This window comes from Platalea leucorodia (genome assembly GCF_965183815.1).
Source record: "Platalea leucorodia genome assembly, chromosome: 4".
In the NCBI taxonomy this organism is placed as follows: Eukaryota; Metazoa; Chordata; class Aves; order Pelecaniformes; family Threskiornithidae; genus Platalea; species Platalea leucorodia.
In genome coordinates this window covers 34,956,466-35,100,644 of record NC_138826.1, presented here as the reverse complement: position 1 = coordinate 35,100,644, position 144,179 = coordinate 34,956,466, and the positions used below count along the sequence as shown (strand labels likewise).

The following is a 144,179-nucleotide window of genomic DNA, read 5'->3' as shown; positions in this document are numbered from 1 at the left end:
CTGCTCCTACTCCCAGAGGTGCGTGATGGGCAGCTGGAGATGGCAGTGTTTTCATCCCTGCTGTCTGGCAAATTATTGACACATCAGGGAGGAAGCAGGGGGATATCCCTGTGTTCCTAAACAAATGAAGGGAGGTACTAAGATGAGAAAGTTAAGCTGACTCCCTTTAGGTAGATGAGTGCCTTTTCAGTGCTGTCATTTGATTTCTCTGGTCAATAAGAGTGGGATGTCTGGAGACACTACCGATGACCTGGTCTGGTCAAAGCGTCACGTTGGCCATTTTCATGGTCAGCTCTGACATGACTTAATCTCACTTGGGCTGTTGTAAATCGAGATGTCAGTTCCACTATGCTGCAAACCCATGTAAATGGGATCATGAAACTTGGATCTCTGCCCAGCACGAAGCGCAGATCACTGCCAGAGGTCTGTGCTCTTCTGTGGTCTCAGTGGGCCTAACCACAAATTGAAATGGCTGAAGAAATTTGAAGGCTTTGTGGCAATATCAAGGCTTGATTACTGTGCCCCTCTCTGCAATACTTTCTTGAAGGGATGTAAAAAGAAAGCTCAGAGGTCAGAAGAACGGGCTTACTAATTTGAACAGTTAAAACTGATGCATATTGTGAATACTGTAATAGCCAGCACTGAACTAAAGTTGTTTTCATGGGCACTAATGAAAATTTCTTACATAGTTATGTGGAGTCAGGAGCAAGGGGTAGGTATAAAAGTCTAGACTGTTAACTAACTAATAACCTAAAATAACCTAACTGATTATATATATATATATATATATATATATATATATATATATATATAACCTAAAATAACCTAACCTCATAAAGAAAATTAAATACTCCACAGCAAAGCTCCTAGAAATCCTTTTGAAGCATCTGAGAATTAAATTGTGGTGGTATTTCAGGATGGAAAGAGTCAATGGTACAAAAGATTTCAGGTGGTTTTGCAGTGAACACAGCACATTGGAAATACATACTTTAAGAAGCACGCTTACTTCAGTGTGGTCTCTGCAGCCAGTTCTCTGGCATTCAGACCAGTCCACCTCTACTTTTTCTTCCACAAGTCTCTCCTCTTCCCTCTGTAAAAGCAACGTAAACCTACAGACTGAGAATTTTGCTGATTGCTAGAAAGTGTTTTTTTGCAGGAGTTTTCAGCAAGGTATGCTTTAATCCTGTATATGTGCTTTATTAGAAATAAATTCAATAGAGACATCTCTATACACATTTCAAATGTGCTTGTATGTGTGTATGTATTTTTTTAAAAAGTCTCATAGAAATTCCGCCATCTCTTCCTATGTTTTTCTTGTTCTTAAATTGCTCTGGTTGTAGAGCCTGCTGTAATCAGCCCTTTTTAAAATATACAAAGCAATCTGTCATCTTCTACACAGCATTTCAGATCTTTCCAAAGTGTCTATCTTAGCATCACTGAAAGAAAAAAACCTGATGTTAAGAATTGCAAAGTTAATGGTTAATCAACAGTGTCTGGTCCCCATCCATGGGACATCTTGTAGAACAATCAAGCCCCGCTCCGTCATAGTCCCAAGCAGTGATTGCTTCTGCATCCTATGAGGCATGAGGCACTAGGGATGAAGATGGAACACCTCAGTAGCTAATTAAACAAGGCAACTTACAACCAAAGTACATGCCTGGCTAAATAGGCTGGAGTGCAGAGTCTGTCAAGCTGATCTGTCTTTAAGTGCTTTGCACCCTTCACTGTACCTGGTTGAACATTAACATCCCAAATTTGCTGATTTTCACCAATATCCTGCCACATGCAGAGAACTAGCTGAAAGGAAGCTGGTATTTTTTGTAATGTAGTTCCTTGAAGCATTATCCTAAAAAAGACATCAATCTTCACTGTTGCAAAGAAACAGCACAAGATGTTTTAAACATTTTGAAGGGAAAATGCACTGTCTGTACTTTCCTATTTCTCTTCTACTATTTCTTCACTCACTGGGATGTATGTTTTTATAAGAATTCAGAAAAGAAGTACCTAAAGAAAATGAAGGACCAGTAACAAAATAAGTTATCTGCTGTTCCCTGCCTGTTCACAACTTTTCTAACCTTGTCTGTGGCTGAGTCTTTTAAAATTATCCTATCTGTACATTTCAAAGGTCACCAGAACCTCTTTCTGAAGAGCCAGTGAAGAGAGCTATGCAAAATAAAAAGCAGGAATAAATACAGAGGAAAAGCTTTTCCTCAAAGCATTTTATCTTCATCTTCTGATCCTGTCTGGATCCAAAGAAATAGACATGCAAAATCTAAAGGAAATAAGCAAAATATTTGTTGGAAATAGATACTGAAAAAGGACTGGGGGTTTGACCAAAAATACAGATGTTAAAACGAATGTAAGGAAAAACAGCATCAAGAAGCTGCAGCTAGTGCGGTTGTGAATAACAATCATCTCTGAGAGAAGACAGCAGAGATCAGACTGGTATTCCAAAAATCTGTGGAAAAGTCTGTGCCTTAATAGAAAGATGTCAGTGTAGAGAAAAAATATTTAGCAAATTTGGCAATAGTTACTAGTATCTGGGCAGAGCTGAAAATGAAGTTTTCCTTTCTGTAGGAAAGGTTGTACCTCTAACATTAAACAATCTCCTTAAATTTATGCATTATCCTTGGACAAAGAACTGTGCAAAGCATTTGGAATATACAATATTGGGGCCCAAGACTCCTAGATGTTTTCAATAAGAAGTTAAGTTCTTGTTAAGAGTTAAGACTCCTCAGAATAACTGGAGAGTTTGGAAGGTTTGGGGTGAGCACCTAATTGACATGGGAGAACTTTGGCAAGAATTAGCACTGACTGTTTGTACCAGTGAAAGAGTAGGAATGGTTTTGAGTGGAGCATTTTGACCATCTATTTTGAGTGATACAAATTTTAAGGGATAAAAGCAGTTCACATGAAACATGAAGATGCTTGTGCAGATAACTGGTTATAATGTGCAGGACAGCCGTCGTGAGGAACTGTTTGGTGGAGGAATGGAACAAATATGGCAGGATGGAAGTATGAAAATTGAAAATGTACATACTTACATTCAGGAGCCCTTCCAGGGTATGCAGTGGTGTTCTTAGGAAATACTGGCAGTCCTGTAACATCATAATTAAAGGCAGATAAGATTTATGAAAGTTCATGAGTGAGACTGGCAATCAAACCCTGCCTTCAAAAAGGGTTTAGGCCACAGAAGGATCTGCAGTGTCTGAGCTGAAATCAGGATGTCATATGCAGGATACACAACTAGTCCTTGAGCAATGACTGGGCTCCAAGCCTTACTTTAAGTGCTATGCTACAGTTCATACTCTCACTTGTCTCTGGCCCCCTCTTGTGAAGCAGCTTAAACTGCTGGATCGTTGGGCCAGGGCCAACTGCATGAGATTCAACAAGGCTCAGTGCCGGGTCCTGCACTTGGGTCACAACAACCCCATGCAACGCTACAGGCCTGGGGAGGAGTGGCTGGAGAGCTGCCTGGAGGGAAAGGACCTGGGGGTGTTCGTTGACAGCTGGCTGAACATGAGCCAGCAGTGTGCCCAGGTGGCCAAGAGGGCCAATGGCATCCTGGCCTGTATCAAGAATAGCGTGGCCAGCAGGACCAGGGAGGTGATAGTGCCCCTGTACTCGGCACTGGTGAGGCCGCACCTCGAGTTCGGTGTTCACTTTTGGGCCCCTCACTCCAAGAAGGATGCTGAGGTGCTGGAGTGTGTCCAAAGAAGGGCAACGAAGCTGGTGAAGGGTCTAGAGCACAAGTCTTATGAGGAGCGGCTGAGGGAGCTGGGGTTGTTCAGCCTGGAGAAGAGGAGGCTGAGGGGAGACCTTATTGCTCTCTACAACTACTTGAAAGGAGGTTGTAGTGAGGTGGGGGTCGGTCTCTTCTCCCCAGTAACAAGTGACAGGACGAAAGGAAACGGCCTCAAGCTGCGCCAGGGGAGATTTAGGCTAGATATTAGGAAAAACTTCTTCACCGAAAGGGTGGTCAAGCATTGGAACAGGCTGCCCAGGGAAGTGGTTGAGTCTCTATCCCTAGAGGTATTTTAAAGAACGGATAGATGTGGTGCTCGAGGACATGATATAGTGAAGACTTGGCAGTGACAGGTTAACGGTTGGACTCGATGATCTTAAGGGTCTTTTCCAATCTTAACGATTCTATGATTCTATGATTAAACGGGAAGGCTGGAAAGTGCCCATACTGCTGAGGAGGTGGGGTGATGGAGGCTTCTCAGAAGGAGCCGAATACAGTTTCATGCATGTGGCAACTGCAAGCTTATGGCATGGAAGTGCACGTTATTACGTGTAGTTAACTCACCTCCTGTGCTGAGAAGGAGTGTTGTACAGAAGGAATAGTCTCTGCATTGCTTGTTACAGAAAGACACTCTGAGCAAGTCCTTCCTTGGGCGCTTTGACAAGATCCTGGTTTTGTAATCATAAAAGCTCCTGGATGATTGTTTCTGCCCCCAATAAATTAGTTTGGGGTTGTATAAATGTCTCGGTCCTCAAATGTCTATTTCTATTTATTTTTTTCAAGGCTAAGATATTTCTAAAGCTGCATTTGATGACAGAGACCTTTTATAGAAAATGGTAGGGAAAGCTAAATTTTACTAAACCATTGGCCAAGGAAGTACACTATAAAAATACTGACATAGGCTAAAGTCTGGAAGTGCAGATGCATCATTGCAATAACTCTCATCTTAATTGTCTGTTTTCTGTTAAATCAGTGAGAAAATGCAAATTGCCATAATTGGAATGAGATCGGACTTAATTTATGTTCTACATAGCTGAAGTGGTTTGTGAATATTTCTCCCTACAAAAAAATGCCTTTTGAGATATAGAAAATATTCACAGCAGTTATCAGATAAGTGGAGATATTGCTGCTTTCAGTGCAGTAATTCAAAATGGAAAATGCTCTGACTGAAGCTGAAGCTAAAATAAAAGCATCAGGGATTTGGTTTACCCCAGTACTCCCCTTTCTCCTCTTTTTTTCCTTATGGGAAGAAGGGAAAAAATCCCCCAAACAGAAAACCAAGCCATCAAAACTTTTTTTAATTTAGTTTGTTTCAAATCCTTTTTTGCACCTGTGTACATTCCTAAGATCAAACAAAAGCTATCACAAAGTAAGTGGAAAAGGATTTACTCCTATTGACATTATTTGAATTTTGCTGCTTGTGTCATCCAGTGCAAAACTGGCACATGACTGAGTCAGACAGCCTGTCTTTGTTCAGTAAAAAGCATCATCTTTCAAATCAGGTGATCTATCAGCCATGTTTTCAAAGGCAGTAAGGTGCTTAATGCCCGTGTATCTCCTGGCAGGTGTGAAGATTTCCCTAATCATTCTGCATTAGTGTAAATAACTGCCCAAACCACAATGTATAGTGAATCTGTCCCTAAGGCTTGATCTCATACCACTTGTATTTCAACTTCAGGGAGAGCATTATGTGTGTAAGGAGAGAAGAAGTGATGCCCCATTTGTACAGTGGAGCTCAATTTTGGTCTGAGTACTGAATGTGCAGAGCTTGGCTAATAGCAGTCAAAGTTTTCTCGTTACGTTGATATTCACTGAAACACCTAAACTAACCCTGAACTGATAAAATTAGAAGTGGAATCAGCAGAATGCTGCAAGACAATATTTCATTTCCTGCGCATCTTTTTCCTGCTAATAAACATCTGCCAGAAAGGACTCCATGGGGGCAAGAACATCTGAAATACGGAGAATTTAAAGAAGTATTCTTCCGTGTTGCTAATGACTTGGTCAACTGAGAGCATGAAACACAGCTCATTTTTGTTTGTTGTTAGGCAAAACATGCTTGATTCCTAAGTGCAGAAAATATGAGCTTTTGATATCACTACTTAGTCTAATTGACTCATCTGAGTCCTGTTTGAACCCTATGATTCATCATTTTTCAAATTAGTAGGGACATAGGTAGGATAATCTGTGGATATAATCAGTAAAACATTCACAATGCTTTCCACTGTAATGGATTATCCTGTCATTTACAGTATCTCTTATTTCTGTTATTATCGGGGCTTCACATCCCAATTAAAAGCCTCATTAGTTCGTTCCTGAGGAAGCTGCCCCTCTGCATTGCTGCTGACAGCTGAAGGAAGTGTGTCAGCTTGTTGTGTGGAGCATTATTTGCTTGAAGTTGGCAGCTCGCTTTAGCATAGCCATCCTCCTGCTACATAGGAGATACTTAAGTGTCAAGCGTTTTCAGGCCATCCATCTTCTTTGGCCATTCCACCCACCCATGCTCGAGCCACATCCACCAGTGCTGGTGCCCCTCTCTGCCTTCCCTTTGTCATTATGTCATTGTCAGTTGTTCAGTTTATTCAGTGATTAATCATCATTTGGAAGGTTCTGCTGGGAGTAAACAGAAAAGGGGGTATTCCTGCAGGTGGTTTCTCTCTGATTAGTTAAAGCCACAATGGCTGGCTGCTGAGCCTTTGTTTCGGTTTCTTCTGAAGATTGCACGGGCTTTTTCCTTACCAGAATTTAACTGGGTTGGTAACTGTGGGCCTGCCTCGGGTATCCTACTGGTGTATGCCGAAAATTAGACCTGTTAAGCTCGGAGGATTTGTGCCGGCCTAATAGAGGAATTGGCTCTTTTGCAAAGACTGGTGGAAGGTTTTTGCAAGGAGTCCCTTGTTACGTGTCCACACTAACCCTGTTACAGGTTTAGCAGCAGAGCTTTACACTATTCGTTCAGAAACACTTGCCTGGCTGCTTTGTGTGTAAAAGAGAAAATGTCACCTGGAAGATAGGGGCAGTTCAGTGTCTCAGTTCTCCTTTGTATTTGGACCAACTATTTGATGAAATCAAGTAATAATAATTTTCAATAACCTCTGAGAAGGGGGGGTGGTGATATTCGAAACTGGAAAACAAGGGAGCTTTTCTAAGCTTTGCTTGTGTCTTCTGCGCAATGGCTTAAATGCAACTGTTTCACTCTAATAAAGCACAGCTAGTTTTGCACCTTTTTGGGTCACATGAAAAGTCATATAAATATTCCATGTGTTCTGTCTACTTCTGTATTCCTTGACAATCATAACTTACCAAAACTTAGGTTCAGTTAGAAAGCTGGTTGATGACAGTAACAGCTATGCCATGGTTCCAGATCTGTTAGCTTGCCTGAGTATTAAATTGCTCTTCATATTTCTCTTGCAGATTAATATTTCTTTTTATGCTGCAGCAGCTTTTAATGTCATCAAAAGGAGACAAGATGAATAAGATATGTGTGGGAGGATGAAGCAGTGGTCACTCAAAGTACCCTGCTGTTTACTCTGGCTGTAGAGTTTATAGTCCCTCCCACAGGGCAGCTGGCACCGGGCTATGATTTTAGTACTTGCATTATTTGCAATTCACAGCCTCCAGTCATGAAATGACAAACTCTGAGCATTCAGGTAAACTTGCAGCAGCTGTATTCTGACAGGCAGACTCGCAAATGTGATGGGTAACTCTTGAGTGACATGGTGAAAGGATACTTTTTTTGCATGCTTACTGTTTGTTTTATTATATGTGTAAGAAAGGGTGGATGGGTGGGTAACTGTGGGTGGAAACGGCTTGAAGAGCAGCACAGCTAGACTTACTGAAACCTGAAGAAGATGCAGTCAGGGGCTTAGGTGGTTGTATGTTTAACCAAAAGCATTCTCAATTTTTGCGCAAAAAGCGCTTCCTTTGGTGTTTTTTACCCTGATTCGCAAAGGCTCTGCTCCACACCTTCTCCACAGGCAGGAAGTGAAAGGCAAGAAATCCAAGGCAAGCAAATAGCAGTGGTGAATGGAATAGCTTTAAGAAGAGTTTTGTCATGCAGACCTGCTATTCTAGCTTGACTGGGTACGGCCATAGTGAGCATTCCTCTGCCTGGGAATGATTCTCCGGGGGTGTTTCAAAGAGTAAAAAAGCAGCCTGCATGCCCTTTATTGTCCCAAGGCCTAAGCTAGGACATTTCGGGGGAGGCAGGAGGGATAAGACAGGCCAGCAGTCGTATGTATAAGTCTGTACATGGGCCCGTGTCCACACCAAGTATGCAGGCATGGGTGGTAGGTAATGTGCCAACAACTGCTGTTCTAAGCTGCACCAGTATCTCTTCAGTTCTGCTGAAATCACGAGTCAAATGAAGGGGAAAAAAAAAGAAAAAGCAAGCTGAAAAGTCATTAAGATTTTGAAAACCAGTTGTTTGAGGGTTTATTTGCCCATACTCCTCAGAGTTTCTGGAAAGTCTCTGTCTAACATTTCTCACCAAGGCCAAATCTGCTGCCTAGCGGCATTTGAAAAAATGAATTTTTCAGGATTTTTCCAGAATGGTATGCCTCTAAGAGGGAACTGCACCTTGAGGAAAAGCACCAAAACCCGCATGGCTTTTAGTAACATTGCAAGACCTGGCAATACCACTAGCTGTCACTATGAGAGGTCTCACCCACCTGGTTGCATATGCAGAGCTCTCTTACTGTTTGTGTCTGTCAAGCTCCTCTTACTCTTGTCTCCCAGCGTACCTCCACAGGTGGGGATGCACATCTGCAAACAGGAGGCCTTTGGTTTTTGCAAACCTGAGTAATTGTATGGTCCAAAATGGGAGGCTCGGACTAAAAGTCTGGCAGGAGGAAGCCTTGAAAGCCAGGTCTTGCCAATCAACAAGACTTTTCTTCCAGGAGTTGCCTGGGACACACAAAGAAGGAGCCTCCTTCGGCAGTTCTAGTCTTGGCCCTTCTTTGCGCTTACTCTGTATTATCAGAAAAACCTGGCTGTAAAACACTTGTCACTCATAGTATTCATGTTTTTCCAATTAATATCTGACTCATACTATATGCCAGCTATTTCAGAGTCCTTTGCAGCTACTCGTTTATTGGTGTACATAAAATAAATAAATTAAAAATTCAATTAAAAGGCCTAGACAGTAACAGAGCTTTATAGAGACTTATTCAGAACAAAGTGCTATGGGAAAGAATTGAATTGCATTTTTAGGGCTCACGTGGGTGTTTTGGATGACGTTTACAAGGTTGGCTGCAGTTTGTTTTTCATGAAACATAAGAAAATGACAAAGATGGTGGCACGGTGTAGCTATCACAAGACCTCTTGCCCTCCTGGTTCTTCCCGTCCCTTGTCATCCCACAGCCAGCATGGAGGAGCAGCAGTCAGCAAAGGGCAGGGGCCAGGGACTCCTGGGGATACAAGGGACCTTTCCCCTTTGGAGCAGCAGGCGTCTTCTCTTTCTCCCTGCAAAGCAAAAGCCTTCAGGAGGTGTAGCCAAAAGTCATCCTAGCTGTTGGAGTCAGCATGGGGTGCACTTACTTTTACTGGACCCAGTCCTGCATTTGGTGGTGGGGTGGTGGCTCCCCAGGGCCATGAGCAGTCCCTCCACCCCAGGGCCAGGTGGTCCTTGCAGCCTCAGGAGCTGGGAGGACCACAATAGCTAATTAAAGCTTTTGTGTTGGATGCTTTTAACATTAAAATTTTCCCTTCATGATTATTTTTATTTACTCAAGCTCTACTTAGTGCATCATAAAATTAGGTTAATATGCCTTTACCATGTTGTTATGGTTATTGTTTTTTGACCAAGCTACAAAATCAGGTGGACTTTGTATGCAAGCATAGGCTTTACATTTTTCAGTGAAAGGTAGGTTAGTTTTTAAAGCATGGAAATTAAGTTGGTGTGTTGTCCATAAAAAGCAACTAATTTGCCAAGAATTTATTTGAAAAGTATCATTATTCTTTTAATTTCCGATGTTGGTATGAAATTTTCTAAAGGTTTGACTTAAAAGAAAAATACTTAAAGAAATGAGGTGACAGACAGAGAAAAGCAGATCAATGAAGCAAGCTGACTACGGGCAGTAGATACTAATTTAAGAAATAGCAAATTATCATTACATTAAATATATGAAAGGAAGTACTTATACTCTGGCTTATGCCAGAGAATCTGTACATACTGAGGGATTTCAGAAGGTGATTGGTTTTGTTAATTGATTAATGCTGATAATATGCCTGGTACTGTACAGTGAGCTCTATCCTGTTGGTAATAGCACAGCCCCATCAGTGTAAAAACTATAATAAATTAACTTATAGCTGCAGGTGACATGGCATCCTATTTTTACATAAATCAAATGTGCACTCTGATCCAGCTCCTTCAAAACTCTTAGATGCTTTCCCTCAGACCTCCTGTCACTGGAGTCATTTTGGGAATGGGACATGATGCTGTGATTAATTCTAGTTCAAGCAGCTATTTTTAGCATTTGCATATTTCCTATACAGCAGAGCCCAAGCCTTCTCTCAGATGAAATCGGAACTGATCGGGTCACATGTCATCTGTGTCTGAAGGATGCTGGAACAGTAAAGGAGTCTCATGCTTCAAAATGACAGAAAAGCCACTGATCCTAGTCTCCTCTATTTTTAAACATGGTTAAACCATATATATATATATTTTTTTTTTGTGTGTGTGTGTGTGTGTGTATACAAACACACACAGACACATATATATATATAATATAGAAGAATATATTTTTCTGTTCTTGTTGGTTTGGTGGGGTTTTTTAGATCTTGGGAGCCAAAGAGTAACATCCAAATTATATCCTACCCTTCCTATACTGGTGTGCTTTTTGGAAATAAGATCTTTTTGGAAACAGGACTTAATTGGTTTTGTCCACTTAGACCTCATGAAGTGTTAAGTTGACTTCATGTGGCAGTGGGTCAGCGGTACAGCTACATTATTGAAGAGTTGAGGGTCTTCCTCTTTGTAGCTAATGATGCAGTCCTCTCACCACTTACTCTAACCAAACTGTCCGTTGTTAATGGCACTGAATTTTTCACAAATAGGAACATCTTAATATACTGAAAAAATTCATCTATTAATATTTTACTTCAAGGATTTTTTTTTTTCAGTTATTTTCATTGTTTCCAACAATGTCTTTTATGATCATATAATGGTACTGCATAAATCCTCAAGTGAACTCATTAATGCGTATCGGGTTCATCAGTACATAAATAGCTTCCACTGTGTGTAGCAGACAGACCATGTTTGTGTGCTGGAGCAGGCAAGTAATGTCGATTGTCTTTATTCATTCTCACACTCTCAGTTCTTACTGCTCTAAAAGTTTCTACTTACATGTTCTCCCCTGTTGATGCAATTTTAACTCAGGTGATGAGTGAAAGGACAACTTTTGGTTTCTCAAATAAAATAATGAAGAAAAACAATTGGTTCACTAAGCACTGTTACCTTTATGATACATTAATTATTAGGGAAAAGATGATATGGATCAAAAGTACAAAGGCTTCTTAATTAAGTGCAGTTAAAGGAGCAGTTTTCTGGGAACAAGAGAACAATGAAACGTAAATATGTGTACAAAAATATGCCCCAGAAATGATTTGCAAATGGGCTCATTGTGAAAAAAAAAGGAAGTGTATTTAGCTGAGAACATGGAAGACTTTGAACTGCGTGAGGACTATTTCTATATGAATACTTCTTCCTGTAACAATGAAAAGGGAAATAGACACTGACTGGCATCTCCTTTCTGGCCCAGTAAAACTAATGAAAGCTTCTCAGCCAAAACCATAGCCAACTGGAAAACAGAAGTTTGTTCAAAATTGTTTTTTTCCTTGGGTAAAGGGTGTAGATTTTGATGGAAAATTTTCTTGTCATTAAATGTAGGAATTTCAGTGCCTTGGATCTTTTATTCAGAATCACTGATTACATGTCTAAGTCTTAATTTCACTGTCCCCACCCCGTGGTGACTTTCCAAGACACCTATCTTCTCAGACTTCAGAGAAATGACAGAGCAGCAGAAGGGAGAAAATGAAAGTATTTCTCATTCTGCAAATCTTAGTAGCTGATGGTAGCAAAAATGTGTTTTTGCTTCTGTGGGCTCAAATGTCCAGCTTCTAGGCCAGATCCCTCTCCAAACCAGACACAGAGATTGGCCTGCAATGGCTAAGAAGCTAGAATAAATAAAAAAGTAGCAAAATTAAGAGAATTACCTGGTTAACTAAGAATCATTGATATGAATATATATTGCAGCTTGGGGTACTGTCCCTCAGCTGATTAAAATGTTTTATAGCAATGATCATAAAACCACATGTCATTTCCTTTGTTTATGTTCTTTTTGAGCTTTGAGACTATGCTCAAGAGATCTTGAATTGTGTCTCCCGAAATGACAAACCTACACAATTCAAGTGTTGTCATACGATAGGTGTATGAAAGAGCGGAAATCTTGCAGATCCCGCTGGCAACATTGATGCCAATAGCGTTGGCTGGAGGTGCAAATGTTCCTGCCGGAGCCGTTGCGGTGGAAATGTGCACCAGATGAACAGCTGCCCTCCTCGCTCAGCAGGCAGATTCGGCGTGCTGAAATAGCTGCTACATAAAGAACAGAGAGAAAAGAGCAGATAAACGCTATTTCAGCTGTAAAGCACAGGAAGATGTGTTTCCCATTGTAACTATAAAAAGTATTTTAATATTTATATAGCATTTATTCTCATCTCTACGAGTGGGGGATTTATATAGATTACTTGCTGTACATAAAGATAGGAAAATACCCCAAATATTCCGTTATGTTGTTTATTCCTCCACAAGCGTCCATTACACAGTTTATTTTCCAATTAATCCTTACTATCAAACAAATGTTATTCTCCTTCTCCATCCCCAATGGTAACTTCCTTCCTGTGAAACAGTTTTTCAGTGGGTGAATTAATGAAATGACGCTTGGTGATTTTGTTGCTGTTATAAGAATAATCATATGACAGCAACTGGGAACCATGCTATTTAAGAAAGACCATTTGCAGAAAGAGAAAATGCAGTAGTCTTCAGAAAGATGATTTTCAAGGCAGATTGTAACTGAGATGTGTGTGTCTGAAGGAGGGAAAGTAAGAGATAAAGAAATGGAACCGATTTGTTATTTCTCCTCTTCCCCAGTTTTAGACTTCTTTTAGTGTGGCCCCTCCTCAAAGCTTCCCAAAGAAACTGAACTGTGAAAGATGGGAGTTCTTCACATGGATAAATGGGTTATTTAAAGGTAAAAAACAAGGAGCAAAAATAAATGATTGGGTTGCTCAATGGAGAGATGTCACAGGAGAGTCTTTTGGGAACGAGTGCTTGTCCTGGGCTGTTCTACATCTTCGTACAGGATCGCTTTTAAAGTGGGTGATGGTGTAGTGAGTGTCTTCACTGATGTGACATTATTTAGGACAGTTAAAGAAAAATATTGAAAAAATAAAGGCTTTAAAAGATGGACAGAACAGGTTCATGCTATAGAGTGTCTAGGAAGTAAAAAAGGCAGACGAAATTCAGTACAGATTGAAGTAAATTAATGTACATGAGGAAAACACACCTGGTACTGCATGCACAGTAATGGGCTCTGAACTGATTACTGTCACAATAGCGTTATCACGCATCTTGAAAACATTTAGTCAGTGCTCAGTAGTGACAAAAACCAAACAAAATTAGGAAAAGAGAAGGAAACAGAAGACAGAAAAACCAGTTTGGTCATTGCAGTAAACCATGAGTGCCATTGAAAGGCTAGCACTTCTCTGCATGGAAGAGAGCTAATGGAGGAAGAGATTATAGAAAGCTGTAAAATGCTGACAGCTATGAAAAAAGTGCATAGGGAATTACTATTCCTTGTCTCCTCCTATACACCTACCAGGAGCCATCAAAAAAGTGATCAGATTGCAGACTGAAAACAAGCAAAAGTAGTTGTTTCTCCACTCAGTGTGCAGTTAAGCTCTGGAAGTCACCACCACAGGATGCTGTGGATTGTAACAGCTTTACATGGTTCAAAAAGCAATTAGAAAAATCAATGGAAGAAAACCCCATCTGCTAAATGCAAAGATGCCCTGCCTGGCTCGGGAAGCTCCTAAGCTGCAAATTGCTGCAGGGTGAGAAAGTGTGCCCTAGACGTAGCATTATATAGCTACCCTGTTTTGTCTTCTTTCTGACAATCTGCCACCGGCTGTGGCTCGGACACAGGGTGGCTAACCACCTGACTTGCAGAGGTGGTTACTGTCAGGTAATTGGTGCAGTCAGGAAGGGGGAAGAAGTAGCTTGCCTTTCCTCAGAGCTGTGGAGGTCTAATTACAAAGGGTAGTAAAGGGCTACATGGTAGGCCAGCTCCTTGATGCATTTTCAGAGAGGAAGTAAGTAGTGATTTTGGGAGAAGAGATGGAGCAAAATACACTGAGATGGGAAAAGCCGAGCCTTTTGAGAATCTTGAGAACCATCTTGGCTATTAGTGTTGGCTTTTGCAAGGAGGAGGCGGGCATCACTGTGTTTTCACAGAGAGTTATCTGTTTGAGGCATGTGAAAACTGCTGCTGCAAAGAGCTGAGGTAGGTCATTACCTGCCACAGCGACCATGGCGTGGCTTAGAGCTAGGAGAGGCTCACCTCCTCCTGTCCTGCACAGGCAAACCTCAGCAAGAAGCTGACTTGTCAGGGCTTTTTGCAGGGAGATCGGGCTGAGCTCTCAGGACCTAGTTCCACGCGTACAGTCAGAGTGTGCAGTTGCACTGGCTATGAAGCCTCGCGCGAGTGGAGGTTTGCAAGGTTGGATCCGCAAACAGCCTGGTGGGTTTTGGTTGTATTCTCATCTGTTTAGGTAAAGGTGACCTCATTTTATTCAATTTATTATTCAAATTTATATTTGCCTTAGGAGGAATGAGAGTTTTGCTTTACTCTCCAGAGAAGAATGCAAATAGATGGAGGGTATGTTTTTTTACATATTGAGTATCTGGTGGCTTAAAGGTTGAGCTCAGTTGCATAACCCGAGGGCTACATGTCTTGGTGTACTGAACAATTACAAAGAAGTCATTGTTTTCTGATATTCCTTTTTTTTTAAAGTAAAATTCACATTTGAAATCTCTTTTGAGCAATGCTTTGAAGTTGAGTGTAGCTCCCAGATGTGGGTAATCTTAATGCTAATTTACTGTACAACAATGTGCATTATTAAAGGACATGTGAATGATTCATCCGGTGAATGAAGAAAAATTATTCCAAATGATTATTGATGAGTTAATCAAGATAGCCACGTCAACTTTCTTTTGTCCATTAGTGTGAACAGTATTTCACAATCATAATAATAAGAGCCAAATGTTAATGGCTGAGGTAATCAGACCCTAATGAAGAGCAGTGAAAAGTGTTCTCTTTAAATTGTTTACAGTTTTCATAATCACTGGAGTGGTCAGTCGGTCCCATGATTCTTCATATTTCATAATGTATGTTTACTATCAGCTTTTGTTTTTAATTTCCTTTTTCTTTCTCCAGAAGGTGAGTGAACAGAGAAATTAAGAAGCATAATGCTGTGTAATAGCATAACAAATAAAGCTCATTTTGTAACATGAATTCTTTCTAAGAGAAAAGGATTTTACACCTGGAATTATAGGTAGCTAGGAGCCTTCTTCTGCCTTTAATTTCTGTTCTTCATAGAATTCTTTTGTTGAAAATAATCACTATCATTTTTAAGAGCTCAGCACAGGCTTAAGCTTTATCCAGCAGACAAAGACCCTTGACTGCTTTGGTGTAGGAGCCTTTTGGGGAAGAATATTTTAACTGCTGCCTATCTTTCCCAAGTTCTATGCTTGTGATCCACAAATACGCAGTTCAGGAACCGGTTTGTGTGACTGATCCTGTGAGTAAATTTACTCAAATGGCTTTTCAGGATCAATGCCTTTCTCCTTGCTTGTGTACTTGACTTGCCTTTCTCTCCCTGTAGTGTCTGAGACCGTTCTTTGAATGTACGTTTGCTATTTCAATGTAACTTTTGAAAAAACAATAAAAATGATATAATTTTGTGTCATTTTAGGCCAACAGACTTGCCAAGTACTTGTAGTTCTGACTGGTCTACAAAAGATCCATCCAGCTTCCTCCCTCTTTTCCCAAGTGATGAAACTTTCTAGCACTGGCTAATAAAATCGAGACCGTTAGTGTAACAGATCAAAAGCCACAAAATTAGAAAGCATCACAGGAATGTCCTAGGTCACTGCAGTGGCAGCAGATAGCAATAAAAAGGGAAAAAAAGCAGTTTGGCCTGGGGGGAAATGCCTTTCTGACTCCAGTGGTCCTTTCCAGTTCTCTTTCCTGGACAAAAACCTTTCCATCTACAAGTCCGTCATTTGATGGATTGCTCTGAAGGCTGGAAGGGGTAACTTGAATAGTTCAGCTACTCGCAGTTTGTAAGGTGGGAAGAACACAATGTTACTTTGCCATGTCACGTATCTGCACCAACTCTGATACCGTTTCTGACAGGGACATGGCATCATCAAGTCATTTCTCGGGCTGGTAGGGGCCATGGACCAGACTGGAAAAGACCTTTCATCAGCAGGCCCAAGCCCAACTAGGCTACATCCTACAGACTACTCAAGCCTCATCCGTGCAGCCTGATTGCCTGTCGCTGTTGTCTGGACGCTCGTTGCAAGGGGCGGGGGAATGCGATAAACCTGCCTGCTGAAATGCTGCCTTGCTTGCAGCTCCCCAGAAACATCTCTTCTGCTTCTTTGTGTGGCAAACTTAGGAACCTTGTGGGCTTGGCCCACTGGGCAAACTCTCAAAACATTGCAGCATGTTCTTCAGGGGAATGGCAACTGTGGACCATGATGCACCTTTAAAACGCCCCAAACAGGATAATAGATGCAGATAGGTATTTCAGCAGCTGCTGAATTTGTAATGACGCTCACTGAAGAAGGATTCAGCAATGATGTCCCGCTGAAGGTTGTGAGAAAGTTTAAAATTTGACTGATCTCTAGGTACACACGTCTACAATAAGGAACAAACCTGACGTGGCAAGGAGTTGAGCTGGCTGTGAGAGACCTTGATCGACATCTCCAGTAGATCCAGTGCAGGCAACAGCACATGGTCCTGGTTGCCCAGGCAGCGTGGTGCAGTAAAGATGCAGTGGTGTCCTCCTCTAAAGGTCTCCAAGAGGTGTTTGCCAAATGACTGCTGGATGACTCCGCCAGTGTCTGCACAATGCCAGGTAAAGTGCGTGGCACCAGGGGAAGGAAGCTACCAGGTGAGACTGACCTTATTCTTGCAGGAGGCTGAGGTGTCCTCTAGAGCTGGGGGGATAGAAACCTTCTGCTTCTACTGTCAGATGCATGTCCAAGCCCGTTGCCCTCGAGGGGAACTGTTGGGCAGGAATACAAAATCTCCTACTGTATAGAGCTTGCCCAGGCTGCAAGGAAGCAGCTGGCATTCTTCTTTGTGGTTTAAAACATTTTATTTGTTTTTCAGACTCAACTCTGGGAATATCCTTGGAAATCCGGGGAATAGCTGTATCTGGGGACGCATAAACACGCTGATAATTACAGGAGTTATTTGCTGTGACTCTTACCCACCACAATAACTTGAGATGGGGTAGAGACAGTTATAGTGTCAAATGAGAAGTGAGAAGGAAGATCTGACAACTTTATTATGGTTATCGCTGTTTGAGAAGCCACTAAGCAGCCAGTAGGTGTACACTGTATTTAGCATGTCTTGCTGTTTCCTGCCAAAAGAGAGAGCATCTTGGATTGTTAGAATTAATGGTGCTGTAGTGTAGGTCAGAAACACACTAACAAATAGAAAGTAGAGGCAAAATTTGCCTTGAAATTACTCTGAACTCTCTGAGGTGTATGTGCACAGCATCAGGGAGGCCTGGGGGGTGATATTTTTCCTGTTAGGGGCTTGCAAATAATAACTTTACTTTTCATGTTCTGTTAGCTACTGTTGCAAAGCTGAATTTGCCCTGGTGCATGTGTGTGCATTTGCTTGTGCTGTCTAGGGATGGAGGAAAAATGCCAGCACATTTTTGGAAAGTGTGGCCCGTCTAAGGCGTAAGTGTACATGCGACACCAGGCACTGTCACATATAAATGAGAAGGACCAATTTGTCCTAGCCTGATGATAGCAACTTTTGAAATCAAGCTTGTCTGGCAAGCTATAGAATAGAGGTAGTCCTGGAAGTTCAGAGTTCCTCTGACTTCTGGGTACTGAGGGTTTTGGAAAGTGAATTTCATAACTAGTTCTCATTTTATGTCCTGAAATGACCTGGTAAAAACATAAGATGTGGCCTTTCCCAGAGTCCGGTGGGAATGAAAATCAGATCTGGAGCCAAATCCTATTAGCACATCTGTACTGAAAAGAGAAGATTGTACTTCTGTGCTATAGTTGTTTGATATACTTGTATATTGTACACTCTACCTAAGAGTAAGCTTTCTTATGCTGTTTCATGCAAGAGTAAACTTGGGATGAACTGCCTTAATGGGAATTTCCTGAGTCTTGATCTTGACCCTGCCATGCTACTTATTCCTTCTCACTTACGTAATGCTTATTTTTTTGTAAACACCATTACGTTGTACAAGCTATTAGTAGGAGACTCAAATTATCACTTGGGTAAGCTTTTGTCTCCTTTTTTTCTGTTTTTCTTTGCATTATCTGACCTTTAGAAAAATACCATTAAAATACATTTTCTGCTGTACATAAATGATTTTAAATGAATTGTTTACTAGAGATATGACATTTACATGCACTGTGAGTTACTTATGCATGTGAAAGAAGAGATTAAGAGAGCTTTTTTTTATATCAGGTGTACCGTATCACATTTCTATTAAGCATCCACCTGTGATCAATGGCCTTGTAAGACCTTTGATGTTTGATTTACAGGTTACAATCAAATTTCTTGCCCATTGCTGTGCTGCTGCTGATTTTACTTTTAAACGCTTGCTATCTTCTTGAGACACTTGTTTGTAAACTTAGCCAAAGATGCAACATGATGCTGAATTCTACTGTATCTCTGCGAGTCATTAATTTCAACTTATTCATGTCCCCATCTGGTTCCTTCTGAGGATGCTGCCACCTTTGATTGAACCAAAGCTTTGCATTCACACAATATGTAATTTGTGTAAATGTATATAGTGTTTAGCTCTCATGCTCTTAGTAATCAAACTGCCTGTAGCAAAGGCCTATCTTCCCCCCAGGAAGGGAAGTGGGGCAGCAATGGTGTTCTGGAAAACAGCAGTCTGGGATTGCTGATGGCTTACAGCAGCAGCCTGATGCCGTACTCCTGCTGGAAGATCAGCACCCTGAGTTGTAGGAATAAAAAGCAGGACTCAGTCTCTGAGGGAAAGTGCGGCCCATGAGATAAGACAAGCCGGCAGAGAGTATTCCATGCTCATTCTCTGCAACCTCCTCTTGCAGCTTCATGCCTGACTCCTCCTGTGTTTGGAACAAAGTCCTGTTCTCTTACATATCTAATCAAGCACGACACATAAGCAGCTGGCTGTAACCCAGCATGAGACTGAGGGTGTATGTGAGAAAGATGGAGGTAAAACAAGGTAGGAGAAAGCTCTCCTCAAGGTTTTTGGACCACTCCAGTGTCTTCCAAAGATATAAAAATTGCTATTTACAAAGTGAGACAGCAATCAGCCTCTTCCCATCCTTGCGGCCTGCATCAGCAAGGTGCTTCTAAAAAACATACAAAATATGACACTGGATTTTTACATTTTTCTGTTTCTTCTATGCTTGGCTTGGCAGATGTATCTGTGTACCCATTCAATCTGCTTCCATGCATCTTCTGCAAATACCAATATGCAGCATGTAGTCCTTGCATTCATGTTTCCCCATTTACAGGCTGCTCTTAGTTCTTCTGCTGTCCTGCCTTTAAGCCCTTCCCAAATGGAGGTCGGGCAATGGCAGGTATATCTCTGAACTCACAAAATGGGAAACTTCAAGCTTAGAGGGGTGTCTTTGTTACAGCCAAATCCTCTGCCAATTTATTTCAGCTGTGATAAAATCTTAGCTTGCTTTCTTTGAGAAACATGATCTGTCAAATAATTCAGTGTGGGTTTTTTTTTTTCTTTTCCCCAAAGTTTCCTCTTTTTTTTCTAAAACAAGAAGATAACTTACGATTTAGCCAGTCTACATTTTTCCTGGACCTGACCATTAGTTTTGCTAAAAGGAAGAAAAGTACAGGGAGTACCACTGACCATAAAAGGGCAGCTTTTGTGTTTCATGGACTTAGCTGGTGGTCGATGTTCATATCTCTTTGCTGCTTCAATTCCAGCAAATACTGGGATTGAATTTGGCAAATTAACATCATAATGTCAATGTCAAGACCCATTACAATAAAAAGAGAGTGTTCTTATTTGCAAGGTAGTGTCTTAACAGCCTGGTTGCAGAGGAACACTTTCCCTTCTTGAATTCCTAAGAAGGCAACAGAAATGCCATTTTTCCTGCTCCCATCACAATCTTCTAGCTTAATTTTTCAGAAGCGCCTAGGTAAGCTGTTTTTCATTCCCGTGGTTTTGTTCAATGGCTTCAGCTGAGGAAGGCTGGCACCTGCTTGAAGTTGCACCTGGCAACTTCAAAATTTTCTTTGTTTTTCTTTTTTTGAGAGGAGAGTGTGATTATGCCATCTGGAGGATCTCCCATCTGGCTTTCTGCAGCTTTCAGCTGGCTCTGAGGGCCCTGTCCCGCTCCAGTTGTATCACAACAAGGTTTGTTACCATAATTTCATTGTGCTCACCTGCATGTCAGAGAGTTGGGTCATAAAGACCTCATTTAACCATGACATTTAAGCGGGATCTTTCTCCTGATTGTGAGGACTGGCATGTCTGTTTGCAGTCCTTAATCTGGCAAATACCTTTGTAAAATCAAAGGAGCAGCGCTCATGCTTAAACTAAGTGACCAAAACAGGGCCCTTAGCATCAATACTTAGCAGGACTGCTAACTAATGCTAGCCTTCTGCAGACTGTTACTGGAAATAACATGTTTTGTACTGATTGTGCTTAGCTAAAGAAGTTTCTGGGTATATCTGTTTTTGCAGTAATATCCAGAAGTGTATTCAAGCAGAAGTCCCTAATCTGTGCGCTTGCATCCACCCTGCCAGCACCTTGAGCTTATGGCAGATGAAAATGACGTGTTGCAGGATCTGATTAGTTGTTTGCATGCCATTTTAACACAAAGCTATCGGCCTCCCTTTGCTTTGAAGAAGGATATTTTCCACTTTTTCACGGCTGTCAAAACCAAATGTAACTGCTGGTGGTTTACAGCGCTGAGACTGCTGCATGGGGATGTTGGTGGGGAAGTTTGTCAGTGGGTTCTCAGAAAGGCTCAGGATGCGCAGTGTTAGGAAACCTGAGCCATCAGCTGTCTCCGCATTTAATAAAATTGTTCCAAGTTTCTTGTAGTTCCCAGTGCAGAGAATGAATTAATTATAAAATTACATGCTTAAAAGAGTTATTTTGGGGCTTATAAAATCTGAATAAAACCAAATAGGAATGATTCAATTGTTTATATAAAGGACTTCTTCCAGGAATATTTGATTGCTTAACTACAGTCCTCACTAATTCCTACCACTCTGCTTGGGGAAAATAGACTCCTAAAATAGCAGTTTTAAATCCTCTTCACTATCCCTTCCTTTTAATTTCTTTTTGCTGTGACACTACCTTTGTTGTGTAGTCCCATCAACACACTGCGGTAACAACATAACACTGTCTTCCAAATATAGCTTTGCTGAGGAATGTCTTTTCCTGACAGTATTTGGCTTTCTTGCTCTTTTAGCCCCTCCTTTTGGAGCTGAGTGGCTGTTCTGCCAGCTTTGGGTAAGGCGAGTGTGTGTTTGTGTGTGTGTGCGCGGTGCAGGGGGTGTCTTTTTTGGCACCACTGTGTCAGTATAATTGATGTTTTGCTGTGGGTTAAACTGATAAAATAAATATCTCTTGTTCAATAACAAATACTGCAGTGATTTTTAAACTTTATCTTGCAATTTAAGGTGGTATGTCTCAGTAAGGCAAAAAAATTATATTTCTAGTAATAGCATTTTATATTCACTTTAAAGTGCTGTGGATTCAAAATTCTGTAGTGTTAGGTTTTAAGAAGATGACATGGCTTTTCAATGGCAATTGCACTGTTTTATTGTTCAGTACTGATTTACGTTTTAAACCGAACTGAACACAACTGAACAGTTTTGAACGAGAAAGAAAGAGCAAGGTAGACTGAAATATTTTTCAGTTGGTTTTTTTTTTTTTTTTTTAAGCAGGTGACTTTTTGGAAGGCTGTATTCTGCAATCTCCAAAATGTTTAAGTTGCTGTCGTGTGAACTCATGTGAGAGGAGGAAGACAGAGAACTCAAGTGCCTCATTCTATAGTGTGAAATGAAGTTTGTGGGTGGACTTTTCACAGGGCTGCATTATGCTTTGTGTCCCTGTGACACGCTGGTTAAATGGACAGGACGAGCCTTTGTAGTTTTGCAATGTCCCATTGTTATTTAGCACATAAGAACAGCGCGGTATTGGTGCAGCTGTTCATAAACTGGTGATTGGAAAACCATGTGCAGGGCAAGACAGAAAATGCTATATCATAATTTTGAGTCTGAGTCTTGAAGATGCTTCTGGCAATGTGAAACACTCCCTTTCCTTAAAAATATGATTACCTCTCATCCTCATTGTGTGATGCTGCAGATGGAGACGGTGTAGAGTATCTATTAGCAATTCAGATACACAGGGCTGAGGCTGAAGTTTTGATCTTTTATGCTTTCCGAGGATCTCTGAAGAGTATTTTTGGCCTGGGGGTTTTACACAGCCCTATTTTGTGAGAAATGCTGAGCTCCTGTTTCTTTTCTTTCTGCTTTGCTGAGGGTGGGGTTCTGAAAGCCACTGCTGAAAACTTCAGTTGTAGCTTATCTTTTTGAAGTAGTTGCATTTTAAATACTTTGTGAGCTTAAAGTATTCTAATTTCCCCTGGAATAATAAGCACCTTTCTCTAACAGTAGCCGAGAGGAGACTAGCTAACACCACTTTTCACACACACTCCCCAGCTCATGTGAAATCTCATACCCCAGGGTACCAGACCTGTTTTGCACTGCTGACCTGGACATTAACCATTGCCTTTAACTTTAGCAAGGAAGGAAGAGTTTGGCCTGAACTGCAGATTTGGGATGTTTGCTAGTAGGCAGGGGTGCATAAACCAATAACTAGATGTCTTCATCTGTTGAAGCTGCCACCTTGCAAGAGGGGCTCCTGGGAGCTTTTGCTGTTCGTAGAGTCCCAGAGAGCTGGTGCCATGCAGGCAGAGCAAACTGAAAGGTCAAGAGGACGTCAGGTATGTGTTCACCTGAGGTGTTTCAGGTGTCCTGGAACAGCCATACCAAAACACTAGGATGCATTGACACCTTCCCACATTCCTTGCTCAGGCTATGGAGTGGGGGAGCACCGCTCTGTGGCATTTTAACACTGATCCTGAGAAGTCTAGCTGTTTGTCTGACAGGGCTATGTTGGTGGTTTTGAAATTTAGTTTTCCTGTATACTGAAAGGCTCGTTTTCTGGATACTCCCAGGTTTTATCATGGTCGTCGAAATTCAATGTAAGAGGACGGATCTGTCCTTGCTATTATTTACTCATAGGTGCTTGGTTCAGGAAGCAGCTATCTTGGAACAAGGTGAAAATATCAACTGACATGTTGATCACAGTGAAGACAATATGCCACATGTATATTTCTTCTGCTGAATGTGTACAAATATGGGACTCATGAGATGACACTTGCTGTTCCACTGGCTGCCTTGTAAAACATTAAAGCTTGGAGTAGTTTGATTAATTCCAGTGTAGCAGAGTCCATTGCTAGCATGTGACCAGAGGCACTGAGACAAAGGATGATCTTCAGAACGTGTTAACTGCAGGGGAGCGGGGGCAACTTTCACAGAGGTCACAGAAAAGGGTCTGTCCCAGCTCGGTGGGTAAGTGATCTCCCTGGAGGAGACAGCAAATGCTGCTTTTACATACGTGAGGCTCTTATTTGCTCATGATATGACAGTACAAAAGACAATCAAAATGAGTTAATATATTAATTCTTTTCTTTTTTCTCTGTCTTGATGAGTCATTGTAATTACTGAAAACTAATATATTTTTCCAACATTAAAATATTGCATTGGGGTATCAATATTCTAGTGTACTTTTTCATGTTCAGAATGTGGAAAGGGATTGCTAGAAGATAACTTCCTATATTTAATTAAGTAGCTTATATGTACATGGTACTTTTCAGAAAAATGAAATGAATAATCTCAGAAAGGATATTGTCAGGGTGCAGAGTATGAAATGATATATTGCACTGTCTTACCTTATCATTATTTTCCATTAATGAAAATCTTAAAAAAACAAAAAAACCCCAAAATCATGAAATGGTTATTCAATAATTTTACCAGCGAATGTTCTCACATCTGTGTACTTTGGTTTTTTTCTTACAATCAGAAAATACTGCCTACAAAAACCCTGTTGGTCCTTTTATCTCTGCACAGGGTCACCTGGAATGATCTCAGCATTTCCATACAAGCAGTAAAGAGCTCCTCTTTCCAGTGTCAGACTTGCTTTCTGGTCCAACAGGTATGGGAGTACGTGCTGAGTTTCTATTACTGTGAATTACATATTTACAATTTTTAAAGCACCTCTTTTCAGAAGCAAATTAAACTCTTTGGACAGGATTTGTAAAGTTATTGAGGTTCCTAAAATGCAGATAAACTCTAGCTGGGGCTTTTAAAATACGTGTTAGGACTCCAAGATACTTCTGAGAATCCAGGTTAGTTCATACTTGCATGTTTGGGCCGAATGCGGCCCTGAGTCACTTCATGAGGACAGGATTTAGGAACCACTGTCACTTGGAGATGTGTCCAAAAGCATGCAAATAATTTGCTGAATAAGACCAGGCTTTAAAAAGTGTGTGTTTCAATGTTTTGTTTCATCTGGCTGCCAGACTGCCGTGCTTTGAATTCTACAGTATGTGTATGGCTGGCTGAATTTCAGTACCACGTTTCCTGAATATGCAGGCTTTGTGCAGAAAATGGTGGACTTCACTGCTGGCACCAATGTATGAAAGGAGAGTTTTCTTAGAAGCTGCCTGACATGTTGCCCAAAATCCCTTAAGGTAGCCGCTGTGCTGGTGAGCCTGGGCTTGGCTGGACTCTCATAAGCAAGCAGCTTAAGACTGTCTGTTTTTATGATGTCCTAAGCTGTCTGAGATAATATCTCAAGCTAGCATGCAAAGCCCTGTATAAGTGCTAAATATTCCCAAAAGTCTGTTTGTCTTTGTGGGTGTCCTTGTTCCTTGCTGAAAAAGAAAAGAGTGCCATTAACATGTTTTATAGGAAAACTAGCCCATCTTTGCTTTCTTCCACCTATTTCCTTCTCAGTCAGGAGGAAAAAAATCAACCTTTTGATGACCAAGGTACTGGGTACACTCACAGGTTGTACACGTTGTGTTTTTGGAGTTCTTGGCATTGCCAGGACAAGAGGTTTAGGATTATGAACAGCTTTAGGGTGCAGCTCTTTAGCAACAAGGCTGTCTGCAAAGCTGCTGTTGCAGTATCTTTAAGCAAACTGAACTCTTCTAACCTGATGGTTGGATTAGGAATAAGGACTAAGTTTCTCTAAGTTTTGCCCATTTTGATATGATTTGGGAGTATTTCGGGCTGGATATATTACAGTCAGAGCTTTGCAGTTGCTGTGTTTCATGGCAAGTGTACTCATTGTTAAAAGACAACCTAGATCTCGTTCAGAAGCACATTAGGTCCACTGAAGTAACAATGTATTTGTTAGAATTAATTTAAATGGTAAATCCCCAACACAAGCAGATGTGCAACTTGGTGGCTGAGACTTGTTCAGTGCCGCAACGCACACACAGGCAGCACCCGCTGTTCAGCGTCTGCCACATACAGGTGATCAGCCTGCAGCTGGTCTGACTCACAGGTGAGGATGTAGCGTGGGAGAGCATCCTCGCTGCCGTGCAGCAGCCAGGAGCATTTATTATCTGGCAGGTCCACCCTTTCCCTCTATCAAAGGAGCCCTGCCTGAAAGCACAGGCTTTGGCAATACAAAGTTCATATAATACACAAACAGAGAGCACATATTCTATTATGAAGAGTAATTGGATGAGGATATAACTATTGAAACACTGCACTGGGAGTTCTGATTTACTTGCATGCATATAATTTGTACTCCAATCCAGCGCAACTCTTGGATGTATGTTTAACTGTAAGTCTGTGAGCCTCACTGAAGAAGTATTAAACGGAGCACTTGCAGAAGCATTGATAAGATCATGGTCGTACTGGTGAGAGACGAGGAAGCATCCTTGTGGATGGATACACAGGAATGGTGCCTTCTTTTTGTGTTTTTACAAGACAAACAAACAAACAAAAATTGCCTAGAGTAGAATAAAAATCATAATGGCAGAAAGATGCCATGAAAAGCCTGACATTCTTCTAGTGTTCGGCAGCCTTCGTAACAATGCACGTTGTTCTATGGCAGCGTGTCAGCCACCCAGAGTATTTAGATCAGCAGGAGGGAGATTCATGATCCTGCAAGAAAATTTATAATTGTGACAAAAATGGAATGAAATCCAATTTCCCTCCTTTTTACGTATTTTATCTTGAATTGTACCTTATGTGACAGGACTGCAATTAATATCTCTTGTAAAACAGAAGGCTCGTTAAATTGGTCTCATTATGGTTGCTGAGGTTGTGTGCTGCTGCTGAAAGGGATTCCCCCATTATCTGTGTTTGACACGTACTCCTAATCAACCAGGCCAATTCTGCTTTATCAAAGGTCTGTCACATGAGTGGAGATAATATTTATTCTGACTTGTACTATTAGCGTAAAAAATGTAGGTTGCGTTGGCAGTCACATAGCCCTCTGTCACAAATGGCTACGCAGAGCATTTATTGAGGTGTTCCCTTTCTGCAAAGGTGATTCTAAATATAGCCCGCTTCACCTTTCAGTACAGGGGATGCAGGTCATTTTTGTTTTTTAGAACCTCTACTTTTAAGGGATGTTTATGAAATTAAATTTAAATAGACTGTGAGGAAATCTCATGGCAAGAAGTGTTAAGGAGCAAGATTAATATCAATTCTGCAATTTCCTCAACAATTTATTGACCAAAAAAAAATCCAGCAGCCCTACATATCCAGCTCATTTTGGAAGCTTGTTAGCAATAAATGTTCTCCTTTCTGAGAGGTCTTAATATCTATCACAATATTACCTCATTTGTTGAAAATTTTCTGAACACTTGGTTTTGCTTTATATCGATACTCAGGGAGACAGACATTTTCTGTGTTTATAGAACTGTTCATAGAAAATTGATGAGTGAGTTTTTTAACAGTTTTTACTTTAGTCTGTTGGGTTTACACAGATGCAAAGCTTAACAACATCACCGTAAAAGGTTTGCACAGATATTTTCATACTGTTACAGTGTTTTGTGTTCAAAAGAAACATTCATAGCTATTATGCAGCCTCATATGTTTGTATGAGAAACCACCTACCCCAAACCACAAACGAAATGCTCTCTCAGTTACATGTAAGAAATTTTGGATAGCAGGTAGATCCATACAAATGATATATATAGATATAGATATAGATATATATACACACACGTGTGTGTGTATGTGTGTGTGTATATATATATGTATATATAACCTATACAAATGCTACAGACTTATTTTTGCTTCTTCATTCTTTTCCTTATATATACTGCATCTATTGCCAGGGGAGGATGCTTCCTTGTCTCCAGTAATACAAAGCAGTTTCCAGTTTGAGGGAGAAGATGGGAACTGGGAGGAAGGGGAATCGACGATGCTCATGCCAACTGTTGGAATGATGCTGCAACACCCTGACCAGGACCGATGGCTGGGAGAATGACAGAGAAATGAGGTGCAAGGGTGTTATTGGCTATGCGAGTCCTCCTTTGGTTGTTTAAGCCCTTTTTTTTACATCAGCATAATTTCTTTCTTAGATTACCATGAAACTGAGAGAACGCTGACCTGCATTTTGCAACAGGCCCCTTGATAGAGCAATGGTGAATATTGGCTGATACTTCAGACAAGGTAAATGAAGCCAGGAGAAAACAAGCATCCCCAGAAGGTGGTGAAAGAATGCGATTGCTGCAGAAGTCACTGTCACATCAAGGAGGAAGGTGAGGAGTGGTAAGGGTGCTGAGCCTGAATGAAAGCTAATACTGTCCTGCAAGTGCCTGGAAGAGGTTTTGCAGGAGGGCCCTTACAAGCACAGGTTAGAGCCAGATCTCTTGGCCTCCCCCTTCCTTTTGTCTTGGGGCCAATGGCTGAAACTCTGCTTGTCTAGGAATCAAATGATTTCCCAGTCATTATTCTGTGCCTGGGAAAGCTTTATCTGCTTATGAGGGCCTTATGTTTATGATTTGCTCCGCTATGCAGAAAAGCTTCAACTGGGACTGTAATTCAGAAGACATTTGCCTCCTTCTACAAGAGATGGTCTGAGTCAGTGTGTTGATGCCAAGAGATCAGGCCCTTTATTCCTTGCTGAGAAGGGAACTTTCTTTTTTCTTTCTCTCTTTCTTTGCCTTCCAAGGTGAAAAGCTCTGTATTGTTTCTCTGGTCCTACACAGAATGATGGAGGAATAGCTGTATTTTACAAATGAACAGAGACAGAACACTACACAAGAAAGACTTTAGTCTGATTGTTCTTAGGTACAGTGTGTAGAACGTTGAAATATCATATAGAGATCTCATATGCTAAATCAGTCAATCACAACTTGGAAATTATTAATGCATTTTTAGCCAAAACATGCAAAACAGGTGAAGCTAAAAGTGAAATGAGGTTTCTGATCGTGTAGATAATAATCTTTCCCTTTTGCAGACTCATCTTCCATGAGCTCCCAGTATTGTGTGTACTTCTAACACTGCATAGCTTGATGCATAATTAATGAGCTTAGTATAATGCCATGTTTGTTTATTCATACCTACTTCAGATTTATTAGATGAAATATCCTGAAAGTCAGTGTTGGAAATCAGAAAGCATGGAGCTAGTCTTTTGATGAATAATTTGTTGAGAAGTTGATGCTTTTGCAGACGTAAATCATCAGTTAAATAAACATGACTATAGACAACAGAATGGTCTTGGTGGGGTAGTCTCTGCACCCTGCAGCTCAACCAGTCCCATTCGCACAAGGTTCCTGCAGGTTTTGTGGAGCTGCTGCCTTGTACATGCAATGATCTGCTTGTCAGCTGCACGGTGGCAGCTGGTGGCAGTCTGGGTTAGCAGGAACTCCTCAGGCGTTGCTGTGCTGGGAACAGTCATCAGCTGCATCTTACTTTGAGGGGGGGAAATTGCTCCTGGCTTCAGTAGGGTTTGGAGCCAGACCTCTTTTTAGTTATTTACAGTAGTCAAAGAAGAGGGTACCTACATGAACTGCAGTTTGCATGAATTATCAGAGCACAGCTCTGCTTGTGCTTTCAAATTTTCATTCATTTGTATTGCACAATGTATTGTCTTAAGCACTTTGCAAGATGTGGCAGGAAGGATGCAGAAACATGGGGCTGTGTTTCCCGCAGTAAGTCCATCTTTCCCTCTTTAGCAGACTGAGGTCTCAAAGGGAAAGTCCAAGAGTCAATAAGGGCAGGGGATGACTCAGTTAACAGGGCTGAGTGGGCAAATGCTGGGCAAGTCATAAGTCCAGGCATGGTCTGATGTTCTGTAGGAACTTCTGAACATAATTAACAAACAACAGAGGCCAAATTCTTTCCTCTGAGTCTTCCTAATCTGGAGGAAAGAATCGAAAGAAAAATCTTGCTTGTGCAGAGCTCAGAAATGTGCATTATCCCAAAACAGTGGGGCTGAAAATATAACTTTAAGTGTTTAGGGCAAGGATGAACCTAAAAAAAAGTCTTTCATTTAGAGATCTGGAAAGCTGGAGAAACAGAGGTGAAGATCTTCATTTGCACTGAGAGCTGATTTCTCGAGGTCAGTGATACTGGGGTCAGTTTTGACTGGTTGTGGAGGACTTCTGTTTTTTTAATAATTGCACAGAGACATCTCAATATATTTTGTCAAGAGAATGTAATGAAACCAAAGGGCAGGGGTTTATCTGAAAATACTGAAGTGAAATATTTGTGTTGTGAATGTTAGACTGTAGGAGTAAGGCTGGTATTTTGCCAGAAAATGTGATTTTTGGGGAATTCTGTGGAAATTTCAAGATATTATAAACAAAAGCTGTCTGGCAAAAGGTATGAAATCCAATGTTTTTATCTTCTGAAATAGACTTATTTAAGAAATACTACAGATATGTGAACAATTGAACAGTGCAGGGGGTGGGGGAGGAACTCCTGAGCTTCCTTTAATCGTCCTTTGATTTCCTCCTGACCAATCTCATTTAAGCATCAAGATGACTAATTTCTAACTGCACCCAGCTAAAAAGAGAATTGTTTCTTTTTACTCTGTTTAAATTTTAAGCTTGATGTAGATTTTTAGAACGGAATGTCTTTATGGAAATTGGCAATGCCAATAGACTTACAGTTTTCAAAGGAAACTCAATCCAGGCTTCATCAGTGCAGTTACTAATATATATACATATAAAAATATATATGTGTGTGTATGTATATATACACACACTCTGCTGCACTTTTATTTTAGAAAGAACTCAAAGAAATTAGGCTTCAATTCAGCTACTTATCTAAATATTCCCCATAGGTAGATATGTACTCAGCTGACTAGCCGCTAAATTGATAGCTGCCCTAGAAATTTTGTCCTTACACTTTAATATCACAAAGGTCTTCTGTTTTAATTCCTTATACATAAGGAAAAATAGAATGGGTTCCAGTGCAAATAGGACAAGAAAATGGGATGCACATGTGTGTGAAGTTAAACATATGTGTAAGTGCTCAAAGTACTGCAGCCTGTATTAATAAAAATTACAGATTTGATAATTTTCAGTTACTTTTTCTCTCAGTGGCTTTTTATTAATGTTTGGAAATATGTTTTATTTTAGACTTTATACAGTATTTCAGATTGCACAAAACATACAGTTCTTATTTGTAGAGCAAACAGAACAAGCCATTACGCTGGAAAACTGCTCTGTGCCTGCCTGAGTCTTCTCCCAGTTTCTCTTAGTTATTACAGACAGCTTGAAATGGCTTGCTTTTTTGTGCTTATATACAATGCTTATCTTGCATCCATATTTTCTATCCTCTAGATCATACTATATGAAAACAGTGTGAAAGTTAAAAGTGATTTTGGCAATGTATCAAAGTTATTTCAGGAGTAATCTTGTTCGTAATTTTCTGTTAATAGGTAGTATTTTTATAATAAATTAATTTTTTCTGGCAGTCATTATTCGTCAAAAAGGATTTTTGTGTTTCTCCAAATGGGTAGCTCAGTGCCTTTTTATTGGCTCTAAGCCTAAACTTCAGCAAGTGTGAGATCAAGTATACCAGAAAAATCCTTTGTCCATTGCTAAACCTTATGAAATTGTAGATCAAAAGAATTTTCCTATCTTACAAGGACTGTGGTACTATTCATGGGCTAAAAATGACTGTCAAAGTAATAAAACAACTACTGTTGTCAGGGAAAGATTAAAAGCAGCAGCTGGATTGTACACAGTCAACTTTAAAATCTTTCTCTCGGAAGGTAGGTGCTTTAGAAAATGATCTGGCTTTTCAGTTGATTTGCCATGATTGGCAGCCCCATAAAATGGCTACTGACACAGGAACTCGCAAAAGAAAGAAGCCTTTTTTTCCCTATAAAGAGAATATTCTGCTTCTTGCCTTCTCCCAAATTGGACTCTGCACTTGGAAGTGAGATGTAATGCAAGTGTCATGGCGATGATGGGTGCCAGCCTTTTCCTCTGTTTTATCCAATTTACCTATCCTCTCTTTTTCTGAAATCATTCCTGCTGTCAGTTTTCTGCAGCTTGTATTTTAACCTATGTTCTTCTTACTATTTTAGTTTTGTTCCTCAAGTTCATCTGTACATTTTTGCAATTCTCCTTAAATTCAGTATATTGCAACATTGGCTTCCATGTAATTTTTCCAAGATCATAATCAGCTGGAACAGTACCAAATGCATCTAATCTCCATTCAAAGTCTACCTTTACCCCGGTATCAAGGAGTGAATTTTTTTAATTGTCTCCAAACTTCTAGACATCCCACTCCACAGATTAGCATGTGTGCAATCTTTGAAACTTTATTTATGCAAGGTCAGTGTGATGGTTTCTTAAATTAATTCCTTTCTTTCTGTTTTCATTATCTTTCTTATTTCTAGTCATCCAGACTTTCTTGTTCTGCTGAATGATGTAGACTATCTTTCTACCCGTATCACAAGATTTTGCCATCTACTTTGCACTTGCTGGTGATTTTTCCCAGCTTGTTGTCGTCTTTGGGGTTTTCTTTCCCTATACCTTTTTGATTTATATTTATTTCTTAAGCTCTTCCCTCAAATATTTCTGATTTATTAACTTGGAGGGTAGTTTATCTTTCTTTCATCCTGACAGCACCATTGGAAATCAACTAAATGCTTTGCCAACCCTTTTCTTCTCTCTGGCTTCTGATTCTAGGCCTCCTAGTAGATCAGATTGTAATCCTGGGCTCCACGTTCCCCTGTGAACATCGCTGTACCTCTCCTCACCTCTGCTTGGCTTGATTAACAAATATAAGACCTGTTTGTCTGTGCTGTTTTCCCCTAGGGTTATGTGCGACGGAGTTATGAAATGGACAGCTTTGTTCCACTACGCCCTTTATTCCAGGCACTGGTCTTAAAACCATGCATGTGTTTGGGTTGAATACATGCATGTTGCATAATTTGTCACAACTCAAATTCATTAGTGGTGGCTGTGCCAGGCCTGTAACGTGCCCCATTTGTAAGCATGTAGGTTTTCTTCTTGCCCATTCAGATGCTGGGCTTGGAACATACTGCCCCACAGTTATCAGGTAACATCAGCAATGTTCTTCATATCTGTGCTGAGGATGGAAAACTTCAGCTGGGAGCCGAAAGTCACTGTCCCTTCTGATCTCTTTTCAGTGCCCTGCCTGAAAAACACAAGCTCCTACAGTAGGTCATGGTTGAACTGATTCAGAAGGAATGGTGTGCAGAAGAGCTGCTGAGTAGGAGAGGCGCTGGATGCGTCCGCTGGCACAATGGCAGGCAATGTGGTCCACCCCCTCCGCGGTTATCCTGCTTACAAACTCCCTTTACCCAAATCTATAAGCACCACTGTCTGAATGCCTTTAGCTTCTTTTTGGGCTCAAACTCCAACAGCGGCACCAAACCTCACCCTTGCTGACCGTGGACCTTGAAAAAGAAAAGAAAAGAACAATGTCTGATGGTTTTTTTCAGATCTTTCTGAAGGAGAAATACAGATAAAAGCAAAGCTCTTTGTGACTGATTTTTTTTCACTATCTACTTGAAAGGCAGTGGGTCAGAATTAAGGCATTTTTGCTGCGGAGGAAATGTGTGGGATGTTGGCTGCAAGCCAGTAGCCACTAACATCCCTGCTGCACTAGGAATACTTGAATGAAGTGGGCGTCAACCTCGGGAGAGCGGGCAGCACTACCTACATCAGAGGAAAACCTCTTCATTGAGATTCAAGGAGTAAAAATATTGAATGGAGATAAACCGGTTTGGTAGATTTTTCTGTGAGGGACAGTGAAAATGCAAGAACCGTCATCCAGTCTGGAAGAACATCTTCTAAGGTCCTGTGCCTGTCAGGTTCCATTCATTCTGCAGGAGAAGAGACCTATACAGTCCCTGACTTCTCTGACAATTTTCAAGTTTCATCTTCTAGTTCTGTTTTCTCAGCACACAGAATGATGAAATAACATCCGGAAACTTTCAGCCAGTAGTCCTTGCTACAGCCAGCCTTTTAGTATTTTTTCCCAAAACCAGAATAAAGATCTGAAGTGTGTCAAATGCTTCTATAGAATATAATTTATCCAGACACTCATCCTGCTTGTGTCCAGCTGAATATCCACTGGGAAAAAAAAAAGTGATTTCTAGAGTTCCTTTTTACCACTAAATTATGAATCTAAAGGATCAAGCAGAATACTCCCAGTGTTGTCTTTCTTATTGTTATCTGCCCTAGTTACAGAGTTAGCCATCTCGCTGAGTCAGTCACCAGTTCTATCCAGTCTAAATATGACCACATTTTTCTTGAATCAAGTCCATCATCAAAACATCATGCCTGTGAAATAGTTTTTCTTTCCAGCTCCAGTAATGTGATATGTAAGCAACAGATTTTTTTTTTTTTTTTCTGAAACTACGGATCTGTTCTCAGCATGCATAAGGGAAAGGAGATTCCCATCTTATTCGTGACGTCACTGAATTATTAGAAAGTAATACATTCATTTTTTTCAAACAACAAGGAAAATGGCAATGGTGGAAAAAGGGAAGGAAGCGTTTTGGCTAAGTGTTGGCACTGTGGACAAAAGTGGCCATATAAAGACAGAATGGCTAGAATAGAGCATCACTAATACTTTAAAAAGCTCTTCTCCTCACATGGAAAATAAAGAGATGCTGGACAAGTGACAAAACTACTTCTGTGTAAATCTAGATGTTTACATGGTAGTGATGATTTAGATTTTGGACACAGTTGTGTATGTTGGCTCAAACATGTCTGGTCTAATAACACTAAGGTTACAGAAAGCTAGGGGCTAGGGAATCCAAAATGACAGCTAACTGACATGGGTGAAAAAAGTGAATCTGAGCAGGATTTGGGAAAACTAGAGCCGTGAACTGGAGCAGGTCTACCAAAGCAGACAAGGTAATTATTAGCTTTGGTTTTATTATGGATAATAGCTTTGTGTTGACAATGTGCCTTTCAAATTCTGGTTTGGGGAATGATCTGTAACAATGTGTTTGTGGACAATTGGTTTGCAGTGTCCTACCTCCTGGGCAGAAAGCCTGGGGCGGGGAAACAGCTTTAGTGCCTCAGGGCTGTGTAGTTCCTCTGGCTGGTGAACTGAAAATCACCAACCAACCAACAGAGCAGGGCTATGTGGGTTGATGGGTAATGTCTGGTATGAATCAAGCCTGTAAGATCAGGGAGAGAAACGTACTTGCTAGAGCAGAACTAATTGTTGGACTTCTAATGAGCTGGAAAAGTGAATTAGGGCTGCAGCTCAAAAAAAGGGGTGAGGCTGAGGAAATGTGCAGCCAGGAGAGCCCATTTACCGATGGATGTGGTGGAAGTTGCAATTGCCGAGGTAAGTGTGGACATCTGTGAGAAGACACAGAACAGAGCCAGGAGTCAAAGTCCGAGATGAGGAGAAGGTCCTGGAAGAAAGCGTAATGGCAGCAACATAGGAAGGAGAGAAGGAACGATGCAGAGAAGGTTTGGATGCAATATTGGAAGATGCTTAGACACTTCAGCAAAAAAAATGGTCTGAGGGGTAAAATACTCAGGAAAGTGGTAGAAAAGAATGTAACTGTAATGTCTTCTACTGTGAAGAACCTTTCTTTTTCTGAGATCCCTGGGTAGCAAGCAGCAAATTAGCGAATCCTCAAAATGAATTTTGAAAGTATCCACACTTTCTGCTCTGAGAGAAAAGTTTCAAACATCTAACATAGTTTTTGTAAGGAAAAGGAAAATGTGCCGGAGGGCTGAGAGTTCTTAAAACCAAGTTATAAACCTTTGAAAATAGGATTTTATAATGGAAATGCAGAGATCATTAACTATTGTAAGCACCTCTAAGAATGACACCTCTATAGTAAATTACATTCAAATTAATATAAAACTGTAAAGATTCCCTGACAGCTTTGATTATGTAAGTTGATTTTAGTAGTTAAATGTTGACTTTCTATAATGCATTCTCCAAATATTATACTGAATGCTGCATCATATATAACAATTACCATGTCACAGTGCTATTTTGTGTAAATTAAATTATTGACAGCAATATAATTTTGTATTCACTTTATTATTTTGATTCATTTTTCTGTCAAAATATACAATGACTCTTCACTAGATTTAGAAACCAGAAAAACTCTTTAGATGGTGAAGTATTATTCTCCATACATTATTTTCCCTTAGCCTGTAATGAGGTTGGGGGAGAGAGAGGGAAGCAACATTTCATTCCTTCTCTGACATTGTGTGTGTTTTTAGACATGTTGTCAACTTTAAATTGTGTTACAATAAGTGTGCTTATCAGAAAGCCTGCAAAGTCCGTGGCAGCCCTGGTCAGCTTCTCCGGGCATGCTGCAGACCTGGTGTTTTAGTGTGCTCTAGCACAAGCGCTGTCCTGAATCACAGGACGGGGTTTATGTTATGATGATTATTCAGCCTAGCTTTAAGGAAGGTCTGTTGTACATCACAGGGTGAATGCTTCCTGGTCTTTGATATTTCTTATAGATAAAAGTGAGATACATCATCTGTGTGGTGCTGCTCTTTCTTCACACCTTTTCTTCCCATGTCCTTTGTGGGTTATGGCAACAGCGATTGTCCCTCCTTGGATGCCTGGAAAGTACTTGCAGGCTGTGCTTGTAACTGCACGCCGGTACTTGTAACACAGCACTTAAAGTTTTCTCATTAACCCTCCGCCAGATGCACAGCCTGTCAGCTCCTCGCGACCTGCTCAAACCTAGAGTGCAGAAACTGGGACACCAGCTGCATCTTCCTACTGGAGCTCAGCTCTTCTCCAGGCAGGTACCCTGACCTACACTGTGGAGCCAGTCCAGCTGGCTCACTTGACGTAAAGCTCAAAGTCTGCATCAGAAAGACACAGGCAGGCCCCAGAGTGACTCTGAAACATGCGTTTGGGCGCTGTCCTACAAGGTGGAAGGAATGGGCTCAGCTGCATTCAGGCAGAAAAGGGGGCTGAATCCAGCACGTCACACACCATGGGCAAGGACTCTAACTATAAAAATTCCCTCCATTCTGAGTGGTGGTAGAAAGGCTCAGAGAATGCTCATCTTCTCAGCTGGTCCAGACCAAGGAGGCTGGGGAAAGCCTACTTTGCAAATCTCAGTGGGGTTTAGTTACGGCTTAGATGCAGCCAAGCCTTAGTCACATCTGTATCTGCTCAATAATAAAAAGCAAAGGCACATCAGCACTCCTGAGAGCCCAGGAAGCAGTTTCTGGTCCCTGGGCCAGTGAGTGCAGACTTGTTTGTGGCCATACAGCTGTGGCCTAGCTCCCTCGTCAGCAGGCTGGCCCAGGTCTGTGCCCCATGTAGTGGCCTGGGAGCCTTAAACCTAAAGATTGTTTTTCAGATGTTCTTTGCAGTTGTGTTATTCAGCTGTACTGAGCATGTGGAGTTGAGGAGGCTGAGAGGAAAGCTGCAAGTTGCCAGCATAGCGAGGACGGGACAGGGGATGAGAGGTAACAGGGGAGGGATAAATCCTCTCTGAGTTCACCATGGATCTAGCAGTGTTCTCCAAATACGTCAAAGTTCATTTGTCTGTTGACCTGAGGTTGGGAACACATAAATAAAATATATTCGCTTTCTATGGCAGCACAAAATTGCAAAACTTCACCTGATACTGATGAAATATGCTCAGCCATTGCACTTGCATTTAGTTCAGCGTGAAATGTTATTATGTTGTTCTGTCTGCAGCATACACCGAATTCCCTTGTGCTCAGTTTTAAGGGACAGAAGCCCAAAGAGACACTTGGCAGTCTCTGTTGCGGATTAGTGGTAGTGCTGAAAGTAGATGTCACTTCTTGGCCTGGATCATTTCTTTTTCACTTTGCTTAGCCTCTGTTTGATATGGCACATTCAAGATGTGTGGTGGCAGTAGTAGTAGTAGTGTGGGCATGGAAAAGAGTCTGTTTGCTTGAAGACTGTTTTTCTATTAGATGGTCTGATAGAAAAACATTAGAGCTCTGTCAGCCTTGCCCTTCGAAGACATTGGTATTGACATGTATTCTGTTGGCAAACTGGATGTATTAACAACTACTGCAGAGACAACTGTGGAAGCCCCACGTCAGCATGCTTATTTGTGTTAGCTGGTTTATAAAATCCCAGGAAGTCATCGATGGATGGAAGAATCATTTCCTTCTAGCTTCTTGTCTAACGTTTAGCAGCCATCCCTCCTTTAAATGTTTAACTTGTAAGGAAAGATCTTGTCCCTGCATCTTTCTGCATGTAGTTTCATGTATCTTTCCCTGTATGAAGCAGTTTCACACACAAACACATGTATGGCAGTACGGTTTTAATAGAACCAGCTTCACCTGGGAGCAGACAAATAGACTTGGGTCTTTTTCTGGCACAGGCACAAAACGCGAAGCCATGATGCTGAATTTCTCATTTGACCTCATTTCTTGTTTGGTTTGCCGATGTGGGAGTTAATCGTATAAACACAGAAATAGGGAAGACAGGGAGAAATACATTCTGTGCTGTCCTGTTCACGTAGCTCTGGTTCTCGCTGCCTTTGTTAACGTATTGCTTACAGCACTTCAAATGGCAGGGGTGATGAGGAACAGGTGGTGATGAGAAGGAGTTAATGTGAGAGGACATGGAGAAATCATGTTGCTCGATAGGAAATTGTTCCTCCCAGCATATTTCTGTGCTAGCCCATACAAGTGGGACTCTATAACGGTATCCTGTGACTACACCAGAAGATACAACGGCATTGAGTTCAAGTGTTAAACAAGTATATATCCTGTTTCAGCTAATTCTGGCATCTGAGATTTTAGGTGGCAGTCAATCCCCTTGATGTGTGAGTGCCCAGACGTTGTGGTGATGAGCTAGGCCTTGTTAGGACCTCAGGTTACTAACCTGGAGAGAGGAATTTTGCACAAAAGGACGATTTAAAGCTAAAACAGAGCAAACAAGAACTAATAGCTGCCTAAGTTATCCAGAGAGTTGGGAAAGACGAACCTGCTGGGCAGGTATTCCCTAACAACATCGTTTTGACTTTACTAGCCTGCCTTCTCCTCAGTGTATCCTCTATTTGTTCAAAGAAAATCATCTGCTCCTCTCAGTTATTTCAAAGTAAAGTCACAAGAATAGCTTGTTCCCACTCTATTCCAAATATAGCTGTTGGCAGCAATTGCTGAGATAAGGGGGAAGGAAAAGGAACTACCAAGGAAGAGGAAAGGCAGGAGGGGGAAGAGAGAAGAGAGAGCTGAAAAGGTTGGACAATAGAGAGTAAGGAGAGACACGTGAATGAGAAGGGAGGTGAAAGAATAAGGACAATACACCGCAGCAGAGAAAATAAATCAAAGATAGAAACAAACTCCTGCAAAACAGGTGGAAGCAGCCCAAATACAGAACAAAAAGGACCATGCCCACCCTCAGAAGCAGTTTGAGTTTTAGCCTTGAAAAGTAACCAAACCTTAAATAAAATCATGTCCAATTTTGACTTTCACTCAGATTGCAGGGGTTAGAGCATCAGAAAACTTATGCTAATTTACACCGCTTGAAGATCTGGCCCTAGAAATTTTAAAGCAAAACATGTTGCTTATTTTAATCTCTTGTGGAATTTTTAAAAAAAAATCTCTGCTCCAACAAACTTTGTTGGCAGTTTCTGACAGAAAGCCATCCATTGGGTAACTTTGCTGAAAATGAACCTGAACACCCTTCTCCTTGGGAGTTCGCAGTCAGGATGGTATTCTGGTGAGACTGGAGCATGTAGACATGCCCTCGGGAGCAGAAAATAAATGATGATAAAAACTAAGGAAAAGCCAGAACCACACTCAGACTGACTGACCCAGAGCAAAGCACTGAGGGTTTTCAAGGCTCAAGGCGGACTGGTTTAAGACCAAAGCACAGAGAAATCAGACATAAATGGAAACAAGTTCTGAGATGTGGCGCATAGACAGGGCAAATGAAACGTGTCCTTGGCAATCCAGAAATCCTATGAGTGGCTCCAGCTTCCCTGAAGGGGTGGGAAGTTTCTGAGAAGCACCCCACAGAGCTCTTCTGCTTCTCTTCTCAGAAGACTGCTTGGAAAATTGTGCCAGTTTTGCTTTTGCTCCTCGGCTGCTGAAAAGAGATGCCATACGTGACCTTACTCCTCAGCTGAGTATAAAAAGCCGTACCCGGTTCTGAAGGCACAGTTTCCTATAAACTGAGTACGTCCCTTCGGACAGGCTTTCTAAGTACTCAAACACTAGGTAATGGGACCCACAGCAGAACCGCAAAAGGTGACACTTGCTGTACTTCTTTTATTTCAGTCCTTCAGGGAAGAAGGCCACTTGCATCGGTAAGGGACGTGCTCGACTAGTCTCCCTCTGGACTAACAACCCAGCGGAGCCATGGGACAAGGCGGTATTTACACAAAGCACAGGAGACGCGTTAGAGCAGGAAATAACACAGGTAAGTGAAACTAGTTTCGGAAGAAAGGACTGGAAAGTAGAGCTTAGCAGTCAGACTATTGCTATTCAGAAACAAAGTTGTCATTATTTTGAGAGTCTTGTCACATGAATGGTATGTGTATCCGAGTTATTTTCCCTGTTCTGAGAAGCAACTTTTTTTTTTTTTTTTTTTTTTGTTCCCCCAGCAAGCATCATGCCGAGCTGATATTTTAGCCTTTCGTCAGCAATGCCCCCTCTGTGGCTTGCTCCCAGCACCTCTCTGGGGTACGCCGTCTTCGTCCCGCCACCGTTAGGGCTACGGGGCTGACAGCCTGTGGGACTGCCCCGGCCGGGGTCTCTAACCCAACGGGGCTATGCTTTGGTCTCTCTACAGGCAGTGGTGTGAAGCTTTAGGGGTGCGGTGCCGCGGTGAAAGAGCAGCAGCGCTCCGCCCCGCGCACCGCGTCGTGCGCGGCGGCCGCGTCCTCGCCGGCTCCCGGGAGCCTCTTCCCCCAGGAGAGGGCAGTGGAGCCCGCACACGCTCCCCGCTCGCCGGCTGCGGGCAGCCTCCTTCCCCTCGCCTCTTAGGTGGGGAACGAAAGGGAGAGCAGAGGTAGGACTACGCATTGAATACCTGTGCTAGGAACCGTGTACGGGAATATCCAGGAAACGTTCTGCACGTTTAATAACGAGAATAGGTTTGGGGCTAACGAGTGTGCTGTTGCTTTTATTTGGCTGGAAGTTTTCTCTGTCACACGTACTTGTTTACAGCCACACAAACTTAAACTAGTAACTTGCTGATTCCACACAGGTTTGTTTAATTCCTAAAGCCCGAATTAGAAAATGTTATTGACATTTAAATAACCCTTCAGGATGCTGCTAAGGCTCTCTCGAGCCAAATCCTCACAATAAAGTCATTTACTTATTTCAAATTTACAGGCATTCATCCTAAGACAACAAGCAGCCTTGGCTGAGAACCGCAGAGTGTGGTTTCAAGGTACTGTAATTAAGGGCAGACTGGGATGCCTTCTCCTCTACTCTTTAACCATCCCCTTCCCCTAGCACGCCAGCAGTCAGGCAGCTGTTTTCTGTAGGTGCACGTTTACAGCAGGCTTCCCTAGCTGGGTACCAGGTTTCGGTGACCAGCCAGCACAGGCTCAGAGCCTGTGTCAGGCCTGTGAGGGGCAGGCAGGCTAGATTTAAGGGAAGTGGCTTTTGCTTGCAGCCTGGGAATCCAGCAGACACCCCTGGCAAAACAAAAGGTATAAGTAAACCAGCATTTCTTCCTGCGAGGACATGCCAGATCTCTCTAACCCCAGTGAAAAGGGGCAAATTTAGGAAACTCTGAAATCTGGCTTTGGAGAGAGGAACTTCTCTTTTATGTGAAACATAACGACCCCAACCTGAATCTAGCCCAGACTTAGGACAGACGTCCCTTGCTGTTGTCAGAGGACAGGGTCACTCACCTCCTATCCAGGAACAAGTCCCTGCTCCCAGCTAAGTCCCCACTCCCAAGGGCGCCTGCCGAGCTGGGGCCGCCTTAATGTTCCCGAAAGCAGCAGGGTGCACAGTGGAAGTGACAGGCTGCGTTTCCCAAGCAGGCCTACTAGCATCACTGCTGTTAGCACACGAGGTCGGTCGAGTTTTGCTACAAAAGCATAGTAACCCCCCGGAAGGATGACTCAAATGTGTGATGTTAAGCTGGTTAAATGGTGCTGCCAGCTCCGCAAATGGTGAGCTGCCTTTTCTTCCTCAGCCACTCTCAAGCTCAGGTATGGAGGCAAGGACAATTTTATTTCTACAGCTCCTGTCTCAGGTCCTTGTAGTAGAGAATGACTGCAGGAAAATATACCCGGTGCAACGTCAGCTAGCACCTTGTTAAAAGACCAAATACAATAAATCCAAAGGGGGCCAGTTTCAAAGAAATTGGGAATAAAGGAGAAGTTCCGCCCTTCAGCTCTGAACCCTCCCCAGTCAGTGCTATATCCAGTCAGCCGTGCCGTGCGCGTACGAGGCGCAGCTCCTCTCTTGGAGCAAGTGGGGCTTTGGCAATTTACACCAGCAATCTGTCCGTCATATGAAACCACGTGGTTTATAGGAACCACAGGAATCAGTAGGATTTTTTGCATGGAAGGCTCATTGACGTCAGTGCGAGTTGGATGGTCTAACCCTCGGAATCTGGTATAATCAGCCAAACGGGGATCAAAGGCACAAAGCACATGCAAAGCACTACAGCAGGAATATCTGAAAAGGGACCAGAAACATTTGAGTTTCATCTGTCAACATCTTCCTGAAGACCAAGCATTAACTACATTTCCATCTTGCCCTGCACCAGATCCTGCCGCATTCAGACAAAGCCCCCATTGAGAGAAGTCGAGTGACTTGATTGTCTGTGTAAAAGCTGGAAATCAGACACAATTTACCCCATTCTTGGGAAGGCGTTTAAAATTAACCAACAAACTCGACTAATAGTAGTATTTCTTTGGTGAAGTTAGCCAGAAGGTACGTGAAATTTTATTTATGTCAGTCTTTCATTGAATCCTTCTCCGTAGTGGAAGAACATTAAATTCGCCAAGTTAGTTCAAAGGTGGAACTGAGACGTGGGGAGGTTAAGGTGGGAGGTGAAACCTTGGTTCTTCTTTCTCCTGTGTGCGTTATGATTTAGTGTCATCAGTGGGCACGTGGTATTTTCAAATAATACAGGAAGATGTTATAGAGTACCCCTAAACCCCATATCTGATACATCCGCGGCTTCTTGCAGTAAGGAGGATACTGTACTTAGAGTTACCTGCTTCTCAAATTCATGTAAAGTAACTTGCCCCACCGCACAACAGATTCCAATATTTTGTTCTTTCATAGTAGCGATTAGACCAATTATAGCTCAGCTGTAATGGAAAGGTACAATACAATTGCTCCTACTTCTCAGTCAGATTTCCCAGAACCTGTCTCTCTCTCTCTGTCTCTCTGTCACAATTTAACTTTTAAATTGAGATGGGTTTTTTAAACGAAAATATCTAGAATCCTACTGAAATTGAACATGAGCTTGCTTTCAACTAAATCTCATATGCCAAACTGTATCGGCTGTACATTAAGTACTACAAAGGACTGGTGACAAAATCTACGTTAAAAAACACTAGGTATTATATACTTACTAATTACTGTGCACACTGCCCCGATCACCCATAAAGGAAAATATCGAGGTTTATGCCTACTGTTCCTTAGCAAGTATGACAAATGCCCCTAAAACTTCCACTTTTTCAGGCACACTCCTGTCTAGCCCGGGCTCTGCGGTGACCAGACGAGTAGGGAACCCAGAGCATCACCAAAGGCTGTGAAACAAAAGTGGAGCAACTGAGGAGAGAGCCTTTCTCAGCTGGGGTGCGAGGCGGGGCACGGATCAAGAGGGGCCTGGGAGACAGACGCCCGCTGACAGCATCTGGGGCCCGAGGCAGCGGTAAGTGCACGTGCCACAGGGACACCCCAGCGCGCCACGCTTCTGTGGCGCGTGCTGTAACGTACTAAAACCTGTAAATATTGGTATCTGCAGCTGAAAATGAAAGCGAAGAGTTTTCAAGCCTTCCTCTGTATTGTCTGGCGTGTTGCTTTGGAACAGGAGTGCGCTTTTGTGGCACTTCTCGTATGTTGCCGTGGCTTGCTGCTGCTGGGGTTGTCAATGGGTTTGTTTTTTCGCAGACCACTGAAAAGGGGCCTTGCACGCTACAGACCATATGCGAGAGTCGCTTTCCTAAACGCAGGAATAAACAGCCGTGAGATGAAATATTCCTAAGTAATGGGATTAGTGACATGAACGTAGCACGGGATACAGCTTTCAAAAATAATTACATCTGACACCCTCATCAGCAAGAAGATGTAGGGGCTGCAAGCTCTGAGCTTGGGAACAGCATATGAAAGATTGGCTTCTCCTGGGAAGGGAGGCACAAGGGAGGTTATTTTTAGTACTTTGAAAAAAGAAAAAAGCAAAAAAAAAAAAGCTAGAATTTAAGCACTCTTTGGTTTGATACCCTCATTAGGGAGGAGAGCGTAGGGAAAGAAAAGCAAAAACGGGAGTGGGAGTGGGACCGAGGATGAGGCCTCGGGAAGCGGGACACGGCAGTGGAAGCAAGAGCAGGGGGGAACGGCGGGGACGGGACGGGACGGAGGGGGGCGGCGGGGGGGGGTCCCCCCCGCCGCCCCCCTCCGTCCCGTCCCGTCCCCGGTTGCGCCCGTCGGTACAATAACAAGCCACCGACGGCGGAGCAGGCGGTTCCGTTTTGGCGACGGTATATATAGATCAGACACTTTCCAAAAAAAGCAGCGACGCTCCGCTCGGCGCCTCTTTCCACCCGTAATTCAGAAAAAAAAAAAAAAAAAAAAAAGAAATATTTTCTCTATTTTTTTTTTTTTTTAAAAAAGGAGAAGCCGGATTCCGTGAATGCGGCTGTTTTCTGACCCGCCGCCGCTTTGCGGTTACGGGCTGCTGAGAAAGTGAGCGGGGTCCGGCGGGGCGGCCCCGGGACCTCCTCTGCTTTTCCGAGCGTTTTTAACATTTTCCGGAACGAGCCCTAAAAAGGGCAGGCGGGGCGGGGCCGGATCCTCGCCTTTTTAGGACAAGGGCCGCGCCACCGGAATACCCCCCTGGGCGGCGCGGCGGGGCGGCGGCGGCGGCGGGGCGCTGCCGGCGCGGCGGGGGCCGAGCGGGGCCCGGGGCGGGTCGGGGCCGCCCCCGCGGGGCGCGGAAGGCGGGCGGGTCGGGGCGGGCGCGGGGCGGCGGGTCCCGCACGCGGGCGCCCACGTGACCGCCGGGCCCCGTTCCTCAGTCCTTATATGGGCAGTGACGTCCCGGGCATTCAGGGGGCCCCCATAAATACTTACCGCCAGACTTGTCCTCCAGCGCGAGCTGCGGCGGGAGCGCGGCTCTCCCGGGGCACCGCGGGCACCCCAGCGCCGCGACGGGGCGGCCGCCCGCCCGCACATGCCTCCCCGCCCGCCGCGCCGGCCGCCCGCCGTCCCCCCGCGCCGGTAGTGGGAGGCAGGGGGAAGCGCCCCCTCCTCTCCCTCGCCCGCTCTCCCCTCCCCGCCCCGGGCGCGCACCGCTGGCCGGGAGCGCCGCTCCCCCGGCCGCCCCGCCGCCCCCATGATGACCGCCAAGGCGGTGGACAAGATCCCGGTGACCCTCGGCGGGTTCGTGCACCAGCTCCCCGAGGGCATTTACCCCGCGGATGACATCTCCGCCGCGCTGCCAACTTCGGTCGCGATCTTCCCCAATGCCGACCTGGCAGGGCCGTTTGACCAGATGAGCGGTGTGGCCGGAGGTAAGCGGAGCCCGCGCGGCCGCGCAGGTGCGGGGCCGGGCCGCCCGCGGAGGGCGGCGGGCGGGCGGGGGGGGGGGCCGGACTGGGACGGGGGCCGCGGCCCCCCGGGGCTCGCCCGCCGCCCGGCCGGGGCGGCCCCGGCGCCCCTCGCGGCAGCCCGGCTCGGGGGAAAAGTTGGGGCCGGCGCGGAGCCCCCGCAGCCGGAGCGCAACATGTGGGCGCCGCAGCCCCGCGCCGGGCCGGGCGGCGAGCGGCACCGGGAGCGGGAACGGTGCCGGGCCGCCCGGCGGGCGGCGGCGCGGAGGGCTGACCGGCTCCTTGCCCCCCCAGACGGCATGATCAACGTGGACATGGGCGACAAGCGGGCCCTGGACCTGCCCTACGGCGGCGGCTTCGCGCCCAACGCCCCGGCCTCCCGCAACCAGACCTTCACCTACATGGGCAAATTCTCCATCGACCCGCAGTACCCCGGCGCCGGCTGCTACCCCGAGGGCATCATCAACATCGTGAGCGCGGGGATCCTGCAGGGGGTCAGCACGCCCTCCTCCGCCGCCTCCTCCGCCTCCTCCGCCGCCTCCTCCGCCTCCTCCTCGGCCACCGCCGCCTCCGCCGCCTCCCCCAACCCGCTGGCCGGGGCCCTCGGCTGCACCATGGCGCAGGGCCAGCCGGCCGACCTGGAGCACCTCTACTCGCCGCCGCCGCCGCCCTACTCGGGCTGCGGCGACCTGTACCCGCAGGACCCCTCCTCGGCCTTCCTGCCCGCCGCCGGCGGCGGGGCGCTGCCGTTCCCCCCGCCGCCCTCCTACCCCTCCCCGAAGGCAGCGGCGGCCGACGGCGGGCTCTTCACCATGATCCCCGAGTACGGCGGCTTCTTCCCGCCGCCCCAGTGCCAGCGGGAGCTGCACGCCGGCCCCGACCGCAAGCCCTTCCCCTGCCCCCTCGACTCGCTCCGCGTCCCGCCGCCCCTCACGCCGCTCTCCACCATCCGCAACTTCACCATGGGGGCGCCCCCGGCGGGCGCCGCCCCCGGCACCGCTCCCGGCGGCGGCGGGGGCGAGGGCGCGGGCGCCCGGCTGCCCGCCGGCGCCTACAGCCCGCACCACCTGCCGCTGCGGCCCATCCTGCGGCCCCGCAAGTACCCCAACCGGCCCAGCAAGACGCCGGTCCACGAGCGGCCCTACCCCTGCCCCGCCGAGGGCTGCGACCGCCGCTTCTCCCGCTCCGACGAGCTCACCCGGCACATCCGCATCCACACGGGCCACAAGCCCTTCCAGTGCCGCATCTGCATGCGGAACTTCAGCCGCAGCGACCACCTCACCACCCACATCCGCACGCACACCGGCGAGAAGCCCTTCGCCTGCGACTTCTGCGGCAGGAAGTTCGCCCGCTCCGACGAGAGGAAGCGGCACACCAAGATCCACCTGCGCCAGAAGGAGCGGAAAGGAGCCGCCGCCGCCGCCGCCGCCGCCGCCGCCGCCGGCGGGTGCCCGCAGCCCGGCGGCGGGAGCGGCGCCGCCGCCCTGGCCCCCTGCGCGGCGCGGACGCGGACGCCCTGAGGGCGCGGAGGACCCAGCGCTGAGCCGCCGCCCAGCGCGGCGGGGCGCGGAGCCCGGCGGGGCGCGATGGGCACCCGGCGGCGCCGCGGGGCTCCCCCGGGCCGGAGCGGGGCGGGCCGGGGCGGGCCGGGCCGGGCCGGCGGGTGTACATAGGGGCTGCGGCGGGAGGATGGATGCATGCAGTGCCGTCGTGGTGAGGTGTCCTTGGTGCCTTGTGTGGTGTAGAGCCCGGTCCCCTGTCTGCATGTGGGGGGTGCCTTACCGATCCGCTCCGACGACAGCGGCGACACCGAGACCGGAAAGTTTTCCCTCCCTGGTTTTAGTATGGCTGTACATTTCTGCCTATTAATATTGGGATTTTTTTTTTTTTTTTTTTAGAGACTATATTTTTGTACGCACTGGTTTGGGGTTTTGGTTTTGTTTTTCTTTTTTGGTGACTTCGAAGTGTTACGTTTGTAGTAGGACTTGGGACGGGATGTACATAACTCTGGCTGGAACCGACGCCCGTTGTCCGCCGGGAGCCGGCGCGCAGCAGATAACACGAATAATGCACAACCACTAACGGGAGCTGGAAGGAGAGAGGGTTTCTTCCTGGCCACTCTGTAAATAAACTTTTCGACAATAGGGTCGGTGCTTACAACGTTTATAAAAGACGACAAATAAATCTCTTAATTATGCTAAACTGACACCTTTATTTCCGTAGGTTCCCCGGCCCGGCCCGGGGGAGGGGGCGCCTCCCGCCCGTCCCCGGGCCGCGCCGGACCCCGGCGGCGGGGGGGGAGCTGCGGGGCCGCCGGGCCCGGGCGCACCGCACCGCACCGCCTCGGCGCGGAAAACCGGCGTCCCCGGCCCCGCCGCGCAAACACTCGCTCTGGGGCGCGGGGGATTTCCCTCGGAGACGCGAGACGGGATAATATGAACCGGAGAGCGGGGTGGGTTTTTTTGACTCACTTTCTGTTTTGTTCCGCGGTTACGATCCGCCCCAGGCGACCTCCCCGAGCGGGCGCGGAACAGCGAGCGCCGACGGCCGCCGCCCGGGGAAGGCGGCTCCCGGCGGCGCGGGGCTGCGCGGGGCCCGGGGGCGGCGGCGCTCACCCCCGCGGCACCGCCGGGCTTTTTCTGCTGAACCCATCTGGCCGCAACATCGCGCCTTTGTTTTTTTTTTTAAACGTATTTTGATTGTTGTTTTTTAAGATGTTATCCCGGCCGGGGCCCACCCTCGGGTCCTGCCGTCGGTGCGGGGCTGTACCGGCCCCGCTGCCGCGGAGGCCCCCGGTACGGCCCGCACCGCGCCGCGCAGGCGAGCCGTGCAGGACGGACCTCACCGCCAATGCCGCAGCCCAGCACCGCAGGGAGCGGGGGCAAAGCCCTCGCCCAGCCGCTCCCAGCCTCCGCTCACCCCGGTGCCGGGTCCCGCTGCGCAAAGGCCCAGCGGCACCTGCCTGCTCTGCCTGAAACGCTCTGCTCCCCGTCTCTGGAACGGGCCCTGGCTTTGGGGGCAGCTGCTCTTTGCTTGGGAAAGGCGGTCAGTGGTAGCTGAAGCGGCGCGCCTGGTTTTGAATCGGACGTGAAGCAGGCTTCCAAAGCCGGGCACGGAGCAGACGGAGGAGCCGCAGAACGACGCCAGCTCCAGAGCCACCATGCTCACCACCCCGCCGTCCACCTTAGGAGCAAAGCAAGCCTTCGCCACCCCTGCCGCATCTCTTGGCGGGTTGCAGCTTCGCCAGCTGATCCCGTGTGCTCCCGGCCCCCAAAAGAGACCACGGCCTGCTGCTGGAGGCATGTCACACGGGAGCGCAACCCCACGGGAGCCGCGGCCTCCTCGGTCGGCATCGGTGGGCTGCGGTACAGGGAGTCGGACAAGGATCCAGTGCTCTCAGCCTGCTGGGCTGCCGGAGGTACTGCCACGGCCTCGGATAACCACAGCTCGGTCGCAGCCAGAGCGTCGTGAGCGAAATTGGGATCCCGGCTACCCAGGGGCGCAATCCGAGGCTCCACTCGCACTCTCCAAACTACTGTCTGCAGCCACGCTACAAGATTAAAAACCCAGTCAAAAGCAAAACGAGATAAACAACACAGAAATTGTAAATGAGCTGCATTAAGGAAACTGCCAATGCCTAGCATACAGCTGCAAGAGAACCTTACATCGTGTAATAGCATCAGCGATCTTAAACCCATGCCTTTGCCTTACAGTACCAGCCAGCTTCAAAAGTGGTAACGCTGCAGGTGCCTGGATTTGCCCGCAGGGAGCCGGCGGAAGATTTGGGCCGAGAACGCAGTGTTACGCGTCACCTTTCAAAGAAAGGCCAGTCGCACCGCTCGGGCTGTTCGGCAAAAGAAACTTGCGCTCTGTACTTGGTTCAAGACTGTGGTACTCGTGAAGGAAAGTAATGACTGGTCAGTGGTGAGATATTCTGTATTTATTCTATAATTCAGCAATAACAGTAATTTTGCTGTTGTGAAAACACAATAACCAGACTGCAGAGAGAAGGAACGGCATTACAGACTTAAACCTTCCGCTTACAGATATCCAGAACATATGAAGTAAGTTTCAGTTACTGAGTAAGCAAGAAGTTACACAAAGAGGCTTTTCTTTAATGCATCTCAGGTTTTCTTTGCTATTATTTTTCCTGGCTTTAATACTTTGATGCTAACACCTTTATTAAAAAAAAAAAAAAAAAAGAAAAAAGAAAAATGTTTTTGCCATGGTTGTTAACAGCACTCCGCAGTGTAAGGAACCATGCTGTCCTCTACAGAAAGATGCATTAAAGTCCTGTCCCATTAAACATCTCGACTAGGTTTTACACACAGAGAAAAAAATTAAAAACCAAGCAGAAAGACCTAAGGGGAGGATGGAACAGATGAGATAAAAAATGCTCTCTGTCGCAGTTTGTTTTTCCAGTACAGCTGTTTGCATGCACCACTGCTATCTTCTTTGTGGACTTCTGAAAAAGGATGATGGTCTTCATTAGCATCGGAGAGAGTTAGAAACAGGCTGTAACACAGGGAGGCATTGCGTTATAGTTAATGACTACATTCGATAGAGAATTGTTGCACATTAACTACTGCTAAGCTGCAGGGGAATTCCAGGAAAAACAGGTAAGCCAGCTGCAGAAATATCAGACACTTTAAAGTGCTGTAAGAATAAAGGGAAATCGCCTGAAATAATTTCCACCAATTTTTCCTTGCAAAAGAATTAATCTGTGCATGCATAATGCTGACTGTATTTTACATTCATTCTTTCGCAGGCCAAAAAAAAAAAAAAAAAAAAAAAAAGGCAATGCCGTATCAGAATCATTTCAAAATTCACACATACAAGCCACTGTACAGGAAAAGCAAGTCTGCTTTTATAAATACACAAAGAAAAATTAAAGCCAGTTGTGGAGCGATTTCTGGAGCAGGTTGGTACATCACTTAGGAGGTTGGTAAGTCGCGTTTTCTTATTCAAATTCCCAAGAGGGCCAAGGCTGCCCCGGCCTGGGTCTGTGGTACGAAGCGTGCGTTAGGATGAATGGGCACGAGGCCGGTCCCTGCAGTACAGATGGAGTATTTCACCTATAGAAAAAGTTTCTCCCCTGTTAGAAAGATCGCGTCCCCCGCCATGGACAAACTGCGTCTCCAGACTGCTTCCATCATAGCAAGGCGAAATTCACGGTGTCTCTTCTATGCTACGTTTATTTAAAAGCCTTATGAAAAAGTAGTCTTTATAAATAGTATAAAGAGGGAAACCGCAAGGCTTCAAAAGCCCAAAGCGTTCACTTGTCCATATAAAAACACAGACCACACTTTAAAGAGAAGACATCAGGTCAAATCTTAGCTGTACCTAGGGTATGCGCGCCGCTGTATATATAGGGTTTGCAAATACGTCATGTTTCTAGAAAAGCTTCCATGACGCAACAGTGGATAACTGGTTTTTCTCTTAGGATGCCCACAGTTTCTGCTACCCTCCGCCACTGCTGCACGAGAGGTTCCAAGCGAGGTTAATTAGCAGCTGACTAGTCTCCTTCTCCTAGCCGAAGGAAATATGCATAGACGTACTCTGTAATTCGCAGTTGCAATAGCAAGATCTTATACGCAACGCTTTAAGGAACTGTTAAAAAGTAGTTCTGAACCTGACAGCGTCCCTTTGGAGCGGGAATTCCCTTAACTCCGGCCCTGGGGATTACTGGCGTTTACTGGAGGAGCATGTCCCGGCTCAGGAGTTGTTCTGGGTTTGTTTTTTGCTAGCAGGGCACCGCTCTTGCTGAGACTCGCTCTGGAGACGGAGCCCCCGAAGGCCGCAGCCAGACCGGCCCCCGGCCCAGGCTGGGTGGGCATGCTCCGCCGGCCCACCAGCGCCCGCCGCCTCTGGTGCTGGAAGCCCCACCGGGAGAGGCCGGGGCACCCCGCCACAACTCCTATTGCCTTGGCTCTCCCTGCCGGAGCCCGGTCCCCCCTCGCTGGCGCGCGGCCCTGTTTACACAGGACGCTGGACTGTTTTCCCCCAGCCGTCCGGCCGAGCAGAAGCGTGACCGTGCTGCTCCTCCACGTCAGCCCGCAGGACACAAGCGCGCTCTGGTGCTCGGTGGCCCCCGGCTCGCAAAGCCGGGCAGGCCGGCGGACAGCGGAGGGCCTGGACTCGCAGCGCTCCCGAGGGGCCCCCGCCAGCAGCCGCCGTCCCGCCGGCCGGGCGCGGGGCACCGGGCAAAGCGCAGCCGTGGTCCCGCCGGTGCTGCCCGCCGGGGCCGGGGCCGGGGCCGGGAGGCCGGTCCGTGAGGCGGGCCCGGCGAGAAGGCCGGCCGGGGGGCGGCGGCGGGCTCCCGCCAACCGTCCCGAGGGCCGCCGCCGCCGCCGCCTGCTCAGAGGCAGACGCGGGGCCCGGGGTAGGGCTCTCCCCCGCACCAGAAGTCGGCGGCCTGCGGGGTCTCCATCAGCCACACCTCCCGCGGCAGCCCGGGCGGCTCGGCGCCGGCCGGCGGCGGCGGCCCCTCCAGCAGGCGGTAGTAGTGGCAGTCCCGGCCGTGCTGGGGGTCGTAGGGCGGCGCCAGGATGTCGAGGAAGGCGGCGGGCCCGTCCACGGCGTCGATCTGGTGGAGGTTGTCGGTGTGCGGCGAGAGCAGGCAGGGCGGGGAGGCCGGCGTGTACTGCTGGCGGGAGCGGAACAGGGCGCGGTGGCAGGGCCCGCCGGCGGCGGGGGGCGGCGGGGCGGCGGCGGCGGCGGGGGGCAGCGTGTCCATGCAGGCGATGCGCAGCGTGCCGTACAGCACCTTCAGCATGCCGTTCATGCCCGGGTGGTCGTGCAGCGGGATGCAGGCGCCGCTCCGCAGCAGGAACACGCCCATGCTGAAGCTCTCCGTCTCGCAGATGTGCATGTAGCTGACGGGCGGCACCGCGCCGGCCCACGGCAGCCCCCCGCCCGCCGCCGCCGCCGCCGCCGACGGCCCCCGCGGGGCCAAGTGCAAGTCCTCGGCGCGCACCTCGTCCAGCAGCTGCTGCAGCCGGTGCAGGTTCTCCCCGAAGGCCGGCCCCGCCGGGCTGCGGAAGGTGATCCGCGCCTGCCGCGCCACCCGCTGGATCAGGGAGGCCATGTTGTCCCGGGGCATGGCGGCGCCCGGCCCGGCCCCGCCGCGCCCGGCCGCGGCAGGCGGTCCCCTCGCCGCCGCTTCCGCCTCCTCCCCCCGCCCCGCCGCGCAGGCGCCGCCGCGCCGCCGTGCACCACGGGGCCCGTAGTCCTGCCCGCCGCCGCCCCGCAGCCCCGCCGCTCCCCGGGGGGACGCGCAGCCGGGGGCGGCGGCGGAGGGGGGAGGACTGGGGCTCCCAGCAGGGCCGGCGGAGGTGAGTGGCCGGCGGGGGCTGCGCCCGGCGGGGCGGGGAGCGGGGCGGCGGGGCCGGCCGGCGCCCGGAGGTGTGCGGCGGCGGCGGCGGCAGCGCCTGCGGCCGCCATCTTAGCGCCGCGGGGGGCGAGGCGAGGCCTGCGGGAGAGGGCCGCAGCCCCGGCCCCAGCGGCCAGGCGCCGGGGGGCGGCGGCGGGCGAGGCCGCCTGCCCGCCGGTTGCGGGGGCCCGGGCAGAGGCAGAGGCACGGCCCCGCTCCCCCCCGGCGGCCTGGCCCGCCCGGGGCTGGGCGCAGCGCCCTGCCTGCCGGGGACGGGGAGCCGCAGTACCGAGCGCGGTTCCCGCGCCGCCAGCGCGTTCCCGCCTTTATGTTCGCAATGAGGACGGTTCCCGCGCCGCCCGCGCGGCTGCGGGGGGGCGAGGAGGAGGCGCGGGAGGAGCTTTGTCCTCGGCTCGAGCTTAGCCGCGTAAAACCGCGCAGGGTCGCGCAGGTAGAGCGTCACGGACGTGTAACGGGCTGCCCGAACGGCTTGGTTTTGCTCGCTCGCTGCTTGTTGCGGCTAAGCCGTTTTGGCAAATTTATCAGCTCCCAAGTCGCCTGCCGACACCGCCGCTCCCGCTGGGGTGCGGGCCCGGGGTCTTCCCGTACGGCGTGCGCCGTCCCCCGTGCGCCGCCGTCGCGTCGCTTTTGAGCGTGATTGCATCTGAACTCATTATCTTTAACCACAGACGAACATCGAGCAAGCACGTGGAGTTCCAGACGCTGATCCTCGGAGAATCCACGCGTGACAGAAAGGACGGATAATCTTTTGGCTCGGTTGCAGCCCGGAGGAGCCCGCGGGGGGTTGTTTGGGGCTGATGCACAAAAAGGGTACAGCACTTGTTCTGCCGGGGCATTACACGCAACGTTTTATTTCATTTATACACACGTGGCAACGATCCTGTTACCCTCTCTCTAACACGCATGACTGCGCGTAGCGGATCATGCCTAGAAAGTATCGTGGTTTCGAAGCCAGACATTAACCTGTTAGCGATGGGATTTGTTAAGCAAAGTTAGGCTCCGATCACAAAAGTATGCAGGCTCGCACCACCTTGAGTGCAATTATTTAAGCGGGTGTTGAGCACCTAGGTACCGTGGTAGGCCTAGGCCCAGCTGGGGTTAGGATTCTGAAAAACAGCCGACTGATAATACTCAGTCAAATAGGAATCCAGTGGCTGCAGCCCACCAGGTTAAAAAATTTCATTTAAAACCAAGGTAAACCAATGTGTTTTCTTGATTAGAGGCAAACTCAAGTCTGAAGGCATGCGTTAAATGTAAGTAAGATACATGTGGCCTTATAGTATTTTTACATATCATACATGAATCAGAAATATTGTACATGAACCAGAGATATAGATGTTGCGGGCCTGTGATGGCCCAGTAGAAGACAAAATACTGATACTGTAAACAAAGATCGGTGCCTTGAGTCTCTTCCCAAACCTATTTCCCTCCCTCTATAAAGTAAGTTTGCTGCGCAGGACGCAAATTTAGGTCATGGCATTATTGCCATAGGTCATGGCATTATTGCTTCCTCTTCAGGAGGATGTTCCTCCTCTACAGGAGGATGTTCATTCGAGTTGCTGCTTTCGAGTTACACCTGCAGCTAGAAAGCCTTGCGCTCTTCAGCTGTTTCATGTTCACACGCCGATGTTTTAAGTCATTTCTCTCTCCAGTGCCAGTGTCGGGAGCATGGGGTGAAGATCAGGTGAGCGTTTCTATACCTGGCAGGAGCAGGACTGCCTGGCGGGATGCTGAGGATGAGAGGGAAAACGTCTTGAGTTGAGAGGTAGAGTCTTTAATGGCCTGTGAGCTTTTCTGTATCGGAGTGGACCGCTGAGGACGCCGACAGCCTCCCCGCTGCTGCCTTGATTGGCAACTGGCATTTCGTCAGAAGCCAAGGGATTTGGAAGGGTCAACGTTCAGCGTGCTCTTCTATTCAGTCCCCTTCTGCAGGGGCAGTCAATTTAATTGTGGAGTGCGGACTTGAATTTTTGGCAGTTATCGTTACCAGTGATAATGATAAATTACCTCTCTATAGGCTTAAGCTATCCAGTTGTCCTGCCTCAGCAATTACATTTTATGCTTGCAAGTGATTGCTAGAATGCTCACTTTTGAACACACTGGTTCTTTTTCTATGCAGCACAAAAATAAACTGTTTTGTGGAAACAGAAATGCTTGGTATCGGTAGGACATTGTGTGCTTGGAGTAACATGCAGTTGTAAGAAAGATCAGGATGGAAAACCAGGATCCCGAGTTCTGATCTCAGCCTGATCTTGACTCGCTGGGTGGCATTAGGTGAATTACTTGACTCTTTTAGTGCTTATCACTCTGCAAACCATGAATCACACGTCCTGTGTACAAGGATGTTTATTAAGATTTTAAGAACATCTTTATGGAAACATTCCCGGTGCCATGTTACGTTGGTGATAAGGTTTGTATTTTGCATAACTGATCACCTCATGATCCTCAGTGTTTTTAACTACTGTATTGATTTCCATTTCTAACAGATACAGACAAAAATACGTCCTTGGCACTTAACGTTCCAGTTAAATGCTATATCACACCCACATTTTTCAGGGCAGTAATATTAAAAAAAAACCCAAATAACAAAACCCAACCTCAAAAGAAAAGCAAGCTGTCCCGCCCACTGACAATTAAATTGACATGCTTTTTCTTCTGAAAGGCCGCATTCTCAGCTGGCCTCTACCATCCTGAGTGCACGTGAAGAAAAAAAAAAACATCACGGTGTAGTTGCTTGGCTGGGCTTTGAGACTGCTTTGTGTCGGTGATGCAATGACCAAAGTTCAGCCCAGTGGTTTTATGATACAACCAGTATGAGGGAGGTCAGGTTCAGGTTACGGTTTTGGTCTCTTGCTGTGTTTGGTTTTTTTTTTTTTTTTTCCCCACACACAGAAAGAGAATGTGTTGAGAAGTGTTACAGCTATTTTCTCCTGCCCAACCCTCGCCCTCCTTCTAGGCTCCTCTCCTTGCTACCTGAACTCTTCTGTGGGAATGAGAGTTTTTCAGCTTCTCGCTTCTTTGTTGCTGTTTTACAATTCCCCTCAAGTTTGTGAAATATCCCTTGCTCGTTTTCACTTTCTTCTAGGGGTTGCTTCCCAGATTCTCTTAATTTGGTTTGAGAAGTTAGAATTACCTGTAACCATCAGGCCAAACAACAGTCTTGAATGGATGAAAATGACAGCTGCCTGCTTAGAAGGTCAGTTGTTAGCTGTAATTAAATGTTGTGTCATGATGCTAGAAGATTTCAGGAGGTGTAGAACTTGGACAAGCAGTACAGAAACCATCCTCCGTTATAATGTTGCCAACGGCTGCAGATGCATGTTTACATAGGACAAAAAACGAAGAATCTGTGTCAAAGAACACCTTTTTTGCACTGTTCCTGCCACCGCTTCTGCAAGAGTATATGTTATTTTTTTTTTCATAGCTACCACCAGTCAAGGAGATCGATACGAATGCTAGCCAAACATGATTCAGATGAGAACAAGACTAAAAAGAAAGAAGACAAACAAGATGTCTGTAATAGTTGCTGGCTCTCCAGTAATGGCTTACGTAAAAGAAAGTTGGCTATCAGTTATTCATCAGAGAATTTATATATCCGTAGAAACACAGAGGAGTGCTAGATATAACTGTACTGAAATCAAAAGGGGAATTAGGTTCATATATATACCAAACTTCAAGCAGATCTATGTAACATTAAGACTCCCACCCACCTTTACCACTTCTTTACTGACACACATCCTGTATTCCATTAACCACGTAATTCACCCCTTGCTGCACTCTTCATTTGTTGTAGCCTCTCTGTTAAATGCACTAGTTCTATATAAAGCACATCATTAATGAGTTTTATTGACAGTTTGCTACTGAACAGCCTAGAGCAGGAGTTGGAGTGACTCAGAGTAGGAAAGGCTGTGCAGCATGCAACTCCCCGTGCATGAATTGGCAGAGATCTGATCTTCTCGTTCTGATCTTCTGAGCTTAGCTCCACAGATTTCCACTGGTGCAAATCAGATCCGTGCTGATGTCTCTGACGCCGCCCAGGTTAGGCTGTGGTGATGGGTGCTGTGAGTTAGTCGTGGCCTTATTCCTTCTGAACTCTCTGACTGTCTGGGACCAGTCCTGGCCGCGAGGAAGACGACGTTCACTTGCGTGGTGTCACTCTTAGCCACTGCAGCTGCAGAGCTGCGAGATACTTTCGCCAGTTGTATGCAGCCTTGACCAAAAGAGAGAGAGAGAGAGAGGGAGAAATCCCTTAATGGCTGTGGAAAGAGTTATTACTTGACATTTGTAAGTTTTTCATGTATCTTTAGTGTTTTCTAAAGGTAATGTGATTATATAATCTGGGAAAAATATGACCTTTATGTCTAAAACTTAAAAATATATTCAAGAATATTGTTGGAAGTGTCAACAATCCTGGGTCTCAGATACGGGCAGGAAGGTAAAAAAAGATATTTTTAATAATTACTGAGATGAAGGAAACCCACAGCTCAATTTGCAAGTGTAATTCTGAGTCTGCAAAAAGCTGTACTATCACTCTTTCTTATTACTGGCATAACTTTGAAAATAAAATATCAACAGGAATGCGTATGGATACTGTGTTATGAAGAATGTAATTAGAAACAAACGGGAATCATTGATTAAACTGGTTAATCTTATAATGCACAGAACACCGTAATTTGGACCATCACTTTTAGTCTTTTACCTGACAGCAGAAGAGACGCAGTTAAAGATGTGGTATGTTTACTTGTGATTTCTTCCCCGCGTATCTTTATCTCTGGCTGTGTTAAAACCATTTGATATTTATTTTACATAAGTGCATTCAAAAGCAGCAAAATGCATCGAAGTCATTTATCGTTTTATTGACGTAGCTTACTGTTAATTTAAATGCTGACACTACCTGTTGGGAAAGTTGAAATCTGTTTCCTAGGATAGTTGGTACGGAATGAACGGCACACGTGGCTGTAGTCCCGATGCTTTATGAGCACGAGGGGTTTGTCTCCTCCCTGGCAGGTGCCGGCTAGCGGTGCAGTGGGGCACCCCGAGTCCATCCCGCTGTGGCGGGGACCGCGCCGGGCAGTTCCCTGGGCTCAGAGCATGGCGCTCTCCACCGTTTTTGAAACCACTTCCCTGTAGGTCCTTTGAATTCCGTCACCGTCGCTGGCTGCCAGACCCGTAAGGCCCCTCCGGCCTCTATTACATCAGTGCCGAGCTCCACTTGGTGGTTTTTTTTCTCTCTCTGTTACTTTTTCAGAGAATCCCAAGGGTCCCGTTTGGTCGCTCAGTGAGAGAGCGGAGGGTGGGAGAAAGCTTGCAAGGTCACCTCTGTTTGGAAGCAGCTCCCTTGGCCTTCAGCCCTCCCCATAGCAGCTGGCTTTCAAATGGCAAGAGAAGGTTTTGCTGATACGACCCAGGGGAAGGGCCCGCTTGGCGTACGAAGACTCTGCAGAGTCCTCGTGGTCAGGCAGCGGTGAGAAAAGCTGCTCCCTTGCAGGGAAAGCCGTATGTTTCTCTCTCTCTGTACGTCTGTTCTCCCATTATCTCTTGATGCAGTGCCATATTTACTTTCGCCTGCTTTGAGATAGGTGCGGTATATAAGCGCTTTTGTACTAGGGTAGGGTGTGATCCTGCTCTGTTGGAGAGTTGGAGGTAGGTAGCTTACTAACTGGGGTCCCAGAGGGTGTGAGGTGTGGGTCTGCCGCTGCTTGGGCTACGCTAAGTAGTGATCACACGCCAACTTCTAGGCCACCTTGCTAGCCAGCTCTAAAGTAATCCTATTTCCGTGGCTTAAAGAGTTACTGCTGTGCAGCTGAGTCACTGTAACCGGCTTGGTGCTCACTCGTAGCCTTCCCTCACTGCCAAAAATGCTTTAGCACAGGCTATCTTTAAGCTAAGCCTTTCTATTTCACAATCAGGAGTGAGGACTGGTTATGGTCGTCACACAGGTGATAAGCAGTAGTGCCTGAAGCCATAGTAACTTGGTTGCCTTTGGTTATACGTATAACACATTCTTTTAAGAATCTCTTTCCAGCAAGAGAGAGAACTTTTTAATTTCTTAACGATTTGGGGTCAAATTTATCCCAGTGGAGGTCTATACAGGGTTAATCAATAGTGCTAAATTTAAGAAGGAAAGAATAAGTAATTTTTAAGTAATAGTCAAGGAACATTTTTCTATTTTAAATAAATAACGTACATTTTTTCATGGAAAGACTTAGTGTTCAGCAGAAAAAGAGGTGAATGGTAAAATTCAGTAGGTAAGGTGTTCAGTGGGACAGGGAAATTTCTTTCAATGTTTTCAGGTGTTTGTAGTGTTTAGGTTAATCAGTAAATCCAGTAAAATCCTTCTTTGGCCCATAAGTAAAGGGTCCGTATTAAACTCAAGGCCTCTGGGAGGAGGACGGAAATTTTATGCAAGTGTTGGAACAAGGGAGGTGGACTGAGAAGAAAAAGGCCAGGACCCACAGGACTGCTAGAACCGCCCACGCAGCAGTATTGATCTCTCTTTGAGCTGCGGTTATCAACCAGGATTTGACTACTTCCAAGACAAAAGTATTAAAATACAAGAACATCAGTTAGAAAACGTTGGCAATTAGTTCGTAGAGGAAAACGGCGAGGGAAAAGAGAAGGAAGGAGGAGATGCCAGCGTGGATGAACGAGGCCAGGGGGACGTTCCAGAGAAGCAGCACGCGGAGGTGAGCTGGTATTTGGATGTGCAGGGAATGAGGCAAGGAGGCAACAGGGCGGGCTGGTTCCGTGACACACAGCTGCAGGATGAACAGCTGTTAAAGGGAACATACAAAGGCATTTGGAAAACCAGTGCTACGCGTAGGCTAGGTTTCGAAGTCTGGATTGAAATGATGATACCAAAATTTTAGTTTCTTTAAAAATTAAGAAGGTAATTTTAATGGTGTGTTGGAGGACAAAGTGAAAAGTCACAAGTTGGGAAATGACAAATGCTTGCCAGAGCTATAAACATGACCTTCGCTGGTTGTGCTCTAGTACTCAGACTATTTACATGACCGCATGCTCTTTTTCAGTTAGGACAATATACTTGTCAGTAACATACCACTTCTGCACTATGCTACAGCGTGCATAGGTATATCTTCAGATGATTGAGGAAAAAACCCAAATGTTACCAAGGTATAAAGGGAAATTAGTTCAGATATTTAGTATCTAGATTTTACTTTTGCATTTCACAGCATGGTAGCAAAAGCATGGCAGATTTTTCTTGGAAAATTAGGATGCATTCCAGCAGAAACTGATGCAGAGACTCAGCTTTTTCCTGAAAAACAGCTTCCGCTACTCCCCATAGCTAAGTATTTAGAGCTTGCAGGATCAGGACCTAACAAGCCACACATCCTCCGTACTATTTTTTTTTTTTTCCTCCAGGAAAACAAAACTCTCCATGTCTCCATGTTAAAATGATTGGAAATTGAACTTAGGGGGATCTAGCATGTGATTACTTTTTTTAGACAGGATTTTCTTCGTAGCTGAATTGGACTGAGTCTTTTTTTTCTCCCAAACCAGATGGTAAGTGATTCAGTACTTTTAGCAGTAGAAAAATGATTTGTTTTCTTTCCTCAGTAGTTGGTGTGAATGTACTTTTCTTTATCTATTTACATATTATGTAAACACATTTTGCCAGCATTTATGTACATAGTTTACAGTCCTAATCCTGCAGAGAGCCCTGTATAGGCAAGGCCTTGCACGCAGGAGGAGTTGACCTTGCTTACAGAGAGCTGTTTGCGTGGAACTCATGGCAGGGTTGTAACTGTATTTGTATTTTTATGTATAGACTTAAATTTGTGCCACTGTACGAGGACGCCAACAGAACCGTAAGTCCACAAAACAGTTGAATAACTTCATGCACTTTGCTTTTTTTCACCTAACAAAGTCTCTGGGGATGCCCTTGATCGCTTCGGCTGTCTTCCTGTGGCAGGCTGTAGTCCTTGTGACTTCTGCATTAAAGCTAAAAACCTTGTCCTTTTTATAGAGCGTCGGGGCGAGTTCTTCCTGGTGTGCAGGGGGAGCGAGGGCCTCGGTCGTGTGACCTGTTGGACTTACCCTGATGCTACTAGGGGGACGTTGGAAGGGATTCCAGTAACGGTGAGAAATATTCAGGAGAGTATTAAAAAAAACCCTTCTTTCACACGTGCATCTGATTTCTCAAGGTTTTCTGCATCTGTGTTTGTGTGTGTATATACAATGTTAAAACTGAATGCTAAATGCAGCGTTGTTCCTTGGTTTGTGCTGAATAAAATATACACGTAAACCATGTATGTGCCGTGTCAGCATATGGGTATTTGAGGCAGAACGGAAGGATCTGAAGCTGATACTACATTACAGGGAAATAGTATGTTATAGTGTCCAGCCACTGATTCCTTATACAAGAAGGTTCAAGCAAGGTTGCCCAAGCAGCCTTACAGTTGTCCTTTCCAAGCAGTTAAGAGCTGGTTTGTAAATTTGACGTGCTTTTCCCCTAGCTTTGTCCGAGAATTAAAACCTTGAATGCAGAGAGTCATCTTGCTGCTTTACTGAGATGATAATACTCTACTTCAAAAATAGCGGCCAGTTTCTCTGTCTACAAATCTGGCTGTACGCAGTTGGAATGGGATTATCCGATTCTCTTCTTGGTTTTCGCCTCGTCTACGCACGCTTCAGCTGAGTCACTGGGGGTTCGCGTGCAGAGGAGCTGGCCCCTTGCCTTGTCTTCCAGGTTTACCAGAGAGTTGAAACCCAGTTCTTAGCATCTCCCACTTGAAAAATGTGACAATCTTCTGCTTCCGTGAATTCCAGCAGGGGAAAAAAAGACACGTGAATTAGTATCAGGAATACTGTGCTGTGGCATGTCAATGTTTTCTCCTGAAATTATTCGGTGGCAGGGTGGCAGAAGAGGGCCCTTGGAACTAGCACTGTTTTTTTGTCATGGGTCAGTAGTCAAACTGGGGTGATTCACTGTGCCTCGTATTTGTGTAATAATTTACTTTTCCCTTTATGCAAGGGGAAGGTTTGGGGGAGTTTGCCTCGTGGGCTATGCGGCTGTTGATGCGGTCACACACGGTGGCAGAAAACTGCGTCCGCAGAAGGACAGATAATCCTGCGGGATGCTGCTGCGTGGGGTGGCGTGTGGATCCCGCCGGAGGTCAGGCTGCCTGCTGGCAGGAACCAGAGCTTGTTTGGCCAGCGCTCCGTGCGTGTTACGTACCGAGGGCTCTACCTCTGGACGTCCCTCACCCCAGTCACTAACAGTCACGTTTTTTATAACTGGGAATTGCTTCACTACATTACCAGGAACCATAAAAGCACAAAGCAATGGTTGCGAACTTCTAAACGCTGTCTCTGTAGAAGAGCAGAACAATAACTCCGAACCCGGCTGTCGTGAGCGTGCAGGGAGGGTGGGATTAAGGATTTCTGTTCTCTCAGGCTGTTGCCGTGCGTGCTGTCGCTCTCGTTGTAGTTGCCTCCTGACCGGCCGCAGAGCGCTTGCTTCCCGGGGCCACGGTTCCTGCCGTCCCCTGGCACCTCGCCGCCTGTTCCCTCGCTGGCCGGGTGTTGCGCAGGGAATGACACCGTGCCTGGGAGTGTGGCAGCGGCCGTGATGTGTACAGCAAACGAAGGGAGTCCAGGAGAAGTGAAACCAGGTGATCTGTCAGTCGGGGAGAAGGAGGAAAGTCTGCCCTCAGTGCGGAGGGCTCTGAAAAAACAGGGTTGGACACCAGTTATCTGTTACCTCCTGTGAGCTCCAGGGAGTAAATACTGTGGAGAAAACTTGGCTCAAAGCTTTGAGGACTAAGTAATTGCTGGAAGCTCTAGATTACTTAGGACATAAGCATGCATTTATAAGCACTGGAAGTACTGAAGAGAGTTTCTTTTGGTTTCAGTTAATAATAGGGGACGTTGTGTACAGTTTGTTTGCTTGATGGGTTCATTTTATTGTGTGTAAATACGCCGTAGAAACAATTTTGTCTTTTGTTCAGTGTTACTCGGCTGGCGTGCTTCTTGTAAATCCCCTGAATTAAGGGAAATAAGTAACCTGCTCCGGTCTGTCTGTGAAACAAGGCCTATTTACAATAAAGGCCCGTGAGGGATACGGTGGGACTGCAGAGGAGCGAGAGGACGGCGAGCAGCGGAGGCAGCGTGTGCAGCAGAGGGGAAACCTGCAGGCCACGTGTGCCACGGGCGCAGCGGCTCGCTGTCGACGTGAGCTGCCTCGGTGAAAAGGGAGCTCTGCTCTCCCCTGTGCGGTACGAAGCTCAGGCTCCACTGGTCTTAGTGGAAATGACGTGGTCTTGCACGAGGGCAAATGAGAGCAGAATCTGGCCAACTGTTAATAGCTTTTTTGTATTTGGGGCTGAAATAAAGTGGCTGTGTATGCAAATAATTGTGCAAGCGTGATTCCTGAGTGACTTATAAAAGGCGAATTCAATATTTAATTGTTGGAAATACAAACTGTTTGGCACAAATCTCCTGGTTTGGCTGAGCTGTGCTTGACCTGTGACAGAGAGAGCAAAGGTGATTTTAAGTCCTGGGATCCAAGGGGCCGGTCTGTAATGTAACCCAAGGCAGAGTCAGTGCATTGGCTGCTTTGTAATTACAGATGCTTATTTTGTGTACAAAACCAGTTGATTCATTATCTTTTATTTCCATTATCTCATCTCAATCTTTATGTGTGAATCTGAGCTATTTTACTTCAAGGGGGTGGCATATAACTAGAATTAAAAAAAAAAAGGGGGTTGATAACAAGACGTTGGTTGTTTTGATATAAAGATGTTCTGATGTTACCAAAATGATAAAATTGGTTGAATCTATGTGCAGAGTCTGAAAGCTTTGTGGGAAGCCTAACAAGTTGAAAGTAACCTTTCTTCTGCTCTGTGCCCTGCATTTCTTGCCATATTTTAGCCCGTGCCTCGGAACAAGGATAGTTTAGCTCTTAGGATATAAAGAGTTGATTACAAGCAATCCCGTTGCCGTAGCTTAACACGCTGTCACTCCTCAGCTGCGCTTCAGGAACCGGCTGAACTTCAGGAACTCTGCTCTCACGCCCTGTGGCGAAACGACACCTGTTGGCTTCACCCATCTTCCATGTTGTTAAATTCTTAAACTGTGGTGATCTCACCACAACTTATCAGCTGTCCTCACGCCTAGAGATGTGGGCATCCCATTCAAACTCCTGAAAGCAGAGAATGTTTTTCCTCAGGCCAAGATTTAAAAATGCTTTTGCCTTTCAGAGAGCCTCCAGAACTTGACAAAGTAAACTTTACTTATGCAAGCTCTTCACCCCCGCCCCGTCACGTAAAGGTGACAGTACACGTGTGGATGGTGTGGAGAGACATCAGCTTTTGTTGGGGCCGAAGCGTGAGCCCAGAGCTGATGGGGGTATGTCTGAAAATACTTCCTGGCAAAAGTTGTACTGGCTGAGAATCAGAAGCGCGCATCCAGTTGACATCACTGGAAGATGCACACACAAAGTGAAAGTACTATGTGGCCTTTAAGCTTCTGTTCCTGTGGTACATGAGGTTTTATACTACACAGAAGAATTGAACCATTCACTTTTCTGGGTAATTGAGATAAAACGGGTATCTGTGATCTATTCCAGTCTGCTCTGTCTGGGGTATGCCTCCATGACTTCAACAAAGTGGCACGTATGCACAACAAGAAGGCTCTTTGGATGGAAACACTGTAATGCAGGACTCATTAACTGATGATACTTGATAATTTTTAAAGAGATGAGTACAACAGTTGCTGCTCATCTAGATCATAGAAATAACTTGAGGGAATATGTTCACCAAAGCGAAATGTTCTCTAAAACGCTTGCTAACAGGTTACTTATGCTTGTTTACTCCCAAGAGCAGTTATCTTTTTCCCTGAGCCAAATGGAAAATTAGATTTACTTCTTATTTAAGTGTATGAGGAGTAACTGTGAAAATTGGTTGGTCACCAGTGGAAAATCAGACCCAGTGCTTTTTTTCTGTGCTCGGCCAAAGGAAGGGGCATTTCCATTTTCTGTTGCTGATTGAGTTCCCCTGTGATCTTGTCTAGTATACAGAAACACTGAAACCGTATCAAGAATATGGTCTCTTTTGTGCCCTACCACACAGAAAAAATCGCTCAATCAAGTTCCCCGTTTGGGCGTGTCTCCTCCCTTTGTCCTTTTAGATGCAGGCTCTGTGGGACAGGAGCCGGCCGTCGCTGCGCCCGGGCCTGCGGGCACTGCTGGATGGGAGAGAGCGGCTTTCCTTCCACTCTGCTGTTCGGGCGCGACAGAGGGCTGAGCTGGGAGGCTGGTGGGTGGCTGCCTTGCTTTTCTAGGTGAACCCAATGACGCAGATGCATTGCATGAGGAGTCTTGTGTTGCTCTGGCTAGCACCGAGTGTGGCGGGATACGTCAGAAATCCCAGAGCTGCCCAGCTCTAAGCCCTGTCCATGCATCGACAGCACCAGTCTCCAGGGAACTGAGGTTACTCGATTGGAGGATACAAGTTGCACTAAAAGGCCAGTCCCTGGGGGTTTAGGAGTGATAGCAGAATAAATACTTAAAACTTGCTTTCATTCTTCATGGCACAGGATTTTTCTCCCTTGCAGATGATTTTGCCGGTGCTGCTTGGACGTGCCTACTGCTCTGATTGCTCCTACAGCCTTGATTTGACAGTAGCCTCTGGCGTGCTGTGGGCTAGCAGATCCGCGTAGCAGCAGGCCCACCAGTCTTCCTGCAGAGAGGTTAAAGAGTTTTGGAGAAACCTGAGTGATTCAAAAATTTGCCAATCTCTTCTCTGGCAGTTCCCTGGATTCAAGGCGTCCCTCATCTCTGGCAGAGCTGGGCAGCAGGCTGGGGAGGAAAGCAGCACTGGTTTTATTGCCTTCACATGCTTAGGGCTGCTGATGTTAGGTGCTATAAGTGTAGGTTTTTTGAGAAGAGAGTTTTGTAGGTGAGGAAGAAGCATCGCTATCAGGTGAACTGGAGGGGTAGTACTTTGACCACTTTGACAGGCTGAGGAGAAGGAATAAGACTGACAGAAAGAAAATCCTCTTAATCTGGGCAATGTCAGCTTGTCATCGTCGGTTCGGTAGTTAAGTAGCTGCAAGCCTACTGCTGCCTGCTTTGCAAGGGGCAGATCATTAATGACAAGACATGGCAGAGTGCAGCATGCTTAGGGCTTTGAGGTGCTGACAGGCTGATACCGCCCAGAATAACTGCAGAGAGCATGGTGGCGTCCAACGCGAGGTACAGTTTTAAGAACTGAAGAAACCTGTTTTCCAGCGTGTCACCCTTGAAGACAACATGCCGCATACATGCTGAAACCTAAAACTCCCTCGCTTTCTGCTTCCCCAGCAGCTGCGTACATGCATTCAGCTTCTCCTTAGTGTGAGCCACAAGGTGAGAATCAGCGTAGCACGGGGATCGGAAGAGCTTTGGGGTTGTGCAGCAGTCCCGTGCCTTTTGACCTGGGAAGCACTGGAGCACCTGCGCAGCCGTGCTGGGCAGGGCAAAGGGATGGAGCAGGCATGCTGTTAAGGCATATAGATGTCTGGCAAGACTGAGAGTGGAGGCAATGTTGTGGGTCAGAGAGAGCGTGGGACTGAGGTAAGAGAATGCAAGAGCACGCTCACTACATGGCTGCTAAGCAGGGAGCAAGAAAGGATTTTACTGCTTGTGGCTGGAGGGATGGAGCGAGGCGTGATGGGTCAGGTAGAGAAGAATCTGGCTGGGCTGTGGGGTAATTGTACGATATATCCAGAGCTTGCAATTTCTCCCAGACCAGATTGGAAATGTTCTGGTATTCTTCAGTAGTGCTTACAAGCATCTGACAGTCACCGCGTTGGGCACCTGACTCACTGCCCAGAGGACTGACAATTTGCCCCCTCTTGTTTGTCATACACACCTGCAGATTTAATACTTTTCTTTTGGAGAATACAGCACTTTCCTGTCCTGTGAAACAATGCTTCTCTTCTGCCATTCTCATGGAGATGTGATGCGATGATATCACTTCCTAGTGAGGGGCTGGTGAATCACTTTGTTGGTGTTCATGAATCACTTCTTTGCTACCAGTTTCTGCACTGGTCTTAATATAATTTCCAAAAGCAAAAATCATCATTTCAGAGACCTTTTACTTTTTGTTAAAGAGACAATACTGGAATTATCTCATTGCATAATGTACTGAACCCAAGCTCCCAGCACGCTGCAGAAGAGCTCTCCCAGATCTATTTGTGTATCTGAAGGTATTGCCACCTATCCAACTGATTCCCTCCCCAGCAGCAGGGAGCTTGCTCGCAGCTGGGTGGGGAGAGGGAGCATACTGTTTGTCTCACAGGCTCTGGTGGGTAGTCCGATAACTTAGCTTAAAGTTTGAAGCTCTCCTGTGGGTCTGATGACCTCTTGCATGGGAGCAGAAGCGCTCTGAGCTGTCATGGCTAGGTGTGCAAAGGTTCTTCTGCTAGTTGAGAGCCTCCGATATTTTATTGCCTGCCTAGGAAGCGTAACGGGTTGTTCATCTCCATCAGCTTTGCACCTCAAGTGGTGTAAAGAAGGCAGGAAGCAGGAGTAGGTAGGGTCCTCGGAATTTCCTTGTCCAAGGGAAGAAGAGATGGCAGGCTGTGTGGTTGTATTGAGGCCACGTCAAAGGTCTTCGACATGCATCTTCTTATGCATTGGCACAGGGCTTTTTCCTGGGGAAAAAGGAGTTGCGCATGGTGTGAATACGATCTTGTGAGGGTAAAGGCACTTGTGGTTTGTTCTCGGCAAAGCCTGAGGCTGCTTTAAGTCATCTTTATGACAGCACTAATCTTCTGGCAACTGAAGGGTCAGGGAATTGCACGGGAAGTGCAGAGGCACCTTTGCCCATTGCCTTGTTTGATGGGCCAAGCATCCCTCCGCCACAAAGATCCAACCCGTTTCTCTGACCAAGCACAGCCCGTGGCTCCGGCGAGCCCACTGCTGCCCTCGGAAGGTATTTCCCCGTTGTTTTGTCTTGACCGTCAGGCCTTTCCCTTTCTCTGTGATACACTGCACATTGCCAGCTGGTATTTGTAACATGTTCAGTAGAATTTTAAAATGAAACTTCTTTGGAGGAGGTCAGCATCCCATGGGGGACACGGCCCGCGTGTGGGCAGCATCTGACAGATTCCTGTCACTGTAACCCAGCAGGCTTGTCAGAAATGACAGCACCTGCCTGTGGACTGCACTAACGCAGCGATACTAGCCAAAGTGGGAAGTGTTGACGGCATTGTTTGCCCTGCGTGTTCATATTCCTAGCCCCTCCCCACGATGAGAGGCACAGTGTAAATGTCTGGACGGATAGTTACATGTGTTAGGATAATGATACCAAATACCAGCCAGTTCTGAGCAGCCGATGTGTAATTATTGTAATAGAAAAGCAGCACAGCAGATTGCTTAAGAGTTTTTCAGTTATCAGTGACTTTTCTGCACACAGGCAGGTAAGGAGGTAACCTGTCTAAAAGATTTCTCCTCCCAGAATTAGTGCCAAGGATCAGATCTTCCTGACCCCGTTGCTGGGAAGCTCTGGTCTCACATTTCCAGTGTGCCTACATGCTGGAGATTTACCAGTTTCATTTCTCTCTTGTGATGGATGAAGTCACTTTAACTCTGTCTTTTTATATTGAAAGGTTATTTAACTTTTGCTGCCCATGTTGCAGCTGTTAGTGCGTTTCATGTATGTTATTAGCACTCCGTAGCAGAATGCTGGTTTGTGCCCAATAGGGATTCTCAAAATAGCTGTTGCTTCACCCTCTCTCTAAGCTTATCTGCAGTCCAAGCCACTTAGTTTTCCATGTGGTCCACTGTCAGCCTCCCATTGTAAATTATCTGCCCTTGTAACCCACAGGCTGATTTTTCTTACTCTGTTCAGTGGAACGACGGAGCATTGAGTTGAGCCAATCGAGTTGGTGTTTAAGAGAATACCTGTGAGAATGTCCTAGTTGCATGATTTGTACTTACTTTGTAAGTTTTGTAAGGCTGTGTGGTTCCCTGCTGCCCTGATCTCAAATGCGTGACCTTGGAAATCGGTTGATTTGAACGTAACTCTTTTTTCATTTGCCGTCCCCGGAGGATTGTAATTGCAGTGTTCCCTTGTGACTGTGCTGAATTAAGAATCAGAGCCCAGCTGAAATTCCCAGGCCAAAGGATACAATGGCTACTAGTAACCTTGGTGCCTTTTTAATGCTTTTTTTTCTAAACAATATCTTTTTGCATTGTATATGGTCAGAGTTTTTGGAAAAAATAAAGTTATTTCTTAGGTACCTGTTGAAATTTAAGAAAATAGTGGGTCCTCTTCCCCCTTATGTTCACACCTTCTCCTTCCATATGCTTTAGTGTTGTAAACTGATCATTTCTTTCCATTGTTAGGGGAAAACATTTAAATAGCACACCAGTTTATAGACAAAGGAAGGAAAAATCCAACAACTTTGTACTCTGCCTGTAGGAGCTCTCAGTCTAAGTATGGCAAAATTAGCAAATATGAAATGTAGGCCAACAGCTAAGGAGAAGAAGGGAGTGAAGTTACAGATGCTAAATAAAGACAGGATGAGATTGTTCAAAGAGGCAGGAGGAAGGACAGAGGATACCTGGCAAGAGAGACCCAATGATATGGGTCAGCTTTACTCCCATTGAATTTGAGTGTTATCCCAGATTTATGGAGATACGACATCCAAAGCCCTCCCAGGGAGAGAGATCTTAGCCCAGAGGGCAGTATGGGATACGGCTCAAAGCACGGAGAAGAAAAGGAGATGGGCAAGAACAAAAGGAATAAGAAAAGTAGAGGGAGCGAGAAGGTGAGTAGGGAGGAAGAAAAGCAGAGGGGTTGGGAGCAGCCTGGGATAGGACTGTGTAAATGCAAACTGGGGTCTTGAGCAAAGTCAAAGGGAGTTTTCCCCAAAATAACAGTGGTCTCAAGCCCAGCACAAGAACTTGAATTTGACCTGAAATAAAGAGAATTACAGCAACTCTGCTGTGTGTTAGACCTGCATTTGGAACGTCGAGCTGTGTTTTGCCTCTGGAGTCCCGAGTCTTGCACAGTCCCATTACAGCAGTGGTGGGCGATGCAGGTTTTAGTGAGAGTGAGTTCCTATCCTTGGGCAGCTGCACCAGTCATGTGCATTTGTAGTAAAGGCTGTCCCCAGAGTGAAGGTTAGCTGGTGGAACTAACAACAGTGGCTTTTCGGAAAGCAATGCTAAATTTGCCACAGGCACAACCCGGTAGCCTTTTCCCCAGGCAAGCATTAGGACTGTGTGTGGAGAGCTCTGTTTGATGAAACCTGGGGCAGCTGAAGGGCAGACAGGCTGGTCGGGGGCTTACACGTCTGCTGGAGAAGGTGGCGGCGTACCCGTGCAACATGGGGAAATACTGGTGCACGCTGAAACCTTCCTAAAGAAAGAGCTCTGATTAGACGATGCAAATGTGATGCTTTAAAAAAGGTAATTTACTGACAGAAGAAAAACTAGTAATGAGCTGAACAATTAGCTTATCTTTCACCTTTCTAGATACTTTAACAGCTAAAGATTTAAAATTAATCTAGAAGAAGTTGGAGCATTAATTTGAGGCTATTAAAGTCTTCCTGATCAACTTTTGGTGTTCTTCTGGAGGAAGAGTGTCTTATTTCAAGTTAGCTTAACTCTCACTTTATTACTGTTATTGGTCAAATTAATTGCTATCTTTGTCAGAGATCACAGACCCTCCACAAATCTGATTGTATTTACTTCTGTGTTTTCATTTCTCGAAAGGTGAAGATGTATTAAAAAATAACGGAACTTTGATGGCCGTTTGTTGGAGTGAGGAATCAAAATTGGATTTTCAGCACGTCTTAGTAATGTACGTGAATCCATAGAACGTATCTGCAATTTTATATGTATTTTAAGGTTTTCTCTTGTTCCACTGGCATCTTTTCCTCTCTCTTCCCAGTCGTTGTTTCAAGAATGTCAGAGGAACCACAACTGAGCTTTTCTCCTGTTCCCACCTGTGCTTTGGGATGCGAAAGAATAACATTAGCACACGGAGACCTTGACTTCCTTTGGGACGCATCTGGACGATTTTATTAGGCCGTGCACTGAGCCTGTGATCAATCTGAGAGCAGCTGATGACGAGCATCGCCAAGATATGGTAGTGGGCCTGTGATCAATTTTGTGTCTTTCAGAAGACTTGAAAAATTAGATTCATGAAACATCACTCTCATACACCACAGCCTCACCATGAGGACATTAGGGCAGCCGCGACTGTACAAAGTATCTTCACCAGCAATCTTTCACCCTCTGACAAATCTTTTCTTCTTGAAGGTAACTGTGGGTGGTCTTCCTTTGTCTAATTTCTGTAAATTCGGTACATCACTTTCTAGTTATGCAGCTGATACTCGTGTTTATATGAATGGCTATTTAAAAAAGGAAAGATCAGATGTTTGTTGTTTCATTTCAACATAAATCAAACTTTGTACTCACATAGCAATTCTAGTTTAGCCCCAGGAATAGCTTTAGTATTGCTAAGTGTCTGGAGAGTATTGACTACAGAGACATGATTTTAAGCAGGCTATAATAGTTTCTACAGCTGTTAACAGTTCGCAGAAGAAAGGCAGTATTATTCATCGGTGTTTAAAATGTGCATGACTTGCATTGCACAGAAGTCAGATTGGGAGAATGGCAGAATTTTTTTTTCTGAAATTCTGCCAGGAAAGTCTTCAATAACTGGAGAAATTCTTTTCACTGGTGAAATCAACATGCAGCACATTGTGTTATTATAATTGCTTATAGCTCACCATGAAAGTTGTCTTTGTATGTGTGGATGTACGGCTTGTACTGTTTTGTTTTTATTTATTCTGCATTCTTTATTATAATGCTCTTTCCTTTTTTCCAGACCAGAAAGATTGTTATTGAGCCTTCCACAAAGCTGAAATAATGCTGTGTGTTAAAAAAATGTTAACAATTTGAAGAAGTTATAAAAATTTATAAGTTGACTGAATACTTTGGAAATTTCTGCATATTTTAACATAAATAGGTAATGCAAATGTTTGTTCTTTGCATTTAGAGGTGGGTCTCTGTTTTCTAAAGGTCTTGTATATAAATTTGATTCTTACAATTACATTAGAACAAAACCAGTATTTTTTCAGATTGTATAATAGGAAAAGTGTATTCACAAAAGACACAGAACATACATGGTTATCTCTGAATGTCATATAGTCATGAAATTTAACATAAATAGTATCAGTTGTTTGAATGACTTCATTAAGTGCGTTTTGGGGAATTGTTGCAGTCAGCTGAGGTCCTTCTATTCAGTTCCGTGGGTCCTGGGTTGGCCCGCAAAGAAGACGGCCACGCTGCAGCTAACTGAGAAATGAGGAGATGATTTCTCTATAGATAGCGTGAAGTTCCAGATTGCACTGGTGGAACTTGCATAGAAATTCAGTCACATAAAATCAAAGAAATCACAGACGACAAAGGAGTCATTTCAGATGAATTTGGTGTTAGCGATGAGTTCGAGCTTTATTTGTAATGAAGATCATAAAAGAGAACATGAGAGCCCGAGAGAAAGAAAGGGAGAGTAGAAAAAGGTGAAAGGGAAGGGGTGAGTGACAGAATACTGGCAGGTGAGCAAGGACCTAAATGATGACAGACAGTTTTAACAAAGACTAGTCCAAAATGGTAACAGTTCAAATGTTATGATCCACGGGAGGTGCTGGTTGGGTAAATATATGAAAAGACAGGCATCGAGCTGCTTTTCTGGGAGGGTGGAGGCGAACAACCTGAGTTTTGGGTGGCTGTACAGAGTCGAAAGTTGTTAAGTTTCCCTGAAGGAGAATGAATGCCTGATACTCCACAGCAATTTCTCCACAAGCCAGTATAGCAGCAACTAGGAGTGGACCTGGAGAGCTGCAGCTCTACTGAGGTCCCCGGCACTGCATGCTGCCTGCAGCTGCTGCGCTTCGCCTGTGCTGCCGGGTACCTCTGCCAGCTTGGGTACCTCTGGAAGGAATCCGGTCTGCGTGCTCGGGGACGGCTCCGTGATGCAAAGCAAAGGACGGTAAGTGGGGCACGTGAGGGGCTGGCTTCAAAAGCACGCTGCTGCTCCAATCTTGAGCATTAACGTAGATGCGTCCTGCCAAACTTTAGGGTGGGAGTGGTGACCTGGGACAGGGGAGGGAGCACTCAGAACGCACTGGTTCGTTTTGCCGGTGCTGGCAGCACGTGGCGCTGAGAGCAGTGAAAGCCCAAAGGAGCACAGCACCTGAAGAGGTCACCAGGAGCTGTCGTGCAGGGTAAGCCCTCCAGGGAAGAGGAAGGGAGAATGATTGATGCAAGGCTGTGTAGGTGTGTTTAAAAAAATAAAAACGTTGCAGTCCCCTTAACATACATCTTAGAAGGAGGGTTATGGGATGGTTTTGTCCAATGAAACAATATTATCCAATGAGTAAGTTCACTCCAGAAGGGACAAAAACGCCTTTTAGATGTATGCAAGGTGACAGTGAAGTTAGCTAAAGCTTTGCAGTGTCTGCCTTCTCCTCAGGATAACAAACTCTTTGGGAAACTTGGTGCATATCTTAAGGTTACTGTAATTTAGTATTTCAGGATGGATTCCCTCCTGATGTATTGCCCGTGAAATTTTGATAGGGCTAGAAGCACTTTGTAACACCAGCTCCATTAAGAAGTGTGCAAAATGCCTCGCTATTTTAACAGTTGGACTCGATGACCTTAAGGGTCTTTTCCAACATTAACGATTCTATGATTCTATGAAAACTAATGCACAAGAGTCCCAGGTTTTCGACGTGCAGTTTTTATAGATCTTTTTCTCAAGACATCCTGGAACATGCCTTGCTGTGGTGAAAGGCCTCCTTGGTCGTTGTGACCAGCGCTATGAAATAACATTGCTGCTAGCTGGCGGTTTGCTCTGCTGCTTATAGTTTTCAAAGACTGCTTTCCGAATGGAACCACTATGGTCAATGAACCCTTTTAAACTTAAACTCACAAAACCGAATTCAGTTCGGGAAAGAGTGTTGATTCTTCAGTCTTTTGTGACTCACTTCCACTGTAACGTTCTCTGGAATCATTCATTTTTGAGTGTTAAAAATGACTGGTTGGTAATGGGGAGTTATCATAGATTCAGAGGTATTTCCACGTTCCCTGTCAGTGTGCCACTTCATACTGTATTTATTCTCACAGAGACTGTTATATAAAAGTGCCATTTTACAGAGCGGAGGCACAGAGAGAGTAAGTGATGTAGATAAGCCTGTGTAAGGAAATATGTTGCGGAACTGATCTTGGGCTTCCTCAGCTTACGATGTTTAGCCGCTGGACTACCTCTCTCTTGTTCTGCAGCACAGTTATATTCCTTTCGTGCTGCAGCTCTTGGTCATCCCATCCAGCGCAGCCAAAAAGGCTGCCGCAGATACAGCAATCAGGCGAGTCTGAACATTATTAGAAAGCTGACAGGATTCTTAGTTTTAGTGACAGGATTATGTCAAATAACGTGATGATTAGCTGAGACAAATGTGTTTAGCATCTAAGTATAGCATGTTTATGTATGCCAGTACTTTGAAAACAAGGAAAGCAAAAAATGTATGGACAATAGGTTATTGTCAAGAACAGTTATCCTTGCTGCAAGCAATGGGCATACACAACAGTTTGGCTTTTGAACTTTGCTAAAATGATTTGCTAATAAGATTTTGGCTTATGAAAGACGATGAAATGCAGGAGCAGAACACAAACATCTTTACTAGATCTTGTCAGCAGTTGTGAAGATAAATTTTAACAATGTTAGGATTTTCCAGGCCTCTTTCAAAATGACTGTGTTGCCTCGCTAAATACGCTGATTGTTGCACGTCTTTGTCCAAGAACAGTTGGCCTTAATTGCTTCTGAGCAATATTTCCTTGGAAGCTCTCAGATAGATAACAAAAGGCAATGCAGAGAAGTCTGAACGAATCTCTACTTAGAAACTGGCCATGTTCAATCTGTAAAGTATGTAGAATTTTTTTTTTTTCCTAGGGAAAGGCAGAAGAGGGCAATAGGTGGAGGATGTGGAGGGAAGAAGCAGTGCCATGACCCTGCAGCATTTCTGCATGTTGAGTCAGGGAGTGACATTTAAACAATTCTCGCTGCACCCAATATGAAAAACTATGATGCAGATCAAATTGCTGGCCGTGCTCAGAGAGACATGAGGAGGAAAAAGGTCAAGGCACCTATCCATAGGTAGCCTTTCCTGTGTTTCCAATGTTGGGGGAGCTTACCAGCAAGCCTAATGGGTCTTTAAGGCCTTTTTTTTTTTTTTCCTTTTTCTTTTTTTCTTTGAGGGAACGAATGGCTCCGGACTTTCCATCTTTAGAGCTGGTGGTTTCCACACCACAGTGATTCAGCCAGTATGAACTCTTGACCAAATCCCAGTTTGTTTCCTGATTTTTTTTTTTTTTTTCTAAAATATTTCACATTTAGCAGGGCGTAAAGGCCTCCTGGCTATGTGATGGTGTCAGAAGGAGAGCTGTGCTCTTTTTACTGGTTAGCTGTCAAAGCACAGTTCTCTGTGCTTCTGAAAACATTGCAACTGAAGCAATTGAAAAGGAATCACTGAATTTTGACTAAAACTAAGACCAAATTTTTACATGCTCCTGGCTTTTTGATGCTGTGTGTTTATGTGGAATTACCTTTGAGGTTTAATAAGGTCTGATCTTTATTTGAGAAATTATGCCCTGCTTGAAATGTTCTAAGGTTTAATCAGTGTACTATTGCATAGGAAACTCATACACATTTGCTTAGTTGCTAGACAAATAAGTTAGTATTGACAATGATTTCAGGGGATAGTAGGTTGTTAAATTAATGTGAAGGGCCTTGTTCCTTTGCCTTGCTGGATGTTTTTTGATGACTGAATTCTCTGGGGTGCCCTTTTTAGGGAATAGGCAGGTGGTTATCCCTGTTATCGTGTAAGTTGTAGGCTCAGTAAGGACTTAGAGTAGCTTGGCTCTGGAGGTTTAAACACCAAGAGAGAGATGCTAGACAGGAAATCTATAGCCTGGGAAAGCTACAAACGGAAGAAATTATACCCTGAAAATTAAAATCATAAAATGTTCTTTCAAAAGTTCATACATTTATATAGATACGTTATCCCAAATGATACAGCATATAAGTAAACAAAATATTGCTGTAATAGATTTGAGACCTAAGATGGAAACCTATTACAGTTTACCTCTGTGAAAACACAGCTTTACTCCCTTCACACCCTGTGTCGTCTTCTTGTTCAGCACGGAGAAATATTGGTATGTACAGGTTTATTTCAGGGTCCTCTTCTTTCAGTCACCCCCATTGTCTGCTTTCTTTTTTACGCTACTCTCCCATATCTCCATAATTTTCTCCCTGTACTCCAGTAATTTGTTGTCTATCTCAGATTCTGCATGGTTTGCCTGAGGCTGTGGGCTGAGGTAAGCTAGTTGCATGGGGCCATCCTTCTTTTCAAATACCAGTACTTTTAGAATGGACCAGGGCATTGAAAATGCAGGACATGCATGTATGGGTATACTAATAACAAATATTAAGGTCACCAAGTATTCAGAGACTGCAGAGTGTCTAAACTAAGATTGTCTTTGCAGTGGAAGTTCAGCCTTGTTTTGCATATGTGCGATGTTTCATAACATGACCACGTAGGGTGGCTTTTTACTTTCTAGTGCAGCCTTTGAGTAGAGCAATCAGGAGGGAGCTGGTGCAGCCATTGCTACGTGCATTGTGCCTTGAAGAGCGGCTCTCTGTCCGCCTCCATGTGGCACTAATACTGTGTCATCCTGGCCATGCATGAGATAGATTGAGTCTGGTCACACTGGACATATTGCATGTGGAGCCTATAGGGGAGCAGGTAAGCATCCTTGCTGCTGTGGCTTTGGAATCACTGATGATAGATTTCCTCGCTGAAGCCAGTGATATAAGATCAACATAACATCCATAATCATCTCTGAAACCTCAGATTTTCACATTTCAGAAGGTAAAACACAACCACTTTTTTGCACTCCGTTTTCTGATGTGACTGGCCCAGTTTGAATGTCTTGTCCTGGAGTGGGAAGTAAGTGCTGTGCCATATGTGGAGGATACTATATGGCATCCCATATTCAAATATATGGTTGTCTTCCTGAACAGGGCAAGATGAAAAGGAAAGAGAAATTATTTCAGCTAAGTGAATAATTCACACTGAAGATTTTTTCTAGAGTATCCAGCCTTCTCTTCTATTTCCATCATGCTGACGATGCAATTCCTGTTCTCTGGTACTTATGTACCTTTCAAATTTGTATTACTTTTTTAACTCCGTGGATTGATGCAAAACAGTGTTTTGTGAGCCATCGTTAATGACGGTGTTGGCTTGGTGGGGTTTAGGTGCTCTTATTGTACTGTTTGTGCTTTCTGTTTGGATGTCTGTTTGTCTGTTTGCATGGACACTTCCAAAATAAATGCTCCTGAGCTAATATAAATTCCAGTTTCCCTGAAGACTGTTCTGTGAAGCTCAGATGCTGGCTTTCTTTAAGTGCCTTTGCTGCTACCACTCAATTGCACAACTGTTTGCAGATGGTACAAAGAAAAGGGGCGCAAAGAAAGCTCGAGGTAATGGAACGGAGGAAACGGTCTGCAGCATAGACTTTAGCTCTTAGAGGGTGCTGAGCTCTTTCCTGTGCTCAGAGATGGTTATTGTGCAGAATCTTCATATGCATCAAAGATGAAACTTATACTTAGTCAAGTGCTGGAAGGGTCACTGCTCTGTGACCTGCATCTCTCAGGTAGCTTTTTCAGTCTTGTACCTGTTAGCAAGTGGTTCCTGTTCTTCAGACTGCTGTTACCTGCTCCAGCAGATAAGGATGGTATGGAATACTGTAGTGTAGGTAATGACTGTTCACTTTGGATGGTTCCTTCTGCTGATATCAAAAGATGTTTTATGCTTTTTTGCTTCCCTCATTGATCTTAGGGCTCAAACTTCTAAGCGTTAACTAACTTTCTTTTTCATGCATTGCAAAATCAGGGATTTCATTGAAGGGGAGTGTTCCAATCTGCTTTTGAGAAACCTGATGTTTGCATCAGGTGACAGAGGATATTATGAAACTGATTTCTTGAAAAGGATCCTTCAGGATGCAGTTCTGTCACTGTGTGCTAGAGTGGTACGGCCACAGGTGGGACTCGGTTGACACTGGTGCAGCGAGTGCCCGAGCCAGCACAGCAGAACAGCACAGGCAGCTGTTAAAGCAGTGCAAGGTCCCAGATTCGCCAAGCCGTAAATGCTGTGCTCTATTACAGCCTCACTGCGCCTCCCAGGGAAACAGCATAGGCCTTGTGTGGTGCAAGCTGCTCACCCTAACCTGCTAAAGACCAAACTGCCCAGCCTGAGGACCTTGATGAAGCTGTGACCATACTAGCTGCTTCCTCTCTCTCCTGCTGAAGGCCACTGGCCTCCCATTCAGCTGCATGTAAAAGCATCTTTCAGCCAAGAAAATGTGAGTAATCTTGCCCAGCTTCATGGCATTTGTCTGCATAGAGTTAACCTTGTGTTTCCGAAGGAGGTTTTAAAGGGCATCCATTAACCCAAGGATCCAGTGCCTTGGGGAATGGGTGAGGCGTGGACAGGACATGGTTAGTTGGTTCAGAGGCAAGGAACTGGTAGGAGGAGACACCTTTGCACCAGGACGGTTTTACTGCTCCCCCTGAGGGTCAGGGGAAAGTAGGTAAGGAGAACATGGACCTCCAGATGTGGAACTGGAATGGGGAAGGGAAGAAGTCAGGGGCCAAGGTATGGAAACCTGGCATGAAGCTGAGGCAGGGCCAGGGGTTTCGAAGGTGTGTCTTGAAGTGGAGGGATGCTGAGAGAGATGACGGGAGGGGGCTTTGGGAGTGAAGGGAGGAAAGAAGGGCACCATGCACTTGCAGGACTACAGTATATGCTATCTGGTACCCACTTGCCCTTGCAAGCAATAGAGAGATTCCTGTGTGGGTCTGCAGTTTTGAAAACATCTATTTATTTTGTCTGCCTCCATGATTAGGAGGCCAATTTAGGGTTTATCTACTTGGGGAAATCCCTGAAAAATAGGCTAGGGTATGAATTTACAGCCTACTTAAAGACCCAGCAGTAAATGCAGTGTAAATTCACACTTCAGCTTACTTCACAGGAACTCCCCCGCAGAAACAAACCCTCAGAGTCACCTCTGTACCTCAGTCTGGTGCTAAAAGTGAGTGGAAGCTTCTCAAAATGTGGGCCTCCAATTCCATTTTTATAGCTGGGTTTTTCTGTCCCCTGGGGCTTTTTGCAGCTGCTATAAATCACTGTAGCTTTGCTGAGGTTGGAGGAGCTGGGCCACTTTACACTGCTCAGGATCTGACCCTTTGCCTCAAGTAACCTTTTATTATCAATTGGCCGGAGGGTATTTTCCTTTTTACTGGCTTCATTATTAAGCTTGTTCATTCACTCCCACCACTGCTGATGGTTTGGTTTTTTTTTTTTCTTTCTTTCTTTCTTTCTTTTTCTTTTTTTTCCTTTGAATTTTGTGTTGTGTCTTTCCTCCCATGTAATTTCCTAATAGTGAACTAGTGACAGAGTGGGCTGCTGGTATTTCATCTTGTGGCTGGAGAGGTCAGGCTGTTTCTGATACAGACAAACACTCCATTACAGTAAACTCACAGAAAATTTCCTTTTCAACCTGAAAGGAGAAGGAAACGGACTCTCCGCCAATGGGCTTTCAAGAATTATTTCTGTGAGCTGAACTTACACTAAAGGCCAGTTTGGTAATGTTCTGTATAGAGGAAGGGGGAAAAAAAAAAAAAAGAGGAAGACATACTATTTCTTCTTTCTCTTTTTGCTGAGATTTGGCTTGAGTCTTGACTCCTTATCGGATTATAGTCCTGCAATAAATACACCAACCCTTTGCACTGTGGGTTATTAAAGAAATGGCCATTGCTGATGTCCCGCTAAAAGAGCATAAGGATTTAAACCTTCTCTGTCTGCTTCTGGTATTTAGGAAAACTTGCTTCTTGGCAGGAAGAACTCGGTAATAAGGCAAATACATAGCGCAATACGTTAATCTAGCACAGAAATAAAGTATCTCTCCTCTGAAGGATAGCATCAGAGCAAATATTCCCAGCTTTGAGACGAAAGAAGTCAATGGGAAACTTTCATTCCCTCCTCTTCTGCTTATCATTTTTTAATGTTTGCAAAAGCATGCATGGTTGTCAGATTTGATTACAGAAGTAGCCCTTGGCACTGAAAGCCTTTTGGCAGACTGCTGCCCTGGGATATTGGTGCCCTCTGAGGAAATTCAGTCCCACACATGGCAGCAATGCAACTGGAAATCTCTCTGTATTGACCCTCCTTTTTTCATTGGGTGAATTCAGTACATGCGGTTTTAGTTTATTTTTCATTTGTATGTGTGTCCAGTGAAAACCCTCTTCACCAGTGAAATGAAGTCATGGTTTCTCTACAAGTGCCATGCTGAACTAATGCCATGCTATTTCTGTGCTGAGATTAATGATTTTTATCACATTTTTTTGGAATTTAGCAAGTACTGCAAATATATTTACAAAAACAGAATTTGACCCTCTGTAATAATCTAATAGCCACAGTAACCTATGGATTTACACCATTTATTATTCACTGTTTGTTTGAATGACATTTCTATTCACTGGAGTAATGTAATTTCTGTAGAGAACAATAATCTACATAACTAACACATGTAAGCACCCCTATCTTGGTGCTAACACGTGTCACATGTTTAATGAATTTGGCTGTCAGGTGACAGACATTATTTCTTTGTGGGGTCAGTTAAGCATCCATCTTATTCTTTATATGCCAATTGTTCAGGTGATTCAAAAGGCTTGGTCTAATTAGCAGATATTGAAAGCTGGTAGCAGTAGTACTGCTTTTTGAGTTGCATATGGATAGTGGCCTGCATGCTTGGTGACATTTGCATAAAAGATGTGATTTATTGTCTGGTTAAAAAAGAACTAAAATGTAACTGACCATCGTTACAAGATAAGGAAATGTTTCTTGCTGTACTCTAGGGCAAGAGTAAAAACACTGCCCCTGTCTCCTTGATGGCGGTTTAATTTAAATTTATTAGACTGCTCCGGGGTATACACAGGAGTCTAATCCTGCAATCTGTCGTGAGGTTGTATGTATCCAGTAGTGCAGTGTTCCCTGTGCATGGAATAATTTGACATATAATGCGCTCTCTACTTCTCAAGGGAGAGACAAATGCAAGAGAGTATTGTCTTACTGTTCACTACTTGGACCTAGCTGAGTTCCCCTTTATTAGAAAGACATGAATAAAATTAATCTAAGTGTTGAAGGAATAGAAGCTGCAAGATAATAAATATTTATGTCCCAAACTTGACATAGTATCATAAATCAATAATTTTTGAAGAGATTTAATTCTTCTTTCTGGCTAATTACTTGATTTGTGGCACCAGTTTGCTTAAATCTGTTTCTGTGGTAACTTGAGTAATTTTATGCTTCTCCCATCTCCAGAAAATTTAGTATTGATTTGCTGATTTCCTCTTTAAATGCAGTCAAAAATCCCCTGTTTGCTAAGTTAAGAAACCAATAACATGGAATGAAAACACGCAGTACATTGCATTGCCTGAGCTCTGTGATTTGTTGACTTTGACGTGTGCTGTCAATTATTAAAATATATGTTTATATTAAACACATAATATTTTCTTTTCCCCACCATTCTGGTACTATACCTATATGAAAATACTAGGTTAAAGGGTAGTTAAAAGTTTGGTTAATTTAAGTGTGGGAGCATATTATCAATTGAAAAATGTTATCTGAAAGATGACTTTGTAGTTGAAGCAGCTCTGTTACTTGAATGAACATTGCAAGGTCAAATGTGGACCAAGTGAAAAGAAAGTCAATTGATGTGTGTGCACACATTTGTGCTAGGTGTAAGTCATGAATGTTGTGTACACTTGATATTCTTCTTTTGTCTTTCATACACTGATATCCATTATTTATGAAATGCTTGCAGGGAAGAGACTGCGTCCTCCTGCAGCTCTTGGTTTGTGGTGTATCTATCTGCAGCACATACAGAACTTGGTCTAGACAGACTTGCTAATTTATAAGCCTTGGAAATAGGATCCTATAAGGAGTTGTACAGGACAAACTGCTCTCAAAGTGTTCACTTTATATTGCATAATAAGCATATTTCAGTTGGTGGCATACGCTTGAATGTGACTGATCTTTTAAAAGCTGGGTGATGAGGGATGCTTTCTTAAGCTTGGGGAGCCTAGTGGAGCAGTCAGTGCTGACTCAAACAGAAACCCTTTTTCTTTCCAGCTGTAGCTGACATAGGCATTTGCTGTTCTGCCTCAGCCACAGCGTAGGTACAAGCCCAGCCAGTTTGGTATCTGACTGCCATTGCAGTCTCTATGCCAAATCTATGTTTAAAGACATCTTAATTACTCTCGTCAAAATTCCCATTTAAAAAGAATAGTTAGCATTTTTCAGAGGGAGAACAATCCACAAGTCAATGATCAACGAAGTGTTAAATCAAGAATGATGTATGTCTCTTGCAGTCTTCACACCTACAAAAAGCCTTTTCAGAGCCTGACTGTGCCGTATTTCATCTAGCTACCTGCTTTATGTGTTTAGAATGAAAATGCACAAAATCCCATTCTGCCCCAGGAGATAAAGGGCCATGTCACAGCACATAGGTGGGTGTTTCAGAGCCAGTCCAACTTGATCCAGTCCCTGGACCTATTCCACTGGGGCTTGAACTGCCCTCTCATGGACATGGCAGAAACCCCCACTGCAAAATGGGCAGCAGCTCCAAGATCACTGGAGCACAAGGTCACCGCATGCAAATCTTGTACCTCTGTACGATGTTGTGGATCCCTTGGGTCATTTCTGCTTCCTGGCAATGCTGCTATTGCGGAGAGAAGCCCCGCAGCCCAGCCTGCCTGGTGCGGCCCTGCAAGAGGTTTGAAACCAGCAGGAGAGAGTCTAGCTGCTTTCACACTGGCAGAGCCTTGTTCTTCCCTGCCACCTCCTCAGCCATGCAGCTTGGGCCCAAGCAGACTCTCTACGGAAGGGTTAAAAGTACTGCAGAAGCCAAGCTGAGGAAATAAATCAAAGCTATGTTGAAAGGGCAGGGTTACAGGTGTTTTTCTGGACAGAAACTTTCACACAGGATACGAAGATCACGCAGAAGGAATCTCATGACCTGGTTTCCAAGCCCTTGGGCCCGTGGCTCCTTTTCTTCTTCTCTGAAAACATACACAGCATGTGGTTTGGCAGTGGCCTTCATATTGGGCACATGTGTGATACACGTCTACACACAGGTAGGCTGTGGCACGCTTCAGTTTCCTGTGGAACAGCTCTTGACTTCTATGAGAATTACCTTTTGTGTTATTGTCATTAATATTAGAGTTGTTTGATTACTGCTTTCATGATTGTTTTATATGGTTATTGTGTCAAGAAGCCACAGTCTGAGTTCCTTTTTCATTTGTCTTGACCATTGGATACATTCAAAAGAAAAAGACCATACAGGTAGGATATATCTTATCCTACTTGAGCTGTCAGAAGGCTGGGGATCTAGTCTAAGCAAAGTGTATGGGCGCTCTCTGTTTCTGCCTCATCGCTGAAGATAGCCAGCGTGATTCATCAGGTATGTAAGACAATGAATCATCTAGCGATACTGGCTGTCTCTGCTGGTGATAGAGAGAGCCGGGATGATTAGCCTAGACTAGGCATTAAGGGGCATGCTTTTCTTGCTCAGAGCCAGGGAAGTGTGAGTTTAATTTCCAATTAGTAGTACTTAGATGCAAATGAATATAAAGGGAGCCTGGAGTGCTGCATGTCTGCAAAGGCAGCTGTTGCCCCCAGACAGATCGATGTGCTGCAGGTGCTTAAGCATACTGTATATGCCCAGAGCTCCTCTTTGCCACATCTTCAGTGAGCATTCCTGGCATGGTGAGACACAGACAGAGGTTCCCTTTTGCTGACTCTGCAAGGGCAGCTCTGACTTCTGGCAGGACGTACATAGACAGCTAGGGTGGAAATATCTTAAAGTCTAGTAGAAGGTGGACCGAGTCCATCTGTCAGAAACCTCTGGTTTCCTCATGCCAGCAGCATATCTAGGTGAGTTAGAGGCTGTAGTTTTCTTTACTGAAGCACTTTTCCTATTGGGAAGATGAAAGTGTACTGGTATGAAGATGCTCTGCACTGAAAGTTTGTTCCCCTTCCTGTGGGACACATCAGCACTTTTTAGATCAGTGTTGCTTTATTCATGCCCCGCAAAGCAGGGGCCACCTCAGAGTTAGAGGCCTTTTATGTTGCTAGCATCGTGCAAACAAACAGGCATTTGTTGTAAATGAGCCCTGGAACATAATTAAAAATGTATCTTTACAGTTTATGGAAAATCTCTCTTTCTCTGGGAAAAAGAGGGCTGCTGTGAGTCTTATTCCGCCATGGTCATGTTACTTCCAGTGCATAGTGTGAAAGACAAACCAGGAAGTTTAGATACCATCTTTTGAAGAGAATGAAGCTGGATTCAGTACAGCTGTCTGTAGAAAGGTAAGGTCTAGCAACCACTGCAGTACACAGTTACTATTCCAGTTGTCCCTTTTTGTCATCTTTTTATACACGTATATAGATATGGTCTTAGATTATCTAATTTATCTAGCTCAGGCATGCTTTAGTTCATTCTCTCTAGTGTTGGCATTCAAAACTAAGACTAGTTCTGGAGAGAAGCTGAATTATTTCATAATTATGAGAAATCCTGGGGAGGTATCTCAGTGTTTACAGAGGAGTATCTTGCTTTATCACACTCCAGATTTATCAACACAGCCAAATCTCCTTTTAGTATATTATAGTTTAATTAGCTCCACATCTTGAGTCGTAATCTGTTTCTCTGGGGCTGAAGCACACACACACACACACACACACACAAGACAAAATGGGAAATGTAATTGTGATCTTTGCCACTTGGATTTGGTACCATCTGTTAACATGACTTCTTCTAAAGTCAGTTTCAAATTTGTTTGTTGAATTGGAGTTTCGTGCTGGGGATAACATTTCCCTTCATTGTGAAGCTGTCAGATTTAGCTCCCCTGAGAAAACCTCCCTGCCAGTCTGAGATCTGGGGCATAATTGTCTCCTGCTCAAAATCACCATGCTTCTAGAAGGCAGTGGCACTATTTACTCTAGCTGAGGATCTACCCCATAAAGTCCTTCAAGGGCAAACTCTAACTTGGCAGTGAACCAAAATGTCACCCCAGAGGAGTGATTGCCATGAAAACCTTGGCAGAGTTTCCCCAGATGTGTTGGAGATGTCTGGGCTTCCCAAGCCACAGATCTTTCCTTGGCTTCTCTAGAATATTACTTCACCATTAGCTTGGTCTCTTTTCCCCTCTGTCAGAAGGGTTGATGTTTCTGATTTTTCATCCTCTTTCTCACTACCTCTGTCTTCCAAAAACAAAGTTATCCCCCCTCTTGCAGGGACTTCAAGAGCTGATATATCCAGAGCTGGACGGCCTGTGCCTTGGAGATGTATGTAGCTGTTGAGCAGCCCAAAGGTGCCTGTCACGTTGGGACAACATCATATACAAAGGTCTCTGTCCTCACCAGGGCTGCTGGGTAGTCTGGTCTCCTGGCTGTAGGTGGAAGTGAGTCAGATTGCTACACCAGCATCTCTGAGGTGCCCAAACCATCCTGCTGTGGAGACACAGGGTCTGGTCAGCCTCTCCTGCCTGTCAGTTCCTCCTGGACTTCCCCCACCTCTCAGCTCGCTGAGATAAGTGGTACATATCTCATTGATCTTGGCAGTGTAAAGACTTTGATGTGTGGCTTGTTAGATTTGCTGCTCCAGGGCAGTCTGTCTCTCTGTTCCAGTGTTATTCCTGGATCTGTTCTTAAAGTCATCCACTTTGAACCCTCTGCAGTTAACCTCTCCTGATGCTTCACTATCAACTTTTTGGGAGGTTTTCCTTTTGTGTGCACTTTTCCACATGTCAGTTACCACTTCTCATGCTTTTCTTGTTGTTCTCGCTGGTGTGCAGAGTCATGGCACCATATTTGACAGCTCCCTCCTCTGTCACCGTCACTGTTAACCAGCAGTCACATCTCAGTCATCTTGCCTTTATAAGCTGCAGAGGCTAGTGGCATCAGGCCGTATATATTCTTCCTGTGTAGCATTTTCTGGTCCCATTTCCTTTCTTGGTCATGCGCTGATCAGGCATGGACAGGAGAAGGAGAACGAAGCAGTTAAGTGAGATCAAAGTCTCTCTTTTGAAACCTGCACGAGGAGTAACCACTGCTCTCCTAGAACAGGAGCAGAAAATAGCAGCTTGTGTCACTTTGTGTGATGATGATTGCAATAAGAATGGGAAATAGTACACTTCCCTTGTGTCTTTTGCAGCTTCAGGAGTAGATGAATGATAATTTTGGTTCCTTCTCCTCAGATTGAGGAGTGGATGACTAAAGTCATTGTGACTGGTGCCATCTAATTGGCTCAAAAGAATTTTCTGGTTGTTCTCATGATTAGCATCACTTCCCATCATGTGCAAGCTATTGGAGAGCAAAGACCTCCTTTTGAATTGTCATGATAGGGAGAAGATGTAAAAGTACTGAGTTCCTCAAGCAATTCAATGTGTATGAAGTATGCATGAATCAGTATTCTGATCTTCCTGTGCAGCAAGTCATGATGACTGATCTATTTCTACAGTTGCTAATTATATTATGTTAAAAAATACTTGGTGTTGAAGTGACTTTTATGCAAAGTTTCTGTGAAGTTGTGATTTAAGAAGGACTCACCAGGAAGGTATAACTGAAATATTTTGCTTTGAGTCAGTTTGATCCATTTCAAAACAGTTTGTTGAGCTGGATTGCTGTTTGTTACTTAATATTAAGTCTGAGCCTTCTGCCTGAACTGCTGTGGTATTTTTGGGACAGGTAGCATTGCATCCTGGTTATTTCCTACAGCCACTCCCACCTCTACATTACCTAATCAAGGGTGCGTTGCAGTCTCCCTTCTTACTTACTGCAGTGCTGGATCATGGGAAAAAGCTTGGTCAGAGAGCCTTGCTCTGGACAGATGAGACAAACTGATGTCAAACTGGGTCAAACCAAAATATTTTGCTTTGGTTCAACTCATTAAAATGAAAGGTTTCAATTCAGGAATACCAAACCACTTCATTTTTTCATCAAAAATGTGGAAATAAATTATTTGGCACTTGCTACTGTCAGATTTTGAAGGTAAGGGTATGAATTTCTCAGGTGTTGTTGACAGGAGATCCTCCCTTCCACATAAGAGCAGATGTTCTTACATAGGCCTGTTGGGGAGAGGTGGCACTTAGGCGATGAAGAAATAGGAGTCCATCACATTGCACCATACACCAGCCTAGTGAGAAGGAGGCTTTATGCTCAGTTTGAAAGAGGCCAGTGCAAAAGTTACCTAGGTAAGTGAAAATTAAGAAACACATAGAAGAAAAACATTGGAAAGTTTAAAAGAGCAAATATTACAGCAGCACCTTGGAAGGTTAAGAGGGCAATGTTAATACAAACATGGGAAAAATGGAAAGGACCTGATGTTGTAGCGTAGAATCAAATTAAATATCTAATAGGCATGTTAGAAATTTGCTGGGATAAGTCCCAGGACTGGCCTGTTCGTACAGCTCATTCTGGAAGGACAGGCTTGGAGAAATGGAGAAGCATTATCCATGCTTGTTCTGAAGCTGTGGAATACATGAGGAACAGACTTGTCTGGGTGAAGTTAGAAAGAGAAAGAACAGAGCCTCTTTGACAGGTGGGTGTCGTTTAAGCCACTTCCCTGGGAAGAGTGAAAAGATGTTTTTGAGCGATTCTTGGAAGCACTTAGTAGCCAAACCTCAGTGGCAATGGACAATTTATCTGGATATTGCTTGGAAAGGCAACATGGCAAAAAACCTCAATGTATCACCATCTTGGGATATGTTGAGGCAACTCTGTTTCACAAGGTAGAAGTTATTAGGTAGTTATTTTAGCTGAGTCTCGCTAAGGACGACTTGCCTGTGCATAGAATGGTTTGGGTTGGAAGGGACCTTTAAAGGTCATCTAGTCTAACGCCCCTGCAATGAGCAGGAACATCTACAACTAGATCAGGTTGCTCAGAGCCCCGTCCAACCTGACCTTGAATGTTTCCAGGGATGGGGCATCTACCACCTCTCTGGGCAACCTGTGCCAGTGTTTCACCACCCTCATCATAAAAAATGTCTTCCTTATATCTAGTCTAAATCTACCCTTTTTTGGCTTAAAACCATCACCCCTTGCCTATCACTACAGGCCCTACTAAAAAGTTTGTCCCCATCTTTCTTATAAGCCCCCTTTAAGTATTCTAAAGAAGGGAATGTTAATGAAGCTTAAAATACGAATCCACTTAAGAAAGAGGTTTGGATTCCTGGACAGATAGTGGAACAGACTATCAGACAGTCTGTAGAGACCTGGATTGTAAAATGATTAAAAAATATGATTGCCAAGAGTAATTAATGTTAAACTAATGTAATTTCCCAGTTTATAGGGCAGCTAGCTAAGGAAAAAAGAGTACGCAGTAGATATCATACAGATATTCTTTTGATCTTGATATATCTCTTGATCTTGGCTGTCAACATCATCCTTCATTATATTCTCTGACTAGGTTACCAGTCAAAATCTGGGTGATAAGAGTGGGCAATTTGCCCCACTCAAAGTTGCCTGGTTGGACAAATATCCTAACGAGGTGATAAGGTAAAGAGACAAGGCTCAAGCATTAGGAAAAATGCTCTAATTGCATGAGTAGTAAAAACATGGCACAGATTACTTAGGGAGAAAGTAGAATCCTCTTGACTGAATTTTTGCAAGAGCAAGGGTGACAAATATTTTTCAGAGATGGTCTAAGTTGTTTATTCTGTCTTAGAGCAAGGGAAGAGATTAAATAATGTCTCCAGATTGGCTTAGGCATGGATTTTTAAGCTTCTATTATGTGGGCACTTTGGGGACTTTTAAGATCCCTGCTTCTCAGGTGGAGTCAGGACAAGGATAAACATTGTACTATGGGAATTCTCCTCAGGGCAGTTGTACATACAAGTACAGCTTTTGAGTTGTACTGAAAAGAATTATACTTTGTCTGCTCTGTAGAACTTTAGACACGGATGCCCAGCTTCTCAGGCTGAAATGCTGCACATCAGACCAGCATAAGCATTTCTGGAGGATACAGCAGATTATCTGAAAATGTTTTTGCATGAGCCTAATTTTATTAAAGAGTTATGCTCCAATGATGAGGAACAAAAGAAGGCCATGTGATGGAAATGTGCAGTGTAAACAGCTCAGATTGCTCCTAACAATTGCATGGTATTAATTGGGTAACAGATCATGAACTATATTTGCAAAGATTATTCAGCAGTTTCAAAAAACAAAAATATTTAAGAAACTCATGCCCTTCTGGAGACATCTGTCAAACAGATAAAGAGCCAAAGTTTATTAATAGATGACTCATTGCTTCTATGTCTTTCCCTGAGATACCCCACACAAAACTCTTGTGGGCTTCAGCAGGTGGTGTGGTCAGCCTGAAGGAGAGCATGGTCTCTTGGCCTGGCTCTGGCCTGACTTTGATCTCACAGTGATTCGTTGGCGACTTTAGGCAAGCAGAGAGGAAAGACTGCCTTAACTGAGAAGGTACTTTAGCATTCCTCTTTCTCCCTTTCCCCTTCTTGTCCTGTCCCTCTCATTACTTCTTCTGCTTCCCTTTTATGGCCAGGGACTTGCTGTCCCTTTTTCTGGATGGTGACCATATGGCCAATCTCTCTGCAAAGCCCTGGCTTCTGAGTGATAGCCATAAAACTTCTTGCCTTTAATTGGCCACCACTGCTTTCTTCCAGAATACCTTGCCCTTGCTACAGGGATGGCTGTTGCTTGTGAAGCAGGAGGTGATTTGCAAATCATAAAATTGCAATAATTCTCTGTACTTTTATATTGAACTACAGAAGTACCGATTTAACTGACTGCATGGATTTGCAACCAGCAGTTCAGCAGCTGCTGCATGAGCCATCCTTGCAGGAGGGGAACCTCAGAGAGATGGGCGTGTTGGATGCTGAGAAATGGGAATCAGTCTAGTCATCCCAAGAGAAATCATCCCCATTTGTGAGTCAAAGCCTGCAGTCTCTTGCCTGAGATGAAGGGAATCTCCCAAGGGCAGCTAATCTTGCACGATCTCATCACTTGAGATCAAACATCACGATATCGGGTCAATAGATAGTTCTAAAAGTACATGCAAACCTTGCTCAAATTCGCATTTAGCTCTAGCCAAAACACAACCCGAATCACGATCCAAATAACCTCCTCCTCAGCCCACCTTCATTGCCGTTCTGTTTCAGTGGCAGATGCAGCACAGAAAAGATGCCTGAATGCTTAATTCAGAAATTTACTGTTTAAGGCATTACTTGTATGAACACCAGCGTAACACATAGAATACCAATGCCCTAAATTTAGTAGTTTTGTCTGAGTCATTTTCACTATGTGGGAGGGCTGTGAAGACACGCCACAGAGTGGAGAAACTTGCTGGTAGTGTCTGTCCAATGAGATTATTTTTTTTAAAAGTCAGAACACAACAGAACTACCGATATGTTTGTGAGTAAAATGCAGTTTTGTTGCAGACTTCAGTACAGGAAAGGGGTGGTGTTGCTCTCCACCCACTTCAAAAGCTGAAGTCAGGTTCGACTGATACGCATCTCTGATACTGAAATAGGTACTGAACTTTTCATGACAGCAGCACCCAGACACAGGTAAACACTCTGGCTGCGTGATTTGGAGGGACATGATGTGGTGTAATCTCCAGATTTGCCTGTGCAATTACATCTTATTTTCAGATCTTCTAGCAATAGCAGCTGAGTTGTTAACAATCCTACACGTTATCAACCAGCAGCCAAAAGCTACTCGTCGGCTTATTCACCGAGGGGCAAAATGTTGTCCCACTGAAGACCAGTTGACTTTTGCCACAGGAGTCGTTCAGCAGGGCTAGGAATACACACACAGTTTTTGAAATAGGTGTGGGCAGGAGTAATTAAGTGTGGATGTGAAGGAGGCATTTAGCCTTGGTGTTCTAAACTGGTGACACCTTCTTGTCAGTCTGGATTTTATTCTTACTCGGTTAGCCTTTCTTCTTGAATGCAGCTGATTTCAAGTTGATATGAATGAACCTAGCAATTCCATTTTGGAGATTTTTCCTGGGACCCTGTGGAATAAAACTGCCCCTCTCCTTAAATGAAAACCTAACTTTACTGCCTGAGTTTAGTCAGAATTTATCATGTTTTTACTCTGAATAAAAGTTAGTTCTAGCTCAGGCCCTGCACTCTGGGTTTGGAGCGGATTCTTCATCAGGCAGAGATGAAGCATGTTTTCATGTACTGTACACTGTCTGATATTAGCCATGGCAGATATGTAAACATGCTAGGGCTTGATCCTGTGGGCCTGATTCTCACGAATAGTGCCACTGAGTGCAGGGCTCTGCTCACACAAACTGGAGGATCAGTTGTAATGTGTTTAATGCCAATGAGATGAACTCTGTTCCTAGAGAAACTCCAGTAAAATCAAAAGCTTGGTAATAGAAAAAGTAGTTAGCTGTTATCATAAACAGAGCAAAATGCCAAACAAATTCCTGCTCTGCTATTTGTTCCCATGCAGGCATTTAGCTGCCAGGAAAGACCAGTCTCATAAACATGAAATTATATCCATGGTAACATGCAGGCCATGTTTAACTTTGAAGCATGTTAAAAGGTACATTAAAAAAAACCATTTTTTTATTTTACTGCTGAGAATAGCAATTATGACTTTTAAGTCAGCTATTTTAACTCAGTCAGCTTGGGAGCTGTTGACTGGTGAGGGTAAGGGCCGGAGGCACAGCTCCTTCCTCAGAACACTTCTCGTTGCTAGACATTCCCAGAAGGTATTATTGCTTAAATACAGCTTGTGTTTTCTTTACCCAGATTCCTTTAACTAGAAAGATACGACAGGTTGTGATATCGGACTGCAGTGAAGTCCCACCTGTGCTGTTCTACCCTTCATGGGTGAGCAGCGCTGGGGCTGTGCAGCTGTTGCGCACGTGCCCTTTTTGGGTAAGTACTGGATTCAAGGAACCTGCTTTGCGATACGGCATCCCGGGATTACAAGCACTCTGCTCAGGTGCTGTTTAGTGACTCCTGCACCATGCTAGAAAGCAGACGTTGCTTACAGAGGGGGAGAGCGGCTGGAGTAGGGAGTAGGCTGAATTAGTGTCTGGGCTGGAAAAGTAACTGAAAGATCCCAACTTGGAGCAAAAGCTGAAGCTGAAAACTGCAGATGGTTTTCTTGTATGCATGATAATGTCAAACCCAAAAAGGGAGTTTTCGCACTCTGTTGTCTGTTTAGCGCAAAGTGAAAATTATGTACGGGAAAATGGAGCCCCGTGTCTGGAGAAAACAGCTATGGCTGTGCATATACAACACCAAGGCTCTGTGGAAGTTGGGCTTGACTGCTTTTGCGGAGGTCTCTGAAGCCTTGAGCTCTGTTTGCCGTGGAGTGGAGGGAGGGGAAAAGAGCAATGGGATGTGTCCTTAGTAGCTTTTATCTATTAGCACCTGTATTATAGTGAATTGTGCTAGGAATGACTTCTAAAAACCAGACATTTCATCTCGAGATGAAACAGAACAGCCCATGCTGGATGTGAGGGAAGCACCAGAGGTCACAATGGCTACAGCTGGATCCCACAAAGCATGGTGGAAAAGAACAGGATGTTCTGGTACCTACTGTCCTGTGTGTGTCTTGAAGCAAAGGGGCTGGTGGATGCAGTAGCCTGGGTGCCTGGCTCTGAAAAGACAGCAGTATCTTTGAAGAATATACATATTTTTGCTGTCTTCCCTTAGCTGTTCTTCAGGGTTCTGGTTCTTAACTACACAAAGATGAGACAAAGATGATAGAAGGTGCACTTCATGTAGAAATTTAAGAACACATGTACTAGATTTTATCTCTCTCAACAGAAAAGTGGAGGTAGTTTATCAGCACAACCTGTTCCCTCACTTGGGTAAATCCCTTTTTTACTAAGAGTAAACATCGTTGTATAGGAGAGACTCAGACCTATCCCTCTAGCTGGACAAGGAGGGTTGGGCTGTGCTGTGCCTTTTCCACTTTTGTCAAGTGGACACAGACCGTGTCTTCCAGCAGCGCGTACGATTTGACGCTGCAAGACCCAACAGTGCCTCAGTTACTGGAGGTACGGTGTTCAGACTGGGGAGGGTGAAGAGCGTGTGAGATGCCTTGCTGCTAAGTTGTTTGCTCACTAGTGCGAGGGGAGAGAGAAGCACCAGGCAGTATCAGAATAGCGTCCTAGGGGCCTGAATCAGTAACTTTTTACATGCCACTGCAGTGAGAATCGTCTGTTCCATCACCTTTGAAATACTTACCTTCAGATGCCTAAAATGAAAGCCTAGGAACCTGAAGTACCTAATTTTGAGAAGAAAATGGCCTTTGTTTATGGGAAGTTTCCTGAAAGGGCTTTAGTGGTCATTTTGTAATGAACTTTGGATTCTACCTTGGGTGGTGGTGTCCCTCGTGGGATATGCGTCACTTCAGTCTGTAGAGGGGTCAATGTGAGGCATATTTGCTGTATCAGCCCTGTGGATGCTTTGGCCTTTGCTCTGGATCTTAGATCTAGTCATGCAATTCTTCTCCTTTTGCAGGATGATAGTATCTTTAGACCTGTCTGCTGGGTTCTTCCTGCTTTCATGCCGAAGATGTGTGTGGGAGAAGGTGGGCAGGCGTGTCAGCAGTGTAATGACCTTTTACTGATGGAGGCTCACTGGTGGTGTGGACTGGCAACACAATCCAGCAGTGGATGCATCTATTTTGGCAAAGCTGTTCCTCCTGCTGATTAATTTTGCGGGAGCAGAAGGAAAGAAACAATACCTGCAGAAGTCTGGGTTGGGGGGTGGTCTTGTGTGTGTAACAGCTGTGCTGGTGGACACCCAAAGCAGGGGCCCAATGTTAGCCATGGGATTTACCCCTTCACATCCCAGTGTACATAGCCATGCCTGCAAAAGTCAGTTGTGTGCATGTAGCTGGGATGCCTTCTGCTGCTTTCATTTCTGCTATGGGAAATCTCATTAAAAAGGTCCTCGAGCACTGGCTAGACGTGTGGCACCCATGCGGACGCACTGGGACTCAGAGACCCCATCAACTCAAGGACTTTCCCATAACCTTAGGAGACCTCAGGGAAGACCTAGAGCACTTGGATCCTGACCTCAGCCCAAATGCCTCTGTCAGGTGTCAGTAAGGGGAATTTGATAGGATTTTCCTCATTCCACCATTAAGTGCCCACGGGTGGGTTGTTCTGTTGGTGAGACAACAGGACCCACTTAAAGGCTATTTTTCCATGAGGTTAACTTCAGCTTACTGGTGACAGCTATGGTGGGTGGCTACTGAACCAAGAGTGTCAAAGCCAGCATCTAAAATGACCTTTAGGCTGTTTACTCAAAGCAGTAACAGACTCGCCCCCGACTTCCTGATAGGGGCCATCACTTATCAAGAAATATGAAGAGCAAGTGGCTAGATATGGAAATCACTGTGGGAGTGAGCCTAATTGAAAACATACAGCATTGTACAAAAGTAATATTAATACACCGGTAACCTTTACCTCTTCTGTGGAATATGTATGTAGAAACCAAGCTAGGAGAATTACCAGGAATTGGGAAAAAAGAAATATATATGAAAAGTCCATTCCAAAACAAATAGAAAACCTTGTCTTGGGCAGACAGATGTGTATCATTTAACTCAAGTATCTCCCTAAGGCTGTGCCACATGCCCCATGATCGTTTTTCCTAGCTGTGCAGTGAAGTGTCAGAAATCAGTGATTTTCATCTCACTTAAGTGAAACTTTTTAGAAAAGGAGTCTAAAGTAAGCTAAGGGATTAAGTAGACACTACAAATTCAGTAAGCTCTTAACTTAGTAGCTAGATATGCAGAAAGCTAAGTACCAAGTAGAAGCCAATGAGACTGGTTTCCACTCTAATTTAGAAAGCTAAATTAAGTTCTTACTTAAAAAATGTTTCTACATAATCATAAGACAAATACATACTTTAATACATGCTTTAAATATGCTTTAAAAAGTGCGTGGAATTTTAATGTATTTACCTCAATAAGCTATATTGTAGCATTTCACCATCTCAAACTAAGCTTGTTTTTAGCTAATGTCTACCTGGTTTTGCTCAAGAGGTTGTTTTTCTTCTAATTAATTTTTCTGTTAATTTGAGTCAGAATAGCAGCACCATCTAATCCCAGTTTTGTATTTGCTAGAAAATGTCTAGACTGGCTGGCATGAAGGTTTTCATCCTGGAAGGTTTTAGTAAGATCCTTCTCCACTTGGTATATATGTCACATAAGTAAGTACTGAAACTGAAAGTTTCAGATGCGATACAACACCTAGTAATAAACTGTTTCAACTTTTTTTTTTAAAAGGAAAAGAAATACCATCTTTTGGCAGTGTTTCCTCTCAAACCTCAGAGACTTGCTGATCTGCCATGTAGATCTGTACTGTGGTTGCAAAGTATCAAAACAGAACTAAGGATTTTTATATCTACTCTTCCCACCTAGCACTCACAGCTCCTTCCCCCTTCCCTGTCTGTCGGGTAGTTTCTAAAGGCGTTGAGGAGACAGGAAGGGAAGGGACGCAGAACTGACCATTGGACAGATAAATGCGCACATAATGCCAACAACCAAGCCTCATTTCTTTAGGCATGTAGCCTGAAAATGCATTGGTAATTAGAATGGATTGAGAATATTTTATTTCTTGTGGAAAACTGCAGGTTTTTTGAGGGGGGAAAAAAACCAAGGCAGAAGCAACTGGTTTCCAGGTTGGATTCAGGAACTTGCAAGTCTTCAGGGCAAATGACTCATTCTCTTCTTTAAACTCAGGGCTTTTTTAATGTGAATGATGTTTTTCTGTTGTCTTGTGCTGTTGTGATACGTCATGGGAACACCTGGCAATGATGCATGTTGGACATGGAGTCCAGTTGCAGGAAATGGTCCATGAAGGATAATGACATCCAAGCCATAACTCCAGTAAGTCACCGGGATGTTCAATTTCTTATCAAATTTTGGAAATTTCTTTGCAATTTTCTATGCAAAGCAGGCACTTGGAGTGAAAAAGGTCATTTTGATAAAAATCCAACTTTTCACTAAAATCAGTTCTCTTCAGCACCCTGTCCCAAAATCTGTTATGTTCACAGTGTTCCAGAACAGCCTTACCATCTGTCAGAAGCATTTTTAGGTAACAAATTATTCAACCTAACTGTGCCCTATCTTCGCCACACCAGTTGTGAGTGTCTTTGAAGTTCCTTTGGATAGATAAGCCTGAGGCTCCCCAATGCCTGCAGGAATCCCCAGATGCTGAAGGGGGAACCCCTAGAGCCAGGAAACAGAAATATCCTGAGGATATGGGCGCTTCTGAAGCACCAGCCATCTCCTGAGTAGCGATGTCTTTACCTACTACTGCAGAAAGCAAGTGTGTTCCAGCAGGGAGGTAGTGCTGTTTCAGAGAGGAGTGTATGCCTTGCTCTCCCTTTAAAATGGATCCTCTTTTGCATATTGTGTGTTCTGGTAGGAGGTGGGAGGTCACACTCAGACTCTTCCTGAGAAGATCCAAATTCATATTATCCACCCCCAGTTACTGCCTAAAACATATGAAAAGTCCTCAGATAACGGATTCATCTCTTCCAGCCATGTGTCCTAATCACTGGGCTGAAGATTCAGCCCTCTTAGTATCAAAGCCTGAATTTTTGCTGCATGATTTCAGTAGGATAAGAGGGGAGTCCCCTATCCAAAGCCCTGTGGTTAAGGCACCTTCTGAGGAGGTGAGACACGGGTTTGAACTGATGAATACATATCTTCTGCTTCCTTTCAAGAGCATGCTAATTACCAGACTGTGATATGAGAAGCAGACAGTGTAGCCACTATCAAATCAGTCACTCAGCCTGGGTTTTAAAAGAAAGTGGCCACAGCCAAGTTTGAGAGCTCAGCCAGTGCTGGGTCAGTGTGCTCGTAGCTGTACTGCCTCTAGCGTGGGAGGTGGCCAGGCTTTCTGGATCTGGGTTTCAGCTGGGTGCGAGTTCAGTCAAGTCTCTGAGGCCGGGGGATACCCTGGGCAGGCGGGGGGGGGATATGGACTCAAGTGGGAGGTGGTTAGAGGACACGGGCGTTGCAGGCTCTGGTGGGGAGGTGGAGGGAAAGCCTTTTCTAGCCATAGTTCTGGACTTAATTTTCTCCAAATGCTGAGATGTAAATGCAAGATGTGACTATAAGAGCTGTTGAATATTTTGTCATGAGACCACTAATGAATTTGACAGTCACCACATCCACCAGTTGGTGGAACAGATTTACCCATCATTTCTGAATTTGAGTTTAAGTGAATGGGACTTCACTCATGGTTAAAGGTTTGGGGTTTTTTTAAATGCACTTAAGTATCTTGCTGGACTGGGACTTTTAACAGTGTTATTTTGTCTCCTCAAGTCTCCTTCAAGATAAGGTTTTCTTGTATTCTGAAATGATGTGGCAGAAGGCAAAAAATAATCTTGTGACTCATTAGGAAATAAACAGAGGCATAATTGCCATCTGTGTTTCAGTCCGTTTAATCTTTTCTCTCTCCAGTCATGGAAAAAAGTTCATAAAAAAAGTTGAGGTCTGGTTTTGTGATATTTTTGAGAAAAGCTGGCTTAAAAAAATTACAGAAAAGAAAGGAAAAAACCCCCCAATACTGGCTCTATACATTATCTTAGACAAAATGGATTAAATTTCTGACACCCTACTCATCAAATTCTGACCTTGATTTGACCCCATTGGCTTTTTACTGTTTGATGTTCTCAAACGATTTGGTGCCACTTTTCCTTAGTAGTGCAGTTAATTTTGAGTGTTAGATAGAGATCAATAGTCATAGCTTGAAATTGGCACCTTTGGAGGAAAAATATGTTGTGTGGCAGTAACATAGATTTGATAGTACTTCAGTTAAGAAAATGGTGTACTCTTTCATTATTGTTTTCAATGACAGTATCCAGAGTGTTATTTCATTCTCCTACCAAGCTTCTGACAGTCTCTTGTAATATCTTATCTATCAAAGAGTTTTCATTCCTCTCCTTTCATGCTTGGCTTCTGGAGTGGAACTTTATTTAAAAGGTCCTTGAAATTAGAAAGAATGACCATGGCACTTCTGTTATCAAGCTGGTCAGTAAGAAATAAACCCCCTTACTTCTAGACTTGCGTCTGGCCTCCTGCTTGCCCACACTGAAATCTCATTTAATGTGCTGGCCGTACAATGGAAGCTTAGCTGTCAGGAGGAAGTAAATGGCCTATTGGATAAGGTCTAAGCTTCTCACAGATAGCTGGGTTTTGCATATTGGCATTAAAAGGAAGGATGGGAACGCCATCCCTACCTTTGTCCATATGAAAGCACCCCATGCCTTGCTTTCAGCCCATAGCTGCAGTGAGAGGTGGGCCTCCGTTTGCAGGGGGTGGTTGTTCCTACGCTACTGCTTGGAGTAGCTGCCTCTGGAGTACTGGGCTGGGGCTGAGGCAGTCTCTAGGGCACAGGATTTACCAGGACTGTGCTCCTTTCTGTGGGGTCCCACCCCAGAGCACCTGGTGCTGTGGAGGTGTAATGAAGCTCTTCTTCAGGCTTACAGCAATGCAGGTGCTGAACAGCTGGGGGAGTTTTCAGCATGCCACTAAAATCTGGCCTCCAGTGCAAGTGTGCCCTTCCTCCTGTGTAACCTTGGATATCCTGGCTAGTTTCATCCAAATTTGACTGGTGGTTGGAAATACCTGTTTGATGAAATTCAATGAAATCACGTACATGGAGGTAGAAAAGAAAATGGAGATAGGCCCGGGAGAGGAGAGGCTGTGGAGAGAGGCGCTTGGGAGATGGATGTCATGACAGTCTCAGGTACGGGGAAATGTCAGCTATGGTTTGTGCCTTCTTCGTACCAAGGAATCCAGCCTTTGGACACAGATGAGTAAGGAACCTGGCTGCAGCAGTCTGCTGCTCCTGGAACTATTTGATTCATTTTCACATTTCCTAGGAAAATCATGAGCACCTTTGTTCCACCAACTACTTGAAAAACATTCCCCTGACTCCCCGAAAAAGAAGTTTTCTTCCGAGACAAAGGAATTTGTCAGGGTCCTTCTGAAGAGCTTTTTAAAAGCCCAGCACTAACAATTTCAGATCAGCAAAGTCTTTAGTTTGTCTTTTAACTTGGAACCAATGACAAAAATTAACTGGATGTGTTTCTGATTAGTGATGATGATAAAGCAGGCAAGGGTGGAGTTGTGTGGAGAGTTATTCTCCTGTGCATTAGTTAGCCATTTGAATTACTACAGTGTAATCTGGACAATTGTTCCTTTTATACCACCAGCCTTGTGGCTGCTGCCCGGGAGCAGAAATAGTCTTCCTCTCTGCTGAGAAACAGTCCATTCAGATGCAGTATGGGATATTCAGACTCCTAATTCAGAGGAAACCTTACCAACAGAAAACCTCATCCAAGTGACCACTATTGGTCATGGCACATGCAGCTACTTTTTCTAAGTGATTCACTTAGGCCAGATTTAAATGGCGGATGAGAGGAGAGTTGTCTAATGCATAAGGTGATGTTCTGTAGGAACTGGTGCTGATGGTGGCAGTGACGGGGCAGGAGAGGCTCGTGCTGTAAGCTCACTGACTCGATCAAGGCTGTGGGCAGCCAACAGTAATTGTTATCTTCGACACACCGTGTGTTACTGCCATTATTCCACTCGTTTGAGTTTGTGATTATGGGGAACAAATGCATCTAGTAAAAAAGACCATGATCATAGTCATTTGATACAACTTATTAATACATGCTTCACAAGTAAACCATGAGGATTTCAAGAGCTGTTTCTTTAGGAGTGTTCAGCTCATTAGAGCAGCTGGAAATGAAGGAAGAGTGTTATCAAGTGAGCCCTTTCTAGAGGCACGGCTTGCTCATATCATTCCACAGAAAGGAGTATCAGTTTCTGCTGTTCATCCTCCATGGCCTCTTCAGGCTGTTTACTTGAGAACCAAGTGCCCAAGCCACAGATCATTTTTACACCTTGGAAGCAAAGACGCCCAGCTTAAAACCATCTCAATTCTTATTGACTCTGTTCTCTAAGTCATGATACGTAATTGTGTTGAGGAAGAGAGTGTACGATATGCAAAGTAGCGGCTGGGATGGTGTGCAGGATCTTTGGGTGCTGTTGATCACTGCCAATCCAACAGAGCACTGTCCATTTCCACTCACTGAAGATCTGCCCCATGCTACTGGCAATGAAGTCTCTTGGGAGCAAAAGGGAACAGGGACAGACTTCCAAAAGGCAAGATTGCCTTATTTTGTTAAGAAACCTGTGGCGTGTCATTGTCAGCTTTTCCTAGCCAGCAATCAGAAGTCACAAAGTCTGAATGCAAATACAGACTGCAGGGCAAATGAGAGGGCATCCAGGCCCCATTTCCAAAGGATTCCTGCATCTTTGAGTAGGCACCTCAGCAGACATGGCTCTGAATGGAAGCAGTTGTGGCAGGTGTACCATGATGCTTTTCATGAAGTGAGGACTTCCGTAACAGGGACAGCCTTCTGAAAGTGGTAATATTTTCCTTTCTGCTTTCTTTACTATTCATTCTCTGGAGAGCATGCGCAGATAGAATGGGGAAGAACTATTTCTCCATGACTTCTGGCTGTTTAGCAGAGGAGCAATGGCAGGGTGATAGGATAAAGACTGCTGAGAAGGGATGTTGTAGCTATCCATGACTCATGCGCTTTACCTCACAGCACCTCTGAGGCCTGCAGATATGAAAGGGAGTAAGACCTTGCACTAAGGAGCTTTGTGCTTTCGTTCTCTGACTCAGGTCTGGAAATGCTTTGTGTACTGCTTTCCTGATATTTATAGCCTCCTGAAGGCAATTGCATTTGGCATGCTTTTCAATAGGCCTATGTTCTTCTAGCCACAAGCCCCAGCCTGCTATCAGGAAAGCTTGGACCTATCAAAGCGATGTTGTCCCAACGTGTGACCTGTGTTTAATTTTCAGCTGTCTGGAGAGGTTTTTCCTGATGGGAACGCTGGGGGTATACCAAGATAACAAATTTCTCAGGTGCGTGGCTCAGGTTCATGCATCATCTTATACAGGGAAGCCCATACGTGTATGTGTACTCCAAGGGGAACGCTTAAGTTCCTTTCAAGGGCGTGTGTTTGTGGTGGACTCCTGCTGTAATCAATGAGCTCATGATAAATCACAAATTCCTCTCCTAGAAACAAAGCCTTAGTGGTGCTGAGTACCAGCAATTCCCATTAGCTTCAATGGCAGCTGCAGGTGCTGAGTGTCTGGGTTATATCTGAGAGACTCTGGCCGCAGGACTCACCTCCTGCAAGGGAGGGCCATACTGTTTCTTACTGCATTCCTCACTCTGCAGCCAGACTTTCCTACCTGACAGATCCAGCTGCGTTTGGATACATGCTGGTCTCCTTGTCTGGGATTTGTTACTAGTGGAATAGTTACCACACTGCTTTAAATCTAGTTTAACACCAGGAACAAAGATTTAGTAAAAACAAACCTTTCATAAAACTTCGTTTATCTTAACTCAATTTTTACCATCCCCTGAAAGTCGTTTAGGTAGGCCAGCTTCTTCACATACCCTCTGCGACCCGCCCTGGGTCCGTGAGCAGCTGCCTTCCTTCCCAAGTTCAGTTTTAAACCTAAACCAAGGCTGTGGCCTTGCCTTCCAATAGCCATTGAGTGTGTTTTGCAAAGCAGTTCCACCATAGCTGCCTCTGCTCCTCTTGTTAACGCTTTTCCTGACTTACATGTTTCAGTGCCAGTGCACATTACTCGTGGGTTATTCTAGAGCAGCTCCAAAGCTGTGCCAGAGAATTTTCCCAGGTTATGGCACCAGCTGTTCAGAGATGTGTTTAAACAACGTGCTTGACTCTGCATTTAGGCGATGCCATTGATTACTGAAGCAACACATGCACTTACAGGTGAGACATGCTTAAAAATGTCTTGCTTGGTCAGGACTGGAGCCCTTAATCTGCTTCAGTTCACCAGGAAGGCTGGATTTGGTCACTGGGTTCGGTGGGAGCAAGAGCAAACTCCAGACCACTGAAGAGGTGAATGAAAGAGAGTAATCACTAGAAGACTTTGCAGATGAGATTTGATTGCCTTGCTGAATCTGGGGATTCTTCAGGGATGGGATCTGCGAGAAATCCCTGGCATGCTGCTAGTTACATAAAATTCCTATTAATAGTGAATTATTTTTAGAAGGGAAGCTGACATATTGTAAAAGTGTCAAATGATAATGGTACAGTAGTTGGTATATGTAACGTGCCTTTGCAGCCTGGCTTGTTAGGCACTTCTATGTTTGCTAGAAATTTCAGGTACACCCTTACTGCAACTTTTAGTGTAGGGAAAATACCCAGCAATACTTAAGTAAATGAATTTGAACAGGAACTGCAAATTCAAAAGAAATGTCTGATTTGCTTTATTACTAGGACTACACATGTGCTGAGAGAGTTTGGTCTGGTTCATTAGAGCCAGATGTAAAAATGCTGCCTCCAGCTAGCTCCATCCCCTGCAAACTGCCTTCTGGGAGCACCTTTCCTCCCTGCCGCCCATCTCCTACGAGCCCTCTGATCCCTGCCTGGCTGGTGAGTGGCTGCTCTTCCTCTCACCTTTACAAACCTTTACCTCAAAGTGCCCAGCCCTTCTGTAGCTGAGGTCAAAGCCTTCAAGTCTATCCAAATCTATAGTATTATTTGCCTGGTGTATACCCATATTGGTGTGGCATGGTCGCAATCTTTGCATGACTGTACAGAAAGGAGTGTCTGAGCATTTGTGGATCTGGAAAGGACCTTTTTTGTGTGCACACAACTAGTATGTGGGGCATGAGTAAGAACAGTGATGAAGTTTTATAGAGTGAGAGCAGTATGCTAGGAAGCTCCATGGTGCCTGTGATATTTTGTCTTAGCTGTTTTGGTCTAGGACTGAGTTTGTTTAAATTGTGGTGATAGCTGTTTTGAACAACGTCTTGCTATAATGTCCTGGAGCTGATTGTAGCAATGGGATAAAATAATGGATTGTGGGAAGCAGAGGAAATACCGGACTTTAGTGCTTCTAGGAATAATAAAATGTCTGTTCTGCAGTATGTTTAGTAATGCATACAGAAACAAATAATCTGTGGGACTGCTTAGTCTTTTTCCAAGCTTTTATTAGGATGTTAAAGGAAAAATCTTGGCCATCTTGAAGACAGTGGGAAACTCTGCCTTTGCCTGTCTTGGGTCAGGATTTCTTCCTTACATCTGTGCTTGCTGTAATTGGCAAATCACCAGGCACCCCATCACAGCTAAGCTAGGAGAAGAGAGAGGAGCAAGCATCTGAGCTGTACTTTCTAAACAAAACAGAGTGCCCCCAGGTGGTGCCCAGGGGTGGATGTTGTACCTGGCCACCTGCAGTCCATCGCCACACTGAGGGTCTCTTGAACAAAGAGGTGGGAAGAGCCAACAGGAAACATAGCTGCTTGAAAACAGGGCTCAGAGATGATAAGGGACTCATGGCAGGCCAGGGGCAGAGCTGGGAAGAGACCGTGTTGGCCTGACCACCTCTGATTGTGTAGCAGTCTGTATGTGCAAGGAATTTAGGTAGTATCACAAGTAAGTAAAGTTACATTGAGTTAAATGCACCCCAGAAGAAAGCAACTTCTGCTCCAAAATCCTGACAAACAAACAAACCAGAACCCCCCTGCCTCAATTGTCTAGAAATCTTGCTTTTGATATGTATTAGTGCCTGGAAATTCTCCAAATTTAAGTGACAAATGTTTGGAGCTGGAGTATGTGAAATGGTGCCATACCTTATTTCTGAGCGATGCAAACATGGACCAATTTGACCTCATGCTGCTTCAGCTCAATCATGGGCTGGGAATTTCTGTACCGAGTTTTAGCTTAAGAGCAGTTACAGCAGCCCAACTTATAAATCTCTCAAAGATCTTAGAAAGACGCTACTGATCTCCAAATGATAGCCTCTTAGATATTGTTACTGAAACTTTCTGGAAGTAGTGCAAACCAGGAGGGAGCAATTAATCCTTGGAGTAACCCCATTTACTCTAGCAGTTTGGCCCTGAGGGAGTAGGAGCACTTGATGTCTGACAGCAGCCCCAAATGTCAGTATTTCTCCCCTTGTTCATTTGCCTGCTTGCTGTGGTAGATTTCATGCCGTTATAAGCTGTTTATGTACAGCCTGATCAAAGTACTTAATGACAGGGTTAATTTCTACGTATAATGAGGAAGTCAAGACAGGAGACAGGTACTGTGTAATCGAATTTTTCATTTTGGAATTTGTTTCTCTTCATGTAGGGCTTAGCTTTGATTTTATTACCATTAATGTCTGCGTTTACTGTTCTATCTAGTCTCTCAGATGAGCTAAACCTACTGCGGAAATAGCGGAGGCACTGAATTGTTCCAACAGCTTCCATAAAAGTATGATGATAAAGTAAAAAGGGTCTATAACTTCTCTGCAACAAGACCTCAAAATGCAGTTTGGTTTGGGGGACAGTTCTGAATAAAATTACATCGCTTAAATAGTCTACTGAGACACCTAATCCTCTTCTTATGACTCAGTAGGTATATGCACAGGCATGGATGCTTAGGCATGTGTATACATAGCCAGAGAAAGAGACAAAGGTTGTGTTAAAATCCAGAAATCTTATAGTTTATGAAGCATGTGTCTTCAGCAAGACTTTGCAGACATAAATGAATCCCCACAGCATCCCTTTGAAAGACCTGATGGTGAAAAAGAGGTTAGCAGTCCTCATTTCTCAAAAGATGGAAATGAGACATGGAGCATTAGATCTGCATTTGCCCTGCTTATTTTGGTTTTCATTTTTAGATACACTGAGCACTGTGAATATTTCTGGACATTCAAAAATCTAGGGGTACAGAAGTGATGGAGGCCTTAGAAAATATGGCTCTCGCTGAGGTAGCCAGCTTCAGGAATTAAGCTGGAAGTGGAGACAAAATTAAACCTGGGCATATCCAGCTCACCTGGCATCCACTGTGTTTCTCTTTCTGTAGCACTCAGTAAATTTTACGAAAAGAGGGATTTAAAAGTTTGTGTGATGCGGAATTCTGTGAACCACTGTTAGCCAAGTTGCCTTATAGCTGAGGTAGAAATCTTTCTTTGTGAGGAAAGTGTGCACCTCTATTAGCACCACTGTGCAAGCCGTAGTTTGCAAATGCAGTGGGAGGCTTTGCTCATGCTAATTTGGGCTCAGTCATGCACCTTCTTTTCCTCTTTTACATGCAAATAGCAGCTGTGTCAGTCTCTGGGATGCCTGCTTGTTCCTTTAACGGAGAGATTCCAGTTCATACCTTCAACCAGTGCATTTGTGCGTGGGCAGAGGTATAGCGCAGTGGTACAGTTGCTGACAAGGAAAGAGCTGTGATGGAGGTTGGAACAAGTTAGTGAAACAGAGAAGTTTTGAAAGAAGATGCTGAGCTCTTCTGGTGTGTTTTCATTTATTAAAAAAAAAAAAAAAACTAAACAACAAAAGGAGGGGGAGAACAGCAGAGGACTACACAAACTGATAATCCATGATCCTGCCCCCATAAAAAGGGATCTCTTGATTGCAAGAGGGATCAATTTCTTCCTTCTGAACCCAAGGGTTCAGGCAGCAGCCCCAGGGCTGGAGCGGGTTAGCCGCCAGCCTGCTCAGCTGGGATGGTGGTGGGCTGCGTTCAGGTGCTTGGATTCCTCATCGTGCTGCCCCGGTGCTGAGGGAGCTGGGGTGGTGAGCTGTCCTGCTGGGAGCCCCGGCCGTGCCATGCTTGCCCGGCTTCTGCAGGCCCTGTGCTCCAGAGGGCCCTTGGCCTCGCCGAGCTGCTGGCTGCTCTGTCGCTCTGCTCTCCCAGCATTTTCCATGGTGGGGTGCAGCATGTCTGCCCTGCTGCAAAGACAAGGAGGTTCACAGTACTTGCTTGGGGCCAGCAGGCAAATTGGGTTGAAGTAATTGAAAATAAATCATATTGGATTGGTGTTATTTTCTCCTCTGTCTTCAGCCTTCACTTCCACTTTATGGTTGTGTCTACCTGAACCCAGCCACTATGTTTCTGTGTTCTCTTCCTCTTCTGAAAGGCCATCCCTGCTCTTGTGTCACAGAAGTCAACACAAAATGAAATCAGGTAAAATCATTTCCATGGCATCACTTTGGATGCCACTAAACTTAGTGAAGAAAGTAGGCATTAGTGCCATGCAGGCCACGCAACGTAAGTGTTGTACAACAAGGACCTGTTCAAAAGGGTGTTTGATTTAGGGTGCAAGGATTTCCAGGAATTTGGAATGCAAAGTTTTCTAGGAAGCTCAGCTCAAAGAAATATGATGTCCCTGTGAAGTTCTCAGTTGAGTCTGTAGGCGGCCTGCCACAAGGGTTTTCAGAAGGTGACAGCTCGCCTTTCAGAAAGCCCTGGTTAGTGTTTGTCTGTTCTCCCCCGAAAAGACTGCCTTGATGTCAGTGCTGCAGCGGGACTCAGTGTACAGCCAGGACTCAGCGTACGTTCCCTTCTTTGGGTGTCTGTGGACATGCTTGGAGGCTGTAACGTAATAACTGTGAAATAACTGTGCTTCAACTCCCCTCTGACCTGCTTTATAATCCTCTTGAATATATTCCCTTTGTGTGTGTGCAAGAGACAGGGAGTGGGGTAAGGGGAAGAAATGCGTGTACATGCTTTAATCATACTGATGGAGTGAAAGTGATGCCATCTTTATATAGGGAAGGCCCTTAAACACCTCTCTAGCCTCTCCACTGATCCATGGAGAAACAAGGCTCTGACCTGTAGAGTTTCCATTGACTTCAGAGTTGGCAACACTAAATTAAGTGGGTAATATGTTGTGACACAATAGGATGAAATCCTGGCCCTAGTAATGGCAGTGGATTTTCATATTGATTTTGAAGGTATTGTAGGATTTCAGCTGTAGAAATTAGGGGCAAACCCCACGATGAAATAATCTAGTTATTCCCTGCCAAACAGAGGCTCCTCAGCAACAGGAATATTATAGAAAATGCTTTTCAAATGGAAGTTTATCCTCTTGTAAAGGACCATCTTGAGCTATTGACCCCCCAAAGTAACACATGCATGTAATAAAGTTATTGCCTGCCTATTTAAAACTTCACTGTAACAATGTAGGTGGATCTAGTTATGCTGTTCTCCACCATAACGACAATTTATCCAACACATTTTGTTACCTGGCCTAAATTTTGCGAAAATATCTGGTCTTTAAAACCTTTGAGAAAGGGAGATATTTGCACCTGACATGTCTACAAGTAGCTTAGATCAGGTTATTGATTGTTCCTGTACATGTTGTTTTCCAGTGGGAGGATGAGATGGAGAGGCCAATCCATTACTGCAGCTATCTACCACTGGAAAGCAATAGCGCTAATGATACAGGTTTTCAATAGCTGATTTATATTATCCTGCAGTCAACAAAAACTCATGGTTTTGTCACTGTATTGTTTAAAGCAATGCTCCCAAATGCTGGCACGCCCCAAATCTGACCCTCTGTAACACAGCTGCTGTGTTACAGGCAGGTGAAAACTTAACAAAACCCCACCAGTCCTCCAGAGTACAGTCTGGACAAGCTCTTTGCTCGCTGGTCCTGTGAGCCCCGAGCTGCTATGAAGCTCGTTCCAGTGAGTGACTCCTGTTAAGACCAGCTATGGCTCCACCAGCTGCTCCCCTGCCCCATGCTACCCAGAGGGGAAGGATGAAGGTGTTACAGTCCTTTCTCTGGGCAAATAGTGCACTTAAAATCTCAGTGACTGACTGCTAATTTGGTGGTGATACAAATCCGTGACGTGGCTATAAATGAGAGGCAGTAACTGGATCCTGTCTTCCTCCTTCTAGTGACGTGAGTGCTCTCGGCACCACATAGGCACTGCCCACTGAATCCAGCACGGTGCAGAGCTCCTGAGGGAGAGAGCGGCAGCAGCGAGGAGCTGCATTTGCTGGAGAAGGCGTTTGACAAGCCACATGAGAGCCAGCCGGAGCAGTCAGCGGGCACAGTCCCATCCTCTCCTTCGGTTGCGTTTGAACATGAGAAGGGTGACACCAGAGTGGACTGTCATAGCAGGCCAGCTCAGCTAGGCTGGGGGGTTGCCTCGGGATGTGCTGGCGGTTCCCAACAACGTGTGGACGAGGGAAAGGCTGTGTGCAGACCAGCCGTGCGCTTAGAGAGGAGAGCGTAGATGTAGCGTGGAGGTTTGCATGTTCAGATGGGCCGACCTGCAGGGACAACGAATGTCTTTTTGGACTTGTACACACCCTGTTTTCGTGCAAAAATATCATGCAGATTTGTAACATGCAATAGCTGCCAAGCATCTTTTACACAGTCACAGTCTAGTGACTGAAGGATCCACTAATTAAGAAGCCCCTAATTAGGCTTTTAAGTGATAAACTGTACTAGCTCCAGTGCAGCTGTTGTAAACTATAGAGTAAATTATACCCAGCTGAAAGAGGCTTTAATTACATATTTATACAACAGACTTTAAGGACTTTGAAAGATAAAAGAATTTTTAGTATCTGCAATTAAAAAACCAAGAGAGTAACAATAGAGCTCTTAAACCAATGAAAGCAAGGAAATTCAAAGTTAATCTGAAAAGCCGCGCTGGTACTTTCTTTTGTGCTCATGGCGTTCTAATTTTTGGGAGGTTGGTTGTGTTCTTTTTTGTTTTCATAATGGATGAAATAAAGAATTATTGTCAGCCAGGAGTTTATGTCCCCTGCTCTCCATTTCCTAGCTTTTATAGGTCCACGTACAGCATTAATGATACTTCAGCAAACTTTCTGTGGTTTCATTTTTGCAGAAATCCTAGCAAGAAGACCCTTATCAGCCAGCTTTTCTCCTTGCATCCTGATTTACAGAATGGTTAGTTGTACACATGTCTTTGTGCACTCAACACGAGCTCAAAAATTGGTTGTATTGGGCCCTTGAAGACCACATTCAGGCCAAATCTAGCCTGCGCATTGTTGGTGCAGTTTTGGCAGCCATTCACCATGCTGTGCTTACCAAGTGGAGAAGAGGTTTGGATGTATCTGGGACTATTCAGCTATTTGGAGATTGCACTCTGGGCTTCTTTTTTACAGGGCTCAGTCCTGCGCCACTGAAATCGAGGAGAGTTTAGCCCTTGCCCATGTTTGGGGCTGGACCAGACTCCAGTCTGCCTACCCTTTAGACATCAGCACTGCTCCTCTCCCGCCAGGACCTCTCTTGGTAACCTCACCAGGTCTGTCTCCACTCGCATCTTCCCTCAGCCTCCCTCGTTTACCCAGCCCTGTTTGCTGCCTTTCCTTGCTACCTCCAGTCACAACTAACACTGATGCACTGCAGTGAACAAATGCCTCTTTACAGAGAAAAGGAAAGATGTCTCTGATGTGCTTTCCGTTGCCTGATGGCTTTGCTGATCTGTTCCCGATCTGTGTCTTAGATTACTGCTCCTCAGAACAAGGGCTGCGCCTTTTGTGCCCAGGTGCTGCCGCCACACAGAGGACACAGACATTAGGCTGTGATACGCAGAGAGCTCAGTTCCCTTAGCTGCTCTTAGGGACTGGCCTTCACAGCTGTAGGGCTTCGCAGCCCACGACAGCCAAACAAGGTAGTGCTTTTTGCTTATTCCAGCCACATCCAAGTGTTTTTATCTGGAAATGTCACAGCGAGGGAAATAAGGAATACAGTTCTCATAGTTAATTTTTATGGCTGATTAATTAGCCCAAAGAGTATTAAATTGTGCTAATGTAGTTTGCCTCTTCGATGCTGTCTTTTGACTTCAATGGAACTAAATACATGCTTAAAGTTAACTACATGCCTAAGTGCTGCGGTGAATCGGGGCCTAGGGCATTAATTAGAACTTGGCTCAGATTTACTTTCAAGGCTTTCCCCCCCTCTTTTTTTTTTTTTTTTTTTTTAACTCTTCAGCGCTCAGCAGTTTAATTGGTATGCAGATGTTCCCCTTTATTGCTGGCAGAGGCCTCTGTCACTGTTCTGAAGGTACTCAGACATCAAGGCTGGTACAGCGGGCAGGAAGAAACCCCCCTGAAGGCTTTCAAGCTTTGTGGGAAATAATGATGTATGAGACAGGGATTCCTTTGGAACCTGAAGGGAACATGACAGACAGAATAATATGGGAGGAAAACATTGTCTTCACAATTGAGACTGATGGTCTCATCTTGTCTCCTTGTTATTGTTACCAACCAAGACTGAGATGAGCTTTCTTATGAAGAACTTCATTTCGTGGCAGGTTCTATATGTTGGACACACTGCGCTCAGTGGTAGCTTTCCATCCAAGGTACAGATATTGACAGGCTCTGAGGAACCCTTTGGGGTGGTGTTTTAGCTTAAAACCTAAAATTCCTTCCAGCATTGAGATGCATTTTGTCAGGAATGACAGTTGCAATTTGATAATCTTTTACCACTTTGCCTGCCTATCTCAAACAGCTAGCTGGAGGGGAGAAACTCAGAGTTGTTGGGCACAGGAGTGTCAGCTTTATGAATCAGCTTTTCTCGCACTTTATTAATTTCACTTTCCAGTGGTTAGTGCATGTTTGCACGAGACAATTGATTTGTATGGATCTGTGTAGGATGGAGCAAAGCTGGAACTGAAGAAGGAGTGCAGGTTGACAGCAATGCAATGGCTCTAATTGACAGATACCAAAGGCACTATTTAAAGCAACTTTTCTTCTGCTGTTTAGGTTAAAAATGGCCCTCAATTTGTCCTCTGATTGCCATGTTCAAAAAGAAGTGTTTTCATGTATATTCATTTCAAATGGATTAGCTGAAATACCAAGTGTTCATTTTCCATACTTGCAGTTAGATGATTCAAACTGCTGTTGTGCAAGGTACAGGAAGATGGCTGTTTCTTAACTCCTCCAGAGTAAAAGCTGTCTTTCAGGGGACACTTTGCACATGTGAGATTTGTGTTAGTGTTTTTTGGCACCCACAATTTCATCAGAAATGCATTTCGGCTAATGGGAGGCAGAAGGACTAATGCACATGCTGCATGTTGTTTGCAAAAATGCAAACAGAAATTACACCCACCACGGAAAGGGCTAGGAAAATGTACTTTCCTGGATGTGAGCAGGGCAGGTTAGGAAACATCATCTTCCTTTTACAATTGGCTGTTACTCTTTACATTTCTGGAGAACTGGGATCTTGCTGTTAATCTTTCTTACAAAAATAGATGCTGTGGTGAAGCCTCAGGCATGAATAAAATTGGATGTTAATCTTAAAGCAGATTTTTTACAGCTATGCACTCACAGCCAGTGAATTCAAATGATTTTGGAAACTCTGCGTTTGTTACTTGTTTAGATCAAAATGCCATGGGGAAAGAGGTCAGTGGCACAGGTACGTGTTGTAACATTTGGGGCTCTTTAAAGTTGAGCAGATAAGCGCAGCAAATATTAAACATCTCTGGCTTGACACAAATAATAGGCAAAGCTGAAAAAAGCCTGCTGACAAGAGGAGTGGGTGTTGGTGGGTGACTTGCTGCAGTTTTAGAGCTGTTAAGTGTAGGTTTTTTAGCATTTTCATTATTTAAAAGTGGAGTGGTAGTTTCTTCACTCCCTCTGAAAAGTTACTAATTTACTCTGAAATACAGGGTAACCCACAATGATTTAACAGATTTGTAATGTGCTTTAGAGTGATTTCAAGTAACAGACACCCTCCCTCTCTCCCAGCTTCCCACTGTCTCAGCCCTGCCCTCACTCCTTTCTCTGTGTACATTTGCACCAAAATGCAAAGCAGGGGCTGTCCCACGTGCGACTTTCATCTGTCTAGCTCCAGTGTCAACAGGTTGGGTGGCTTTGACCACTGGTGCTCATGCAGATTTGCCTCGTTCCCAGTGTTCAGAAACAGAGGCTGAGTTAGCTATGTTTGCATGTTGGGAATGATATCCTAGAGCGTGGAGTGGTTCAAAAGCTGCTGCTCTGCAGGTACTGCTGCAAGTGGACAGGCCTTCCTTACAGTAGCCCTGACGGGTGGAGGCTGCCTTTTGCCTAGTGCGTGGAAAGCGCCTGGCGGAGCATGGCTGAGAACCGTGATTAAGGATCCCAGGATGCTCCTGGAATATAGGCAACATTAAGTAATCTGCAGTCCTCTGTGTCTGATTCAGAGAAGGCAGCTGAGTCGTGTTCCCAAGGGGCTGTCCAACGAGACAGGCAGCCTGTGGGGATGGGAGGTGGTCAGGGGACTTTCTCCGGTTGTCAAGCTGAACGGGTCTCAGCTATCTCACGTACCGGCCCATTTGTGCCTACATATTGCTGTGCTGAATAACCATGCCTATGGCAGGATGCTTAAGCTGGAGGCCCTTGGTATGAATGACATTTAAATTTGATGGAGCCTCACTGAGAAGGAGCTGGCCTTGCATTTACTCAGAGAGGTCTCTGGCGGTTTGTGGTAAGGAATTGGGACCTGGGGCTGAAGCCACAGCCTCCAGGACCAAACCACAGAATTTACACAACTGCCAAGTCCTGCCCATTTGCCTTCCCAGCTGAAGATCTGTGTCACCACACATCTGCTGCTTTTCTGTCTGCTCTTGTCCTTGCTGTTTGAGAGAAGAATCTATCTTGTTCAATATAGCAATGCTGCTGCTGATTTGTTACTATTCAGTGCATCCATGGCTTTTTTTAGTATAAATAACTAAGGGTAGAAATACTTGAATGGAAAGCTAGATGGAAATGCTGAGGTTCTGGAGGACTCCAGGGTTTCTTTTGCTCTTCTTTGTTTCCCTGTTCTAGGAGGCCTGGAGAACACTTATCCGTTCATAACAGAAACTATTCAAGATGCACAGGACTGAAAGGTCACTATAAGTTTCTATTGCTCTTCTGGTGTGACTGGTATAGATCACGTCTTCTAGCAAACTTTAAGGAAGAAAGCTTTTGTTACAAGGAGAGATGGTACGTTTGTGCACCCAACCTCTATTTGGAAGAACATTTTGTTGTGAAACCTTTCTTCTTTCGGAGGCTTGAGCCAACTGCTTTTGACCTGGGAGCTTACAGTGTGGGTAAGCGCAGCCATATTAGGCTGGATCGATGTCACCCTCAGGGATTCACACACATAACTCTCCTTGACTTGAACTGGAAAAGGGCCAGAGTTTGTTCGCTTTCACTTTCTGTCACTGAGAAAATTGAATGCTGTGCTGCAGAAGCTAAAATTTCTTCCTTTCTTCCCAAGTAAACGGTGACTAAAGAAGGCCTGAACTGAGTATAGATGTCTTATATTTACTTGAAATGAATGTAGCTCATAACTCTTATTTTAGCACCAATCTGGAACACTACTGTGAACAGATTTACAATGTCTGCCTGTTCCTTACCTTGGCATTCTGGCATTTATGCTCATTATTGCACTGATACTTGGGAGTTTAATGAAGCCAAATGTCTGAAAGGTGAGTAGGTAAAAGGTAGATACTTTCATATACAAACCTATTCCTTTTGTGCGCTCCATAATGTTCTTTTAGTTCTTAAATATGGTTTTATTCTTCCGATACTAAGGGTCTCGACACTGATTTTTGTTCTGGTATGTGTGTCATCAGCACAGTTATTAGCTGTGTTCCAGTTGCATGGTCCTTTGTTGCCGGACTGAAAAGATCTACTAACTTCAACCGTGTGTTTTTAGACTAGACACTTAGAGAAAACCTTTACTGTGTTTGTAGAAGACCAGATTTAATCTGGAAGTCATTGAGAGAAACCAATAAAGAACTTCCTTGATGTGATTTTAGGAGTTACTCTGTGGCACTGAATTGGATGTTTTCAGGTATTGGACATAAGGGCACTTGAAAGCATAAAGAAGGTTAAGTGTAGATGATAATGAAAATGTTATCGGTATTTATAGGTTGGTCGATAATGTCAGTATATTAAAGTGATATGAAATATCTCTTTGATTTCATGGACAGTGCCTTACTGTATATAGTTTACTGTAATAACACGACCCATTGATGAGAAGTTTTAACTTTTTATAAAGTTTGTTAGTAAGCCAATTGCCTTGAAATGCCTTATGAAAAGTATGTTTATTATAGAACACATACAGTTGCTATCTGCCTAGTGTTATCTCTGTTATAGCAACCTAAGCTAAGAAAACACATTTGGAAAAAACATGTGCCAAGCAGAGATGGTTGGGGTTTTTTTGTTAGACTTGTGGGAAACATTCATCACCACTTGGTGATGTGGTCTTTCAACTATATTTCTTTCACCCAGATTATATGCAAATTGCAAGATTCCTCAAGCGTAAAGTCATATGCCAGGAGTATGATATTAGCGTTTCTTTTAATAAGAATAACTATGGAATAAGTACCTTGTCTGGTGAATTGCTTTCCTTGTCATTCATCACTGTGTATCATATTTGTAGAACTACAGTAACTGGAAGGAAGGAAAATAGTGGAAAGTGTTTCTGTAATTGGAGCTCAGTTTGGCAGAGAGTTCTGCCTTTCTGGAAAAAAAAAACGCTGGTTTTGGTTCTTTACTTTGCCATCCCCTTTTTCTGCTGTTCTGTACTGGAATAAAAGAATAAAGGTGAGCACTAGATGAGCTGTGAATTCCCTTTGGATCAGACTTTGGGAATCTCTGCTCTGACATACATTTCGGTGCTACTTTTTCTTGGGGGACTTTATTCACAAAATGTCAGAACATATTCTTCCAATAAGATTTTGCATAGTTTGATAAATATTTGGATAGATTTCATACCATCTTATCAAAGTAGATACAATAGTTCTTTCTTGAGGAACTGAGCTTAAATGAAATGCTCGTTTATGTTGGTGGGATAATAATTAAAACTACAGATCCAAATCAGTGGTTTGTTATTCTGTTGCAGGAGTAGGCTGAATCAAAGCCTCTGTCAACAACCAGAGCTGAAATACTGAATTAACATACCGAATAGTAGCATGTCAGGAGTATAGTCTTCTACTCGGGACAGTGTTGAGATGCACCTTTGTCCTGGTTTCAGCTGGGATAGAGCTTTCATAGAAGCTCTGGAAATGTTGTGAGACTTGGACAACCACAGCACATCCTCAAAGTGCAGGAATGTTGCTGCTCTCTGAGCGCTGCACACTCTGAGTGTGTTCTTGGCTGATGGAAACCTGCCCAGTATTAGGGGAGCTTGGTAGTATGGGAGACAGTCACGGCTGCTCTATTGGGATGGCTTAACACTTTCTTGTGGGGCAGGATACAGCCTCTGTTCTCTTTTGCATCTGTGAAACTGGCATAATATTAATTGGATTGTCATCAGGTTTCATTAGTGAAGCCCCATAAAACAAAAAAGGAATGGCTCTATACTGACGCTAAAACTCAGTATGTCACTTATATTGAGTGGGTGAGCAGAGATTAGTAGCTGTGAAGACTGCTTTTCCAGAAATGTGAAATATTTAGGTAAAATATCTTGGTAAAATCTGAACAAAAATTTTATTACTGTCTGCTAAAATGATGACCTCTTCCCTTTTGAATAGGTTCAGTTCTCTTCTTGATGAGACCCCTGCACCTTCACCTAGATTCCTCCCTGGGCAGCTGCAGTGAATGGATCTGACCACCGAGGGAATCTGGCCCACTGAATTCCTTTTCTTTCTGTGCAGCTGAATGAAAAGCATGTGTCTTTTGAAGAACAGTGACTGAAAGAAATATTGATGACTGCCAGGGTATCTACGGAAAAGGACAAGAAAATTACTCTACTACAACAGGGAAGACAAAGGGGCTTTGTTAACTCTTTCTTGTAGGTTGTATATATTAATAGTAACAACTAAAGTTTTGTATTTTTTCAGAGAAACACACAAGGCTTTGAATTGTATTGTTTTAATTGCAGCTAACTGAATGAATTAAGTGGAAAATCGCACACAGTACTTTGATTGTCTAACTCTCTGTATGTGAGGCTTTGGGAACAGTTTGTTATTATAAAAGAACAGCACTAACAAGAAATCAGCCAACATATAATTGCTAGGCTGAGGGGCAGTTTGGGGAAAGCTGATATGTATTTATAAATTATTAAACAAAAGCACATAATATGTGCATCATCTCTTACTGCCTCCACACTTCATACATTACTCATCTTCCTAAATTTCATGTTCTCCAGGACATTGCTTCTTATAACCAGTGCATGCATCAAAACCACCCACATTCAGGAAAGGAGATGCCTGTGCATTTGTTACGATGGCAGTTTTGGTTATGGGACTCATCTAAGACCATGAGCCTTCAGTTCAACGAAAGGACTCTTGACCAGACTTTGAAAGGTTGTTTTCTGTGCCTAAAATACACATGAGCACCTGGGACTCTGTTCAGGTAGCCTAAACTCTGGCCAGTGTTTCCTACTGACTAGGTACCTTTGGAGATCTATAGCCATCCAATACCCTAAACAGAAGGACTTTAGAGCAATTTAGGCATTAAATTTAGCAGGATTCTCAAAAAACATTGGTTATGTAATTCCCATGAGTTTTGGGAAGAATGAGGTAACCTCTGATTGTCCCTTATGCTTCTCTCTGCACACTTAGTGCCTTACTACCTTGGAAAGCACAGCCACTTTGCAAGACACAGAGAGGAGGTAGATGGTGGTTGGACTCACCAATAAGGTGGAATAGTACTTCATCCTTGATGTTTTTGGCTACCAGATATCTATTCCAGCTCTCCTGGGGGATGGAGCTGCCATTCTTCCCTTCAGCATAGATTTGTGGGCTTTTTTCTAGGAGAGCAGAGGTAACTATTATCATTGGGCCAGCTCTTCACAGCTGTACACTGTTTCCTTTTATTTCCAGGCAAGAACCAATAAACTGAAATTATTAGGGATTAGCACTCCCAGGCTTTTTAGCTGTGTGGGAAGAGCATTTTCCCCTCCACCTTTCCCTTGGCAGCCGAGGAGATGATTTCTGGGGACACGCACAGCCCAGGTTTCTTGCCTTGCTGCCCTTCTCGAGGGGCAGCGGTATGTGCTGGTGGATGTGGCACTCGCAGTCAGGTATGCAGGGCAACCAATAATAGTCTCTATTTCAGAGGACCCAGTTGCTAACCAGGTACACTGACACATAAGCAGGTCCTCACGTGCCCATGTAACACGGGGGTGGGTAACGTCCTGGCCTGACAAGCGAGATATGTGTCCTACAGACTGAGAGGCCCTTGGCATTCTGCAGTGGGGGGTCTGGGGATGGAAAGTTGTGCCATCACCTGGGTAGCTGGCACTGCCGGACGCATCTTTGGACTCACTGTGCTGCTACATACAAATGATGTTTGTGCTCTACAAACAAATCACACTATTAAACCACTTAAAACAGTGTTTATGCAACTTTAAAACAGTAGAAGCTTAATTTTATGACTTCATCTGCAGGCTTTTTAAAACTTATGTGTCCACACTGAAGTGATGTGAAGATTATATCGCTAATACTGGCTACCAACCTAGCTGATACGAGACTATGTCGCACAGAAGGTGCTTGAGAGGTGGAACTGGGCAGAGTTTAGCTTTGCACAGCTCTTGCCAAGAGTTGCTTGGTATCTCTGTCACTTTTTTTTTGAAGTCCAAAAATATTTTCCCCCAAATAACCTATTTTTCTACAAGAGAACAGAGCTGCATTTATGAAAGGTCTTGGCTTTTACAGTAAATCTGGTTTGTATAGTTTCCTCTCTATGTGTATGTTGCCTGCATAATTACCAACAGTCATAATGAAAAACACAGTTTTGTTACATGAGCTTTCAACAGTGGTTTTCAGTAATTTAGAAAATATTGGAGCTACTTCCACCAAAGGAAAAAATCAAAACAAAGCAGCTTTGAAAACGTTGATATACTCAGCAAAATAAATCTTCATTTTTAACCCTGTTCTATTATTCTCTCTCTGATACTAAAACCCATATAAACCACTACTGATTTCAACCAGCTCAACAGGAGACAGCGTAGGGCTTCCACCCTGCTCTGCCCTGCGTTGGGGGGTAAATCTTGGCCGTGCTCCCCTGTGGCCTTTGGCTGGGTTTTATGGGACAGCCTCTGTTCAGTGCTACGTGCACTGCAAAAGCCGTCCTCACTGCGAGAAGTAACTCACCTTCGCTGCGCCTCTTTTTCCAGCAGGACGTGGGAAAGTTGCTGGATTAAATTCTTCCCAATCACAAAACTTGTTGTGTTGGAGGCACTCAAACTATACGGCTTTTCAAACCCCTGTGAGTTCACAGTATTTAAAGATAAGAGCACAGTATTGCCAAGAAATGTGTCTTGTTGAGGCCCACAATTAACTTTATCAAAAGAAGGAATCTTATTTTTGCCTGCTGCAGATAGAGGGTGCATCTCAAAGCAGCCTAAAGTTAAAGATAGATATAGCGTCTGGTTCAGATCACGATACGAAGAAAGATTCAGGTTAATTAGTATTTATTCTTAGGTTATAGTTATTCCTTTTGGCTTGAGCTAACAGGCAGGAGTTGGAGCCCCATAAAGTTGCTTCTCCTGGGAGGAGAGATGAATGAAAGAGACAGGCTCTGTGGTGAAAACATATGTAGGGATGGGAATGCCACTACGGAAGACTGGCCATTGCCCATGGGCTCCGTCAGCCTGCAGGGAGGGTGCTCTGAGGAGCTGATCAGTGCCAGCCGGGAGGATCGGGTGTAGGCATGGTCCGAGGCATCCCAGCGGGCTGTGGAGAAGGGGGGGTTTCCCAGGTCCCTCCTCGACCCAGTGCCCTCACACCTCCATGCCCACACAACCCCCATCGGGCGCCTGTCACCCTTTCTGGGTGTTCTTGGCCGCAGGGAGCAGTTGCACAAGGGCGAGCCTGTAGCTGGCCGGCTGCCAGCCTGCGGAGAAGGCGGCTTTCCAGACCCACTCCGAGGCTTTCAATTCCCCTTTCTCGACACAATTTCCTGCAACACCATACGGGCTGTACCAGCAACACCACCACAGCCTGAGTGCAGCCATTTATCTTAAATGGAGCTGGTTTTTTCCTGGGGTCTCCCCGCTGCTCCCGCAGCCAGGAGGGGCCCACCTGCCAGAGACCCGGCTTGCGACCAGACCTTCACGTTTTTGCAGCTCCCATTTTTCATGTATTTCTTTCCTCCTGTCAGTGTGTTCAGTTGGAGTTGAGATGTTCCTACAAGGATCTCCTGTGTATTTGGGCAGAGTGCCCCTTTTCCAGTAACTGCACGGACTGTTTTATCCCCTCAGGCGCTTGCTGAGAAGTTAATTTCTATTTTAGGGGGAATTTTCTGGCTTTGCAGATGCCCTTTGCAGTGGCCCAGGGTAGAGCAGCCCCACAGTGGGCGGGCTCTGGGCCTCCTGCCCCACAGCCATAGGGTGCTGCCTCTCCCGCTCTGCGACACGATTGGCTGGGTCCTCCCAGCAGGCGGGGCTGTTGGTATAAAAGGGCTGAGGCGCAGCCCTCCCCTCCTGAGGGGCCGAGGAGATGGCGGTTGGCCTGTGGCTGTGCTCAGGGCGCGGTGTGGATGCAGCCAGGCAGCCTTTGCCTTGTGGGTGCGGCTGCACAGGCACAGCTGGAGGCCAGGCAGTGTATGTAGATCTGTGGCTCTCCCCTGCCCTCCTTTGTGGAAATGTTTGCTTTGAAGTCTCAACAAAATCTAAGTTCAATTCTCTTAATGTGTTTTTTGGCTGTCCTCCTTCCCCATCTGCCTCGTGGAGGAGCTGAGGAGGTGCTGGCCCCTCCCAGCCACCTCAGGCAGGCCGCTGAGATGAGGCTGAGTTTGAGGGCCTTGCTGAGGAGATATTGGGTTGAATAGAGCTAAAATAGCATAAGCTGTGTTTTTGAATGTAAGTTCACTTGCAGAGGGGTGGGAAAGGACTCCCAAACTTGCACATAAGGAAAGCAGGTGGTAATTCTGCCTTTGGAGAGATTATCGAGCGTTGGGCTCCAGCCTCGGAGCACGGCACTGTGCCTTGCATGACTCTGGTATCTCTAGCTCCTCAGCGGTCTGCGGCAGTCAAGCAGGAGCCTGAGTGGACAAGACTCATTGCTTTTATCACATGAAAATTCTAGGTTTAAACCAAACCATGTATAATAAATGCTAATAGCACCCATTTCAGGGCTTCTTGTGCTGTCATAAAGAAACTACTAAAAGAAAAGCAAGAATAGCCTCTGTTGCTCACTTAATTATGGAAGTTTTACTATGTCCTTCTGTGCTGGTGATAAAGGCCTATTACCAAGGGTAAATCCAAATTAGATCAGGTGTTTTCCATGTCATTGTCTTCTTGACATCAGCTGTTTTAGCAGTGCAACAAAACATTTGGAACAAGCAGCCCAGTTCCTTGAGAATTTGCCCATGTAGATCCTCTGTTGACTTTGGCCACTATGTACTGTCAGCATGGCATCCTTATACTGCTCTTACGTATGCAAAGGTGTGGGCAAATGGACTTGAACATTATTAAGCTGATTTAAAACTGGCTTTGTTTCCCCTTTTACTGCTCCCTTCCCTTGGTCTTTAATTAAATGACTGAAATGTGTGTTCAATAAATACCTACAAATCACCTCTGTCTTTTGTTTGCTCCCAGAAAGAAGAGACTAGCACTCCTACCTGTTACCTCCATAATGGAAATGTGAGGACAGCTATGAATCTGCAGTGAACTCCAAGCTGTGTGGCAGCTACAGGTAAGCTCAGAAATTAAACTGTTACTATGGAAAGCACAAAGCTTGGAAGCAGCTTGTTCTTGCTCCTTGTGTTGACTACTTGAAAGTAAATTCAGTTTTATGCTGTGCTCAGATACAGTCTTTTCCACAGGCTAAGCGTTCTGCAGGTTCACTGGACAGAACTAACTTTGTGTTTTGGAGATGTGATGAGGCTGGATGGGCAGGTGTGGTAAATGGGGTTAGGTGGATCTGCCACCCTGGAAAGCATTGGCACTGGCTTAGAGTTGTGAGACGCTAGAAAGTTTTAGTGTGTCTTCTCTTTCCTTTTCTCTTGTGCTCTTGGGCAGGTGGGCCTTGAAGTCTAGGACCTCAAGTCAAGGGGCTTGGATTATTAATTCCTGCTCTTTGTTGTTCCAAAGTGATGGTGGTCCCCCTCCAGCCTTTCCACTGAGTCTGAAAGCTCTGAGCGAGCACAAACCTGTTCCAGGGCTGAACATGGACATAGTTGTCAGTATTAATGTCTAAATATTATAGCTGGTTTTCAGAGTGAGCCTTTCTTTTAATATGAAATGTATACTTGTATGCTTCTCTGAGCTGTTGTCTCAGGCCTTCTACAGATTAAGGAAGACTATATTGAATGTTGGTAAGTTCATACTAAAGAGGATGTGGTTGAGTTCACATTTTGAAATAGCTTTTTCACCACAAGGATTAGTATCTACTGCCTCGCTTTTAACTGATGGCTTTGATTCTGTAGTATAAATTTGTGGCAGTGTCTCTGGAATATATTTGTAAATATATTTGCTGTAATACATTTGACGAAGTTATATATTGAATAATTCCTCCGTTTCCAGCATGTCTGAAATGACCACATACAGAATGGAATTAAAAATGAATATGCTATGGTAATTGCATGTTTCTATCAGCTTTTTAACACCTTACTAGGAAATACTTTTTCCTGTTATATTACATCTTCTATTTAAATTAATGTCATTGACATGAGGAAAATAAGCCTATGTACTGAAGGGGACTGGCTAAAACTATTCATTTGTGTTAGAATAGTATGAAGCATTTTCACACTAGAGGCCATTACAAAACCCAAAAAATCTAATAGCATGGGAAGCCCATGGTTTTCAGGTATTTGGTGTGTGTGGAAGGGAAAGGTTATAAAAGAGGCTTGTGGGAAACAAATGAGGGGAAAAAGGAGGCTGACTTTCTTGCATGGTTTATTGACTGGTTGGCAAGTCAGACCATCTATATTTCTCTGTCTTCCCATGGCTGGCCAGGATCAAGCAAAGGATATCTTGGAAAGGAAGGGAGACATCTTGGATTCCCAAACATGACAAGTTTCCACTTGGAGATTATCATATACTCAGTCCTGTAGAGTGCTAAAGCTTTAGTTTAGCTTCCCATACAGAGAAATGGAATGTGACTGAAGCAGAAGTTTACACTGTGGGATTGCTGGCACGCTTCAGAATGTCCATGAGCTTTCAGCAATGCTCTATACAAACACAGCACAAGTGCCAAAGTACATGTATCTCTTGAGGTAACACTTCACAATGCTATGTTAATTTCTGAACTTGTATAATTACTAAGAGAGTAAAAAGTACTTGGAAAGAACATCGTTTTCTGAAAGGTTTTCTGCTGCTGGTTTTGGTTGAATCTACCTTACTGTACAGGCATGTTTTTGTCATGCACTCTGCGTAAGGAGAGCACTCACTAATAATAAAAAATTAGCAGGACACAAGGGGATATCATACTGTCCTTGTGCTCGTGTTGCCAGCTGCCCACCAGACAGTTGCTCCAACGTGGATGGCTTTGTCCAAGAGTGAGAAATTTATTTGTGGACCTGGAAAATTGCTGGTATGGGGGGGGGAAGGGGGGGGTATGTTTGAAACTATATCTTCTTGGAAGAGTTCTCAAGTTTATGTGCCTGAGTATCCACGGCTGTCCTTTCCCTCTTCCTTTAGTTTGAGCTTTCTGCCATCTTGGTGGGAGGTCTCCTTTTTATGTGTCATAGAATCATTAAGGTTGGAAAAGACCTCTGAGATCATCGAGTCCAACCATTAACCTAACTGCCAAGTCCACCACTAAACCATCTCCCTAAGCACCACATCTACCCGTCTTTTAAATACCTCCAGGGATGGGGACATGACCACTTCCCTGGGCAGCCTGTTCCAGTGCTTGACAACCCTTTTGGTGAAAACAATTTTTCCTAATATCCAACCAAAACCTGCCCTGGTGCAACTTGAGGCCATTTCCTCTTGTCCTGTCGCTTGTTACTTGGGAGAAGAGCCTGATCCCCACCTTGCTACAACCTCCTTTCAGGTAGGTGTAGAGAGCAATAAGGTCTCCCCTCAGCCTCCGCTTCTCCAGGCTGAAACAACCCCAGTTCCCTCAGCTGCTCCTCTTAAGACTTGTGCTCTAGACCTTTCATCAGCTTCATTGCCCTTCTCTGGACACGCTCCAGCACCTCAATGTCCTTCTTGTAGTGAGGGGCCCAAAACTGAACACAGAACTTGAGGTGCGGCCTCACCAGTGCCGAGTACAGGGGCACTATGACCTCCCTGGTCCTGCTGGCCACGCTATTCCTGATACAAGCCAGGATGCTATTGGCCTTCTTGGCCACCTGGGCACACTGCTGGCTCATATTCAGATGGCTGTCAACCAGCACCCCCAGGTCCTTTTCCACCAGGGAGCTCTCCAGCCACTCCTCCCCAAGCCTGTAGCGTAGGGGTTGTTGTGACCCAAGTGCAGGACCCGGCACTGAGCCTTGTTGAACCTCATACAGTTGCCCTTGGCGCATCGATGCAGCCTGTCCAGGTCCCTCTGCAGGGCCTTCCTGCCCTCCAGCAGATCAACACTCCCGGCTACCTTGGTGTCGTCTGCAAACTTAGTGAGGGTGTACTTGATCCCCTCGTCCAGATCATTGATAAAGATATTAAACAGAACTGGCCCCAATACTGAGCCCTGGGAAACACTACTTGTGACCGGCTGCCAACTGGATTTAATGCCAGTTAAATGTGGTGAAATGTGGTGAATCCACAACTCTTTGGGCCTAGGCATCCAGCCAGTCTTTAACCTAGTAAAGTGTATGCCCATCCAAGCCATGAGCAGCCAGTTTCACCAGGAGAGTGCTGTGGGAAACTGTGTCAAAGGCTTTACTAAAGACTAGGTAGACAACATCCACAGCCTTTCCCTCATCCACTAAGCAGGTCACCTTGTCATAGAAGGAGATCAGGTTAGCCAAGCAGGACCTGCCTTTCATAAACCCATGCTGACTGGGGCTGATCCCCTGGTTGTCCTGTACATGTCATGTGATGGCACTCAGGATGATCTGCTCCATAACTTTCACCAGCACTGAGGCCAGACTGACAGGTTTGCAATACCTAGGAACTGAATGTAACTTTTATTTGTCTATGGGTTCTGCAGCATTCATAAGATGGCCCTTTCCCACTGCACTGAACGCTTTCCCATTTTGCATGAATGATGCACAGGGTGTTGGGCTGTATATATTATTTTTCACCAGAAATAAGTTCTATTTCATGAAAGTGGCCAATTGTAGAGAAAATTTGCAGATTTATGCAACTTAGGCAGATGCGTGCCAAAACAGTAGAATATGTATATGCGTTGAAATGTTTCAGTTTCTTTCTATAACCCTGCTTTTATCTTTGCTAAAATCAGGCTGTCTGCATCGATATCCCATTTCCCTGTTGGTCCTTCAGATTCCAAGTGTATTTGGTAAACTGCTGAGCTGAATGCATTTAGGAGGGTGGACACGGTGCTGGTGTCATTGCAATCTGAGACAGAATATAAATCCCTTTTGGACCAGTATGCTCAGTGTTTCCAGGAGGCCCCTGTAGTATAAGGAGTGGGCAGATGCTGTACTGGGCGTGTAGCCTAAGTAATACTCTATGGATCTTCAGGTAGATGAGGCTACCATAGGGTGTGGGTTATTGCTACAAGCAGCAGTCCCCTTCAGAGCTGTAGGGCCTGCTCTGTTTGGAAGGAGGTAGAAGAGAGAAGACGGAGCATCTGCCATTTACACCTAGGCTTTCCTGTCTTCAGGGAACCAGCAGAGCAGCCCATTGCACTCCGGCATTGCCAATACATCATCCTAGAGAAGAAGGTGGGTACTTAATTTGAAACACACCTCTTTCTCTTTTCAAAGAGCTCTCTCCAAGCCTCTTGGACCATATGGTTCTGTCCCCACTGAGGAACTGCAGAAATACCCAATCATGCAATTTCCCTTTCCCTCTCCATATTCTTGGGAGAATGATAGACAAACAATTCCAACAAAGCTGCTCATGCACTTAGGTAATCAGGCGCTCTCTGTCCAGACATCTCTCTCAGATCAAAGAGCCAAATGCAGACTCCAACGTTCTTGGGCTCCTGTGTTTCTCCCTGTGGACCTTTCAGCCTGTTAAACTCATCCCTGGAAGAGCCCTGCTTTTCCGCTTGGAGGTTGTGGTGTGCAGAATGGAAAACTTTATTTAAGTGTTAGAATAGTTGTTCTATAGACTTTCATAGAACTGTGAATCCCTCTCCCCAAGTTGAGTCACTTCTCCCAATTCTTCTCTCTCTCAACACAGAACCCTTTGCTTCAGTAGATCCTTGACTGCATTGTCTGTTGTGAGGCTCCTATTACAATACCATCCAAACTGTTCAAGATCTTCCATGAATTTTCTTTATGCTACTCAGCAGTTAGAGAAGTGATACTTACAGAGAAAACATTAAAGCAACCAAAAGGCAACTGAGGCTATAGAGCACACTTGAAGGAGCATTGCCACTGCTGTCCTGGGTCCCTGGATGGGATGTCCTAAAAGCTGCAGCTGCTTTGCCATCTTACCTTAACTCTCCAAACAAGGGTGGAGAGGAAGCAAGAAGAGCAAGACGTTTCTGCAGTGATTGCAACACGCTATGATATGCAGATTCCCTCTCCCTGCCCTGTGACAAGCATGGTGTAGGCCACAAAGTGCTGCAATCCTTATCGGGGCTTTTTGGGCCATTTTTAAAAATAATTCCATGTTTGCTCTCATGTCTTCCTCTCTTGCTGAAGGGGGGGGGGGACGACTGACTAATTAACAACGGTTCAGTGGCAGATGCTATTGTGAAAATGGTTTGATGGTGATCTAACTGGGAATAAAATCCTCTTAAAGGTCCAGGCAGACATTTTCTAACCTCTCTCTGATATGGGCTCTGTTGGCTGGTGCACGAAACCAGCCCACGCAGTCCTGAAAGGACGAACCTGTTGCTTGTAAATGGCTGCTTCTCTTCCAAGATGGTATCTGTGGGCCTTATAGTCATGTCTTGTGCTAGTACTCACTGGTGTATTAAAACCAATAATAGCATTGACTGTTTGATACACCTAGTAACGTTTTCTAATAGGAGAATAAAATGCCAGGGTTGGTGGTAGTTACCAGTTTCACTCCTCTGAACGCAGATTGCAATCAACATTGGTTTTTTCTTCTCAGTCTGAAATCACATTAACATTAGTCATGTAAAAGACTATACTGTTTTGAAATAAATATTTATCAACATATCCTATTGTGGTTTATTTTTAGTCTGCTGATGTGTTTGACTAGTATCTCATATGACCATGACATTTGTAAACAGAGCAGGGAGGGTGTGTCACTGCCCTTTAGGTTGGTATTTTCCTGGTAATTATTATCAGATCATGATATTCACATGCCAGACCCTAAACTCTAATTGTAACAGTGCAGACAGGAGAGCTCTAACTTGATTTCTTGTGGTTACCAGCTTTTCCAGTTGCTTTTAGTTCGGTTTGCAGAGGAATGATTCAGGTGCGTAAATGTAGAGGACTAGTGCCATTTGAGGTGCCCACGCATGTGATGCTTCAACTCCAGCTATTGCTGCAGAGAAGCAGTAGCCCCCCAAATGTCCCGTGCCACAGTCTCAGCCCTATGCAGGCACTGCAGATGCCCAGAGGTGGCTAAATTGTGTTGGACAGATTGTGCAGGCAGTTGACCCTCATCCTAGGTTTCCGCCAGCTGTTTCCCACGGGTGTCACTAGGGAGTTACCTTCAGCATGCAGCCATCTGCTGACACCTTGTGAGGAGATCCTCGTGCCTCCCACTGAGCAGGCACAAGCTCAATCCTCTTAGCTACTCCCTAGCTACTGCATCACTCACTGCAAGCTTGGCGATATGGGCAGCCTACAGAGAGAGATGTACATACTTTTTCCCCCGATACTATTTGGGAAGATTTCCTAACACGTATGAGAAAATACAGTGGTCTTGCCAGCAGAAGATAGGGAAAAGCCTGAGAACTTTAAAACTGCTGTGGTTTAAGGTGTAATGAATTTGGCTTTTTATACATAATTGAAATTTATATATGCAAGTCAACCGTACCTATTAGTTTGAGGCTCATAGAGCTATCGTGCAGAAGATCAGCGAGTAGTTCAGAGGTGCGTGGGCTGCAGCTTGGCTAGCAGTGGCGGGATGTGGGAGGTCGCTGCGAGACCCAAGAAAGCCATTTGGTCTCTTATGTCTCTCCTTGTTTCTGATGATGAACTGTAGAGAGAGAAAGTGTCTCTCACATTTATTGTAGTACTTTCTCAGTACTGTACTGGTTTTCTCCATAGTAATTTCTGCAGCTGTCACAAGAGTGGAATGAGCTTTGAGACTGTGGGTATGCCCCCTTCTCTATCTGAGGTGATGCTTGGGAGTTAGCTGGCAGATTTAATGCCCCAGACAAGAGGCTGAGGCCACCAGTGGGGACGACATTCGTGCAGTCATTGCACAGCACTGGTCATAGTGTGAAATTCTGGCAGGCCTGTCTGAAGGACATGGGTCTGACGACACAGCATGGGCTGCTCTTGGGTGCTTCTGGCCAGTCGTGCCCTCTGAGGAGAGGCACGGGGGCTGCCTCAGTGGGGCACGTCCTATGTACGGGATCGCTGCCTCCAGCTTGTGCCACTGCTCACAGGTGCTGTTGCTTACATGTCCTTCCAGGCTGCAGACGGGTATAAAACTGAGGGCCTGCTCCCATGAATGGCCAGGCTGCCCAGGAAACAAGTTCAACTGACTGTGGATGGTATTTTCAAGGCAAATTAAGGAATCTGTCCCTACTCATCATTATTTCCATCCCGCCACAGATTGCTGCCCACTTTCTCAGCTTGTCTGAGCACTCATGAGGGTCACCCAGGCTGCGCTGTGTCAGAGTGAATGCTTTCCATGCCTTTCCTCGCCTAGCTGATTTTGGCAAAAGCCTGACCAACCTCTGCTACAGGGAGATTTAAGTTCCCAAATCCCTTTGGCTGCTTCAAAAAATCAGAAGTTGTAAAAGTAGAAAACCTGGTGGATGGAATTACCAGTTATGCAGTTAAGAATGAAATAAAATAACAAAGAAATATAGGAAATAGAGAGTCAATCAGCTTGTTGCCCAGGAGAGGAGGATTTATGGGATGCTGGAGTTCCTGCTGCCTTAAGGAAATACTGTAATGACAGGCCACCAAGGCAAGAGAGAGCCGGAGGGCCTCGTCAATGTGACACAGTGACAGTGCGGTTCAGACCTCAGCTGGGGTGAGTGGGTGGTGCCTATCAACTTTGCTTGTCAAACCCTTGGTCACCAAATAACGAGGTGATTGTTAAAACCCTTCAAAATATTTTACAGGGAATGCATTTGCCCACGTTCATTTTATTTTTTCAGAGCAGCGGTGCTCAGGCAGTGTCTGTTGTCTCGGGAAGGTGTGCCTCCCAGCCCCTGTGAAATGGGGGAGCTGCACAGAAGCACCTGCGCTGGTGGGGAGGTCGGTGCTCACTGGGCAGCCCAGTTTCTCTTGGTTCATAGGGCATCCTGACTGACCCTCCTGTGGCCCCAGCCGAGCTGAGAGCAGAGTATGGCAGGAGGAGCCCTTGTCCGCTTCCCACCTTTGGTTTTATCCTGAGGCATGGAGACTTTAAAATTCATAAAGTCAGTGCCTTCCATCAGCCCTACAAAACTAAAGATAAATGCTAATTGCTGAAGCCTCTCTCAATATGAATGGGCATACATCAACTCCTGAAAAATGCACTTGCTATTTTAGTTAAAAATAAACAAATCAATTCTTGGGCTTTTGAGCATTTAAGCTTCCTTAAGTAAGCAATAGATTTTCCAGAAGAAAAAAAAAATTACTAGGAGGCAATCCAGTGGGTCCCATTAAGAATAGGCAGGAGCACTAGGAGACCCAGATTCAAATCTTAGTTTTGCCAGCATTTCCCAGTATATGCCTAGAAAAATCAGCTAAATCATTTATAAGACAAGAATTATCTTTCAGTGTAGTCAGTGTACTTTTCTGAGAAACCCAGAGCAATGACAGGTTTGTTACAGCAGGAATAAAATTCACCTTGCTGATGGGGTAGTGTGATAACTAATTAGATAAAATGTTTTTGTAGTGTTTTTGACCCAGTGAGAAGGTAGGCTCTATAAGTTTACTGGTTGCCTGAAATCACTGAGGGGACTAGCATGTCTTGAAAGAAGCAATTGCTGAAATGACCCTGTAGCTCATTTGCATTGAGTGAAAGGATGGTGCTGTCTTCATATTCTTAATATTTTTGTTATCTGTCCTCACTGAGCTGAGAGAGCTGATGGAGGCACTGACTGATAAGCACTCCTGCTGTACAGTGAGATTTTGGTTACTACGGGGGGCTTCCTTTCCGCCAGGATAAACTGGATGCTGGAAGAAAAGAATAGGGAAGGTCCCAAACAGAGACACTTCTTTTAAAACAAACAAAAAAAACCCACCGAAGTTTTTTTTTCAGTTTGTGACAGTGAGGCAGCCTTAGCATTTGTTTCATGGAAACCTCTGCAGTTGATCAAGACAGGCGATGAGTAAGATCATGCTCTGCTCATGAAAGCACCTTCTTCCAGAGACCACTGCTTGCTCCTGATCTGCTGCTAATTAGTCTCCGCCCTGTGATACTGAGTCATTATATTCTTTGCCCTTTTCCATGGCTGCTTGTGGTGTGGAAACTGAGACAAATATTGCTCCCCTGCTGGAAATCATCATCATGTCATCAAATTCATCAGTACCTGTAAGCCCAGATGAGAAGGGAATAGATTTTTTTTTTTTTTTTTTTTGGCCAGTGATCTCTGACGGGAATGTTTTGAAGTTCAGCCATGCTATATGTTATGGTGAGGCACTACATATAGCATCTGGATAGTTTCTGTAATGTCACTAATTATTTGTTAAAAGAGCAAAGCTATTAAGCAGCCTTTAAAGCTACTGTCAGGTAAAGGTGGAGAGATTCCACACTTGAGGCTCTTCAGTGCTTCTGTCAACAGCAGGTGCCTGTGTTGGTGCTTGCCCATAGCTTGCCACAAGGTGTATTGCCTCCAGCCATGACTTCACAGTTTATCACAGGATTGTGCAGGGTGTTGCCCTACAATTTTCCTCCATTCCCTTGTTCCATGCATCACTGGATTAAATGCCTCCAGCCTGATGTGGCAAGTTCTGTTTTGCTTTGTTTTCTTGGTGGAGGAAGAAGGGGACAGGTTGCCAGGGTCACCAGTGTCTTTCCCTGGTATGACCAACTTCCTTGATTTGGCAGGCATTGCTAGCACTGGGCTATTCTTGAGAATGTGTCCTTCTGCTGAACTGTACTCAACCAAGGCTGGTTCAGGCTTGATGCTGTGACTCAGATGAGCTGGATACAGACCCTTGGGACTTATGGAAACAATTAGCATAAGATGACCCAGTTGGAAAGTTGCTTAGTGGGTTACTGTAGCAGATGTGTGCGATTATCCCATTGTGCATTAACCCCTGAAGTGGGACAAGAGCCTCCTAGCAGTGTCCACTGTGACGGGTGGCTGCAAAGCCATAGTGGGTATGCCTAGGCAACAGGAGCAAAACTGAAGTGGGTCATTAAAAACTTTAATTAACAAATAGTTGGACACAGTTAACAGTTCCCCAGGAATCCATGTCCCATGCTGTATTGCTCCTTCCCCTGTTATCTCTGAATCCCCAGTGTCTGCTGTTTCCCTTTCTTCAGCACCTTGGGGCTAGGTGGCATCTTACCTTTCCAAAAGGGCTTGTCAATTGAAAAATGTAATTCACCTGGACGGCCAGCTTGTGCCTCTGGGTTGGCAGCTGGGAATCCTGTGGCGCTCTAACTGGTCAGCTCTTGGTGGGGAATAAAAAACCCCCAAACATGGCTGAGCCTTTCTGTCTGGGCAGTGCAGGGAGTGTAAGGGTGCTGTCCTAGGGGGCTGGGAGGAGGCTGCTGAGCCCTCCCCACACCACCGAATTCCTGCTTTTTTTCTTTGCTGTGTTCCTGTGGGAATTAGGATGGCTGTGCCATCCTGGTGGAATTCCACCCATTGCATATGTACTGCACTGACGAGACTGATGGTGACTGTGTCTGAAAAGGCCACATAGATGGTGACAACTGTCAGTGACTAATTTGATGGAAGGATAAGATGATGGTAATAAAATGATTTTTCTATGGCACAGCAATTATAAGAGTCTGAGTAGCCCAAGCACCTGGTAGCACCCTGAAGACTGGAGGCTTTTTTTACTCTTTCTCCACATCCGTCTCTTAATAAGCATCTGTTGCAATAAAAACAAAGATGCAGGAAGAGAAGAACTGTCTGCACTCACGTGAAACGTTAAAATAAAGGCAGCTTTTTTTGAACATGCTTGGTGACACAGTTCTACGGTAACACCAAGAATCACAAAAGGGACAAATCCTCACCACTGAATATTTGTTCCTTTTGCAGCGAGCCTTGGTAAAACTCAAATAGTCTCTGACCTTACAGTACTAGTTTACAGTATCAGTAGTTTCCTGCCATGACTCAGTGGCTGGAACAGTAATATCTGACAGTCGTTTTTTTCCTCTCTCTTTCCAGATCTCTTTTGAAGCTTCTCAGAGTGGGCGGGGAGAGACAAGTGACAGATACAGTCCTGGTTCTTGCCCTTCCTCTTGCCCCCCCGCCTTTTTTTTAAAAACCAAATCAACCCTGCTCCTGCTTTTTCTGTTCCTTTTAGTCCTCTTATCCATCAGGCTTCCCTTTCACACATGTCCTTGACCAAATCTTACTTTCCTTTTCGTTCCTACTGGTGGTGCCTAGGCCTGCTGATAATGCCTGGGAAATACTGAGCTCATTCCCTCCCTGGCTTTTTCCCCTCATTGGTACTTTGCTACTTTCCAGATCAAACCTCTTTACATTCTCCCTTCCTCTGCAGTTATCTTGCTGAGCCTGCACTGCTATAATAAACTCTGCTACTAACAGAGATTGAGTTTTGTATAGTCTGGGCTGGATATAGTGTATGGTTAAGGTCAGAGTAAAAGTTGGCTGTAAGATTGGGGGCAACCTAGTCTTGAAGGCACTGCTTCATCTTTGGGTCCTCCATAGCTGGGAAAATGAGTGATAATGGAGTAAGACAATGGCAAGCCCCACTTCTGTGGAAATGGTCTTAATTCTGCCCTGTGGCCTTGCTGTCACAAGGTCTCCCTGCCCCAAGGCTAAGAAGCATCGATTGATGTTTATTCCTGCCAACTGACACCAAGCCCTGAGATCTTCCCAGGAGCCTAGAGTGAAACCCTCCTGCTTCTTCACCCTCCAGCCTAGGGATGGCTGAGTCAGCATGAAGCACTGGCTCAGGGTTAGGTCAACTAGGAACCGGGAGGGCGTTTCATTACATCCAGAGCGGCATCCCTCCACTCTCCCTACAGAAAGTGTAAAAACCTACTTGTAGTCCTGACTATGCCTTCTGACCCTACTTAGCCTTTCAGTCTGGGCAACAGAGCAAAAGGCCCTTCTCCCCAAAGTTAAGAAAAAGACTCCAGAGTCTCCATGTACTGATACGAATTTAACTCTCTCAGATTTTCCAATACAGTGTAGTAATCCTGGCTCTGCAGCTCCTCTTCTGGAGACCCCTAGCCCTACACCTCTGAACAGCACCCTGGGAACTTGCTTCAGACCACAGTTAGGAAGTCCTTTGAATTTGCAGGTGATGGTCACGAGCCAATCTTCTAGACTGGCAAAATTCTTTCATAATTTGAGTTCTGTGCTTTCTTTTCTGCTGAAATTAACTCTTGTGTAGGCTGTGGATTAGGAACCCATCTCTACTGGGAAATTTAGCTTGCTTCTGAGGTCTTGCAGTAATAATCATGGCTCTGTTGCATGTATTCAGGAGGTGTGAATCTGGGAGACGGACAACAGATAGGAGTCCATTTCAGGCCAAAATTAAGTGGAAGGTATTTTAGTCTCCTGAAGGCCATCTTCAGCTTTGTATGATCCTTTCAACTTCTATCTAACCACAGCAGGCCCACAGGCTGAGAAAGTATCTATACTCAGGAGAAACCACTGGGCTGTGGAGTTGACCGTTGTTTCTCCGAGGTTACCTCTTCAGGGCATGCGAAGCTTAGGAACAATTTCAGATGTGCAGCTTGTCTGTAACCCACTACAGGGAACCCGAGTCTTACCCTGGTAGATGAGGAGTACAGCTGAGGCCAAAATGAAGCACGGGATGTTTGAATCTACTGATAACTGTCAAGTTGATCATGACTCTTGGAACCCCTGTTTCTGGGAACCCTCATGCTGCATATGCAATGAAGTAGAAACGTGTTTCAGGCCAAAAATTTGAGGGAAAGTCTACAGACACCAGTCCTCCACTTTTGCAGTGGGACATATAAAATTTGGTAATGGTCCTGATTCTCCTCAACAAAACTCTAGCTCTGTCCCTAATCTGGAATCAGCCTAGGAATATGTCTTGGGCTGGAGAGTCAGAAGACGAGTGGGACTGCAGGCACCCAGGCTCATCTTGGGGGATGTTCAACACCATTCAGTGCTTTTGGTCCTGCAGCTTCTGTTTTGGGGACAGAAGCCTTAATTAACCTAGATTTTTGAAACTAAGTTATAAACCTGACCCTGATCTGGACACCACATCAGCAATATATTTCAGGCCAAAATTGCTTGGAAGCCATCACAATGTTTTGTTTAGGCCGTGGTCTAAAGATGTTTGTTGGAAAAATTTAGAAAGAACTATTACGGGCTACTGAAATCAGCCCTTGGTACAGCTACGCAATATTTGATAATATGAGATACAGTCTTGCCTGTGACCTACATTCAGGAGAACCCCTAATTGCAAAATAGACAACAGAGCAGAATAAACAATGCTTTTCATATGAAATATGAAGAAGTAATGTTACTGTATGGGGACCAGGCTTCTCTTAAGCTTGCAGGACTTTATAAAATCAGTTTTCTAGCTATACTCAAGGAAACTCTAGAGAAATTGTTTGGGTGAGAGAGGAGGAATGCTTCTCAGGACTCTATGAAGTAAAAACTAGTTGAACTTCCTTCACGTGAAACTGAAGAGACCAACCCAATAGAAAAGGCGAATCTTCCATAAACTCTGCAACGTGGCTTGGAAATCTCTGCTTTTGTGGAGCCCTCCTTGCCTCCGTGTGGATGTCCGTGTCAGCAGGAGCGCCGCTGTGGGCCCGATGCCCCTGACCCGTGGTGGCAGGAGGTGGGGTGCACTGCCAGCGGAGCTGCCTTCTCTGCGTCCCCTCGGCTGAAGGGAGAGGCTTTGGGCAGGCAGAGCTGGCCAACAGCTTTCCAGTTGCAGGAGAGCACGTTAGGCAAAGGAATAATTTTTTTAAGCTGTTTTCAGTGTCTCCAGACTAGATGTAAACAAATGGCAAGCTACAGCGCTTTGAAAATTGCTTTTTTTGTTGTCTTTTCCTATACATCTTGGATGTTTACTTAGTTTTTTTACAAGATGTGCGGTTTCCTATGAGAATTTAGCCCTTCAAAGCCCTGAAAGACGTTTGTGTATATAACTATTTTTTAAAAAAGCAAAGCCACTTCTCCGGCTTCCCCTTTCCCATCGCCAGCCGTTTCCACAAGGCCCTCGCTCTCCACCTGACACCCGGCAGCTGCGAGCGCACCCGACCTCGGGCCCCCTTCGGGGCGGGAGCAGGCCCGCTGCTCGCAGGCGTGCGGCCGCCCGGGGCCCGCCGCCGCTGCCGCCGGCGGTGTCTCCCCGGGCGGCTGGGAGGGGCCGGGGGCGGGCCGCGCCGCCGGCCGCCCGCCCGGGGAGCCCCGCGCTCCGCCGCTGCCTGAGGCGCCGGCGCCCTCTCTCGGCTCGGCGCCGCCCGGCCCGCCGCCCCGGGCGGGTGAGGGATGCGGGGGCGGGGGGAGCGGCGGCAGCTCCCCGCTTAACCCCGGCGGCCTCGTGAACCCGGCGGCGGTGCGGTCCTCCCTTCCCGGCTAACGGCGTGGGCCTGCTCCCGCTTACCTGGGTGCGAAGTACGTCCTCGTTTCAGCTGGAGAAGGATCAGGACCGACATAAAATTCACAGTAATGCCCAAAGGATAACGTCTGTCTCCTGCTTGCACATACAGCAGCTCTGCCTGAGAAGGCTCCTTACTTTTGGATCCCTAAATGTTGAGGGATCTGGTGTGCTAGAAGGAATAGAAACCACCTGAAATTTTAGGTCTCGGTTAAGTTGCTCTGGACATGAGAGAGGCCACTGCTGGGAAGTAGGTAGTGGGATTTCCCTTGCAGACCCTTTGCTTGATGGTTCCTTTTCCCCAGTTACTTCCTCAGAACCAAGTCCTGTCAGCGGAGGTCTTTACTTTCAATAAGGAAACAATTTATCAACACCCTGAAACCTCTCAAATTCATGTAAAGATAGACCAGTCGAGGGAGAGTCCTAGAGAGTTCTCAGGAGGCATCAAATACTGAAAGTGAGCAGATCAGGTCTGACTGAATAATAACAATAACCAGTGATCTAAATTCTCTACTGCAAACCACTCTTCTACCTAGCCTGAAATTTTGGGTTTGCTAATTTTTTAAGTAGCATGCAGTTGGGAGTATTATTCATGCTAATTTCAGAAAATCTTTTCCTTGTGTTACTGTCTCCAAATTCAATTTTAATGTCAAATACCAGAATTTGCATGTGAAATCCTTTATGCTCCTGAAGATTATAAGAAAGTGAAACCAAGTCCTGTCATCTGAGAGCAGAATTTTGTGATAACAAAAGTAACAGGCCTTTGCTTTGTCGAACACTATCTTGACCGTATTAGGCTCAAGCGCTGGGGAATTTCAAAGCAGAAGCTGGACATCCCCTTCAGATCTTATCATAAAGGTGTCTGTGCATTTCTGTAGCTCTGCACTCGGTTACTGTCTGTCTGACATTTTTCCATGCCTTCTGGTCATCTGGAGTCACAGCTGCCAGGCGCGGCCCCATAAGCTGCTCTGAGGATGATTTTCATAATGTGTTGGGTGTTGCACTTGATGCTGTAGTTGCTGTGCTCCAAAAACATTGATCCTGTGAACAGACCATTAGTACGGCAGCACACAAAGGTAACTCGCAGGCACAAAAGAAGGCTTATAATTGGGTACCACCTCAGCCATGATACAAAGCCCTCCTCTCACACCAGAGGAAAGTACTGCGCTAACGTGCCCTGCTACAGCATCTCTGTCTGAGCTGAGTGTGGCACCGCTGGGTCAGCAGGGGCGAGGAAAGAAAAGAGGTCCTCAACGGCAAGTGATACAGCTAGGAGCCCTGACCTGGGTACAGTCCTGTCTTGTTTGCTGGTATTGTGATGTATTTCAGTATTTGTGGAAGCTTTCAGTCAACGCATAGCTTTTAAATACAAGGTGTGGAGGATTTTGCTCTGTGTAGGACAGCTGTCTGCCAGCCCTTGCCAGGGGCATGATGCAGGGCTGGGGGGCATTACCTGAGGCACAGTGGCAACCTCCTGCCTTACTCTTTGAGGGAAAGCTCAGCAAGCACCTGGGATTTGGTTTCTTTTGTCAGCACACTTTCAGGTTAAAATGTGAAGTATTGTAATAATTGACAATATTTTGTACCCTATACTGTGCTTTTTATTATAGCTCAGATGGAGGTGAACAGTAAACTCAAATCTTCCCCTTTGCTCATTTCTTATCTTTAATAGAGCATATATATTTCTGCCATAGTTGTCTTGTTGCTATAGATTCTGTGTTCATCCTGCTATTCCTATGCCAGTAAGGGACTGTAAAGTTGGTTTAAGAAGTCACCTGAGAATTTCTGTAGTGTGGCCCAAGTTCACAGATATCCGGACCAGACTTATTCCCCAGTAAGACTGTCCAGTGTCACAGTGGGCCTTTGCTGTTGTAGGGGTCCTCTGAGCATTACTGAAGCCAGAGCAAGTCCAGCAGCTCTCTGGTGGCCACAGGGTCTGAGATCTCGTGCTGATAGTCTTCCTCTTACCTGGTTGTACTGAGATGTGAGGGCTAGTGAGAAAGACACTGTGTCTTCAGGACCAAATGGGATCCATAAACCACGCAGAAGCTTTGCCCCATTATCCAAATGAGCTTTTGGTTTTAAACTGCTTAAAAAGCAAATAAAGCCTGTTTCTTCTGGCTGAGAGCTGAAGTGCTTAAGCAAAGGACTGCCTTGCATGGAGAATGGAGATGCTTGTTCTCTGAGTGCTTCTATGCTTCAAAAAGATACATGGAGTGCTGTGAACCAGCTCTTTACTGGGGCAAATTAATTTCACAAATGATTTCCCTGGCTTTTGGGCAAATTTTCGGGTTTTGTTTTTTGCTTCACATCTTTCAGTCTATTGTCCTGTTCGCTAGCAGGAGGTGGAAATAATTTTGGAGAAAACACCGTTGCAGTTTTTGGTTTTTTTCTCCGTTTCCTACAGAAAAGACTGACAGGGCCAGGAGGTTTTGAGTCCTTAACCTGTTGGTCTTCTAGAAGATTTCTCTCCACTTATGTGCTCTGGAGGCCCTGTTTCTCAGCCATCCGAGGAAGCAGAAGATGGAGATGGTGAATTTCCGGCACAGAGTTTGCTGCATAGACCAGTATATCAAAATACCACCCAGTACAGTTTGTCAGGACTTGGTGTGTCACCTAGTAACAGACTTTGCAATTAGATCTCTCTGTCGTTCCTGCATGTTAAAAAATCCTCCTGGTCTTGGGAGGACTCTGCTGCTGTTCTCTCCCTCGGAAGAGCTGCTTTGGCTGATAGGCACGGAGTGTTTTTTATTGACCCAAGTAACACCAGTGTTCCAAAGCCATGGAAATCTGGAGTACATGTCCTTCCCAAATGGCCGCATTCGGCATCTTTTCCTCCAGCGTTTGTCAGGCAGCTCCCCATGCTTTCCTCTGAATGCCTCTGGCGTGTTGCTATGCGATGGGATATTGCTTCCTGCTGGCTTTCTGGTACCTGTTTCTGGTGACCCACCCTCCAGTGGGAGCCCTTGCAAGCTGTGAAGCATAAGAAATTTTGCTTCAGAAACTCTAGTTGCTTTGGGTTGATGGTGGCTTAGCATCTGGAGCAGCAACCTAAATATTTATATATGTGTCTGCATACAGCCTTGGTAGTGGTAAATCATCCCAGTTAACTAATTTTCAATGTGGCTTTAGGTAGCTGTTGTTTTTATAAACAAATGGTTTTGCTGTGCATGTTTCTCCACAAGGGATGGTTTGAGTAAAGTGCTGCTGACAGTTGTGAGCAAGTGGCGGTGCCATTTCAGACGTTTCACGTCCCTTTGATGTCACGCACTTTGTGGTAATGCAGCATAGTCGTTGTTAATGAGAAAGTGGGGTGCGCTGTCTCCTGTCATTCCCGCACGAGAGCTGCCAGTGCTTGCACGTGTCTTTAATTCTGTGTACGAGCACCCTGCTGAATCAGTGGGCAGCTTCAGTGAAACTCTTTCAAGTGATTTGTTTTATACAGCAGCGAACAAGCAGCCTGGCTCAGCACAGCTTCAAAGAATGACATTTTTAATATTTTGATTGACTCAGTACAAAAAGGGATGAGACTCCAGCAGCTTGGAAAGACGCAGTTACTGTGGTAGGTGTTACCCAGTGATTAATGTCTCTTACTTTAAATCCAAACCTCTCAGCTCCTTTCATGCATTTTTGCTAGCAACAGCAGATCCTGTGCCAGTATTCTAGGTCTGAATTTCTTTAGGTGCAGACACTATTGCCAAATTTGGTTTCTTGGCAATTTTGGGCTTAGGAGTTCAGCTCTGACTATGCGTTCAGATCCCCGAGTATTCTGCCTGAAAGTTGTTGATCTGTTGAGCTGATTTATAGAATGTGTTATTCTGCTTTCCTGCGGCATTTTTACTGTATGGAAAACATTTTGTGCTTATTATCACTTGCCACATGCATTTAATCTATTTTTGGTAATTCTTCAGGGCCCATCACCATGGTATCCTAGCACCAGTGAACATAATGCCGATAACCATTCAGTATGAACCACTGATGCACAACTCCTTCTAATATTAACACAGCTTCGTTATGTTACTTATTTTTCATTTTTCAAAGACAAGGCATTTGTGCTTTACAAAAAAAAGGCTTAAAGCTAAGACCACGCGCACTGTAGATGGAACCATTTCTAGATGGCCAAATGGAATTAACGAACCCAGTGGACTAGACCTGCCTGTAGTAACACTGGCTATGCATTATTGTGTTGGTGATACGCTTGACATGGCGTGTTTTTTTTAAAAACTCTAGTGACACAAAGTGGCCAAAGTGCCATGGGTAGCTCTGTTTTGTGGCACTATCTAAATAATTTTTTCCTACGTGCTGGATACTCTAGATTCTGTAGAGCATGTAACAGGTTGCTGATGTGATGAGAGGCGGTGGTGTAACATATAGGGGGAGATGGTCGGTAAACTTGATGCAGAGCAGTGGATGTACACCAGTACGGTTGATGCACACCAGTCAATGGCAGAATAGTAATTCAGTTTCTAATTTTCTCTGAGCTTGTGCTGTAGGAAAATGAAGTGCTTAGGGGACATAAGTGATGACTGTGTAGAAGATAATGCTGTGAGAACTTGTGATTCAGCTCCGCTTCTTTCAACACAACACAGAAGTTTACTAAGGTAAATGGCTCTGTGCAAGACAATAATACGCACATTTAACATGCTCAGTGTTTTTCTTGTTACCTACATTTACCTCTTGCTAAATCATTATGCAAATGATTCTGAACTAAATGCTTCACAACTAAAATATGAATGAAAACAAGGTTGTATTTATCCTCTTGGCAAGTACAAGCTCAGGGTATATTTAAAAGACATCAAAGTGGACTGCGTGGGAAAAATGTAAACACCTTTGGATCAAAACCAAAGCAGTAACCTTGCGCTGCTGTAAAAGACTGTGGTGGGAATGCCCGACTCTCTTGCACACGCTGGGTGGGTATGCAGAGAGAAGGCAGTTCTGTGAGCTGAGTGGTTTCTCCTGGGGCTAGTGCTGGTGGTGAGTCTCAGCTGTGTATGTATCCTACCAAAAGTGAAAGGGTGGCTTAATATTTTAAGGCCAAGATCCACAAAGGTCCCAAATAACTTGCATGCCAGTGAAACATCATTCTAAAACCGAGTCTCTTGCTCCTTCTCTAACAGCAGCAGATCTCCCCTTGCACTTTTTGTGGGTTCGTGGGTACCTTTGTACTATGTCCCCGTGTCGGTGTAAGGCAAGTGGCATTTTATTTACGTGTATAGCTCTGTGGTGCGGCAACTTTTAAAAAGTAATACATGCGTATTTTCATTATGCCTAGAAACTATTCATAGAAGGATGGTTAATCTCTTGGCAGAGGATACTTTTTAAAGTTTCTCTCTGCTTTAGCCATGGGTGTCCAGTCTCTGTTAATTGTCTGCATTCACAGGGAGGGGGTGTGTATCTCTGGGGTGAACACAGCCCGTCTGTCTAAGGGTTGGACAAGTCATGCTCTGCATTTCCAGCTACTGCGTGCCACTCCATGATTACCAGGTTCTCGCAGGAGATAAGCTGTTGTGATTGAAGAAAACCAATGAACTCCAGCACATGGTGTCTAGGATGGATTTAGATGACAACTCACTGTAAAAAGTAGTGTGCTGACCACACAAGTGAGTGCCACCTTTGCCAGTAAAGGCACTATTTCCTTTCCTTAGTTTTATATTACGTCCTTGTACTAAATAATATTCTCCTAATAAGACTAAAAGAAAGTTTAGTCTTTCCAGCATGTGCTGGAACTGCTGTTTGCAGTGTTCCATTTGACTCTCTAATTTCTGTGAGTATCACAGTCCAGAGTGGCGTGGCTCACCAGAGGTCAGGAAAGATCATTTCTGTGTAGTCGTGGAGCTGGGGGGACCTCAAAAGCTCTCAGCAAAAGGCAGAATCAATACTACCTCTCATTTCTGAAGGGTGCTTGCCCAAACTGTTCCTGGATGCTGCGAAGTTTACAGCTTCCTGATTTAAGCTGTAGCTGTTCTTGTCTCCCTTCACCACTAAGAGGGTTTATCTCATGTCTGAACTGTATCTTCGCAGCTGTGCAGTAAACTTATCACTTCCTACACTCTTCTGTACATTATGGACATTATAGAAGGTAGGTTCTTCCTTTCCTCCAAGACACAGACTTTACAGATCCAAAAACTGCTTTCATGAGTTCCCCAGTCTTCATTTCTTTAGATTAAATAATCCCATCTTCCCTCTCTTCCCTGTTGGTACTGTTTTCTGGCCTTTCGATCATTCTTCTTGTTTCCTGGATTCTTTCCAGTCATTCCCACATTTCGTCAGGTGAAGTGCCCAACCCTGGAAACAGGCATGGAGAAGATGGGATCTGGGAGCAGGGCTGTGTGCACTGGATGGTGACTTCATGAGCAGCGTAGGCTTCTAACCTGGTCTATTCATATCAGTGCTGCGTTTGACTTTCTGCAATACCGTGGCACAACTGACTCCTGGTTTCCCTTGTGACCCATCCACCTCCAGGTCCTTTTCTGCAGAGCTGCTGCCTGGACAAGTTTTTTTTCCTCCTGTAGTTGTGAAGCTGATTCTTCCTGCCTGGCAGAAGCGTCTTTCCATTTTCCCTATTGAATTTTTTTTTCCCCAGAGCATTTGTGCAAGTGGTCAAAAGAGTTTTTAAGACCAAACCTGTCCTCCAAGATACAGACAGTCCCATCTGTCTTGCCTCCCAGCTCATGGTGCCTTGAAAGGCCATGGTCTTTTTTCTTCTACGTGTTTGCATTTTTCTATCCTTAATGCAAAGCCCAAACAGTAAACTACAGCCCAAACATAGTTTGCTTATGACAGCGTCAGGCCAAGTAATATTGATCTGGCTACCATTTATTTTGGTGAGTAATGGCTGGAAATGATCAGGACTCGGCAGTCTCCCACTTAACGCATCCAAAAGCTCGAACCTCATGAGTAGCAGGACCTGAACAGTCCAGCACTGGCACGTAAAATCACAATATCAATAGTAAAACACCAGAATAATCTACCAAGTGACAAATCAATTGTCCCTTTCACTAATACCGAAACTAGGTATGTGTTTTGGTTCAGATAGGCAGTCTAGTTTGAATCTGAAACTAGCTTTCACTTCACAGACATGTGACACACTGACATTTATACTTTTCAATCTATTGCATGAAATTAATACAATTTCCTTTAAAAATTAATCACAGGCTAGCTTTTTCTTCTCTTTCCCCTGCTCCTGCCGGGCTCAGGGAAAGCCTGCCATGTAATGCTTGTAAGGAATTCGCACTGAACAGCTGGAAGGAGCCAGTCCAGAAATCCTTGGCTGCAACGCACCGTACACTGCTTACCCACTACTGTGGGCTTCACACTGTGTCCACTGGAGTTTGGTGGTGAATAGTTCATTGGGAGCAGCTGTAGCTCCAATAAGCACTGGGGGCAACTCAGACTCCCAAGCGCTCATGATAGTATTTTTCCCTGGCTAAATGAGTGCTTTTGTTGGCTTTTGTGGTTTTGCGTTTTTCTATTTTGGTACCAGAATGAACTGCTTTGCTGGGGCACTTACTACTTGTCATTCCACTGACCTTTTGGTAAGATGTATGTTGTTTTAGGAGGAGATTTGTATTTCTGGATAATATCAAGCAGTGGTCCAGGTCCTTGCAAAGACTCAGGGGGACAGTTGAGAAAACCTAAGGTTAAAGGGTGACTCCAGCAGGTGTGACCTGTGTGTTACACAGCTCTCTTGCTCATTGCTGTTTCACCAACCGTGCCCGTCTGCTAGTAACCTCACAGGCAATGTCCTCGAAGGGGAATAACAATTTACAATGAGTTTCCATCAGGTGGTGGAGGGCAATGAGCTGTAATCTTGGCCTCTCCTTCTGCCATTTGCAAGCTGGCATCTTTTCCTGAGCAATGCCTGTATTTCATCCTCATGTTCAAACTCTCTATGTTCTTCTGTTTTCTGTCTTCTCCATTGAGAGTCCAGAAATAAAATAACCTCCTAATAATTTCTTCTGTAACTATATAACTGGAAATGTAAGTGTAAAGGGAAATGTAAAGTCTCTTCCTGTTGCTTATTAGTCAGTGTAATACATTTTCTAGTCTCAGAGAGATTACAGTAATATTTTATGCCACTTTTTTCTAATCTGCTTTCTCAATTATCAAATCCCTTGGAGGAAAACTTTTCAATTCAGTCATCAGAATAGCCAGAGTTGCTTTATGTGCTGTTTCCATTTTCGTTACTCAAGTCATATCAGGAAGGGCAAAGAATACTACTTGTATCTCAGCCCATCAATGAACACAGCAAAATGTAGGCTGCCCGACCGCTCGCTCAGCCGGTGTCCAAGGCTGTTGTACTGTTCAACTCTGTGTATTTTTATCAGCTTGTGTTTCAGGCTTTCTCTGTGTGAGAGAGTTTAGATATAAATGTTGCTTAAAAGTGAGAGAAGGAGGGAAAGATCCTAAAATAAGGTAAAAGAGACTAGAGCATGGCTTCACTGTGGTGGTCCAATCACTCTTTCCATTAGTTTCAAGGATTATAAATCAATGACTCCACTATTTATTCTTTTTCTCTCACTGAAGCATTTGGTTAAGCCATAAACTGCATGAATCTGTAAATATGAAAAGAGTTGGCATTTGATGCCTTCTGTCATGCCAGCAGGGTTGCTGGTTTCTGTTTTTCTCTTAATGTTTCTGTTCCTAAAACACCTTGCTATACACACCCTGTGCCAGGATTATTTTGAGGCGCTAGCAAACCTTTCCGTGTCAGCCCAGGATCCACTCATGCTGAGGGAATTCATGACAATACTTTCTTTGCTTTGCACAGCTGGAATAGTAGAGGAGGGAGAAAGAGATCACGGGTGGATGCCAGGCCTGGCTCTTCGTGGGTCTTACTCCAGAGGTGCCCAAATCATGCAACGTGTAGCAGCATGCAAGCTTCTTCAGAGCAGCATGGTTGTGAGAAGGTATCGCTGCTGCCTGCAGCTCTGCTTGTGGGCAGTGGCAAGGCGTGAACTTCCTGGCCCACGGGGCAGGAGCAAGTCTGGGCTGTGCTGAGGGCGAGTGAGGGGTCCTGATTTGGAGAACAACAGGTTAGGTTTTGTGGGAGCAGAGCCAGGGTGGGGATAAGGAAGGAGGCAGAGGTCCCAGTGTGGGGGATGTGGCTTGGGGCTGGAGTTGTGGTTTGGGCAGAGGACGTAGTGAGAGTGGACATGGGCTTAGAGACTACTTTTGGGAGGGTGAGAGTGGTGGGAGAAGAGCATGGAGATGGGTGGGAGTCCTCGGCGATGGTAATCACAGCTGTGGGCAGCAGCAGAGCACACTGCGGTGTTGAACCTTTGTTTTACTCTGTTCTGACACTCTCTGGGATATATATAATGTGGAAATAGAAAACCTTTACATTCAACCCACTGCAGAGAAGACAGATGTTTCCTCCTGGTAAGGGAAGCTTTCAGATGACAGATATTGCAAAGCACACCTTTTAAAAGAATTCAATTGGGTACCAATTAGCCATAATGAAATAAGTTTAGCATAGATGTTTTCATACGGAAGTGAGCATTAGCTGCTGTAATGTGCAGTATGAATGGAAGTATCCTGCATTACAGGGCTTCGCCGTGAGAGGGTCAGAGGCGTAATTGTTTGCAGCTGTTCCAGGCTTGTTTCCACTGTCAGTGTAAATACTGGGGATGAGTGCACCGGCCGGCTAGACTTTGGGCTGACCTAGAC

At 44.9% G+C, this 144,179-nt stretch overlaps 2 protein-coding genes and 1 long non-coding RNA gene across 5 annotated transcripts; 2 read left to right on the top strand and 1 right to left on the bottom strand.

Annotated features, from left to right (window-relative positions):
- Positions 1–44,792: 44,792 nt before the first annotated feature.
- Positions 44,793–46,836, top strand: EGR2 (early growth response 2; the record flags this gene model as incomplete). Its single annotated transcript, XM_082311086.1, is given in 3 exon segments — positions 44,793–45,028; positions 45,030–45,280; positions 45,611–46,836. Coding segments are annotated over 3 exon segments (1,713 nt in total).
- A 2,465-nt stretch (positions 46,837–49,301) lies between these two features.
- Positions 49,302–52,439, bottom strand: ADO (2-aminoethanethiol dioxygenase). The gene has a single exon (XM_082309134.1). It carries the CDS (start codon positions 52,416–52,418, stop codon positions 51,675–51,677), a length of 744 nt encoding a protein of 247 aa, XP_082165260.1. The 5' UTR covers positions 52,419–52,439; the 3' UTR covers positions 49,302–51,674.
- A 100-nt stretch (positions 52,440–52,539) lies between these two features.
- LOC309589163 lies at positions 52,540–108,136 on the top strand. 3 transcript variants are annotated; one of them, XR_014227882.1, is made up of 7 exons: positions 52,540–52,650; positions 53,378–53,519; positions 70,438–70,525; positions 70,616–70,986; positions 71,558–71,698; positions 72,521–72,721; positions 77,954–78,144. It is a non-coding gene; the product is annotated as an uncharacterized lncRNA (long non-coding RNA). The 3 variants fall into 3 exon arrangements; XR_014227881.1 differs by lacking the exon at positions 77,954–78,144 and adding an exon at positions 107,604–108,136 and having other exon boundaries at positions 70,616–71,698; XR_014227883.1 differs by having other exon boundaries at positions 70,616–71,698.
- Positions 108,137–144,179: the final 36,043 nt, after the last annotated feature.

Excerpts from the sequence above, each read along its gene's own strand:
- ADO (XM_082309134.1), bottom strand. The coding sequence starts at position 52,418 with ATGCCCCGGGACAACATGGCCTCCCTGATCCAGCGGGTGGCGCGGCAG.